The sequence below is a fragment of the Phalacrocorax aristotelis genome, chromosome Z, assembly GCF_949628215.1.
Source record: "Phalacrocorax aristotelis chromosome Z, bGulAri2.1, whole genome shotgun sequence".
In the NCBI taxonomy this organism is placed as follows: Eukaryota; Metazoa; Chordata; class Aves; order Suliformes; family Phalacrocoracidae; genus Phalacrocorax; species Phalacrocorax aristotelis.
The window spans coordinates 17,407,570-17,551,748 of NC_134311.1; the positions used below are offsets into that span (position 1 = coordinate 17,407,570).

At 38.3% G+C, this 144,179-nt stretch overlaps 1 protein-coding gene and 1 long non-coding RNA gene across 3 annotated transcripts; both read left to right on the forward strand.

Annotated features, from left to right (window-relative positions):
• The first annotated feature begins 27,286 nt into the window (after nt 1–27,286).
• On the forward strand, nt 27,287–104,339 carry CSNK1G3 (casein kinase 1 gamma 3). 2 transcript variants are annotated; one of them, XM_075078454.1, is made up of 14 exons: nt 27,316–27,546; nt 46,780–47,126; nt 50,896–50,936; nt 57,677–57,746; nt 67,708–67,856; nt 69,098–69,332; nt 80,347–80,432; nt 80,564–80,648; nt 85,587–85,735; nt 86,756–86,851; nt 87,520–87,615; nt 94,917–95,023; nt 95,397–95,420; nt 101,956–104,339. In XM_075078454.1, the coding sequence occupies exons 2-14, from the start codon at nt 46,952–46,954 to the stop codon at nt 102,008–102,010; spliced, it is 1,368 nt and encodes a 455-aa protein (XP_074934555.1). In that variant the 5' UTR covers nt 27,316–27,546; nt 46,780–46,951; the 3' UTR covers nt 102,011–104,339. The 2 variants fall into 2 exon arrangements, with proteins under 2 accessions (XP_074934556.1, XP_074934555.1); XM_075078455.1 differs by lacking the exon at nt 95,397–95,420 and having other exon boundaries at nt 27,287–27,546.
• A 15,581-nt stretch (nt 104,340–119,920) lies between these two features.
• On the forward strand, nt 119,921–128,321 carry LOC142050478 (uncharacterized). Its single transcript, XR_012658040.1, has 3 exons — nt 119,921–120,563; nt 123,935–124,032; nt 127,816–128,321. It is a non-coding gene; the product is annotated as an uncharacterized LOC142050478 (long non-coding RNA).
• Nucleotides 128,322–144,179: the final 15,858 nt, after the last annotated feature.

Below are 144,179 nucleotides of genomic sequence, written 5' to 3' on the forward strand. Positions count from 1 at the left end.
TTTGCAGTACACCAAGTTTTTCTCTAATCTTCCTATCACCACCAAAGACTGTTTTCTTATTACACTTTCAAAAACACATGTTTTCATCCATGCCTAGTTGTATCTCATCTTATGCATTTGCCTGCCCAGCTGTACAGCTGCAGGGTGTGCCCTGCTCTTCTGCCAGTACTGGACAACAGCAGTGAGCACACCTGTGTGAGGTGCGCCCAGATAGGGGAAGTCCTCCGCTTAGTGGCAGTTCTTCGGGAGGAGATGAGGAGGTTAAGCATCGGGGAGTCTGAGAGACAGAGAGAGACTACCGGAGACTATGAAGGATTCCCTATCCTCTCTTCACCCAGCAGAATGTGGTGAAGAGAAGGATAGGGGGCAATGGCAACAAGTTCCTGCCCGGTGCAGCAGGCATGTCTCCTCTGTGACTACCCTACCTTCCCAGCTGCCGTTGCCTAATAGGTATGAGGCTCTGCAAGTGCAACCGAACAATGAAGAGGACGATGGTTCAGCTGGGTTGGAGGTGTCGCTGAGGTTGTCAGCCTATGCCCTGCCTCAAAACTGCTTCCATAAAGAAAAAAGACAGGTCATTGTCATAGGAGACTCTCTTCAGAGGAGAGCAGAAGGTCCAGTATGACAGCTGGACCCACTTCTTAGGGAAGTCTTCTGCCTCATTGGGCCTGGGTTAAAGATGTGAAGAGAAAGATTCCTACCCTGGTACGGCCCTCGGATTATTATCCTTTTTTTTTCAGGTAGGCAGCAATGAAGTTGCAATAAGATATCCAAGGGCAGTCAGAGAGACTTCAGTGCCTTGGGAATGGTTAAGGGGTCAGGAGCACAAGTAGTGTTCTCCTCTATCCTTCCAGTTGCAGGAAATGGTGAGGGAAGACACAGGAAGATGGCGGATCACCACCTGGCTCTGAGCCTGGTGTCACCAGCAAAAGTTTGGGGTTTTTGATGATGGGTCAGTCTACATGACACCAGCCCTGCTGGAAACATATGGGGTACACCTGTGTCAAAGGGGGAAAAGGATCTTTGTGCACTAGTTATCAGGGCTCATTGAAAGAGTTTTAAACTAGATTTGAAGGGGGAAGGGGAGAAAACCAGGCTTACTAGAGATAAGCCTGGGGGCGGGACACCAGTGTTTGAGGGACAGTGTGCTAGCCATGTCCTTTGGTCTGCTTCATGATGTGCTGAGTACACTGGAGCAAATTTGAATGTCCCTGTGCTAATGGGTGCAGCACCCGAGTTATTTTGGTGGAGCTAGGGGATGGAGATCCACACAGCAGCAAAAACATAAGGGTTGTTGAAGTGTAAGAAACCATGGAAGCACCTGAAAACAGTCACATAGGAATTAGGGCTTCTCCCCAAAAAACGGTGGCAGGATCAATAGCAGCTGAAGTGCACCTATGTCAATGCACACAGCATGGGCAACAAACAAGAGGACCTGGAAACCGCTGTGCTGAAGGAAAACTGTGACATAGTTGTCATCACAGAAACATGGGATAACTCACACAACTGGAGCATTGCAATGGATAGCTATATACTCTTCAGGGGGATAGGCAAGGAAGGAGGGGGTGGTGGGGTATCCCTGTATGTTAGAGAGAGTTTTGGCTGTCGAGAGCTTGGACAATGATGATGAAAGGGTCATGCATTTATGGGTAAGAGTGAGGGGAAGGCCAACAAGCCAGATATCATGGTGGGAGTCTGTTATAGACCACCCAGCCAGGATGAAGAGGCAGATGAAATATTCTATAAGCAGCTAGGAGAAGTCTCACAATGCCTTGGCCTTATTCTCATGGGGGACTTCAACTTGCCAGATGTCTGCTAGAAATACAATACAGCAGAGAGGAGACGGTCTAGGAGGTTCCTGGAGTGTGTGGAAGATAAATTCCTGACACAGCTGGTGAGAGAGCCAACTAGGGAAGGCACCCTGCTGGACCTGTTGTTTGTGAACAGAGAGGGAGTTGTGGGTGATGTGATAATTGCCAGGCCAATTATAGGCCCAGCGATCATGAAATGATAGAGTTTTTGATTCTTGGATAAGTAAGGAAGCGGGGTCTTGGACTTCTGGATGGCAGACTTTGGCCTGTTTAGGAGCCTGGTTGACCCTTGGGAGGCAGTCCTGAAAGGCAAAGGAGTCCAGGAAGACTGGACATTCTTCAGGAAGGAAGTCTTAAAGGCACAGGAGCAGGCTGTCCCTATGTGCTGGATGACGAGCCAGCAGGGAATATGGCTGGCCTGGCTGAATAGAGAGCTTTGGCTGGAATTGAGGAAAAAAGGAGAGGTTTTGACCTTTGGAAGAAAGGGTAGGCCACTCAGGATAACTACAAGGAGGTTGTGAGGCTCTGCAGGGAGAAAATGTGAATAAAAATATGTGTAGACGTTGCACTTCAGGGAATGGTTTAGGAGACATGGTAGTGTTGGGTTGACAGTTGGACTTGATCCTAGAGGTCTAGTCCAACCTTAATGATTCTGTCCACATCCTTTTTGTATAGCGGGGACCAGAATTGCACACAGGACTCCAGGTGTGGCCTAACAAGCGCTGAGTAGAGTGGGATAATGACATCTTTATCTCTGCTAGTGATGCCCTTTTTGATGCAACCCAGCACCCTGTTGGCCTTCTTGGCCACAGCAGCACGCTGGTTGCTCATGTTGAGCTTCCTGTCTACCAGGAACCCCAGGTCCCTTTCCACAGAGCTGCTCTCCAGCCAGGTGGATCCCAGTCTGTGCTGCACTCCCAGATTACGTTTCCCCAGGTGCATGATCTTACACTTCTCCTTGTTGAACTTCATAAGGTTCTTGCTGGCCCACTCTTCCAGCCTATCCAGATCTCCCTGCGGAGCAGCTCTCCCTTCTGGAGAGTCTACTTCCCCACTCAACTTGGTGTCGTCAGCAAAATTCATCAGGCTACACTTGATCCTGTTATCCAGATCACTTATAAAGATATTGAATAACATTGGGCCCAATGTCGATCCCTTGGGGACCCCACTTGTGACAGGATGCCACCACCAGAATAATTCTTTAGTCTGTGGTCAGTGACCACAAGGATGCTAAAATGAGATACTTCTTAGAGCATTTTAAGAAAAAGTCATGTGGGTCTGGAATTCCATTTGGGTTGCTACCAGATCCGCCTTGGATAATGGGACGTATGCCTCTAATTAATTTAGACTTGGTAGGTTAAGAGTAGGCACAAGCACATCCAACAAATACCAGAAGAGATCATGGACTCAGGGATGACTTTGAGGTTGCGCAGGATTTTGGATCAGCTTGTCTGTGCTAAGGCTACACCCTAAGTATTCTTCAGGTGTTAGAGAAACTGGGAAAAAAAGCTGTTGCACTGAATGTACTTCTTTTTCTTTTCTTCACTATCACAAGCAGCAATGTAAATTTAATTATAAGGAGACAAGCAGAAGATTCAGAATGGGCATAATAGTTATATCAGTGGAAAAATGTAGATATGTAGTCTTAATAAACTACTTATGACAAGAAGCATTAGTGCTGTTCTGCCCTGAGGTAATGATGTTAATCAAAGATTGCTGGCACTCAGTCACCTTTCCAACTCAGGGATTATATTCCTACCCATAAATACTTGATTTCTAAGATTCTATCTGTGCAGTTGCACAACATAACATCCTTGACAAATTCACTAATATTCTGGGGCACTCAGGTACATAGAAAAAACCCAAGTGAACATCAAATACATGTTAGTGATTATGACACTAAAATCAAGTGATGCAAGTCACATTCTGGGATCTGCTTTCAATTATCTGCATATGTGTATAATAAGTCCTTACAGAGCATTAAATTAGAAACTAGTCTTTGTTATATGGTATGAAGAACAGAATATAGAGAATATATATATAACATCCATTTAAAAATTTAACAGGTATGAATATCCTAGCTCCAAAGACCAGAATACTGAAAGTATGCTAAAGCCAGTCCTTAAGGCAGGGATGATTTCATTGTGGTGATCTGTATAGATCACAGAAAGTGATACACGACAAAAGAGTCTAAGTCCCAGGGAGTTTACAGGCTAGCAAGAAGCAATCTATACTTGCGTTTGCACACATTTACTCACAGAAACTATCTCTGTAACTGGTAACTCTGTGCCAGGGTGAGTTAGCATCTGGTCTTAGACGGAGCAGATGAACAGAGAGTTAGAGACAGGATTTTTAATACCATCATGGAGATGGAAGACTGTGTAATAGAAGGATGGAATGATATGCTCAGGGGTGCATAGGAATGATAAAGCCATTAATATAGTCTTCTTTTCCACATTCCATTGTGGTGTCCTAGCCAGAACATAGTAATGTCTCTGAAAAGTTACTTTTGGAGCTAATTACAATGTATTGTGAAGTTCATTAGATCCTAGGCAGCATATGCTCTGTCCTGTATATTGTTTCCTTTTTTTTTTTTTTTACTAATTGTGCAGGTTGCAAGGTAACTACTTTTTTAGATTCCTAAATCACCAAAATGATGTAAAAAACTTGCAACTATCATATAAATGAATATACTCATTCCTCCTCTCTCAGAAAGCTTATATAAGTTACTGTTTGAGTGAAAAGTACTGATGAGACAGTTGAATAGAGGATATACTGTCACAGAATATTCTGAGTTGAAAGGGACACACGAGGATCTTGAAGTCCAAATCCAAAAGATAAACTGTCTGCTTCTTGAACACCAACAGCCTTGGGGCCATGACCACTTCCCTGAAGAGCTTATTCCAGTGCTTGACCACCCTCTTAGTGAAGAACTTTTTCCTAATATCCAGTCTGACCTTCCCCTGACATTAATCCATTCCCTTGCATCCTATCACTGGATGCCAGAGAAAAGACATAGCACTTGCCTCTATGCTTCCTTAGTACCTGTACCAAACCGTTGTATTCAATGTGCGTCAGGAATTTCCTGGGCCTTTTTGTGTCTGCTGTATGACAGTCCCAGTTAACAGCTGGGAAGTTGAAGCCACCCATAAAGACAAGGGCAACTGATCTGGAGATTTCCCTTAATTCCTTCCAGAATAATACAACGGTGCCATTGCCCTGGCTGGCTGATCTATAGTAGACTCCCACAACAATAGCTGCTTTATTAGCTTTTCCCTTAATCCTTACCAGAGGCTCTCAACCATGTCACCCCCAACCACAAGCACTGTACAGTCCAACCCCTCCTTTACATACAGCGCTACCCCCCTGCCTCGCCTGCCCCTCCTGTCCCTCCTGAAGAGCCTGTAACCATCCATCACAGCACTCCAGTCACAGGACTTTTCCCACCAAGTCTCACTTAGGCCAGCGTTGTCGTACCTCTGGGACGGAGCCAAAGCTCCCAGTTCCTCTTGTTTTTCCCTTGTACTGCAGCTATTAGTGTACAAACTTTTCCAATGTGCTCCACTGCATTTGGCCTATCGTGGAGCAGACTGAAAGCCCTCACTAGCACACCGTCACTCAAACCTCGTCGTGCTGTCCCAGAGCTTATCACTAGTAAACCTGTCCTGCCTGGCACCTCTGCCGAGTCACCTTCCCAAGCCATGGCCATGGCCTGGGCTTCTGCAGGAGAGGGCAGCCAGCGCCTCTGGCACGTGGAGGGCTGCTACGCTTCAGTGCAATGCTTGAAGCAACAGAGCGCAGCACATGTCACTGCACTGAAGCTTCGTGCTGTGGACCCAGCTGAGACCTTGGTCCTTGGGGGGAAAGGCTGTGCTGAGGAGGCGGGCCAGCCCTTTGCTGACTGCCACCTTGCACCAAGCCGCAAAGATGGGGCGAGGCTCATGTTTGTGGCAGCTCCCACTTGCCCCCATTGCGCAAACACTGTCTTGAGTGGCCAAGACTGGAGAAGCTGTGGGGATGCCGCCTCCTTGTTTCCCCCTCTACTCCCCCGCAAGCTGCGAGTGGCACAGGAGGGGCAGAGCTGGGAGAGTGGAGGAGAAAGGGGGGCGAGTATGTGATGTGTAGCGCGGCTCTGCCCAAAACCCCAGATGCACCATGCAAGTGCCTAAGCAGACCTGGATGGGAAGAAACACGGGCATGTGGAGCACCAGGTGCTGAAGGCAGCTCTTAGTGCACTCTTGAGGCTGAGCTTGAGTGGCCAGGAGGCAGCGGCTGAACATGCCTTGCACTCTGGCTGCTGAGACACCCTGACCCAGGGCAGCCAACCAACCCTCCCGGCTCTGCCAGGGCGCTGCCAGGCCTCTGGGCGTCAGCGCACATGCCATTGCTGACAGCTCAGCGGCAGGACAAGGCTCCCAGCCAAGACCAGCGCACACGAGACATGAATGCAGATCAAGGAGAAAACTGCACTTTTATTGCATTCAGGGGCCTCTGCAAAGTGTCAGCTCCTGAGAGATCCAGGGCGCTCGTGTGTCTTTGTCCTGCAAGAACAGCAGGCACTTACACAAAATGGCCCAGAGGAGCCCTGGCAAGGAGCCATGCACAATGCAGCCAAGCAGGGCAAGAAATCCCCAGGCACCAGTAACCCATCTGTCCCAGAGGGAAAAAATCAATCCCTCCTGACCCCAGACCCAGGGCACCAGTGGTGTCTTGGTGCTGCAAGAGCAGCAGGCAGTCACTTACCAAAAAGGGCCCGGGGAGCCCTGGCAAGGGGCCGTGCTCAGTGCTGCAGAAGGAAAAAAAAAAACCCGGGGACCAGTGCCAATCTGTCCTGGGGGGAAAAATTCCTTCCTGACCCCAGAGCTGGCGATTGTTTGTTCCCTGAGCATGTGAGCAAGACCTGCATCTCAGCCCCATGGTTGGTCACACCTAGCAGGGACGCCACCGCTGCCTGACTCCTTCCCTCCTGCAACCCAGAGCCATCTCAGGGGCTTCTGAGAATGGCAAAAGCCCCCAGACAGATCAACCCTGGGGACGAGAATCCCTCCTGTGCCCAGCAGGACACCAGTGGGAAAGCACTGGGGAAGGTGCTGGTTCTGATAGCCCTTGCAACATCTCTGCAGCCCATTCCTTAGTGCCGTTGCCACTGGCTCCGCAGGGGATGAGGACGGTGAGCTCTGCAGTGCTCCTCAAGCACCGAGAACACATTCCCATGGTCTTGGCAGGCCACCAAGCCAACCTGTGCCACTGCTATCCAGCTGAAAAGGCCTGACAGCTATAGGCACCTCCAGGTGTTTGTGGCGCTTCTTGTCTGCCCAGGAGCTTGTCTCCATTCCCCAGAGGAGGGATGAAGCAGGATTTCCATCCGGCAGATGCAGATTTGAACACGGCCCTGCCAGGAGCTGGGATTGTGGCAGAGAACCTCCGGCAGCCTCGAGCAGCCTTGAACCTTTCCCCCTCAGCCTCTCCAGTTAATCTCACTGACCCCCCGCCACCCAAAAGGTCCTCTCCCATGCCGTGGGGTGACCCCTGGCCAGCTCTGTCCCGATGGCACAGCCTGTCAGGCTGGCGGTGGGGCGCGGGAGGATGCCCTTTTATCCTGCCTGTCCATGGTGATGGCTGCGTTGCCTCATGGTGGCACTGTGTCATTGGGGTGGCAACCCCCCATATCACACCAGAGGGCTACACAGGAGGAAGGCATTTGGTGTGCTGGCCCCGAGGTGGTCCCTGTGCCCAGGGGCTGGGGACTGTCCCTGCCCTTGGTGGCCATGCACTGGGCACAGCTGGGGCAGCCTGCTGGGCTCCCTCCCTGTGACCCTGTGCCGCAGGCTCCGGTGTCACCGTGGCAGGGCCGAGAGAAGGTCACAGCCTGGCCCTGGCCAAGGGCTTCTCCTGCTGCACCACAAGCAGCCAGGTAGCTACTTAGCTGAGGGCAGCGTTGCCTGTGCCCTCAGCCTGGAGGAGTCTAGCAGAGCCCTTCCCCACTAGGACCTGGGGAGACCCCCTTCAGCACAGGACTTGGGCACTCCTTCTGCAAGCCAGGCTTCTTCTCCAGGGCTTCCGTGAGCAGTGGACATCATCCTAGGAGTTGCCACAACCATGAGTTCTTGCAGTAATCTCCTTCTTTGCTTGTCCTGTTCAAAACGCATAGTGACTGGACCAGAAAGCATGGGATACACCCTATCCTGCCTCACCAGTGCCTGTCTGCCCCGGGGGAAAGAATTCCTCCCTGACCCCAGTCCCAGGGCACCTGGGGGTCTTGGTGCTGCAAGGGGCCCAGATTTCTATTCCTGCTTCTATGTTATTATTATATAATCTAGGGATTTAGTAGCCAGGATAGTGTTCACTATGTTAATTGATTTCTACCATGTTGAACAGTCTCCAAAGTAGACCTGTAAAGAAGTATTCATGTGTACCTTATCTAACAAGAAGGAAATGTTTGCAGTTTTGTCCTCAGGTGTTTATGACATAAAATGTCTGATTCACTCAGGACAGGATACACTCAAGAAAGATTCTTTTCTCAATGCTGGTATTTTTAAATTAAACATAAATGTTATTGTATAAAAGGTAGACAGCTAAGAGAAAGTTGTCAATATAGATATCTTTAATTTGCTACTTTAGGTACTAAAGAAATCTATAAATTATGTGAAATCTGGAGTGGGTTTGGCATCATTAGCCAAAAGTTCTGTTATAATATTAAGATTATTAATTAATATATTTTACAGTATATAACAATATTCCTCAGTCTTTGATTCTGAAGAGCAGGATGGAGGTAATTAATGTGGAGTTTGCTAATGATTGAGCAAACCATAAAACATTACTGCAGCTCCATTGATTCTGGCAAGGTTGAGGTAAATTTGGGGTCAGAAATTTAAGGTGAGTTTATGATAAATACTTAAGCAATAACGATACTAAAGCTGAATTACTTTAAAGAAAATCTAAAAAAAAAAGTTCTCTTTGCCTTTACACATGCATATGTCTAATTTCCTAGTTTTGTGTGAAATTATAAAATGCATATTTTGCCCTGAAGTGACCCAACCAGTTCAATAGTAGTGTTTTTTTCATGCTGGAAATGTTTCTGTTTTTCTGCTGGGTTCTTACGCAGTGTGTTATGAAACTCTTCCAAGGTTTCCTGCATCACAAGAGTGGAGAATAGGGGGAGGATCCCCTCCCTCAAACTGCTGGCCACACTTCGTTTGATGTAGCCCAGTGTATGATTGGCTTTCTGGGCTGTAGGTGCACATTGCCATCTCATGTGCAGCTTTTCATCCACCAGCACCCCCAAGTCCTTCTCTGCAGGGCTGCTCTCAATCCCTTCATCCCCCAGCCTGTATTGGTACTGGGCGTTACCCTGACCCAGGCCTGCACCTGGCCTTGTTGAGCCTCATGGTGTTCACATGGTCCCACTCCTCAAGCTTGTCAAGGTCCTGCTGGATGGCATCCCTTGCCTCTAGCAAATCAGCTGCACCACTCACCTTGGTGTTATTCACAAATTTGCTGATGGTGCACTCAGTCTCACTGTCTGTGTCCTTAATAAAGGTACTGAAGAGTACTCATCCCCGTATGGAGCCCTGAAGGACACCACTTTTTACTGATCCCCATTTGGAGATACTGCCACTGACTGCAACTCTTTGGATGTGTCCATCCAGACAACTCCTTATGCATTGAATAGGCCATCCACCAAACACATATCCCTCCAAATTAGTGACATGGATATTTTGTGGGACCGTGTCAAAGGCCTTGCAGAAGTCAAGGCAGATGACATCAGCAGCTCTTCCCTTATCCACCAGTACAGTCACTCCATCATAGAAAGCCACTAGATTAGTCAGGCACAATTTGCTCTTGGTGAAGCCATGTTGGCTGTCTCGAATCACCTCCCTGTCATCCGTATGCTTTGACATAGCGTCCAGGAGGATCTGTTCCATCTTCCACAAGTCAAACCTGTTTTGCCCATGGCGGTAATTGGTAAGTGATCTCCCTGTCTTTATCTCGATCCATGAGGTTTTCTTACATTTTCTCCCTGTCCCAGTGAAGAGGGGAGTGAGAGAGTAGCTGGGTGGGCATCCGGCAGCCACCCAAGTTTAACCCACCACAGCACCATGCTACAGAAGAATAAGGATTTATTCATCACTTGAGAATTAAGTAATGGAGAAATGGCTGTTTATTTTTGCAATATTTGAGCATAATGAAAGTGTAGAAAATTAATGTACAAGAAATGTGTATTGTGCCATAGTTTCACTTTGGTAATTCAATGTCAGCGAGATAAAACCACAGGAACCTAGTAGTTATTTCTATTAATGCCATCATTACAGACTGTAGTGGTTTAAGCTGGAACTGTTTCCATTTTAGCTTCAGCTTAAAGGCTGAACCTTTTGGAGCACAGCTTGCATCATATATGGACACATTTTCAGAAATAATATATTTAATGCATCTTGCTTTCTGGTCATCTTATTTAAAATAAATTATTCATGATTTTTTCAGTAGTATTGTAAACTCACAACTATCACTGATTTCAGTTGGAATTGTTCAATGATCCACAAGCCAGAAAGTTTTGAAAATAAGTGCCTGAATTGCCTCACCTTTAAAAAGGAAACAAAATTGGGTAATTACCCACATTGTACAGGCTATTGTGCATAAATTGACTAGATGATATCACAAATATTATTTTTCACTGGTATGGTATTGCAGTTTTTTCTAATGCCCTCTTGGATTTTTAATTTTCGCATTTTGTATCAAGCTGTCTTACACTACATCTGTGATATTGCTGGAAGGATCTACTCCCAGTAATTTTAAAAGAAGGTTTCTAAAATTCTGGTCCAACTTTAGTTAAATTTGTAGGAATTGTTCTAGGCCAACTGTATTCTGCTCAGAACGAGACTGTTCCATAATTATTTTAAAAGACATATTTAAAAGCTATTCTGCTTTTTAAAAATATTCATGAGGTATGAATGCATTCAGTTTTTTTAATATCTGTTATTAAGTTTTCCTGGATGTTTAATGATAAAAGAAGTGTTCAGCTTTAACGGAATAATTTTGGAAAAACAACTATGATTTCAAGGGAAATCTGTTAAAACATTGTAAATCAGTTCTTAAGAGATAAATTTTCTAAAGCAGTGGAACCATGACTTCTGTTGTTAGCTTTTATTTGTGGCAGATGCCCTCTGTCTTCGGGTCTGTTTGAGACTGGAAATGGAGACAGGCCTATGCTTACAAGTATGCTCTATGGCTTGTGTGTATGATGTTCTTTTTCAACAGGCCTTACATAAATTATCACATCTGGCAGTACGCTACAATGTAACACAATTTGCATCCAGAAACCTTCACCAACTGCTGTCATACTACTGGATGCAGTGTGAAAATGAGAAGCAATTCAACAATATGCATGAACATTACAAAACAATTTGGATATGAAAGTAATACCTTCCTGATTAGCACTGCAGAAAGAATTTTAGTTAGCCATAAAGTTTGCAATGCAAATGACATAATAAGTAGTATATTATAACTGTATTTTTTATATTTATTTAAGAAATAATATTTTTATAGGTGTTTGGAAAGTAATTTTTGATTTTCAGCAAAGTAGCATTTTGCTAGAAATTCCCTATTAGCTCTACAGATTTTATGAAAGTTTCCCAAATACTATTAGTGACTATTAATGGGCTTAATCTGATTTTATGTTATTCTAAGAACATAATATCCAAAAACTTTTACACTATCACCCACATTAGGTGTTGTATTATAGCACTAGTTAAACTGATTCAGAGGGTAGACAATACCACATAATGAATAACCATTAATATATCATCTTGTATTTGCATTTTTCTGACATGTTTAAAAAAATCTGGCAACATGATCCTGCCTGAGGCTGAAAACAGCTCTATGGGGGCCACTGGAGACTGTGAGCTATGTGGGTTCTCAGCATTACGACTTGAACCCGTGGAGAAAAAAGTATTTTATCTGGCTTGCCTCATCCACTGAGCATTTTTATATTTCTACATGGTGCGCTCCAAATATATAAATCTCTTATAAGCATATTAATTTCACCACCATTCGCAGTTTTGCCCATCTTCCTTCAGCAGTAAGGCAGAATCAAGGGACATGGAGTGAAATCCCCTAAGATACCCAAAGAGGAAAACTAATCTTGTTCCTGACCTTGCCTTTGGAGCTCAAAACATTTGTGTTCAATGAAGCCAGTCTATAAGGACACAGAAACCAGAAGCTTGACTCAGTTGCCCACTTTGACATCTCTCAAAAACTCCTTACTATATTGGTGCAGATCTGAAGAAGAGTGGAAGTGCAACAGAATGTATAGCAATGAAAAAAATGTCTTCTTTTTAACAAGTTAATCACTTTTGAAGCAGTGTGCTTTTTGTGCAGTGTGTATAAATGAAATGCAGAAAAGGCCAATTATTTGCTGCATTGCATGATTAGCTTTTTAACCAGTTACAAGTACAGTGGCCCAAAGCTGGCAGCAATTTGCCTCTACACTGGATGCAAGCACATGTTCCTTTTATGCCACTGCAAAGTTCACCAGCTTGACAGTGCCAGAGGTGCTACCCATATTTAAAGGGGTTGTCAAAAAGAACTGCAGACAAGACATAATGGGGACACAGGCTTTTTTTCCCTAGTCTTGTTAAAAAAAGATCCCTTTGATTTTTCGTGAGGGTGGAGTATTTTGAAAAAATCATAGCTGTCCCTCATGAGCCGGCAGTTATAAATTCTGCTTAAGTAAATGTACCATGTATAACCTTCTGCCTTGGTTCTTCCTGGAGTTATGGTCAGTAGTGTTCTCTGTGAAGAGCTTCTCTGCTGTCCTTAGGATTTCTGACAATGGATTACAATACTTCTCAGAGGGAAACAAAGGAGCTTATCTTTACTTTTCTACATTGTTTTTAATATTATTTCAGTATTAGTTATAAGAATTTCAGCATCCACTCAGTCTTCAAGAAATCTTACAGGAAACTGAAACAAAAGAATATAAACACATAGCTCTTTATTTTCAGTGATCTTCATGCAATGACTACTACTACTACTACTACTGCTACTGCTACTACTACTACTACTTCTTACATTATACCATGCCCATTTTAAGACAATATTATTCATTAAAAAACTCCTAATAAATAAATTCATACTACATATGAGCATTGTGAGATTTTTTTTTAACATATTCTTTAATGCATAAAGTGATGCTGAACCATACTGCAAATGACTTCTGCTAAATAGAATTTTAATAAGAAAAGTAAAGTCCAGGTAAGCTGTTTAGATGAAATGCTAAGTCTACAACCACAGAATATTTCTGCACATATAATACAATTTATCAAAAGTTTCATTCTCTGCCTTTGTATTTCTACAAACTACAGAGTTGTTGGTTCAATTACTTTTTTTTTGGCTGAGGCCTCCTCCTTTCACCATTGTTAGAAAGCAAATACCACTATTATTGGACCTACATGAGATGAAGTGTAAAATGTGGCCGTTGTAATCATCATTTGTGACAAAATGGCCATGAGTATTAACTGTTTAAATACTTACAGTGTTGAACAGAATCTAATATAGCATGAGAATGCACAGACTCAGAGCTACTGTAGAACTTTTATAAAGGAACCATAGTTATTTTTCACTGGTACTAATTCCTTGATGCTCCAAAGAAGGATCAAGATTCCTTTCTACAAAATGTTGACATATATTAAAGGAAAAAATGTCTCTTGCTCTTTTCTTCACTACCAAGGTAAATCAGTTATCAACTGTCTGTCAGGCATAGAACTCTTATGAGAAGAATCCTCACTTAACTGTAAACATAGGATAAGTGTTAAAGACTACTTACTGCAAATGAGTGTTTAATTTTATGTTATTATAGGACATTATATTACTGAATATCCTGCATGTTGCATATTTTTCCCACTCCGAAGAATTTGCCCTTGAAAACTTAAGAACTTTATCTTGCTAGCATATTCTAATGCTTTTGAAGTGATCTAGCCTGGATTCTTCCCTTCCACTCTTGCTTTCATAGCAGTATCAGAGAAACATTATAAAGGCTTAAACCCTTTGCTTAAGCTGGGCAGTGTTCAGAGACTAAACAATATAAAATTTATTTTAGAATATTTTGCTTTTTTTTCTACCTCTTTAGTACACTACTGACACAAGGGATTTTAGTTTGCCACTGCCTTCAATCTAAACACTATTAGGTTTTAAAAGTGATGTGTAAAAATCAATAATATTCACTTACAGGTCCAGATAAGCAAAATTTGGCAGTGTCTTTATTTCTTCTTTTGCATCCTCTAAATAACCTTGAAAAAATTAGAATTACTTTGTTGGGATCATACTAATCCAAATAACTAGATTGCAAAGGACACTGCTCCCAAGATGTGCATTTTTAGTAATGTACAGAGTTGTAAGAAGATGACTTCCATATCATTCCATCTACAGGGTCAATAAATATACTGTATGAATTTGCAAGTTAATACCTTCTGCTGTATGTTAAGATTTCCAAGCCCCCAAAATACCTCTGCAGAAAATCAATATGTCCTCAGTGTCTGAAAAAAAAATATTTGTTTAAGTATTTAATATATTTATTTTGAATTCTAGAAGCTTCCATTAGTTGCTAATTCAGAAAGTATTTCTAGAATATTCTGGTACTTGTCCTTTTCTTGGATAAGATTTTAATGGGAAATTGTTAAGTGAAAGATCTAGCAGTGTAAATTCAAATAACATCTAAAAGCATGTTCTAAAGTGACTGAAAACTTTACTTGTATTGCTGAAATGAGAGTGTTAAATCACAGAAGCAGATCTATTTCCAGTGGTCCTTTTTTTTTTTTTATTAATCTGCAGTTTTAGATTTATAGCAATCCACTGAAAATACTGAAATGGTACTAGAAATATTTGTTTTAAAAGAAGGAATTTTGCAGGTTGATTTGGTTTTTTCCTAATTTATTCATCCAAAGAATCTGATAAAAACTCTTACTGGTGCTGTGCATTGTAAAGAAAACCATGGAATATTATAGAGTATCAGCACCATGTGTTTTTGCTTTATCTGTTTTAAAATGTGAATCACCCTCACATTAAGGATGGGTCTCTTGAATAGAATAGTTTGCCTTTTACTTGCATGTAACCAGGACTCCAGATGGGAATTTCTAGGACTGAAGTGAAGGGTGCAATTCCCATTGGCACTGAGGGGTGGCGGACTCCACCTGAGGCAGTATGCAAGACCACATTAATACCTCAGAATCAAAGGCTGAAGTGTATGTTAGGGTGAAGCATGCTCTGACAACAAAAGATACACTGGGGAATGTTGGCTTATGAGACGATACTAAAACTGAAAAAGTAGCAATTTTAAAATGTTTCATTTTACTGGATACCTGCATAGCTAAATCTGGTTTATTTGCAGTGGGTTTTCTCTGTTTTATATTCTGGATATAATTTGACAAGTTCTTGTGATTTCTTAATACTAACAAATTTCTGTCTTGGTTTAATCCTATTAAGTGATTTTTTAACATGATAAAAATTACAATCATCCTGCCGAGCCTGAAAAATGTAGGCAGTCCTACTGAAGTCAACAGTATAATTCATGTGGAATATACTGTGTGGAGTCAGCAACTAAGCTCCACACAGCTGTTCAGTCACTGCTGCCCAATGGGGGACGGGGGAGAGAATCAGAAGAGTAAAAGAGAAAACTTGTGGGTTGAGATAAAGACAGTTTAGTAGGTAAAGCAAAAGCTGCACAGCACAAGCAAAGCAAAACAAGGAATTAATTCGCTACTTCCCATGGGCGGGCAGGTGTCCAGCCATCTCCAGAAAAGCAGGGCTCCATCATGTGTTATGGTTACTGGGGAAGACAGCCACCATCACACCGAATGTCTCCCGATTCCTTCTTCTTCCCCCAGCTTTATATGCTGAGCATGATGTTGGATGATATAGAATATGCCTGTGGTCTGCTGTGGTCAGCTCTCCCAGCTGTGTCCCCTCCCAGCTTCTTGTGCACCTGGCAGAGCATGGGAAACTGCAAAAGTCCTTGGCTAGTGTAAGCACTTCTTAGCAACAACGAAAACATCCCTGCGTTATCACCACTGTTTCCAGCAAAAATCCAAAACATATTCTCATACTAGCTACTGAAAAGAAAATTAACTCTATCCCAGCTGAAACCAGGACAGTACTACATTATATATGTTCTATTATGTTATATAACAGATTGACATAGTACTAAATGCAAGAGTGATTTTTGGCCTATATTCCCAATTACCTGGCCACTGGAAATCTTTTAGGAAAAGATTAGACAAGCATCTGCTTGAATTAATGTAGGTACAGTCTTGAAACAGGGAGTTGGAAGTCATGTTTTCTGTCGGCCTCTTAGAGCATTATTTTTAAATTTAACTGTGTCTGTCAGATGCCTACAATACCTGTATTGACAATCTAAAATTGATGATTTAAAGTTTTAATTAGTTTATAATTTCAAGAAATTACATGGGTATAGGTCACAAAAATAAGGAACAAATTCATCAGAAGTGATAAAGCAGTGTTAGAGAAATTTGGTTAAAATGCTGGTATATTTTTCTGAAAGGCTAAAAAGCTGAGGGGAGGAAATTATTCCTTTGAATAGTAGTACTGTTCAGACGGGGAATAAAAGAATGTTCAGTTCTTTTATCTTTTGGCTCAATGTTAAAAATACACTGGGTAAGCAACACACTAATTTTGGAAACATTGTGTGTGGACGCAAAAATATTTCCCCTTGCTGTAACTGCCGAGATCTTTGGGTTGGTTTTTTTTGGTGTGGGTTTTTTTTTCTTCACAATGATCTAAATGACTAAGAAAGTAGTCTACTAAGAGTTGCTATAAAATTTTTTACAGTGGGCTGCCTGAAAATTGATAGCATATTAACTGAATAGCAAGAATAAGAGAAGATGTCATAATTTCTACAAATTCTTATGGTGCAATTACGTTAGCTTTGCTAGAGAAAAAATAAGAGGCACATAACTAGTGAAATAATTGAAAATTCACTCTATGTAAGTAGAGTTTGTGTAGATTATATAGAAGTTTATATAATTTGAATAATAATAGCAGAAATAAACATCTCAGGATAAATGTAAAATACACATTTATCAATGTACAATGTAGCATTCCTACAGCCTATGGCTTGATAGGAACATGTAATAAATTTTCTACAGATTCCAAATTATATCTCTACAAGGCTGTAGTCCATAAAATTACTGTATTAGAAATAGCAGTAGAGAAATTAGAATGGAAAGATAACTCAGCACATTTAAATTGATATTGCTGAAAAATACAGCATTATTGACAGATAATGATAAATGTTACTAAAACTACAACTGGAAGGAAAATTGTGAAATTATTTCTGCAGGATTTGTGTTAGGAAAAAAGAGCTATAAAGCGGATCAGATCATAAAAATTGGAGGATGTCACGCCCACGGACAGAGCCACACAAATGCATTCTGGAAAGACAAGAAAATATTAAAATAGAAGGATGTTATCTCTGACACCTTTTCAAGGCTCAGGGTGGTCTCTTAGAGTAATTTCATTCTTTTTCCTTTGACACCTATTTTCAGCTACCGGTATGTCATGATAGAATCCAAGGCTTTGTCTTCATTACCTTTCTTCTGGAGTCTGGAGAGATTATTCAGGTATAAGGATAGTTTATTATGTTTAATTCAGGGGTGTACGGTATTCAGTCTAGCTTGTGTGGTTAGTCATATAGTTCCTTGTTTAGATTTCATGAACTTGAGTGATACATTGGTAACTCAGATCCTTACGCTTTTTTTTTTTTTTGCTCATGGCATTTCTGATTCTGGAGGCAAGAAGTAGAATGCATACATTTCATACTGCCAGAGCTTTTATTAACTGCACTAAGAACAGATAAGCCATGCTTTTCTCCCAACAAAAGTATGTTGGTCCAGACCCCTTAAAACATTTCCTTCCTCTCCTCTCTCTTCTCCCAGCAGAAAATATTTCCTGTACTTTCTTTGTCCTAACACTTATTTTCATTATTCCTCAAGTTAACAACTTCAGAAACCTTAGAAAGCCACATCTTGCTAGATAGCTTCTATGTTCTACTGTCCATGAAGTGGACATTCATACTTTTGTTTGCCACTTAAGGTATGTAGTGGAACTGGGATTAAATGCCCTTATGTAGTGTGGATTCCACTGAAAACTGCACCACAGGGTATTCTTTTGCCACATAGAAAAACAAAGATATGGACTTATGGCCAATTTGAATGGAAAAAAATTAACTTCAATGCAGTGTTTTGAAAAGAGCAAATTGTTTACACTTTTAAAAGAGTAAACTGGGGTCGGACACACAGAGAGAAATCTTCAGTGGTACGTTGACTTCCTGTACCAAACTTAATCTGAAGGAATTTCCAATTTTCTTAAGATAAATGTCTTGCCATTTACTTTTTCATTTTATAATGCCACTTCACTTTTTAAAAACAAAAAATAACTACAAACCCAAGATTGATCTATGTTTTAAATGTATCTTAGAAATGTGTACTGATCTGATTTTTTAGATGATCTAATGATAAAACTTCCTGGACAACACTGCACCTTATAAGACCAAATCACATAGCAGCTGAAATAGCAGATGAACTTCAAGACAGAAAAAAGTAAAGTGATGGACATGGGGAAAAGCAATCCTAGGTTCACATATAAAATGGTGGGCTGACCATAATTATGTAGCAGCTGGACCTCATCTTATGAAACATCTGTGCAAAACTTCAGCTTAATGCTCTACAGAGTCCAAAAAAGAATATAGGATGTTAGGATGTTAGGAATTATTTGAAAAGTAACATGAAATAAAACAGGGGGATCATTCTGATCCCCTTATTTCAGAAAAGATGTATTGGAACTAGAAAAGATCCAGAGATGGGTAGCAAGGATGACCAAAGCATGGAACAGTTTCTTTACTCAGAACAACTGAGTAAGGTATGATTTTTGCAGTCTGGAAAAAAAAGGCCGTTTAGTAAGGATTATGGCAGAGGTTGCAAAATCACTGGTGGCATAAAGTCTGCAGAGCTTCTAACAAAAGAGCTAAAGCCAGGAGGAACCAAGTTCAAAACAAGCAAAATTCTTCAGAAAGCAGCTAAGTTTTCTGTGAATCTCCTCACTACAGGATGTTGTCAATGCAAAAACTTGACATTAATTCAAGTGGAGCCTGGACTATTCACATTGTGAAGGAAATTTATGAGGGATACTAAATGGAAAAAGCAAAGGAATTCCCTGACCTGAAAGCAATCAGTGACTGGGAAAGTACATGGGGGTGGTCTCATATATGATTGCTATGTTCTTATTAATCCCTGGGCATTGATGGTTCATTCAAGTCCCTTGAACAAATAATGAAATAGCTGTGGAACGCTGGTTGCGTTTGTTCTCATGTAAAAGCCAAGGGACTGTTTCCAAAGATTCTGCAGGCTTCCAGGCTTGCTGGTTCCAGTGAAAATGCGTCATTATGTCTTTAAGTTAGTCTGTGTTATCTTTTTGTTAGTGTTTCTTCAGATAGGATTGCTATGAATAGAAAGCAGTTGTGATGCAGCTTATCAAAGTAATTTTCCTAGCAGAATGGGGCAGTTTTGTAAAAGTGAACTCTTTTCATCAGATGAAAATGGGAAGCATGTTGTAATACCTCTGGGCAGTGATGCATCTTTGTCTTCTGAAAGAAAAGGAGGGAAAATTAAGAAATATATGAGCTAGTCAGTTCAGGCATCCACTAGCTGCTTCAAGCCATTTATATTCCAGTGCCTCATCTGCTCATATAGGAATATAAATCAGGATATATTTTACCTTTGCAACCTTTAGAGACAGAATATCACTAAGGATAAAATGTGATCTGTAGAACTAGAAATTTGCATATGCAATTTGGATTGACAAAAAATTCTCTCTTCAATCTGATTGATTAAAGTTATTCCTAAATTCCTGGGACAACCGCCCCCCCCCTAAAAATAATAGAATGTCTAATAATTTCTGTATAGCAACCTATTTGTACAAAAAAGCTTACATTGTATTTACCTCTCTACCCTTCCCACACAATCCAATTTTTTATAGAGCAGCTGACAGAATCTGTAGATTACAAATGCAAGGATTTTCACAGAAAAGCAGTTCATAGAAATGTCCTTGATCTTGTCATAGTAATCATCTGAGCTTAGCATTTTTTCTGACTATACTATTACTTTTCATGAATAAAGAAGGCAAGTTCTGTGGAAATAGCCAGGTTTTCAGCACATCATTAGTGACTTCCAGGAGCAAATTATATCATAGCAGTAACACAGGGCACATAAGGAGCACTTGAAAACAGACTTTTATTGAATTAATGAACAGGCAATGATGTTAAGGAAGCCAGGCAATTAGTACCTCATCCTTTATGCTCCACCTGATGGTATAAATGCTTTCTATTTCTGGATGGAGCACAAAAATCTTATTTTGCTCTCCAAATGCATGTGAATCCAATTTCCAGAAATTTAATAGTCATATCTTAAAAAGATCTATAGGGCTGCTTTAGGGTTAATGCTCAAATAAAATAAAAGTTCAAAGCTTTCTAATTCATAACTAGTAGAAGAAACTCTTAAGAAATCAATAGCAGAGGTAGAAACATAAATAAAGCCAAGAAAATCTCCTTTTGAATGCAAGTTAGCAGCAAAGTTGTTTTTTAGGGCCAGATTCTGCCTTGCTTTCCTATCTCAATTGATCTCAACTTTCAGAGAAAACATAAAATACAGTGATCAATCCAGTGCAATATTTAAATCTGGAAAACTAAAGAAAAGCAATGCAAATCTGGATATGAATTCTACTACTGTAAAACTAATTATTTCCAACAGGAAAGCAAGACTTAGGTGATGATGGATATGATTTCCTTCTCTTTAATATTTCAATGAGAAATATGCATTCCCAAACATTTTAATAAAAGCCAGTACAATGGGACACAAATCATCAGTGAATTCTCTAGTTTCTACTATACAAAACCCACTTGGTCTAGGTGGCACAGCCATAATTCTGCCGTGTGGCTCTCTATCTGATCAATTCCTCAATTTCAGGAAAAAAATTTAGCGTCAATGGGCAGAATGCTATTGATTGGGTGGGCAACTAGAAAGCCAAAAAGGGGAAAATGGAAAACCTATAGAATCTGTTCTGCTTGTTTAGTAGAGTGACAGACTCGAGCACCCTCATCATTTTCCATTAATCAAACAACCAGTTTTATAGAAAAGGCAAGATGGAAATGTACTCATAACAAGGCTGGAAAATGACTCCTAGAATGTACATATGGAACACAAATGGCATAGCTTTTGGTATGTAAGGGTAAAGGACAAAAGGAACCCTTGTGATATTGGAGAGTCAAAATTAGGGCATACACGGAATTAATGGCAGATACAGAGTCCAAAAGGTTCCTAAGGAAAGGTGGCACACAGGAGGCTTTTCTGTTGAAACAGAGGGAGCCCTTGACATGTGCAAGAAATCTCGCGTACAGAGATTGCGGAATATGTGATCCCCTAATAAGTAACAGGATATCCTTAACAATGTTATATGACATTGAAGGAAAATTAATTGGCTTTGGGAAAGAGCTGCAGTGATTCAGCAAGCTAATTAATGGGTCCCCTCATCTGAGCACAGTTCTGCTCCCCCACATACTTTCCATCTAAATGATCTCCTACTGTATTTGGTGACCTTTGACCATACTCAATACAATAGCACACAAATTAAAGTGGTGCTATTACAAAAAATTTTGTATCATCTCTCAGACTGAGAAAGTTTCACGGGAAGCAGACAGAATACAGACCGTGGTGGGATTTCCTTTGGAAAACACTGAAGGCCATCATCTGACATGTGGGAAAGAGCAACAGCTCCAAGAGATGAAGAGAGGGAGGCAGAAGTGTCTACAGAAAAAAAAGTTTCTTCTGCATTTTTACCAGCTGCTTCTAATAAACCTTCCCTTTTTCCTTTGTTCACATAACCTATTCTGGAAATGATTAGTGGGCAGAGTGGGTGAGTCAATTACTGAAGAACAGCAGTTAGAACAATGGTTGGAAAATGTAAATTTCACAGTGTAGAAGTGTTGCCTTGTTAGTACTGTTAGTGCACTAAGAGTTAGTGCTTTGTGACTAATTCACTATTTATTTTCTAAGATTGAATTAAAACAATTCATAAACTAGAGAGTGGGATTTGAAGGCAGGATATTGAGGGTAAGAAGGGTAAAAATCTAGAATCAGGCAAAGGACTATTCATTGCTCCTCTTCAAGGGAAAGGGTTAGGAAGAACTACAAATACTGATGAAGCCACATCATGAATCATTTAGCAGATGGCATGAAAACCAAATACAATTTATAGTGTAGTTTGTGATATATTAGCAAATGCAGCATTAAAAACCCTGGAACTTGACTAATTGCTGTTATGAAAGGAAGTGGAAATATTGCAGAATAGCTTGAAACACATAAATAGTTTATTTGTACTCCCTGACTGTAACATTGAGGAAAATAAACACAAAGATGCAGTGCCTGAAAAGGTACTGAAAACAGTTACATCATAGCAGTATTTCTTCCATTTTTTGGTTGGTTTTTTTTTTTTTTTGTTTAAATTCAGCTTGGAGAGTTATGGAGACATTTCTAAGATGTTGAAAATAGAAAATGGGTTAAAGAGAATATAAGGAAGTTTATACTACTGAAAAAAGTTACTTTAAAAAAACCCTCTTTATATTAATGAAAGAAAGCTCCATTTGTGAAAGTCTGTATCAGCTTTAAATTTAATTACACTTGGAATCATAGAATTAAAATAAAGAAATAGCTTTATAATGAAATAAATAAATTTATTTCTAAATATTCTAACAGTAGGATCCAGTGTTATTTTCAACAGTTACTGGGAAGTTTAACTTTGAAAGTGCTTATCTCCTTAAAATTTTGCAGAAATCCTTCAATCCATTTTTCTTTTCCCTAAATTTTGAGCTTTGACTATCACTTTTACCTAAATGAAAAAATACATAGCTTCTGTTCAACCTCTTGGATAAATGACAAAGTGATTACCATTGGTTGAAGCAGGTCTGTGATTAAATGCTTAAAAAAAATAAAATCCTCTCTGTCATGAAGCAGCCTTAGATTAACAATTAGATCACTTTTCACTACCTTAAAGTTGAGAATTCTAATATTTTGCCAAAGTGCCTGTGTTTCTGTACCTCATCACACAGTTCTCATGCATGTGGCCTTTTCAGTCCTTTCACTTGACATGACTCATAATTTTTTCATTGTGCAATTTAACAGGCTAATTCCCCAGTTGTACTAAAAAAGACTTTGATGCAGCTGAGGCATGGCACTGGTGAAGATCTACATGTCCTATTCCTGCTTTTTTTTTGTGCAACTCTGATTTCTACCAATTTTTAAAAGCTCATTGTTGTCCATTAATTTGGAAGGGATCAACCAGAGCACAGCAGTTTTTCACATCTCTCCCCCATGTAAGAGACACCCCCCCCCCCCCCCCCCCCCCCCAAGGTTATAGGGTGTTGCTGTACGCTTCTACGGGAGAACTTATCTTGGGCCGCATATCTCCGGGACACAGGGCTCTACCCACCCTGGGGACAGTGATGCACAGACATCAATATGATGGATACAAAATGTCCATTTATTTAGCTGCGTCACACGCTTATATAGCTCTTGCGCTTCCTGTTCCTGCCACTCCTATGGGGAGGAGTCTATCTTTCCGTCACATCCCGTGATCTTCCGGTCGCCAATCCCTGTCTATTCCCCTACAATAGGGAGTTCTTCTGAAGAGAAATTGAGAACAACAAACTGCTGAGAAGTCACCTCAACCAACAACTTCAGGATTATGAAGAGGAAGTAGTATAACATTTGTATGTGTCAGATGACATATATGTTCAGAGTCAGGCTTTGGTTTTTTATTTAAAGTAATGATTTTCTGTCAACTGCCTAATGTTTTGTGATGTATGAGGATGATGTATTACAGGGATTCTCAAACTGGGCATGCTTTTTGCCACCATCATTAGCAATGACAGCACTACACTAGCAGTTGCACGAGTTCCTACCCCAGTCATGCACTGCAGAAGGCAAGCCCCACCTTTCTCTCTTGCGGTATTAACAAGTCCAGGTTCCTTGCTGTGCTCTCTACATTCAGTAGAGGACTGTAAAAGGCTCCTTGTGGTCTTGAAATTTTGGAACCTACAAGTGCGCCTCAACCCCAATCTGCGATGCATACTGCTAAGTCCAGCTAGGTAAGGCTTTCTCCTTCACAAACAGTGAGTGCTGCCAAACTGCATGAACTTTAGAACAAATGAAGAGTACTCAGTGTTGTTTGTTTTCTCTGTTTGCAGGCACACATTTACAGCAGCCAGGAACAGATTCCCTCCACTGTCTCTCCACATAGGGCTAAAAGTTGGCTAAGTGCTAGCTCATGACTCTCTCGTTTACTGTGTTGCAGTAATTTTTGTACCACACACCGGGAGCTCTTAGTCTAGAACAAAAATCCTAAGCTAAAGTTTAGTCAAACAGAATTTAGATGATCCATAAGAAGGAATTAATTTACTGCAGCAGCTTATATTACTGCCTCTTTAGCTCTATTTTTAGGTGTTCAGATCTTCTTAGGTACATGGATTAAGTTACAGAATCCTGGATGGCAGAAATTTTAAAGGACTGTGGTCGAGATACTGCAGTGAGAGCAAGCATCTAAATGAGCTTGATTGGCTCAAGTCATATAACAGTGGAAAAATAGACCAATATTTAAAAGTGAATATGAGTTTAAAACATCAGATGGAAGGAGGAATCATACGATTATTTCTTCCACATGTGTGAAGAGAACAAAGATCTTAACAAACTGGATAGCTGTTAAGTTATTAAGGGAAAGCTGAACTGTAATGCTTAAAAGGCAAAAGTTACACCTGTAGGGATTTTTAGTGCAAGTTCTTGATTTAGTAGTATCTAGTAATTAAATATTTTAACATGTCATGGAGGAACAAGTTCATCAGAAAAAACACTGTATAAATGAAATTATGTAGGCTTCTAGAAACAGATGTTGAAATCTCAGTGCAAAACAATGACTATTTAAATGAAAGTTGAAATTTCACAGGGATTGAAATCTCTTTCCAACTTTATGTTAAAGTACTTCTAAAAAATAAAAAACTTTGAAAAGTTAGGAGGCATGGTATCTGGCAAGCTCTGTTATTTTGCTGTGTGCAAGAATTTTCAAATGATTCCGTGAAGGCAATAATGCTTAGTCTAGGTTTAAACACTGGAAGTACTTTTTCCTTCACTTGGAAAGCATTCATGCATGTACATTGCAAGGTGCATCACATTATAAAGTTGAAGTCACAGCATTCCTTTCCTGTTTTATGTACTTGATATGCAGCATGGTACATCTGTCTTGTTCATAATCACAAAATCACAGGTTGAAAGAGGGCTCAGGGATCACATGATAAGAGTAGAAGCACATATTACATGTGTACTTTCTTCACCACTGCAGCCTAGCTGACCATATTTCTAACCACCCCAAACAGATGCTCTTTTTGTTTAAAATTCTGAGGTGTGGGAGACATCTTTCCCTTTTGCCTTATGTTCTTCACCTAAATTCTACAATTACATGCATGTTATTATGTAATCTCTTGAGTTGAACTAAAGGCCAATTAATTGCCTTTTTTAAAAAAAAATCAGAAATCATAACTTAACTAGAAAAATACCCTACAGCTTTTACATAAAAGTTAAGTATGCACTTGTTAGGTTACAACAACCTGTTTAGAAAAGGTCAGGAAAGGCAATATTAGTATTAGTGAGAATGTGTCCATTTCTGATTAAGGTTTATGGAAAATTTGAGAGCAGAGCCTACAAAATATATCTGGAATCACAGTAACGCAAGACTTGTTTTTGCCTCTGCATAGTTGCTTCTAAGGAACTATGGAATGCTTACATGTCTGGTGGGATCCTGCAATACTAGTTGGAACTAAGTATATGCTCACTCCTCTGATAAAACCATCTTTTACAGAGGGGAAACTTTTAATGCAAAACAGCACAAACCTCTCTGCATTGTCCCAAGACTGTATCCTGTATGATGCTAGAAAAGATCAGGTAAATTACTGGAAGAAAGTTAGATGTTCTGAAGGTGAATCTGTGCTCCACGTGGTAAATGAAGTGTTACACATTTCTGTGAATGAGTGACAATGACGTTATGGAGGTCTGCCTTACACACCAGCACACTACAAAATACTTAGCATAAATACAGGACAATTATCAATGGGCTTAAGTTACAAGACCACAGTTAAACATCAGCAAAATCTTTTGTAATGGGAGTAACAGCACAGATTGCCTTTGAAGGTTTTTTGGCAAAGGTAATTAGATGTCTACTGAGACTAGGAAATGCACAGCTGGGGAAAAGAAGACTGAGCGAATGACTTCTTAAAAGTCTTTTGCAGCTGTATTGTTTTTAATTCTTTGTTCTGCAAGGATTTCTAGAAGGTCCTGGAAAGATGCAAACTTTCCCTGAAAAAACTATCTGGGAAAGCAATACTTAAGGTATGTCAGAAGCTCCAACATTTAACCTTTGCATCCTCTCCCCTCCGTAGTTATAATGACTGTAAAACAAGCTGTTCATAAACTTTTAAAGCTATTTTTAATTTTTAAAGTGGAAAAAAATTATTTTTACTTAAAACCTTAGACCCTCAGTGGCCTGATGAGAGAACAAGAAAAGGGCCTCAAGATTTTTTTTGCACAGATGTGGGCACGAAGCGTATTATATAGCATCCATAGGTCTGTTTTTTAACATTTACGTGGTAGTTCTCACAGCCATCAAGCGAGAGCGCGGGGTTCTGATTTCCCCCGTTCCCCGCACGGGTGCGCGGGGAACGCCCGAGGCCCAGCGAAGCCAGCGGCGTGCAACCTCGCCCACGCGAAGTACCGTGCGAAGCAAGCGCCGCCGGCCCCGTCAGTCGCGGGGACTACGAGACGGGCAGTGCCGTTCTGGAGAAACTACCGAACGTCAGCGGCCCGACGTCAAAGGATGCTGGCGATTTCGGTCTGGAGCCCAGCAGAGGGTTAAGGAGAGCTGGCTCCGCCGCGCCCGGGCACAGAGCAGACTCGGGCAGCCAGCCCTTCCCGCGTAAAACGGCCACCTTCGCCCCCGCGGTGCAAAGCGCACCGGCTCACCGAGGCTTCGGGAGGGGAGAGGAGCCGCTGAGGAGCGGACGGGGCTCACTGCGCGCCGCCCGCCGCCCCTCCCTTCAGCCGGACCTCCAAGGTTCTGCGGGGAAGCGGCAGGGCTGCCGCGGCCGTGGACCAGCGGTGAAGAACCTCCCGCTGCCCGCGACGGCGCCCCGCTGCACACCCTCCCGCCGCCGCTGACCGTTACCCGCTCCCTCAGCGCTGAGGCGGGACCCAGCGGCGACGGCTCCGCCGCGCCCATCCCCTCCCCATTGGCTACCTTCTCTGCCCACCAGCGAGCCTCCGCCCCCGGGGTGTGTGCCTGGCGTCGCTTCTCGCCTCCCGAGTGCCTGCTGGCCTGTCAATCTCTCGGCCCGAAGGGTGAGAGAAGCCGGTCGCCCTTGGCCGAGCGGGCGCCTCTATTGCTTTGCTTTGCGTTCGGCCGCGACGCGGCCTTACTCGGCACCTCCGCGGCCGGCCCCACCGAGCGGCTCCAAGGCTGGGCAGTGTGCGGGATCAGTGCCCGAGGTGAAGGGCTCGCCCCGGCCCTGCTGGCCATCTCACGGCGGAGCTGCTCCCCATAGCTCCTCCACAGCGGCTCCTGCCGCTCCGCCCAGCTGGTAGGTAGCTGTCCCCGGCCGCCCTTGGAGGGTCGCCGGCCGTCAGCACCTCTCCGGCCGGGGCCTCGACCGGGCTCCCTCCCGCGGTGGCCGCGGGACGGGGCTGCCTGCCCCGCGGCGGGGGAGGCGGGCGGTAGCGCCTGAGGCGCGGGCCGCCGCGGCGCGCGGCCGGGGGGCGGCCCGAGGGGATCCCGGCGGCGGGAAGAGGGACCCTCCCTCTCCCGGATGGGAAGAGCCGTCGCTGCGGCTGCCCTCTCTGCCTGAAGAAGCCTTGCTGCCGGCTTGTGTGGTTTCCTGCTAATGGCCGGTTCGGAGGTGCTGGCGTGGTTAGTCCGGCCCAGCATTCAGCCGGTTTTGTAGGAACAAGTGTGTAACTTCGTTTTCCTGTTCTGTAGAAGCAGGTTGCTGGAGCGCGTTTGTACTGCCTTGGCTAGCAGGCGAGAGGCAACCTGAGCTGCCAGTGGTGATTTTTTCCCTTGAAGTTGTTCGCAAACACTCTGAATATAGTGCTGTTGGGTTCGATTCATGAGAGTGTCTAAGGGTGATACTAAAGGTGATTCGGTGTGAAACTTTTACATACCTTATTTTCAGGCTTCACTGTTAACTTTGCTGGCAAACGTTTAACGGGTGTTAGTGATGTGCTATGTGTAAAAGGAGTTGGAATCTTTTTAATGCGTTTTGTATGTAAGATTATTTGTAAGTAGGTGTGTAGTTATATGCCGTGCAAAATTTATTTTGCATGTTCTTAAGCATGATCATAAGTGAAGCACACTGTTAAGCTTTTAAAGCGTTGTTACGTGGGCTATGACTGCTTGTAGTGATAACAACTTATCTGCACTGACACTCACACCTTTGTGAACACTGAGTCGATGACAGCCAGGTGCATTTTATCCTGAGTTGCGCTGGGATGTAAAAGTCGAAGACGGGAGTAATGCAATTTTCCTTTTAGAGGGAAGAGATGAGATCAAGGTTCTTGTTAACTGTATTTTAGGAGATGTTTTCTACTGACATCAACATCCTTTTGTCGTTTTGTTTTGAATGGAGGAGTTTCAACAAGTGAAACAGTACTTGCAGTGGAAGTGGTATTTTATTGTGCTGCCTGAAATAAAGAAATTACCTGGCAAAGAGCAAGACTAGTTCATCAGCTGAGAATGACCTTCAGCTAATGAAATGAATCTTCTTGTTTTGCTATTGTACTTTTGAATCAAATAGATGTATTTGCTTATAAAATGTAAATTAATTTCAGAATCTAGAATACCAGTTCTAATACAGTAATACATCACGTTTCTGTAGTTTCTTTCTCCTGTGTGATTAAGATTACCTGTTTGTTTGGAGTACTTGCAGGCCCAGTTTTAATACCTTTCTGAAGTTGTTTTTCCCTAAAGAAAAAAAAGTCACTGATTCTGCAAAAGACCTTTTCCTCACCCAATTTACCTTTGTACAATTAACAAGACCTAATCTATGTCCTGTGGTAATTTTTCACTTTTTAACAGTCTCAAAACTAGAGTAAATACATTTTTTAAAGCTGATGCAGTGTATCAAAATTTAGTGTACCAACTGCATCTGCAAAGTGTATCCTATGAAAATAGGATTGTTTATGCTTCAGTGGCGACTATACTAAGTTGTTCTGTGATTGGAGGTATCAAAGTTACATGTATTTGCAACATCTTTACTTTTGTCTTAAAACTGTGTTGTAATAAAATATTGGGAAGTCTCCTGGTGTTTAAGATGAATTTACTTTAGTTATGACTTTGAGACAACAATACATCAAATGTGAGGAATAGGGAAGTGGCAGTAGTTTTTTCCAGTAATTATAAAAAACAACTTTCTAAAGAACAGAGTACTGATCAGCTGTATTAACTATATCTAACTTTCTTAATGAGTCATATTAGCTAAACAGATTTTTTTCTAGTCTGTTGTAAACAAAACATATAGCTACCTCTTGTTCCTTAGGTTTTTCTTCTTACTTTTAACTGATTGTTTTGTAATAGCATACACAAAAGTAATAACACAAAGGCACGCGCAAACCACAGAAAGAACGAAATCGTGAAGGAGTTTGGGATGCTGGTTCTTCACACTTTAAGCTCACTGATTCAACTGGAAACTGACTAGAAGGGTTTTCAGTCAATCCTATGTACCCCACCCAGTGTTGTATGTGCAAAAGCGCTGACGCAGTGCTTAGGGGAAGAGTGGGACAATGCTTTTCATTAGCAGACTGTGGTTAGATGATCTTAAATTGATCAGGATACCTGTGTGTTATTTAGCAATGAAAATGGGATGGTATATTCCCAAGGAGCAACTAATGTACCCTGGAAGAGTAGGCAAAAGCGTAAGAATTATAATGTTTGCTTTGCTTCTGGGCCTTTAACGTTCTTTCAAAGGTGTTTGTGACTCCTATATAATTGTTTTCCATGATCTATTAAAAAGTAACTTTTATCTAATTGTTATGTATGTACTTCCTGGAAATCCTTAATTTTAATTTTTCTTTTTTTTGCTCTGCAGGCATTTCAATGGTTCCTCAGTGCTGCTGCAGAACCAATGCAATGAAATCAAGCCTGCTGCTACTGAGCTTGTTTTTCCGAGTGTATTTCTGACTAGCTTCCTAGACATTGTCACTGGGGTTCTAGGGGTTTGTGGGCCACAGCGGAAATAGTTCAGTGAAAAAAAGTTGTGTGTTTAAGCTAAAGAGTTGCATAAATTAAAGCAGAGTAGTAAGAAAGTCATTAAAAGCTAGGCTGATGATCACAGATAAAGACAGTGACTGGAACATCTGTCCCTCTCTGTGACCTTAGGTAAGCCACTTTATAATTTAATGTCCTCTTTCGGCATTGGGAGAATGTAGAAGAGGAGCCATTACACACCAGTCAGTGCAGTAGAATTGGATTTTGGTTGCTTAGAGAGCTTTCTTAAAACAGTTCTTTCAAAGGAAGTTCTGAAACTCTTAGTAAGTGGTATTCAGCTATGTTCCAAAAATATAGATGAATTTGCTTGCATCAGATTTGGCTTACCTGTTATATTTAGTTTTAGTGTTCAGTAGATATGTTCATTACCTTTAAATGAATGAGTAGGAGGATCCTTTCTAAGAAAAAGTGCAGAAATATTTGTAAATATTAAATAGGCAACACTTTCACAATACTACAAATATGTTTACCAGTGCATTCTCCGAGGATGTTTACTGAACTGCATTATCCTTCATCTGTTGCATAGAGCATTTTTGTTGGAACATGTTTCACGGTAGTTTCCCTTCATCCACTCTTCTTTCTCTTGTTTATTCCTTTATCTGATGTTTTTCAGTATAGCTACATGTAAAAGCTCAGCATACATTTTAGGAAAGCTTTTTAATACAATGTAGATAATACCTACTTTTGGCTGATCAGAGAGGGGTATTTTATATGCAGTAAGTGTACCATGTAGGTATGGAAAGAAGACAATTTTTTTTCGCTATTTGTATGTCTACTATCCTATTGCTGCCTTGTGCAGTGGATTTAGGAATGGGAAGAGACATAATAATAAATCAGAACTGTTGTTGTAAAAAAATTTACTCGGGTAACTCTAGGTGACAAAGTCCATGACATACCCGCAGGTAAGATTTGCATACTTCAGGTAGGTTTATTACTTAATCTGACTTTGTGTAGAACATCATTAATGTAATTACAACAGTGTTTTCCTATAATGTAAGCTTACTAGCCTGTTTAACTTCAAACATACCAAGACCTTTTAAATAACTGTTTTATATAACTAAATCTGTTAGTAATTTAATGTAACTTTCCTAGAAAGGATTTTTTTCAGGTTATGTGAATATAATTGCCTGTGTCGGAATTTATATTCTTCATTAATCACATGCTTAAATTATCCTATTTTCAGTTAAGATGGGATGTGGACTATAGCGATGGAGGATAATGTCCTCTGCAGTAGTACAAAAATACTGAGAGGTTTTATGATACAGGGCTTAGATTCCAGTTCAAAGTATGTGGCTTGTCACACTTTCTTGTAGTTTCTGTGTTTATTCATTGCATAATTTTTGAGGTGCCATGCTCTTTATTCAGGGAAGTGTGTACAATAACAGAAAGCAGATGGAACAGTTTCAAACAGAATCATAGTTAATGGTGATGTTTGTGTGGCGGTTAGCCTATGGAAGTCACTGGGAAGTGTGCTGTCTTCTGAAGTGCACTAATCTGAATGTGAAACAGCAGTCACTGAAATTGCATCACAGGCTATTGGGAAAGACATCCTCTCTTCTACCAGATATTTCTTCCCTTGCCCCATTCCTGGCTGTGCAGTTTTGTACCTCCACTCTTGCTCTGGATCTGTCTCGTGAATATTCTGCTGAGTTGATTCAGCTTCTGTTCAGTAGCAAGTTACTGCTGAGTGTGTGAACTTTCTACTAGGTTAGCGAGTGAATGGCTTTAGAGAGGTGCTGAGGCTGGTCTAAAGTGACCAGCAGGTATCTGTGACCAGATGCAGCAGCAAAAGAGCACCATCATGCTGACCTGTTATGTTGTCTGATTGCATTTTTCAAAACAAAATTTCAGACTTAGATTGTCTGTATTGTAGCCTTAAATCTGTTCTCTTTGGTTCAGTTTGTCCTTGGGCTTGAGATGCTGATTACCTAGTAAACCTTCATCTGTTATGTTTGGAAGGCTGCATGGGATGTATTTTTGAGGAAAATTACTGTTGTGTTTCAGAAGTATGGGCTCCTTGGCAGATTACCTTTGTGATGCTGGAACTTGTGATTTAGTCCGGGGTAGGACACACCTTTGTAGCCTAGAAGAAAGTACTGTTTAAAAATTGTATTGTTATGTATAGAAAAATCTTGAGTACCTTTCTGTATTTAAGGCACTAAACACTTTCATTTTAGGTCTTTATATCTGGACTTAAATGAAGCAGCTTGCATTTCATGTGAAGACATGGAAGACTTTTCAAGTTTCAACAGCTTTTTTTTATTGTAATGATATAAAACAATATTAGAAAAGTATTCAGTGTTGCTTTAGAGGAGTTCCAGTAGCTTAAAATGAAGCATGTAATTATTTTCAGATATTACTGATATTGTTGGTGTCAGCTTAAATGTAGATAATGTCCATATACATACAGATATCTTAGATTCTGCAGCACTCTTAGGAAGATGAAGTAATACTGTAGAGGTAGCAGTCAGGGACATAATTGTTGAAAGGGTCATGGGAGACATGTTTCACTCTAACTTCAACCACTAGTATTTTCTTACTTGTGTCTTGCAAACACTGGCTTCTGAAAACAGTTGTTCAGTATGAAACTTTTCCTTTCTCTTTGAAAGATTGCCTCTAAAAATTGCTACTCATTCATTTCTTACACTATTCCAGGAGCAGGTTGCTCAATGTGTCAGGTTATGAGAGTTTTTGCTTCTGTTAACATTTGTTGCCAGTAGGCTGAGGCATTTCTAAACATGGAGAGATAACACAAGATGAAACTTGAATTTACAAGTGACAATAAACAGGCAGAGAAGAATTTTACCCGCAGACAACACGAAGACAGAATGGCTAAATTTCCTCTTAAGCTTTTGCGAGGCAGCAATAAATGTCTTTGTCTTCCAGAAATGCTCTTTTAATGTTTGTTTTTTAATTTTCTCACTTAGAACTCTAAGTAAAATCTCTTGATTGTACTTGGAATTTTCTTCTGAAAGCAGCAGTTTTAACCAAGCTTAGATTTTTGGCTCTGAACATATGTTCCCATAAGTTTAATGCAAAAACAATTTAGGTGGAGTAGGTAGTCAGCTGTCCACAGTGAAGGAAGGATGTTATCTATTCTGTGTGTTAGTAGCTTGAGAGCTGTTCAGCTTGTAACTTGTATTACTGGGCAAGCGACAGTACATCTCTGAGTGAGAAGTGAAGGCAGTAGTTTTATTGTGGGAAGAAACTATGGGCTTTGCTAAAAAGAGAGCTCAAGATGTAACAGAGGGAGGCCTGGGAATACTGTGGAAACATGGAAGATATCCAACAAGCTGAAGCTACTGCAATGAGGTTGTGTGGGCATTGAACACTACTCTGTGGAGAGCAAAGCTTAGCTAACATTGCTTTTGAGGAACAATTCTCTTAGTCTGCATCTATTTTAGCCTCTGTAAGGAGTAAATTAAGAGTGTACTACACAGTGCCGGCATCAAGATAGTGACATTTTCTCATTTTAGTGCATGAGAACTTTGTTTTAAATTAAAATTGGTGTAGCTAGTTAATTGCCATCAGACCTTGGCAAAACTGATGTCAGCAGCATGCAGGTTATTTTGTTCTCAGATCTTTTTATTTACACCAGATGATTTAATGTTCAGTGTTGTTTGGTTTTGTATAAAACTTTGGTAGACCTGTTTTTTTTTCCACTGAGTTTCATAGGAAGTCAGTGGTTTAAGTGTAATTTATATTAGATGACTAATGAGGAATTTAAGATCTTAACTGTGGCTAACTCTTCTTTAAAGTCATGTCCCTATGCATCTTATGGGTTCAATATGAAGATGACAAGCGTGATTCTAATTTGTGGTGTCAGGCTTTTTTATCTTTAACATTTTATTCCAAATTAAACTTATAAAGCAAGAAGAAAACTTTTTGAAAATATTATGCTGTAGTTTAATTTAAGTAAAGACATTTTAGGTAGCTGTTGCAGTGAAAGCCATGCATGGGGAGGCAGGGCATTGCAAGTATATGTTAGTAAAGTACTTGGAATTTGCTGCTGTAGAAAGTACCTATCTAATTTATGGAGACTATTAAAACAGCAGAATCATTTGATTGCGATATAGTTTGTTGTTGTCAGAACTTTGACAGATTCATAGCTGCAGAACTTACTCTGGAGATATTTTCCTGTACCATGGGTTATGCCTTTCCTTATGTGCAGAGTTGACAGGAACATCTATGGTTAACATCTGTTGTAAGATTGTGTATTTGCAGTGGCAAAAACATCGTCTAATTAAGTCTGAGGTCCTTCATGCTAGTTTCTGCCTCAGACAGAATAGTTTGGATTAAACCACTTGGCTGATTTGGAAAATAAACATAGGGAAAGACGTACCATTATGAGGTGAGAAGAAAACCCAAAACAAAACCAAAGAAAAACTCTTACTCAACTTACCAACTTGCTGATAAGTTCTGGTACTGTTAAGTTAAAGCATGTACTAGTTTTGATGCGGTGGTTTATCAATATCTTCACAGTTACTTAGTCAAGTTCTGCTGAGGTCTGAGGCTTTTGGAAACACCAACAGAGCTGACAGTCTGGGAGAAATTCTACAAAAATAAAGTCCTGACTGTGTTCACGTCTAGGTTGCATGAACAGAGCAACACTTTTCCTGGAACCTGCTCTGTCATGTTGATGGGAGATCTCTGTGCTGCTGGGCACTGTAATGTAACAAAAAGTTACTTTCCAGCTTGTGATTTTAGCACTTTCTTTGCTTCTACCCAGGAAAAGGAGAAAACACAACTCCAGCAGTGCGTGGGTGACTCAGACTGTGACTTGGGCTTTGCCTGAGCTGGGGGTCAAAGGAGTATTTCCCACCTCTTGGATCCCAGTGCACATATCCATGCTGGCCTGGTGTGGAAGAACACGCTTTGAGCTGCAGTTCAGTATAGTTGTAGTTTGACTAAAGTAAAAGGAGAGCTATAGGGGGGGGAAAAAAACCCCAAGTGATTCAGGAACAGCTGAGAGGGCAAATGAATTTTGGTAAGGTCAGAATGAGGAAAGGTGGAGTTTCTTAAACATGCTCCCAGTAGTTCTGTGTTGTCAACCCTGTGAAACTTAAGTACATGCATCTGGAGGTCTGGCCTCCTAAAAAGAAATAATGTTCAATACTACTGGTAATAGATGACTGTCTTATGGGATCAAATAATGATCTGTCAGGCACGAGCATGTGATGTCTTACTTCCTAGCTTGTTTTTTCAGGAGCACAGTAGTTAATGTTTGATGTGACTGCAGTTGCAAGTCGAAAAATTCCAGAGCCGAAATCATTTAACTTGAATTTGGCTCCCCTTTTAAGTGCTTACAGTAGAGTACGACCATGTAATTAAAGATAGGGGTGAGGAGGAATTGGTCTCAATGAATTAAATAGACGTTTCATTTTGAAAACTGCTATTCACAATTGCTAGAGCACACAATGTACTTTATCCTAACCAAATGCTAACCTGAAAACAGAATTGGTTTCTTTTGGGCTCTTAGAAGATGTCTTTTTTCCCCTGCATAGCACTGCAGGGCTTCACCATCATGCTTAATTTTGTCTTCAGACATAGTTATGGTGTTAGATCAAAGGTAATGCTATTCTTGCTTTGTTTTCTAACTTTTAGATGTGTTCAGCTTACAGTTTCTTTAGCCTAGCTTTAAGCTAATCTGTACCTTTCAGCTGCTCTGCTATAACAGTTTAGTGCTGATGGTACAATGCTTGTTGTAGAAAATGGAAGCATCCATTATGTAGCATTAGCTAGCTCAGCATTAGCTTTCTGTCAGTTGTGGACAATATAGCCCATTTAAGTGTGTGTGGGAGGGTGGTGTTGGAAAAGTGAAAAAGCAAATTACTGGAATGCTGCTTAAGCATCAGTTACCTTCTTTCTCTGCTCCTTAGTAAACAAGCTTAATACTGTTTTATTAGATTTATGAATTATTCATTGTGTTATACCACTCCTTTCTGAAAACTCAGTTTCAACTGTTGCTCTAAAATGGTGGTTATAGGATTCTGCAAGAAGGGTGCATACACAAAAAAATTTTAACCAAGTAAATGCATTCACTTACATGGAATCCTAAAGTGAAGTTGGTGGGATTTTGCGGTGGAACCCTATAATGAAGTGTGATTTGTGGATTAGGGCCAAACTTTTCTTCTAGGTCAGTGAGAAAATAGAAGTGTTTATGCACTGAACAGAAAATAGCAGTCTTTCATTGATGTTCATTTTAAGTTTACAGAGATGGAGAGACTGCTTGGGGATCTTAATTTTTATGTGGCTAGTCCAATCTGTCACTTGGGGAAAAACTGTATTGAGTCAGGATGACCCTGAGTACTGTTCCTGTCTTCTGATATGACAGTATTTTGACCAGAACAGGCAATTGGGTGGTGGAGAAGGCTGCCTTATTCTTACTTAGCTAGCAGGCTTTCAAGTGACAAAATTAAATGTATGGATCAGATAAACTTTGGATATTGATAGCCCTCAGATTACTTCATGTGACTTTAAACCTTGGTATGAGAAAAATTACAGTAGCTTAGCCAGAATGGACTTTTAAAACAAGCTTCAATAAAGATAAAGATATATTTTTGGTTAGTTTTTGTACAGAGGAAGCCTTAATTAGATTTTGTGTATTAAAGATTATCCATGGCCATATGTGGTTTGCTGATGAACTTTCCCTGGTTTGTATATATATTATTAGTACAATATATTAGTATAATTACTAATAGTTTATTAAAAATTGAATGCATTACTTCTAGCTAATAAGTATTATAAATTACAGTCTATATACTAATAATTTATATTACATTTGCCTGTATATAGATAGTAAATATTATATAAAAGCTCATTCTAGGATCTTGAACAAATTATGTTCATTGAAAAGGTGTGGCAGTTGATACTGGAAGAGGGAAATTTAATTTTTGATTTTTATATCTATATACATGTGTGTATATTTCTTATATATACATATATACAACTTGACCGGAAAATGTGGCTTTTTAAAAGGTTTGGTTGTGTAAATTTTATTCATGAGAAAGCCACTCAGACTTACCTTGACGTTTTCAATTATGCGGCTTATTTGAGTGAGTCTCATTTGTATGTGTTTGTGGACTGAGACTGTGTGTATGTAGACTTCATTCAGATATATAAAACTTAGTGTTGTATGGGGAGTATCTTAGAAATCTGTAAAAGTAAAATAGATTTTTTAAAAAAAGTTACTTTCACAAATTCTGATAATCTCATTTGCATGCCAAAATTAATAAATTCTGTTCTTGTTTTGCTTTGCAAAACTGTTCTGTGGATTTTGAATGGGATTGATATTACAGAAGGTAGAAGCAGAACAAGACTGGGTGCTGCCTGAACAGTATGCTTGAGGTAGTCATAGAAAGCGAAGAATCTGGAAAATGTAGACTTTTAAGTAAAAAAGAAATGGTAATGTAGATAGACCTTGAGATACAAATGCCACGTTGTTGGAAATGCTGGTAATGCAAACAAAACTTAAGTGTCCTTGTGATGTGTGGGAGTGCTGAAGAGCACAAATAAAAATAAGTGTTTTGAGGCCATGTATACTGAGAAACAAATTGCACAGCTGAGCTCCTGTGTGATCTGTTATAAGGAGATTTCATTTGCCTTTGAAATTAGGGTATTAGTTTGATCTGCATGTGGTAAAGGAGTAGTAATTGCATTGCTTGTTTCCCCCCTTTGCTGATGAAAATTAGGAAGGATTTTGAGCATATTGATACATTGCCTACTTGGTGGAATTAATGTACCAAATGTGGGATCTGGACTTCAGTAATTTGAAAGGCAAGCTGGCTGGGAAAGAACGAACAGTAGGCTGAAAAAATTCACCCTTGTTTCTTGGATTAGTTCACATCAGCTGCAAAAAATTATTGGGTTTTTCAGGGAAGAATGGTATTGCTTCGGAGAATTTGCATGTTCCTTTTAGAGTGCTTCCAAGGTAGTTGCTGACTGACTGAAGACAGAACGATAAGTATGTATGAAACAGGAGAATAAAGCATTTTTAGATGAATCAACTAATATCTGAAAGTCTGATGAATCTTGAGGTGTGATAGAAGTGGTAGACAGGAAAAAGCAGATAGTGCCAAGCTGTATTTTGTCTTTTAACATAAAAAGACTTAAAAACCTCAAAAATTAGGCTGTGTTAGACTTGGAAAAGTTAAAGTTCCCTGTATATATCAAGTGGATTACATGGTTGTGAACAAAATGAGTTACTGATTAATGAGTCGTCATTATGTTCAGGTTACACTTAGAGAACACCTTCTAAGAAATGTAACGTGATACAGTAATGAGCAATTTCCATACATGTTCCTGACAGCTAGATAGATAAATTGTGTCAGGAAAAATTTGGAAATTTTTTTTGTTTGCTTTTCAAACTCACGTCATGAGTGTGTAACATCTGTGGAAGCTCTACATATTGAATATTTCAGCACTCATTTTGTCCTTAGCTTTGACTGAGGTGCTAATGATTTTGCCTTTTCCTGCTTCTGAAATCTGGAAGATGATGAAGTAATATTCTTAAGTCAAAGAAGAATGTTGGTTACGTTTGAGTTATGCAATGACTCTTTTAATATCTGTTTTTATTTTGGAGTTTGTACATGAAACTATTTTTCTTTTCAGGCTCAAATTAGTGATAAAAGGAAACCATCGAAGTGATATGATACCAATATTATAAGCATCTATTTGTATGAAATATAAAGCTACAGACAAATTTATTTGTAATATAAATTGTTGGAATAGCAACTCCATCTTTTTGGTTCATGTGACCATCATGTGAAGGTTGGAATTTCTTTCACTGGACTAAATTGAAAATAACAATATTTAATGATTAAAGGGTGGATCTATTTTTCACTTTAAGTAAACAATGAATCTTACTAAATTTTATATAAATTTAGAGATATTTTCCAACTTAAATTCTACCCAACAGTTTTTCGATGGTAAAAACTGCTGTCTTAAACTTCCAAGGGTCCTTCAATTGTGAAACTTTTTGCTGTGGATTTGGAGTTTCACAGGTGTCATCTGTTGCATGGAGACACATATATATAAAAATGAATGAAAATGGTGCAGTTGTCTTGGAGCTAGGCTAGAAAGAACAGCTTACTCTTTCCATGAGGCGTACAAACAATACCAGAAATAGTTGATTAGATATTTTTAGATAGTAAGTAGAAAACTGTGTGGGTAATATTAGATAATATTTAGATAATTGTGTATTGATTACCTCAGAATGAACCTCTCATCCTGAGCTTGATTTCAGATTTGTAGTATGAATTAATTTTTCTAATGTTAAATACTTCTAAAGGAGTTTTGCTGAATAAAATTCCATGTTACTTTATCTGTGGTCCAAATATATTTGCAACATTCGAATTAATATTGGCAATTGAATGTGACTGTTTTCTGTCTGAAATAAGGGATCCTTAGTAGGTAAATTATTCCATAAAAACTATGTGTAACATTAGAGGAAGGCTCTTGGAAATCTTCGGCAGAGGCACTAGAAACTTTCTCTGCCCTCTTCTAGAAGGTGTGAGGAGAAGCTTTGCTGCTAGATGAGTGTCAGTGCCAAAAACCTTGAGACCTTGGGAATAGAATTATGTGAACAAGAGAAGCTTGAGAGGTGAGAATAACTGAAGATGTGTTGAAATGGTTTGTTTCATGAAATCTCTTCCTCCCTATCTCTAATGCTACTGTATGCTTTTTCTAAACCGAGGGGAAAACCTTAATATATATACTTAAAACCTTAATATACTAGCAGTGATATAGGATCTTGTAATTATACTCTGGAAGGTAATGCATATGATACCAGAGGGAGCAGTTATGGTTGCATGTTTCATTTAACTTTGGCATTTCTGGACAGCAGAATATTTTATTTGGCAGCTTTAATATTCTCTTAATAGGTTTGTTTAAGAGTAAATCTGGAACATGAAAAAGGGATGAAGTAGCTAGTAAGTTTGTATTTTAAAGGTGACTTGCACATTTGAATGTGAACATGGTTATGACACACCTCGGAATATGTAAACTAGCATGTAGTTACGGTGGTGCTGCTGCAGCAGGCTCAGCCATTTGAGATGTATGAATAAAGGTGCTTAAATGAGTTAGTCTTTTTACCCTGCCTTACAAAGGGTCCTCAACAGTATTGTTGCAGAGTAGGGTTCTCGTTAAGTGGTATATAGTCTTTGGTAGTGTTAACTGGGACATTTTCAGTTGAGACTGAGCGATGTATAGATATATATCCCTGTAATCTACGGATGTCTAAAATGTTTTCTAGGTGTCACTTCTTCCTCTGTGCCAATACCTGTATTAGAATTTGAACTCTAGCAGCCTGCCACTTTCTGACAATAATTTGACTTTGACCCTAAGGCAAACTTTAAATGGGATGTTCTTATGTGAGTGTGGCTGTGCAAGAAATTACAAATACTTGTGTAATAACAAAACTCGATGCTTTAAAATTGCCAGCTCAACTGAGGCTTTGGGTTCTTTTTTCCACTGGTAGATGTGAAAGAAACTGTGTTTGAGTGTGTGTGCATCATCTTTGGTAGTGGTACAACATAAAGAACGGGCAGGTGTTTCCAGGGTACTTGAAAAAGGAGAACTTTAATACAAATGTGATTAGATGACTTGATGAAATTTTTGTGGCCTTGTGTAATTATCCTTTTTTTGTTATAGCTGGTGTTGCTATAACCGCTCCATTAGGTTTTGAATGCTGAATCAAGGAGGAAAAGGTTAGGAGGATTTAAAGGAAAAATTCTCCAATGTAGGTTTTGGGAAAGATTGTTTTGCTTCATGGATTTTCTGTAGCAGTGTTAAGTTTGATCAATGTCTAATGTGTTCTTTTGGGTGAAATGTGAGCTTGGAACAATAGCAGCAAAGCTGTTGAGTATACTGGGTGTATAATAGAATAGAAGACAGAATAGAGCCTAAATATGTTTTTCAAACTTGCCCCATGTATATAGTATTACAGTATTTTTCTTTAAACAGTTTTCTTTAGGTGTTTAGGCAAATATTCTTTGAAGTATAAATCATTCAGGGATGATAATCTATTTGTTAGGGGAAAAAGTACTGAAGCTTTCGCACAGTGAATTCATTCAGAAATGAGATATTTACTTAACTTTAATTTCTACATGCTTAGTTCTGTATGTGTTCTTAAGATTTCCAGTGTTCTGAGTTCTTCAGGATTATACAACTGCACAACATGAATTTAAATAAAAAAAAATAGTTTGAGTGTAGTGGTGAATCGAAAGATCTTTTTTTAAAACATAAAACTCATTCAGTTGCTCTCTGTAGAATTCTATCCAGCAGAGAGTGCTAAACAAGCTGGCTTGTCTGGGTTAGAATCGCCGTGTCTATTAATTAAGCAAGGTTTGTGTGCAAATCACCCATGTGTAAAACATATTCTGTAGAGTAAAAATGTCCCTTCAAGGAAAGAGTTGCCCCTTTGTCCCCATCAAACACAACAAAATCACTCATCTAACCTTTAGACAGTAGAGATTTTTAGGGAATGGTCTGTTTAGTCCTTGCCTTGGCTTTGTTGAAGTATTTAATCACCTATTGTAATTCAGAAAGAACGTTCCTTAATTTGTGAGGTCAAGTGCACGAAAGCTTGAAAGTCAATGCATGTAGGTGAATTATATATAGCTTGTTCACTTAATAGAGCAGAGACCTGAGTAAACCTTCCTGAGCTGAGAGTAACTACTGTAGTTGCAGAGTTAGCAGTTTAGCCACACCAGTGTGTTGGTGAATCCAAGCTAGTAAGTTTTGTCTTTGACTTCTTATGTAAAATGTGATAAAACCAGTACTGGCAGAAATAGTTAATTCTCTGTGGACCCAACAAATGCAGTTGTCCTCACGTGCTGCTTCATTGCTAATTTCAGCTTATATAAAAAAGCATATCTGCTGGCTCAACAGTAGAAGATGGAAGGGCATAAGTTGCCACATAGTAGGTGTCATCCATATGAGAGAGGCATTTTTAGAAACTGAAATACAATAATGTTTGGTTTCATGCATTGTTGCCTTAAATTTCAGTAAAATGCTCAAAGCATTATTTAAACATTATGAGAAAAAAACTATTGAGAAGGAATTCAGTTTATTTACTGTTTAAAGTATTTGATTGGGTTTTATTATTTTTTTCTCCTTTGTGATTTGCTGTCAAACTGCTAGAACCATTTACAAAACTAATGTACTTGCTAAATGTTGAAGCTTATACTCAAGCTTATCTTTATGCCTTGAATCCATTGTAACTTATCTTTTCTATTCCTACATTCTCAGTTTTTAAAATGATATCTGGGAAGCAGCTTGTGGTGGGTCTGTGTGTGGACACAAAAGTTTTGGAAGCAGTGGTTTCCTAAAAAGCCTAGTGGTAGGCTATTTCTCCTGGAAGCACTTGCTGCTTTAAAAAAGCAGTTACTGACCTACAGTGTTCCCAAGTTTCACAAGTTTGAAAGACATGAGTGTTTCTTTTATAAATGCACTGGGTGTCTGTGCCCAGGTGCTGCTGGGGTGCTGCAGAGGCCTCTTCAAGGAGAGGCTGGGGCTGCCCTGTGCCAGACACACTGCAGGGCAAAGCTGAGCCCAGCAGTGAAGATGGTGGTGCCTCCAGGAAATCATATTTAAAAAGAGCTGCTGTGCAGCTTTTTTTACCCTGAGAGGAGTGAGAATATGTGAGAGAAACAGTCCTGCAGTTACCAAGGCCTGTGAAGAAGGAGGAAGAGGAGGTGCTCCAGATGCCAAAGCAGATTCCCCTGCAGTCTGTAGTGAGGACCAGGGTGAGGAAGGCTGTGCCCCTGCAGCCCATGAAGAAGACCATGGCGGAGCACACATCCACCCTGCAGCCCATGAAGGACCCCACATGGCAGCAAGTGGATATGCCCTGCAGGCAGCTGCAGCCTGTGGAGAGCCCACACCAGAGCAGGCTCCTGGCAGCAGCTGTGCCCTGTGGAGAAAAGCCCATGCATTAGCATACTTTCTGGCAGAACCTGTGCCCCATGGGGGACCCATGCTGGAGCAGTCTGTTCCTGGAGGACTGTGTCCTGTGGTGAGGACCCATGATGGAGCAGTTCATGAAGGGCTGACTCCTCTGGGAGGGCCCCCAAGCTGGAGCAGGGAAGCAGCATGAGGGGGAAGGAGCAGCAGACAGGAGCTGTTATGGACTGGCCACAACCCCCTTTCCCTCTTCCCCTGTGCCCCTCAGGGGAGGGAAAGAGGTAGAGGGGTGAGAAGTGAAGGAGTGAAGTTGTGTGTGGGAATAAGGGGTGGTGAGAGAGAGGTGTTTTTAGCTTTGTCTTTGTTTCTCACCATCTTGCCCTATAATAACTGGCAATAAATTAATCTTGCCATTTAGGTTTCTTTTGCCTATGACCGTAATTGATAAGTGATGTCTCTGTCTTGGCCTTGACCCATGAGCTTTTTCATCTTATCTTATTCCCACTGTTTTTCTGAGGTGGTGGAGTGAGAGAGCATCTGGGTGAGCATCTTGCAAAAGATCAAAAAGAAAAAAGGGGCAAAAAGAGATTTATCATAAATTAGCTCATTTTTTGAAAGCAATTAAAACTTAAACTGCTGTAACTTCAGTTTCAGAGTGAGGACTGGAATTAAAAAATACTGGCAATAGTTTATTTGACAGGATTCTGTTCCAGATTGGCTCTTTCAATTAATAAATTAACTTATAAACAGCTTAAAAGAGCATCTAATTTGATAGTTAAATGTGAAGTGTTCTATAATAAGCCATTTTCAGTGTCTGAGGCTGTGTGAGTTATCAGGGAACATCTTCTCTTGATGAAGACTGTAATATTAGTATAAACTGACTTTTTCAAGTCTGTTGCCATTAGTGCCTAATAAACTGGTATCTAAAATACTATATTGTTAAATTGCAGGAAAAGGTATTTGGGTGTGCAGATAGGATGTATTTAAAATGAAGATCCTAAAGGTATTGCAAGTCTTAATCTCTGGTAACTTAATACTGTTGGAGTGGGCTTATTATTTTGACTTTCCTAAAGAGATTCCTATGATTATAGATGGGTTAAAAATGTATTGTGCAGATTGATTTCTCACTGGCAAAACTTCAATGTCTTGTTAACTTCTAGGCTTCATCTGGCCATGCCTGCACACGGAGCAGCTAATATGCTTTGCATAAATACTAAATCTGTCCTTGAGCTCCCAGCTTGAATTCTCTGGTACAGTTTTATTGCGACATGAGCTGTAACAGTGTGAGATTGGAAGCTTTTCTAGTGATGATGGACTTACTTTGGCTATCAACTGCTTTTTTAGAGTTCACTGTTGCCTTAGTGCTGCTACTGAATTTCTAGTGCCCTTTGTCCTCATGTTGCCTGCTTGTTATTCCATGCTCCTTGTGCATCATGACTGACTTATTGGCAGCCTCAGAACCCAGCCTGTTATGGCTAAGTTTTCTGCTTAGTTAGCAGGGCTATGTGCTATGCTCAGGTGACAGTTAAATACAAAAAGAAAATGAGGAAATCTGAAATAAATAACAAAACTAGAACTGTCTTGTCCTTCCAAAATGAGGTTGTGATGCACTAGAAGAATACAATCTTAAACTCATTTTCCATGTGATTAGATACTGTATATGTGTCAACAGGTGAGCTATGGAAAACTTGTAAGCTAAGAATCCTGTTAACTCTGAAATCGGATTTGGCTTTGCCTGCATATCCAGTCCCTTCTGTAGTCATAGTACTCTGTTGTGGAGCATGTTGGTATGAACTATTAGCACCTTTCTAGCCTTTCACTCTGAGACATGTCTTTCAGGACTTGGTAGTATGAAGATTTTGGTATGTGGAAAATAGATCCAGGAAGTTTGGCCTTACACTGCTGCTGAGATGACCAAAGCACTGTGTTAGTATCTGTCTATGCTTTTTTACTCTTCGATGATGGGAGTAATATGCAGTGCTTAGGTGCATTGCTTCTGGTTGCCATGAAGCCTGTGTATTAGCACTAAAAATTCTAGGATTTTTTACACTATTATTTCTCACTGGAGAACCAGTAAGATATGGAACATAAGTCTTTTTTTCTTTGGTACTTAAAATATTTATGCATTCTGTTGCATCAAATATACTTTCTAAGTACTAAATGGTGCCCTTGAAGTCTTACCTCAGCACACTCCATTTCTAGTTTTCTTATTCTTCTCCAGCTTTTGTAGCAGAGTGGGTGAGGAAAAATTACTTATTTCTTCCCATTGAGTCTATTCCTCTGAGGTCTGTGGTTTGGAAAGTAACTTTAGGGTATCTAGGTAGTGGTGCTTGACCCTGCAAGATTATGCTTGATTTTTTTTTTTTTTCTTTTAAATGCCTCTGTCTATACCATTCCACACGACTGAGTTCATTACTTACTGCTGAAGTCCTTTTCCCTTGAATTAAGCAAGTCTGCTTGGACTGGAACCTGCATCTATGGGTTTTTTGGTTGTCATCAGAACAAGTCTTTCATTCCCCCTTTCCTAATACGGTGATCATGTTTCTTTGCCAAACAAATTTCCATGTGCTTTGTTTTTCAGGTGATAGAGAAATGGCTTTAAGAAATGAAAGTGTCTTCAGTTCAAAGTGTTTAAAATAAGCTTGTGATGACTATCTTTAAAATAGGCTGTAGCACATGAAATTAGTTATTTTTCCAGACTTTGTTTTCTTCTGCTGCAATGTATTCCTAACATTGCAGCAAATGTAGCAAAACAATTTTGAACAGATAGCTAAAATTTCAGGGTGAGTTACATAAGTAGTGGCCAACTATCCTATGAATTTTGGATTTTGAAGCCACTGTTGTCAAACAGAAAACAATATTTGCTCTTATGGGTAAGATAAAAATGGAAGCTTTCTTGGGATCTTTACTGAAGTAGTAAGCTAACATGTTTTTGCTGAAATTCATGTTGCAACTAGTGTCTGGGCAATGATGCTAAATGGTAGATGAAGGGAGTGGGGAAGGAAATTTGACATAATTAAATGGGGCGGGGGGCAATAAGTAAATACATTTTATTTTCAGACTGTAGGAGTTACTGAAAGAACTGAAATGTCCTTGCCATGAGTTTATAAATTGTGTGTATCAAAAATTATAGTTCAGAAAAGATAATGGAATAATTTTAAGTTTGAATATCTTTCTATAACTTCAATAACTGTGTAGCTTGAGCATTTCCTTAGGTTAACAGATAACACTGAGGGGGGGGGAACCCAGAAATAAAATGCTTTCTTTTGCAGAGCTGGCATAAGATGTAACAAGTGTCTAAATGTCAACTTGAAGTGTGTCTATCTAGCCAGATAGTAATTTTACAGGGTTTTAGTTTTTTCTGAAAAGATCTGTTGCACTAAGCCTTGATTCATTTTTTTAGCTCGCTTCAGTCATGCCAATATCTCTTGCCATTATGCACTAGAATCAGAGGCTTTAATCTTACAGTAGTACTTTTCATAGAGGAAAGCAAATGTAATTAGTTATAGCCTAATTGTATGACTAGTTGAAGGGAGAAGTAGTTTTATACAGGAATCTTACTGTATTGATTAACTTTTTTCTTTAACAGAATTCCTGTAAATATTGCTGATATTGTGCCTTCTGCTGATTTTTTTGTTTTTCACTACAGATACTACCAAGGCTTTGAGCGGCATGAACTCGCTGCTGTTGACTGCTTACGGACAGTAACCAGCTGGAGACTTCCCCAGTGATGATTTTATTCTCACATTCTCCAGTTGGAATTTGCTTATATTGATTTTTAAGAAGAGGAAGAAATCAAGGTGGAACACTGTAAAATTGACATGGATAATAAAAAGAAAGACAAGGACAAGCCATATGAAAGAATGCCACGGCCTGGGAGGTCAGGCCATAATCCACGTGGAACTGGTTCTTCAAATTCTGGAGTGTTAATGGTTGGGCCTAACTTCAGAGTTGGCAAAAAAATTGGATGTGGTAATTTTGGAGAACTACGGTTAGGTAAGATTCTTGCTTCTTTGTTTCAGCTTACATTATTCACGGACATTGTATGTGGTCTAGGCATGAAAATGTCTACATAAATGCACCATACAGCTCTTCAAACTACTTTCAGACTTCAGATAGGTTAAATTTGCCTTACACATCTTTTGTGGCTTGACCCCAGCCAGTGTAACCTCTATCACGTATTAGGAATCTCTGTAGCAGGAGACTTTCTGGGACTAATAATGTTTCATAACTGTGCGCAGTGCTATTCTAAATTCCATTAGTAGTATCTTCCAAGATGCTGGAAATTACTTCATGGTTATTATGTTTCACTACCTTTCCAGGCTTCCTGAAGCAGTTTATTCAGATGGATTTGGTCCTAAGTGTACGTGAAACACATCCTCCTCCTGTAGGTCTAGTTTATAGTACTGTGGAGATCTTTTGGAGATGGCGTACCGGGCACTACAGTGTTTTCATCATCAGCAAACTCTTAGATTCCTTGGTTTCCTTTCCATTAGCAGCAGTGCAGTGAGGCTAAATAGTGAGCTGCTGTTTGACAGGGGCAGTGAGAATCCTGCTGTAGGGAGAATCTGGCAGATGGGTAATTCAGTCACTTAGTTCCCTGCTGAACAGATGGATGAAAATCAAACGGTGCAGAAGGAACAGATAAAGAAGGACCTGTGGAATTTTGAAGAGATTGGGCAGCCGAGGTGGAAACTTTACCATTTATTAAAATAGACACTGAATGATGTGCTTTTGGAAGAGTACGTATTTAGCTTTGGGCACTTAAATTTCCGTGATGACAGCATCATTAGCCAGGGTTTTCAAGATCCGGGAATTCTGTAAGTGTTAACAAATAAAACTTGACACTTAATGGAAAGAATTCACTCCAGTGTTCCTGGAAGGCTAGAGTTAATGTACTGCTTCGAGGTTTAAAGAGAGATGGGTTTGAAAGTAGGGTATTTAACAGTAGGGTGGGCTATGTAGGTGCTGCGTTCTTGTTGGTCTTCTGCCTCTAGTAGAACTACTACTCATTATCCTTCAGACAATGTTTTTGTATAGTGCTTGCATAAAAGATAACATGTTTATATATGTGTGTTAAAAACATGCATAAAATAGAACATGTTTTTAATATTGTGCTTTTGGGGGCCTTGTATCTAATTGGAATGTAAACAAGCTTTTAGCATGTTAATACTGCAGAGTGATGAAAGGCAACATTGCTGGAGCTCTGACTGAGGATACTGAATTTAACATAGTCTCAATAACAGGTACTTTTTAAATTCCTAATAGTAGTTAAATAAGTTTTATATAATTTAACAGTATTGGGAACTGCAGAGGCACACATATAAATCAAGCTGAAACTCTGGTTCAGTTTGTCCTAAAGTTTTCTGAACTGGCTTAGAATGATTGTTTTTCTTTTAAATGTCTCCATGAACTCAAGTGAAAACAGTATAATTAATGTCACGTGTACTATTGAAGGCAACTGTAAACTAATAAAGCTAAACTTTTTCTTGTCGTCTTGGAGTGGTCACAACAGAGAGTTGAATATCTATTTTGGATGAGTGTCAGATTAATGTATTTACTTGCGGCAAACACAGAGTGAAATAACCTATTTCATTCTAAATACAATATTGAAGTAGTTAAGACTTAAAGTCTGATAGCACTCAAATAAAATAGGACATACAAGTAAAATAGAAGGAAGTTAACAGTGTAGCATACTGTCCTGCAACAGCCACCAGGACAAGTACAGGCTTTCTTTTTTTAACATTTGCTTTTTCTGCATATGTAGAGGTATTTCAAATCCTATTTATTTATGGGGTAGGATGTTTTAAATATAAGTTACTGAAAGCAGGAGTTCAGTGTTACAGATTCTGATTTAAATTTGTTGGTTTTGATTTACACTACTACAGTAGCAAGTAATGTAAAGTGGACATCCCACCTATAAAGATGTACACTAGCACTTAATTTGTTTTGTGTGCTTAAGCAAACTGGAATATATTTTGAGCATTTGTTTTAGGGTTGTATCTTAAAAGACTTAAAGGAGGAATAAAGTTGTTAGAGTGGTGAAGTTATGGCTCAGGAGATAGAAATTCAGTTATGAATCAGTAGCCATTGTAGTTCTTCCACCTGAGAAGAAAGGAATGGCCAGACTTCTGTACTAGCTTGTGGATCAAATGGTAAATTGGCCATATGTAGCAAATGAGTGTCTGATAGCCAGCCATTAACTTGCAAAGGACTAAACTGTTAATCTTAAGGCTATTCTGAGTTACAGTTAAGACAAACTACTGGGGTAGTAAAACAAAGCTTGTTGCTGCTGCATGTGATGCACTACACAATACCTGTTCTGTGCTCACAGATAGATCAACAGTTGTGGCAAATCTGCTGTCTTCCATATTTGAAAGAGACTATTGTCCTGCATCACCACATGGAAGGTTACAATGTCCCTTCTGATGTTTCTTCAGAATAAGCCTGTCATTACTGCATTTGGCTACTGAAACCCAATATGCAGTACCTTAACTGTTACTGGATTTATTAGCTATTCCAGTAGCTGATTTATACATCTAATAGACTGAATGAGCAGGGCCACTGCAAGAGTTTCTTTTAATGTCTTTTGTGTTGTAGTAGCATGCAAACACAGAAGCAACTTCAAACTAAGTACATGTTTTATCAAGAACAACTCAAATGATCATAAGATAAGTAGTAACTGTTTAAGATGCCTGGATTTCCACTGTAGTCCTGGGATAGGTCTTGGAATTATCCGTTCTTTTGGTGGTCAGATTAGGGCAAGCTGCCCATGCTGATTCTGTGCTTATTATTGTATGACCTTCAAGTAACTTGATTTTTATAAAGCTGATCCCTTATAACAGATGTGATTTTTTAATATATCTTTTTTCAAGCTTTCCAGGAATACTCTATTTTTAAAAATAAGGATTACAGCTCAGGTTATAGTCTTTGACTATAAATGTAACTGTCTTCTCAGGGAGTCTTTTTGTCTTGATCCGTATCTTTTTCCTGTTTGATTTCTTTAGCAAAACTGAGCTAAATCTGGGAAATTCAGACCTGAGTAATACTACAGAGAAAAACTAGGATTGTCATTAAAAATAGACACTAAACTCATTTGAAGACTGTAAAGAAACAAAGTGTTGGAAGTGACAATTTTTTTACCTACTATTTTTTAATTTTACAGTTATAAGCTTGTTGAATATTTTAGTCATTGCATACAATTTGAAGTAATGCTTGTTGAAATATGCTTATTCAGTTACAGAATCACTTTTAAAGCAGCAGATAAATTTTCCAAATAGTGTAAGCATTTAATGTGTAATGCTCTTGCCCTGCTTGTCCTAAATTTAAGCTTACTAAATTACAGAAATGAGGAAGAAAAATAGTCCTAGTTAATTCTAACTTTATTTAGTGTCTGGTGTTTCAAAACCATATGATATTTCAAAAATAAGTTTTAAATAGTTTTCAGCAATAAACATGAAAATGTAGAATATCACATTCCACTTGTAGTAATTTACCAATTTTCAAGCTTTTCTACTCTATAAAAAATTTTGCAACCTTGGTGAAATAGCTGAAACTCTCTCTATAAAACTGACACTTCTTACACTATTCAAGAACAAAGTTAGTTGTCTTTATGGTACCAAACTAATAAAGCCATTTTTAAGTCACTACCAGAACACCTAGTACCTTAGATCAAAAATGTTTCAGAGACTTTATTGATGTGTAAATGGCATTTTACTTGAACAGGAAAGCCAATGTCTCACATTCTTTTTTTTCTTTTTTCCAGGAAAAAATTTATACACAAATGAATATATGGCAATTAAGCTGGTAAGTTAATTTTTTTTTTAAGGATTTGTGATGAGAAACTGATCAGAATTTTCCTTTCTTATATAATTGTTTGATTTCCTTAATTGAAATCTTTAATCATGTGTATTTCCAACTGACTAGTTTAAAGCAATTGGGGATAGATGTAATTGTATGCTTTGGCCATATTGAATAAAACCAGTGTTAATTCTTGTCACTGTTCTCAGGGCTAAATCTATGTTTGTAAAGTCGGTGATGATTGCTGCTTTTTTTTGTGCAACAAGTATAGGAACACCAGATTTAATGTGAATCTGATATTGGTGACTACAGAGAAGCTCCAGAAATTCTGCGGACTTGCTTGTACCTAACACCCTTATTCCTGCTCCAGACGGTTTTTCATTTGTAGTCATTGGTATTGGCACATCTGTTTTGGTATACACGTTTTACTTGCAATGCTGTGTAAAATGTTCCCTTCGCTTACAAACATGGCAAATGTAGATATTTTGTTAATATATCATTGTTCTGCTTTTTCTGAATATTTCATCAGACCTACTCAGTTTACTTCATGTTTTGCTTCTGGATACTTTTAACTTCTTGGTAAATGACTGTTATTGTAACCAAAGTATTTCAAGATGAAATTCAGTTTTTTACTTGTTGTCATTGAAGCAATTTTAGGACTCCTGTTAATTTCTTATTGCTGCAGTACGACAGAACATTTTTCATAGTGTATTATGGTGAATTTCTAGTTCCATGAAATGAAAGGTAAAATGCGGAAACAGAAATACATGTCTTTAGATGGGGAGTCTAAAGTATTACAAATGTATATAATAAACTGAAAAACAGTTGTACTGCAATTCTTACTTAGAAAAATATTTACTTCAGGAGTAGTTACAGATTTAAAAACATACAAGTTATGGTTTGAAAGAGCAACACTGAATGCAGTTTTGAGGGTTATCGTGTGTGTGTGTGTGTTATACCAGATTTGAAGTAATTTAGTTTTAACATCTTGGACTTATTCTCTGGTAAAACTTGAAAATGGACTGTGAGTTCCTTCTGTTAAAGGCTGTTTACTATAAAGCACATTCAGAAAAAAGTTGCAAGATAGCAATTTTTTTTAAGTTCCTATTACTTGATGTAGAGCCAGAGAACTTTTTAATCTGGTCAATGGGTTTTGGTAAAACAGTTTTAATTATATATGTAACTATTGATAAACTCAGCTACTGTTTCAACCCATTTTAACTCTCAAAGATACTGTTCAGTGGTAACTGTTACTTTGTTTGCAAATTACTCAATCTTCCAGCAGTTCATTTACAGCTTGTGCAGAACGCTTGAAGTATCATTACTGAATAACTTTGAACTACACTAAAGAATCAGTATAGTAAAGTATGTCTGTAATTTACTACTAGTGCTTGAAGAACTTTGAATAGGTAGTTAACTTTCAGTTGTCCTCTTATGTTGGTGATATCAAAAACTACAGCGTCTTTGCAATAAACGACAAATGGAAGGAATTACAGTGAAAATCACACTGGACCTTGCATAATCATTGTAAGGTAAAAATATGTCTATTAGGTAGAACTAGTGGGTTCTTTTAATATGATTCTCATTTTTTTAAAATATCTTTCAGCTCTTTTGAATATGTTTCCAAAGTGGATGGGATTTGGGTCACAAAGTTTAGTCTGTTAAAAGCACCTGCATCGAATTGTAGGATTTAGTTGAATTTTGCTTTTTTTGCTGTTTTTCTTCTCCTATTAGAGGCAGTGCTAGGACTTTATTCCAGCAGTTAGGTAAATGGTACTTGCTTGTACACCATCCTTTCCCTTTTAAAATGTAAGCCTAACAGTTTTTCCCTATCTCTGGTACTTATTCCTTTTGTATTTTGAGAGCAGTCATTGTGCGCATACTCAGCCTTTGGTTTATTATCCTAAATGAAGCACTCCTAATTTCCTCTGTGTTTTGCACATGTTGTAGTTCAAGTTCAGCCCTCCTGAATGAGATCACTTGAATTATGTATGTATTCTAGTTTGAGTAGTAACCCTTGGCAGGTACAGCTGTGGTAATCTCTCTCCTGCAGTATCCTAAAACTATATTTTATTCCTCATGGTAGCATTCAATTGCTGACATGCTGTTTTCTTGTGAGCAGCATGTGCCGGATAGTTTGCGTGTAAACAGTAACTGTATACTGTAGTGCAGGAGGATTGTATGGGTTTTTCTCAAGACCATGTGTTATAATGGCTGCATTTATACAGCAGCTTGCAGGAGTGCTTCTGATGTTAAAAGTAAATAGATTTTATAACCACTGTTTTGACTTAAACTCTTTATTATGTTGAATTAATATTTCCCTTATGGACAAAATTATACAAGTGTTTCTGTTGATGCTTATGGCAACTTTGGGATTTACTTATGTAAGGAAATAGTTAAACACAATTTTACTGTGAAGGGCCTGAGGGTCATACAGTGTATGAATTTTAATGTATAAATCTTGTATATGAATGCATATTTATTCTGGTAAAATGGCTACAGTTCCAGGATCTTACTCTTAATCTGGCCTCCTGCATTATGGCCTATTCTGGTTAGGCAGATACTCAGGTTTGAAAGGTGGAATGGACCTTTTTGAGAACTGGAATGAGACTTTTAAGCAGTGGGCTTTCAGTTGTGCACTAGGCAGTTGTGCACTGTGTTTTGCACATGTTGTAGTTCAAGTTCAGCCCTCCTGAATGAGATCACTAGGCAGTTGTGCACTGCCTAGTGGTGTGTTTGTATGTTTCTGCTGGTCTGTTAGTATACAAATTGGTATCCTGTGATCAGGTAGTTCTTCAGCAATAACCGTTTGGTATACATGAACTGTACCTTTCCTGCTTACCTCTTCATTTTTTTTTGTTAGATTTACTTCTTTTATTACATGACCCCCTATTTAACTTAAATCTTCTGTTCCCTATTCAGCTCTTCCCTCTCTTTCATTCTTCTTCCCTTTCCCTTTGACAAATTTCTTCATTGCACAAACTTATCTCCTCTGCAGGATGCTTAACCACTAACCAAATACCAACTAAAACAATTTCTGCTTGAGCTGCTTCTGGAAATAAGTCAATTTTTCTTTCTGTCTTTGTGTGAAGGATAGCAACTTATGAGGTAGTCACTGCTGCTTTTAATCTGTAATCTTTAATTCACTGATTCATTAATAATTCAACTGTTTAGATTTTAATCCTTAAAATTGTAAGTGGTGTGTGTGTGGAAAGAAGATTGCCATTGGTTCCAAGGCTGGAATGTCTTTTTTCCTGCTCTTTTGTTTTTAAAGAATTCCTGCAGTCTAGAATGATACCATTTCAGAACGTTTCTAGAAGGTTGTAGTAAATCCAAATCAAGTGCAACTCTGTTTAATAGACTGATCTTTTCCTGTAACAAGAGCCTTACCTATTAGAGAATTTTTTCTGAAAAGAGCTTTTATTTGCTCTTCCTTACGAAAATATGAAGCAGAGACAGAAGATATACTAAACAGGAGATCTCAGGGGATTAGTAAAACCATGAAAAGTAGGTAATAACTGAGTGTTTATATTGTGCTTTGGGTAAACATCAGAGTTCTTAAATTTTTCTCCTTATGCTTAGGGTAAGTAAAATGTTTTCTTAAAGCCCTTTAGAAGGGAAGTGGCATATCTTAAACTGTATAGTAGTTTACTCCATATATTTGGCACAAAAATAATTGGAAAAAACCCCATGTTATGAACTTGAAACGGATTTCACATTTCTGATCTCTTTATCCTTTTGTTTGAATTTATAAGCATCCCACCAAAGAAAAAAAGGAAGGAAAAAAACTTGGTTCAAAAGAACCTCTCTGAACTAAGGAGCTGTTATTTCTGCTGCTCAGGTAACTGGTACTTAGTAAGCTGCACATTAATTCTTTGGCATCAAGACCCCAGTCCCTCATTGAGAGAGAGAAAAGCTCTTCTGTAGGGGAAAGAAGCTGTCCATGTTTTGATATAGAAGCTTTGAAATAATTAGACTTGAATGTGAAAGTCATTTACAGATCACTGAAGAAATCCTGGAGCAGTTCTTTCAGGATGCTCTAGTGAATACCTGAGCTTTTTTTAAATAAACAAAGTAATCTTTTTTGTTAAGAGGAGAAGTTGGCTTCAAAGTTCTCTGGGATTAATATGATGATCGAGCAGTTGTGTTCCCAAGCTTATTCTTAAATGATGAAATGTACTGAAACATTTATGAAAATAAAGAACCCTGATTTCCATTTCTTTTTTATTCATTAATATGCTTTTTAGACTTATTCATGAAAGTAGTTACAATGGTGTATTTTTCACTTATGGTAGAAGATTACACTTACCATACCTTTTTCTTGATTTATCCACATCTATCTATCTATCTATCTATCTATCTATCTATCTATCTATTTTGAATTATTTACCAGCAGTTCACTGCACACTGCAAAGTAGGATGTGTAGGAAGAAAACAAATTTTATGTGAAGAGCTTATTGTGCTTGCCCTCTCACAAGTTCTGTTGAACAAAAGGTTGTATTTGCTTTGTATGCTTGGAGTTACTGAACAGTCAGGAAAGGTACCTAAGCCTCCTTACAAAAATAAGGCAATTACAGAAGATTCAGCCAATAAATGGACTACAACTACGTATTACTGCATCTTTTTCACCATTACTGGTGTCTCTCTGCTAGACAAGATTTAACTTAAGTCTTTGGCATGTGTGCAGTTGTTAGACTTGTATGAGAACATTTGTACTCTGGAGGTTTGTCAGAACCGTTGACTGATGATGACTAGAAAAAGCAGCATTCATTTGAAAAAGTGTAGATATGTATGCCAAAAATTGGAATTTGTTTCTTTTCCCCAAGATACTTTTTTCTGTTCATGTAAATTTAATACATACAAACTATTTTTTCATCCTTATTATGGGAGCATCTTATAACACCGGTGATCAAGTTGTTAATATACTATCAATTAAGGCAAAACTGCATAATTGAACAAAATGAAATTGTTAATAAGCCAGTGTCATTTCTTAGTATATTCCACATACGTGCACAGTTTTAAGGACTAAAATATTTCCTTCTTCGCAGGCACTATTATAAGCCTTAATTAGAGACTATGTGGAGGGTGGTATATTTTGTAACTGATAGACTTGTATAATGCTACTGCAGGCAAAGTAGTAGCTAAACCTGGGTGACTTTGTAAGAGGGTTAAAACATTTCAGTAGCATGCTTCATAGTGTATTTAGTTACACTAAACTGAAACTGAAAGCTGAGTACTAAAGGCTCATAGTTGCATTGATTTAGGCTCACGTTTACAGTAAAGTGTTCTGTTAAGGGATATCTGGGTTTAATACCTGACAATAAATTTTGTGTGTTCTCCTCATAAGATGTAATTAGGATCTTTTGCAGGCCCTGTTACTCTTGCTTGGTAATTAAGTCTGTGACGGATCAACACCCTTTTCATTTTAGAAAGTTCTTGCTCATTTCTATGCAAAGAATTCCAATGTTCAGCTACTATGAGTGCTCTGGAGCACACAAAAAGCATATATTAAATCCTACTTGGTTTTTGTAGAAACTGTTACATTGGCCCCTTTTTACTTTTGGTCCTCAGCCTTTGGCATTCTGGCAAGATCAAGTGCATAACTGTACCATGGCAAGGACTTTGGCTGTAGCAGTAGCAGGAATTTGGAGCATCTGAGTGTTGGAGGGAGATGGGTTGAAGAAAAGGACCAAATTTCTCATCACTACATGTTGGCTTATGTTTTCTATGGCTAGATGTGCCACTGAGAAACAACATGGGTTAATGAACCAGAAGCTAACAAGCTTCTGGAGAAGGCAGTCGTGAGGAAAGAGATGAACATCTTGCCCAAACTTCTTCTGAAAACTGACATCCAGCAGTATCGGTTATTGCCGATAAGTTTATTAATCTAATTATGTGCTGCAATTCTAGTAGTCTGTGTAGCAATAATGCACAATTAATGTCAAAATTATCACTGATATATTTGAAGATGTTTTGTATTGCAAGAAACTGGGCATATCTTCTAAAAGATGCTCTAGGAAAATACTATAAGAATCTTATGAAGTACCTTTACTTTGCAAAGGGACATACTCAACTTAGGGCTTTAATTTAGGCTGGTTGTGTGTTCCTATGCTTGATCTCATGTCACATTATTCTAATAGATCTTGCCAACATTAGTATGTAGACCACAGAACTAAGTTTTCATTAACTTATGTAAATGATGTTGGAAAAAAAGATTTCAAGTACAAACTTATTCTGGTGGTCTTTAATTTTAATTTATAGTTTAGAATGTTGCTACTTAGTTTCTGCTAAGCTGTTACTATTTGGTGGAAGTATTTGATATATTTTGTCAAGAACCTAGTATAAAATTCTTTTTAGTAAAGATACATCTATTATGTATAGCAGGTATGTGGACTGTATTTTCGATCTGCTAAGCTGCATATCAATGCCACCTTTTGAGAGCTGCAAGACATATCACCCCCATGCCTTGGAGAGACAAATGTTTTTAGCTATTCCGTTTTGGGTCTGTGATTGGGATTGCATAATATACCCCAGTCCCATGGAGCAATACAAGATGTAAATGTCCCTATATGCCCCAGTCTCACCTGACTAAGGTTTACAAATCTATTAATTTCTTAATTATCAGTCAGAAGAAACATTCAAACTTTCCATGTGGCTTGGAAGCAGTAGGATTAGTTTGGCTGGTAGTAGGTTAGTGTATTAGTTTTTAGGCTTTGTTTTAAATGTTGTTTTTGTTTTTAAATCAGGAGTCAATGAAGGCAAGAGCACCACAGCTACATTTGGAATACAGATTCTACAAGCAGCTAGGATCTGGAGGTAAAAAGCAGTGTCATGCATTTTACTGTCATGTAATCCAGGATAAATTTTTCACAGAAGTTTTTTGAGGGGTATAAATCTATTTATTAAATTGTCCCTAGTTGAAGCAGAAAAAAAGCTCCATGAGTCAGTGGACTAATGTATAAATTTTTCTAATATTGTAAGACTTTCTTGTTCTACTCTTTAAAGTGTGTCTATGAAATTCTAAGACTATTAAATAAGTCTTAAATATCGCAGAATTTGTGTGCATATAGGTATACCTTAAACTAAGCAGTCTTAGAGTATTCCCAGTGCGTTCTCTTTGAATAAACATTATAAATTACCAAACTGCTAATCTTATTAGTCACATATTTTTATTTATAGTTGCTATAACAGTTAAATACTTTCGGTCTCAGTTTTATTTTACTTCCATTGTTACATAATATATTGCAGCTCACTAGTTTTAAGCTTCTTAAATGAAACTTTTTGAACAGTCTTTGCAACCAACAGAAAGGGTTACAACAACTTTATTGCTTTCCCTGTTGCCTTATTGAAGTACTTTAAGGGAGAGTCTCTGATTCCTTGCATGAAGATGAGGAGACCTTTGGGATTAAAACAAGATGATAAAGCTGATCAGTTACTAGCCATCTTCAATATTTACGAAGAACCTTGTTATAGACCTCATCTGTGTTTGAAGTTACCTACTTTTATTCCAAAGTGAAAGCTTCACCCCAGCAGGCGTAGAACCCTGAAGCTCCTTTTTGAGTCTTGTCTGACTTTTCAGGCACCCTACTTGAGACTCATTCTGATGGGTTTTGTGGGAATGACTTGTCATGAAAAAGTAATATTCATGCTCCTGTCTTTTTAGAGAGAAATTAAAATTGCTGATTCCTTGTTTTTCTGCAGTAGTCTCCCTTTTTTCCATCTTTGCAGGAGTTGTGCCTTCAAGCCCAGGAAGTTACCCAGCCTAAGATTCATTTAGAAAAAAAGTTGTGGAATTATATAATTTCTGTTCTCACGTAATCTGAGGCAATTGGTTTTACTTCACTCCTTTTTTTTTTTTTTGTGACATGTGTTTACTGTCAAGTGTATGTTTAAGAAATTTTATCACATAAACAGTTGGAAAACAGTGGTGGAAAGTTGATGGACCAAGCGATTAATTCAGGAAGCAGCTAATCCTTCCCACACAGAACAGGAGACAGTAAAAATGTTATGCCAGGTTTATCCATAGAGATAGAGTTGCTTTATGGGCAGTGGTTGGACTTTTGTCAGAGAGTAAGTTGAAGGAGGCGTATCTTCATTGTGCAAGTGGCAGAAGAGTCCATCAGAGGAGATAGAAAAATAGCTGTTATTGCTGGAAGAAATTGGAAGTATAGGCATTGTGAGCAGATAAGAGGTTTCTCTGGTAAGTACTCACTGTACTAGCAGTTCCAGTTGTCTGGAGATTTCTGGCTTCTAAGCTTCTAAAAATCCAAGTTTGCAGGGTTCCTTAATTATGGTGAAGTAGTCTTTTCCTTAGCTGTTTTTGTTTGTTTACATAAAACTTCTTGCAATTTGGCTGACAGCTTTATACCTGAGTATATGGAGTATACTTCATTATATGGAGTATATGGAGGCCTGTCACTAGTGGTGTTCCCCAGGGGTCTGTGCTGGGTCCAGTCCTGTTCAACATATTCATCAATGACCTGGATGATGGGGTAGAGTACAACCTCAGCAAGTTCACTGATGACTCCAAGCTGGGAGGAGGGGCTGATACACCAGAAGGCTGTGCTGCCATCCAACGAGACCTGGACAGGCTGGAGAGCTGGGCCCAGGGGAACCTCATGAAATTCAACAAGAGCAAGTGCAAGGTCCTGCACCTGGGGAGGAACAAGCCCATGCACCAGTACAGGCTGGGGGCTGAACTACTGGAAAGAGGCTCTGCTGAGAAGAACCTGGGAGTGCTGGTGGGCAACAATCTGACCATGAACCAGCAGTGTGCCCTTGTGGCAAAGAAGACCAACAATATTCTGGGCTGCATTAAAAGGAGTGTGGCGAGCAGGTCAAGAGAGGTCATCCTCCCCGTCTACTCTGCCCTAGTGAGACCACATTTGGAGTACTGTGTCCAGTTTTGGGCCCCTCAGCTTAAGAAGGATGTGGAACTGCTTGAACAAGTCCAGCAGAGAGCTACCAAGATGATCAGGGGGCTGGAGCATCTCCCATATGAGAAAAGGCTGAGACCTGGGTTTTTTCAGCCTGGAGAAGACTGAGGGGGGATTTCATAAATACCCATAAATACCTAAAGGGTGGGTGTCAGGATGATGGGACTAGGCTCTTTTCAACAGTGCCCAATGACAGGGCAAGAGGCAATGGGCATAAACTGGAACACAGGAATTTCTATCTGAATATAAGAAAAAACTTCTTTCCTGTGGGGGTGGCACAGGCTGCCCAGGGAGGGTGTGGAGTCTCCTTCCCTGGAGACATTCGAAACCCACCTGGACGCATTCCTGTGCCCCCTGCTCTGGGTGTGCCTGCTCAAGCAGGGGGGTTGGACAGGATGATCTCCAGAGGTCCCTTCCAACCCCTGCCATCCTGTGATTCTGTGATATCCTGAGGAAGTATCTCAACAAGTCTGATAGTAGTGGTTAGATTAATGTGACAAGTGATCATTTTTGTTCATGGATCTTATAGAAACAATCTAAAATAACTTATTCCATTCTATATTATTAAAAATATTTTGGGACTGGCATTCTGCACTTGCTCTTATAGGATAAAAATTATGGAAGATACCAGGGTTTGAAGTGAGTTTGAAAAGACAACTTTCACAAGAAGACTCTAATGTGATATATATGCAAACATATTTATTAATTGAATGTTCCCAGTAGTTAATTACAGCAGTAATAATTTTTTTGAGGCTTTAAATTTTAGAATATAATTTCACTTCTAAAACAAGCGCATTATGTTTCTAAGAGTCAGTAACAATGAAAGTTGAAGACAAATACCTAGCTGTCGACTACAGAGTTAACAAGTTACTTAGTTCAGGGTAGACTTAGCTTTACATATGTAAATGTTTCAGAAGTTCTTATGATTGTGTCTCTTAGTTGTCTCACTTCATAACCTGTCCATATATCTTGCTAACAGTCATTCAGTATAAACGCAAACATTGCTTTGAGCTGTTCTCTTACGTAGGGAGCTGAGAATTTGCTATTAAACTGAAAACTGTTTTTATTTTTTAATAATGCTGTCCTGCTTTATTACTTGTGTTCTACTCTGGGTTTATTAAGTAGGAGGATAAACAATAAGTTGAAGTATTTTTTAACATCTATTAAATAATAAATATACAGGGCAGGTGAACTTAGAAAACCACGCTCTATACTCTAATTTAAAAATTACTGTAAAAAGCATTTAAACTGAATCAAATAACTCAAGTGAAGACATGTATACAATAAACTGTTAATCTGCAATGATGACAGCTATGGTTTTGTGAGTTGTATGGGGGGAAAGCTGACTCAGTTTTGAGTTATGTTGCTGCTGATTACAGTTTAACAGGAAGGTTGAGCTGCTCAACTGTTAACGTGAATATACTATAAACTTATGTTTAAATGAATGGAGGATGGTGATAATTACAAACTAATTAAGTATAGTCCGACAAAAGCTTTAAGAAAAACTATCAGCAACATTCCTTGTTTTATGCCAGTCCTTTCTAGCCTGTGGCTTAATGAAATGTACAGAATTTTCTCAATTTATATTTGAAGTATTTTTTCCCTAGAATAAGTGCAAGAAATCTGGTAAGAACGGCAGCTACATAAACTTAAATGTAAATTGTAGGTGTTTCTGAGAAGCAATAATTACTGACCATAAGAAGCCTGGCTGTATATAAAAATTTATATTAATCTTGGAATATGATATCTCACACAGATTTTTGAGATTAAGCAGTGTTTTTGTGTAAAACATGATAGCTGTAAATGTGATGGAGGCTTCATGGTACAGTTCATAGAACATTGAATGTTAGATAAATGGATTTTTGATTTCATAAGGCTCATGATAAAAATGCATGACAAATTCTCTTTTAGTAATGTAAATAACTAGTTACATTAGATCTATTTTAATGGAAAAAATTGTTACATTAGTATTTCTTATATTTGCAAACATATTCTTATATTTGTAAATAAGAAATGTAGTCCAGGTGTTGTGGTGTGGGCCTCCAGCATGGCATTTTAGCAGTGCTGAAGGCTTGTTCCATGTTTAGAGTTATACAGTGCAGGTTCATAGTTTCAGTAGTAATAAAGCGCTACATTTCCTGAGATTGTATGGCCTTCGGTATATGCTGCTTTGATTCAAGTCACATTTGTCACTATCCTGGATTTTGTAATTGTTTACTTTCAGAGTATAAAGGCCAGATTCTGTAGACTTAGTAGGGAATATTTGTGTTTGTGGCAGGTCGTTGAACTACAGCCTTGACAGAGTAACAATATGAATGTGCCATGGAATATGGCTGTAACTGCAAATGTTTGATCTACTCAGGGTATTTCACCTGTGTTCAGTGAATTGCCACATATATGAAAATTAAAACTACAAATAAAAGGCAATGGGGTATGGGAAGCTGAATACAGAACAGCTTGTTCTGCAAGCGCAATCTTTTGTATTTTACTGGCATTTAAGGATCTGATTTAACAATCTAAGCAATAACGCAGATTGTATCAGGTGTGTTTCTTGAGTGGCTTAGAGGAAGCTCTAAAAGGAAGCTAATATTACAAGAAACTGAACAGCACCGAAAAGCTGCCACCTTGCTTAAAAGCTTTACAAATTTAGGCTGTATTTATAGAGATGTTTTGCCAAGATATGGCACAAAATTAAGTCAGTGGTAGACTGGGAACACAAGGATAAGTACAAGTGGGATTGCCGTTGATGTACATGTTACATATTTCTTTGACAGTCAGTCTCTGCTGCTTGTTTATCAAGTTAATTTTTCCTGAATGAGGGTGCACCTATGCAATAATTGAGGCCACTATGTAGTATCTGTGTTAAAGCAAGTAGCTGGAATTTTTGCTTTAAGATATGGATCAGTGTTCATGGTGGACCTTATGTGTATTGCATTAGATAATTGCAGTGAACAGTGTGTAGCCTCAGGCTTAAATCAGGTTTGATGCTGAAGCTCTTGAAAGAAGAGGGCAGCCAGTGTGGGTAATGGTCATGACCTAGTGTGGTGGGTTGACCTGGCTGGATGCCAGGTGCCCACCAAAGCTGGTCTATCACTCCCCTTCCTCAGCTGGACAGAGGAAAGAAAATATAACAAAAGGTTTATGGGTCAAGATAAGGACAGGGAGAGGTCACTCACCAATTACTGTTATGGGCAAAACAGATGAGACTTGGGGAAATGAATTTAATTTATTACCAATCAAATCAGAGCAGGGTAGCGAGATGTAAAACCAAATCTTAAAACACCTTCCCCCCACCCCTCCCTTCTTCCCAGGCTTAACTTTAGTCCTGATTTTCTCTATCTCCTCCCCCACAGCGGTGCAGCAGGACAGGGAATGGGGGTTGTGGTCAGTTCATCACACATTGTTTCTGCTGCCCCTTCCTCCTCAGGGGCAGGACTCCCCACACTCTTCCCTTGCTCCAGCGTGGGGTGCCTCCCGCAGGAGACAGTCCTCCATGAACTTTTCCAAAGTGAGCCCTTCCCATGGGCTGCAGTTCTTCATGAACTGCTCCAGCGTGGGTCCCTCCCAGGGGGTGCAGCCCTTCAGGAACAGACTGCTCCAGCGTGGGTCCCCTGCGAGGTCACAGGTCCTGCCAGCAACCCTGCTCCAGCGTGGGCTCCTCTCTCCATGGGGCCACAGGGCCTGCCAGGAGACTGTTCCAGCGCAGGCTTCCCATGGGATCACAGCCTGCCTTGGGCATCCACCTGCTCTGGTGTGGTGCCCTCCCCGGGCTGCAGGTGGATATCTGCTCCACCATTATCCTCCATGGGCTGCAGGGGCACAGCCTGACTCACCATGGTCTGCACCACAGACTGCAGAGGAATCTCTGCTCCAGTGCCTGGAGCACCTCCTCCCCCTCTTTATTCACTGACCTTGGTGTTTGCAGAGTTGTTCCTTTCATATATTCTCACTACTGTCTCCAGCTGCTATTGTACAGAGTGGTGGGGCTTTTTTTGTTCCCCCTTCTTAAATATCTTATCACAGAATTACTCCCACCATTGCTGATGGGCTTAGTCATGGCCAGCAGCGGGTTTGTCTTGGAGCCAGCTGGCACTGGTTCTATCAGGCATGGGGGGGACCTCTGACAGCTTCTCACAGAAGCCACCCCTGTAGCTACCAAAACCTGGCCACACAAACCCAATACAAGTAGAAATAACTTCCACTTCATTTTCTGTATTTTAAAGATGTTTGACAGGTACAGTTGTAATCTACCAATATTTTCTTTATTTAATGTTTTATCCTGTCATTGTTATAGAGGAAGTCAGACCTGTCATCTTTAAAAACTTTCTGGACAACATGTGCCTCAACATGGTGGACTCAAGCATTTGAGTGATAAACCAGTCTTGACAGATGACAGATGTGGCTCTATTAAGTAACTCATTACTCAGTGCTAAGAAACTGGGAACAGCAGGAAAGAAAACCACACTTTTTTTCCTTTTCTAATCTCCGAGTATAAAACAAAGTATAAGTCTGACTTAGTAAAATACTGGAGGGATTGCAATACAGTTATGGAAAAAAATACTAACTGGAGGGTATGTGTCCCTTACTTGATATTTTGATAGTATTTTTTATTTCAATATTTTGATGCCTAATTTTTATCACAGATGACAATTTCTATGGAATAACTAATGTAGCTTTCTTGATCTGATAAACACAAGGTGGTACTCTTCTGTAGCTGGCTTTCCAAGACGTTCTTGAAAATAAGCTTGTACAAGGAGTAGAAGTGTCAGCTCTGCTGTTTTCCTGTTTGCTTATGCTGGCATTAGTAACACTATCTTTAGTGTGTGCTTTCCATGTAGGAATCGTTTTAAGACATTTGTCCATTTTGTGAGAGGTAGTTTAGTGAAAACTAGACAATGTAATCCATAAATCCATTTAGCTGGGCACATGTAAACTGGAATAAGCCAAAAGTGAGCAAACAAACAAGTACACTGTCATCTGCGCATTCCCATTCTTCTGCCAGGATCTCTCCTGTGTGTACTGTATGTGATACAGCCATCTGACTGAGTGAAGGGTCCAGTGTCAAGCCATACCTATAATGTTACTAAAGCGAATATACAAACAGAGATTCTCAGAATATGTCTCAGGCCTTTACAAGTGGTGTTCTTTCTTCCAAATTTCCAGTGCTTTTCTTTCTCTTTATATGCTCAGGTGTTTTGTGTGGTTTGTTTTTTTTTTTAGGACTTATGTTTCTGTACATCTGTTGAATTACCTAATTTGCTGCAGCAATACATCCACATTTCCATGTGTAATTCCACCATACCAGAAAGTGGAGGCAGAAAGCTTAAAATTCTAGAGTTATGATATCCCCTTAGTGTACCAATAACTTTCCTGATCCATTATTTGATAAACAAGGATGATATTTAAAAGAAACAAAATGCTGTCTTGTACTGTGTTCTGATGTAGTCTGCAATGTGGTCTATGCTGCTTCATTAGTAGCAATAAGCGACTCTTCTGAAGCCTTTCTGAAATTCATGTGATTATGCATGTTAAGTATATTAGTAGAGATATGGGTATGATTATAGATATTTAAAAAAGAAATGGAAGCTCTAGTTTTCAGAAAATTGAACAGTTAAAGTGGATTTTTAGAGGTTATGTTTTCATTCTCACTTAGACTTGTAGGTAAAGAGATTAGTGAAAATGCTCTTAAATGCTGTATTCATTTGTTTTTAGTTTTGTTAAAACAGTAATGATGTTTGTTTTTTGTTTTGTTTTGTTTTTTTACTGAAAACTGTAGCAGACACAATTACAAATCTGTGACCTGAGTGTAAGTAGCACTGTAGTAAGGTATGGAAAACTTGAGGCTTGATGTACCTCAAAAAAACCCACCTGGAGCTAGGGATGTTTTCATTTTTAAACTTATCATTTGATCTACCAAGAAGGAAGGTGAAATCCAGTATTTCGTTAGGATATTCTGGAAATAGATTTTGTAGTTCTGGTATAGTACAATACTGTAACAATAAATACCATAGAAAAAGCTCACATGAAAAGGAAAAATAAGTTTTCAGAGTATTGAATATTTAGAGTAACACACAGAGGGTATATACTGAAGAGCAAAAAAAATCTGGAGTAACTATCTTAAGTGAACAAAATTTATTCTGCTGAATGAGGAAGAGGTCCTGCGCATATGAGGAAGTACAAGATAAATTAAGGCAATGATATCGAGTTATTTTTAATTATGTAGTCAACCAGCGGATATGTACAAAAAGGAGAAAGTAAAATTTGATAATAAGGCTTTAAGTATTTTATATTTTTCAAATTTCTTGATTTCCTGGCTTCTTAAGGGAGGTGTTTATATAAAGCTATAAAGTCCAGAAGTACAGAATACTTTTGTATTATTTTTTTAATTTGTGCTGTTCATAATGTTGATAAAGTATATGTGTTTATATGAACACGAAGATAGAATGTGGCATTGTTGCTATTGTAATTGTAAATGTAGTGCTTGAGAATATTAAAGAACATATCCACTTCACATGACAGTTCACATTTTAGGCTATTCATGATTTGAAAACAAATGTAGCTTTAACGCTAAATTTGCTGTTTGCCCTCCTAAGTAGATGTATTTTATACTAGTTTACAGAGGATTTAATCAATTCTTACCTGAACATACAGTGAGATGGTTTTTGGCTGCTTTTATTCCCATATATTGTGTTGGGAAATGATATGTTTTGTTCTGAACTTAATTTTTACTTTAATTTTCTAAGTAAAAAAAAAAACCTGACAACTAAAACTTATAAATTTGTGTTTGTTAGTATAAAATTTCAAATGTGAAATTATATTTTATTCAAATATCTGTTTCTTCTTCTAAATCACTTTAATGATTTGACAGTAATAATATAACTTAACGGATTCTTTCTGCATCAATTTTTGAAAGAATTTAGGAAGTTAAGAGTAGTGTCTGGTGTGGTACTTCAGAGACTTCTAAAAATTCCCTTTGTTATCTGTTCTTATGATTGCATTAAACCAAATCCCTCTTCTTCATGTGGTTCGAATTAATAAATCTAATCTACCATGCGTTTTACTAGAACTCTGGATTAACACACCCCACCCCGCCCCCCAAATTCCAATCTGTGGTGCTTACATTTTTAATGGACTAACTCTATTTAAGAAAAATGTTTTCTTTTATATGCTATCTAAACAGAAACCAAAAATAATGGAGGAAGAGAAGACAAGAGAAGCCTTCCAGTGCAAATTTAAGTAGAAAATGCTTGTATTTGGAAAAAAAACCAACCCAGTACTAACAAGTGATTGCTGTAACAATATTTCATGTATGGTATTTTCGTTTTGGTGATGCATCTAAAACTTGACTTAATATCTCATTAAACTTGAGGGTTCATTAATCTCTTCTGGATTTTTAAATGATTTCTATAGATAATAAGGTGTTATTATTCCTGAATGTATGTTTGTCATAGCCTTAAGTTAAAAACTTTAATTTAAATGCCTATTTTAAAAAAAAAAAAGAAGCTTATTTAAAGCTCTCTTCGTACGTTTTTAAAATCCTGTTTCAATTTACTGGTACAAAACCTAACAGATAGGTTCTGTTTTTTATTTTTTCACAAAAAGCTTTAAATCTTTCACAAGTCAAACACATAATATTCATAAAATATTTAATGAAACTGATGCTACATTCATTACTTCTGTTGTATTTTTCTACCTGTAGTTTTTACAAGGTTTTATTGTTGCTTTTATGTGAAAAATGGATTTTTAACTTCAGATCAACTTGAATTTGGGTAGGAATTTTATTGGTGTGTTCATTAATCTTGTTTAACCTCTTATAATTTCTTTGTATCTTCATTTTACAGATGGAATACCTCAGGTTTACTATTTTGGCCCATGTGGCAAATATAATGCTATGGTGCTAGAACTGCTTGGACCTAGTCTGGAAGATTTATTTGACTTGTGTGGTAGGACATTTTCTCTTAAAACCGTTCTTATGATAGCCATACAGTTGGTAAGTAGAATTAGATGTTAATTTGAGTTTTCATTGGAATAACTGAGTCGGTTCAATGGATTAAACGCTTATGTCACTTAGGAGATTTGCACTTCTAGTGTTTAAACAAGTGTTGGTGGCTTCTAAAGAGCCTGTGATACAGTTTTATCAGGAAGACTGTGTTATGTCACTTCCATTTACTTTGTTCTAGTTTTTCAAGAATCATTGCATTAATGTAGTTTCATTGTGTCTTCTGAGTTCTCATAATCACAACCTGATAGGAATTTTTAGTTTGATGTACTCTTAAGAGAAAACCTTCATGAAATAAAAATGAATAGCATAAAACTTTTCCTGGATATTATCAGAAAGCAAGCAAGCAAACAAATCCTCAAACTCTTCTAGAAATACTAAAATAGTACAAAATTGTTAGATGAAGGATTTCTGCTGAAGACTTCCTGATTTGATTCCTACCTGAGGATAGGTGAAAGCAGAGAGAAAGAGAAATAAAGCTTTGCATGTTTACCTTGATTCAATGTGTTTTTAATAAGTCCTTATGAAATATTAATGATACTGAACCTCCACTTCCCTAAATAGCTAGTGATATTTTTACCCACGAAGGGTAAAAATAGCTGTTTAAAACACAACTGTAATTGGATAACAGGCCTACAACTATAGACGTATAGACATATTCAGCTTGCTTATAGTCAAAATGACAAAGTTAATTTTTTAAAATGCTCAAATTATCAGATCAGAGATTATCTTTATTTAATACTTGCTGTCCCTTTCTGAATATATAATTTTTGATAGAAATATCCAGCTAGAGTGGAGGTTATATGTGTATTGGTCAACTTCCAGTGCTTTTCTCATTTTTACTTTTAATATGTAATAGATTGACATTGAACATCAGTGCTCACTGCTTGATGATGTAATTTCTGGTTATAATATTAACATGCACAAAACATACTTGGTGCCAGCTGTTCTTAAAAAGATAACTTCTGTTATATACTAATTCATGTCTAATGTCCGTGTATAAGTTTCCAACACGCTATGTGGTGTATCTGCTTAGGGGATGTGTACAATTTTAATTGATTGTAACTGGGAGATACCTTGTTAAGAGCAATAGCCCTTTGCTTTTAAGGTGATATACGGGGTGATTTTCTCTAAATATAAACTCAATGTAAGATATTTAGCTTCTGCCACAATTTAATATGGCAACCTGAAGCTTCAACTAAACTTTCTGTTGTTTTTTCCTTTTATTAAAGATTTCTCGTATGGAATATGTCCATTCAAAGAACTTGATATACAGAGATGTAAAACCTGAGAACTTCTTAATAGGACGACCTGGAAACAAAACCCAGAAAATTATTCATATTATAGATTTTGGTTTGGCAAAGGAGTATATAGATCCAGAAACAGAGCAGCACATACCGTATCGAGAACACAAGAGCCTTACAGGAACAGCTAGATACATGAGTATAAATACACATTTAGGAAGAGGTACGTGTGCTTTTTAAGTGCAGGAACAAGAATTCAACAGCTGTCATTTGTCTGAAATCACCTTGTTTTCAAGTGATAATTTTTCTGTCTGTAGTCATTAAGAGCTGCAAGTCTTTTGTACTGTTCAAAATCATAGTTTGTCCTTATGTAAATACTGTTTATGGGAAAATGGTTCGCTGGTTCTCTAATCATTGTGGTCATGTCTCAGCAAACAATTATTTTTTGTTAGATATTCATAAAAGAAAGATGAGGTGCATCTTTTTGTATCATCACATCTTCATGTTAGAAGTATGCCGTGGTGGGGTGGGATGGGTGGAAAGTAGATATGTTTTATTAAAGATATAAAAGTGAATAGATTGTAACAGCATAGACTTTCAATACTACCTTGACAGTTTTTGATCCTTTTGAAATGCACCATTTAGTGGAATAATAGTAGTTTATATTTGATGCCGATTTATTTTTTTTTATGCTTATACTATTAAGGTAAAAGTTTATATTGAGGCTTTGTCAGAATAGTTAAAGATTATGATCCTGTTGTGAATATGATGAGCTAAAGAAATGACAGGATATATTGAGAGGTAAGTTGTTATTATTGAATGAATAAATTCAGCTGGGAAAAGGTGTGTGAGCACTCAAAGTAGCTTATATTTATTCCAATTATTATAGACGTTTTCTATTGAAAACAGGTTTGACACCTTTGGTTTTGTGTAAACCAGTTGCATGTCATTGCATGGTAATTGGTAATTAGGTTCTCTTTGAATTGGTCATTAAAAATGTTGCACAATACTTAAAGTTCAAAGGTACTTCATGTTAATACGGCAAATGAGGAACCATTCACGTTTTCCAGATAGTAGTAAGGTGTTTTATCAATAAAATCAGACCATAGTGGCTTGTGATTAGTAGCTGTAGCTGATGAAATTATGTTAACGTGTAGAATCATAGAAACGTTTATGTTAGCAAAGATCCTTTTAGGATCATAAAGAGGCTGTTTCCTGTTGTCCAGTTGCTTGGTGCTTGGGAGTGACGCCCACCTCGCTGCAACCTTCTTTCATGTACTTGTAGAGAGTCATAAGGTCTCCCCTCAGCCTCCTCTTCTCCAGGCTAAACAATTCCAGCTTCATTGCTCTTTGGACATGCATCAGCACTTCAAAAGTAATTAAATTTAATATATTTTTAAAAAATAAAATCATAATAGATTTCCTGTAAAGGATAATAATTAGGCATGTGTGTTCAGCTGTTAACGTCGTCTATAGGCAAATTTTTTTTTTACTTAGTCAGTATGAGGGGGGTCTTCCTATTTCTGCTTTTCTCTTGGTGCCTTAGTCTCGAAATAAGTCGGGATGAAGGATCTGTCTAACTTTCTTCAGGACTAACTAACTTCAGGACAGCAGACTTGGGAAATTTGCAGCATCTCCAGGCAAGGTAAAGAATGTGGAGCTTTTTCAAATTAAACAAAACCTGTAAATCTTAAACAGAAAGGAGGCAGACTTAAGCAGGTGCATTTAACTGATGATGAAACCAGATGTTTTTCTATGTTGACATTTCAGAAGGGTATTGATTTCACATGGCCAAACATTACTTGATAAGTTAAAATTCATTTGGAATTGTATTTCACCTGACTTGCATCTCTGCATTTTCTGGCTTCTTTGTTTCTTCACAAGCAAAGCTAAAGGATTTAATTTCATGCTGTGCAAACCAATTCTACCATTTGTTTCAGATTTTGCATGAGTTGATCGTGCTTTTTCCATGCAGGTTCCTAAAACTACCTCTGATCTCTCCATTAAGTAGGGAGAAAAAAGCAGGTGTAACTATAGCTATGTTATGTATCCGTATGTAAGATTATCAGTGCATATTAAGGTCCTCAGATTATTAGAAGTTTATGGTCAGAAAGGACTAAATCGGGTAACTGCTGAAAGGTGATCCCAGTCACTTGATAAGATTTATATTTAGGTACAGTACACATACATTTTAATAACTTCTTACATATTTACACACTGCATATTTTCTTAGGGAGATGGAAAAAGTGCTGTTTAACATGTAACTGTCTTGCCTTTGTATCTGATGCCTGATTTTGGAGGCACCCTTTTGAGTTGCTTTTAAAATGTCATTGGCAGTCTCACATCTTGGAAACGTTCACAGGGTGGCTACCTTCTATATGTGCATGCTTTTAGGGGGAAGTTCTGAAAATAAGACAAAATAATAGTTGCTTCCCTCTTTAAAGGTGGGAGATTGGCCTCTTGTGCCTGTCTTTTCAGTTTTTTGGAATTGCTTCTGTAGAAAGTATGGAATTAAGGTAAGTAAAAGATACTTGAGATAAGTTTCTGCTAAGTATATGAAGCACCAGTGTAATTCTTTGTAGCTATGCATCAGGAATGCACAATTCCCAACAATATTAAGTCACACTTAATACCTAGATATAACCAAATCATGTGAACAGCAATTGAGACTCTTGGCTCTGTGAGCATCCTAGAATACTGCTTGCTTGGCTAAGCTTAGTAAGTGGGTTTATATGTAACAGAGCAGCTGTGAAAGAGCTCATTCTGTTCTGTACATCTTCAACTGCTGGCTTTAGTCTCGGGAAATGTCTTAGAATTAGAAGGTACCAGTTACGTGTTTCAGTAGTGGACAGGTTAAGTATTAGCATTCATATTTGCCATAGCAAAGTGGCCACTGTGGTTCCTTTCCTTATTACAGAAGTGTCTGGTGACCCTTGACAAGTAAAGAAATATTCCAGTAGTGGACTAATCACAGAATGATTGAGTTTGGTAGGGACCTGTGGCGGTCACCTTGTTCAACCTTCCTGATCAAGCAGGCCACCTAGAAATGGTTGCCCAGGACCATGTCCAGATGGCTTTTGAATACCTCAAAGGAGGGTGACTCCACCACCTCTTTGTGCCAGTAATATCTGTTCCTGTAATGCATACAGAGCAGAAAAAGTTCCCTACTTTCTCACTACGTTGTTACTGTTTTAGTACATTTTGGCCTTTCCCCTGTGTTAGAAATGAAATATACCAGCTTTCTTTTAACAGTTCTTTAGTGTTTGAAAATGGAAGAAGAATCTTATCTTTATAGCAACACTTACTAGAGTGCTACAATATTTTCTAGTTATGACCACACTGACAAATTTGTCATGACTCTAAGCTTTGTCATTGTTGATGTCAGTGGGTTTTGAAATTCTTGATAAGAAGCAGGCTGTAATAGCATATTAAATATATGCTATTATTAACTTTATATTTAAGTTATTATTATATTATGAAAGCCTCCCCATACCACTTAACTATCCAAAAATGCATTGTATATGAAGCTGACCATAATTCTGTATTCATTCACATAGTAAAAGGATGTGTAAAAAGTAACCAAATTATTGTAAGTATGTCATGTTTGCTGGATTTATTATTCTTCACCAAGTAAAGGCTGAAACTGCATTTTTAAGGCATATTAGGGCCAAAGAGCTGTAAGGTTAGATTAAATTATTTTTTTTTATTTAAAGAACAATAGTAGAAATACTAGTATTTTCTAATCGTATCATGAATATTTAACACTGGGAACATTTTTAAAGACCAGATAGCAGGGTTGGAGCTTCCTAAACATAATTCTTAGAATGCAAGTTCCTCAAGTAAAGGAATGATTCTCTTTATTTTTCAGGCATGGTATATCAAGCTGGTGTTAGCTTAAAGTGATACAACCAAATAAGCTCTTTCAGTCATTCTTAAATGAGACACACACCACCAATAAAACTTAAGAAGATAAAAGAAAATGTAGAACTGGTAGTTACTTGAAGAACGTAACTGGATTTTGAGGGGATTACATGTCCAATATTAACACAAGAATGACACTTCCGCTTCAAGGGAGACTTTTCCAGTCCTTAAGTAGAACCTTGATCTCTGGTTGGACAGGTTTATTTTTGTGTAATGGTAACTTGTTTAATACATGTGAAAGTTCTGCCAAATTTAAATTGTGTATTCTATAGTTCTGTAGCCTTCAGCATGATGCAAAGCCACAAGAAAGAATGGATAGTTATATACTGGCTCCTCTGAAAAGGTAGCTGTGACAAAGCTAATACTCAGTAGCTTGTCTCACTTTACTGTAGGAAGTCTCCTTGTCACAGGAGGTTCTCAAATATATACATTATTGTTAGACACAGATGGAAAAGTTTTAGAATGCCTTTCTGAAATCTTTGCAGTAATGTTGCTAAGCCATGCAAAGAAGCACAACCTCATGTAATAACTCTGCTTCAGTTCAGACTCAGAGCAGTGGTTCTTCTTGACCTGATTATTTTGCATGCATTTCTTTGGGTGACAGAGAATTATTCATCATGATCTTTTAGGTCTAACAAACACTGGTGCTCTTAATTTCATAGCCTATCCTTTAAGCAGAGTTTGTTTTTTCTGTATATTCTGTGTTGCACCTCTAAAAACGTAATGTTCCTTTAATGGGTGCATTGGGATTTACAGAACACTGGAGCTTTTCAAGCTGTGTTGTCCGTTTGGTTGCAGAGACAGTGGCATATAGAATACATTCAGCACTGAGGATATTGATGCTAATATACTTTTTTAGGGCAATATTTTTAGCCTGTAGGCAATTTTCCTAGCAACTTGAATGGTCTGATAGCAAAACTAGTGAATGAATTACTGCTTCTTGACTATCCAAGGTGTCAGCTGACCCTTGTGAAAAACAAGTGTGTTTTCAGTAAAGTGGGAGCCTGTCAGGTTCACATTCTGTTATAGGCTGATTTCAAGTATGCATTTATTGAACTGTAACTTGAAGAAAGTATGTTGTTCTTTGATCAAAAGTACATTTTAGGATCCACAGTGTTTTAAAGTGTCATAACAAGTACATAGTAACTAGAAAGACTTTAAATGCTTGCATATGTTTACTTGAAACTTGCACAAAACTACCAAGGCCCACTCTTCTGAGGTGCATATAGAAGGTGATATATAGGCTACATGATGTTCAGTAACAATTAATTCAATAATACTTTGTTCCAGAAACATACATTTGATCAGGGCTTTCTGGTAGTTTTGCGCAAAGCTGGAATAGAACATATTTTTTGCCTATGTGAGAAATAATGTGGCTTTATTCAGATAGCTCTTTGAAGGGAATACAAATGTTCTTCAGGCCTTATCAGCATGTGACTGGTGCGCTTGCTTCTTAAGCGTAACTTCTCTGGGGGATAAAATTACTCCACGCTTATTTTCTAGTCTCCTTTATTTTCAGGAAGGGAGAGAGGGATCCCAGAGAATGTAGATTCTGACTGGGAGCTTAGGGAAGACAAACCTGCATCTGTAAAAAGTTCTACAGTTTCCTGTATTTGCTGGAAATCTAAATTGGAAATTGATTTTGGATTTCCCTAAATTCAGGAAAGCAGCACACTGAATTGTTGTCTAAGTTATTTGCTACAGGAAATGTAGTCACAGGAAGTTGTAATTGCTATAATAAGGCTATCTGTAATGTTCTCTGGGAAAACAACTAATATCCTTGGTTCTATTGGTCTTTTCTTGGTAGTGCTTAACTGTTGAAGAGGCAGAAGTTAGGGTCTCAGGTATTCATTGAAGAAAACTTTTGGGAATGAAACAGCTCTGCTCTTTAATATTAATTGAAAGGCCAAATTTTGTAAATTTTTTTTAAACAGTACTTATCTTCAAACAAAACCAAAACCACCCACCCTACCCTTACCTTTTAAAGTAGATCTCCTCTGTTATGAGAGCTGTCATATGTTCTAGATTTCAAATTGGTTTTCTTGGGAGAAGACCTTTTTGTAATCTAAACCAGCAAAAAATAATTCTACATTTGATTGGTTGTAATGCATTTCCTACTGTAATAACAATAAATGTTTGGACTTAAGATTGTATTAGCTTAAATACTGGAGTTTTTCCAGAAACACAAAGAAAAAAAAAGTTTTCTGCAGTTACAGGCTGTGCTTTGTGGTGAATGCCCTCCAGGAGTCCTAGCAACTTTCAGTCGCCACTTTAAAATTTATTTTTGCTAAACTTTATAGACTGATGGTTCAGGATATGTAGATTGTCACTTTCCATCTACTTTGATTGCAGTAATGAATCTGTGTATCAAACCTTGTAATCATCTAGGGAGCTAATACTGTGTGTTCTGATCCAAATAGTATGTTTCTACTGTTTTAGCATTATTCCTATAGCAAGCAGTGGAGCTTTCTTGGGAGGGGAATGCAGTTGTTTATAATACACACTTACTGAAGACTGAATGTCTGTTTGACCTGTGTTATGGTTACTTTTCCTTGTGGGCTAAAAAAAAGATAGTCTTCTGAATGATGCTCTAGTTTTTGTTTAAAATCAAACTATTTGAATCATGATGATTAATTTATCTATAGCTTCTGAACTAAACAGCTATTAGTTTCTTAGTAATTTAGCTAGCTTCAGGTGACCTCCTTGAGAGAGAGGAGGCCATGTGCCCTAAAGCTTTGTGTTTGTCATCTTATGATCATACTGCCTTTTAAGCAACAGATTCTCTCAATCTCATTAAATTGTGATGCATTAGGATCAGTGTACATTAAGAGCCCTTCCTCCAGCTGATGCTTGAAATCCATTTGTGTTCCAGCTAGCGCGCTGCTAGATTTCTTCCAGTTTTCAGAGGCCCTTCTTCTAAAAATAGCAATACAATCTTTGACTTTCCTGTTTCTCAGGCTTATCTTGAATTCCATAGAAAAGGATATTTGATTACTATTTTTTAATTACTCAAAAGTGATCAGTGAGGAGCTCAAGTGGGTTTTAGATAACAATCCACTTCCCCCAAAATTAAAAAAACCCAAACAAAAAAAACCCCCACCCCTTTAGCAGATTTTCGAGGGCATTCTACATTCAGCTGGTATATCCTAGAAGTAGTTCCCACAGAACTATCCTACAGAAGTATCTCCAGTGGTCCAAAGCTCATTTAAAAAAAAATTCCTCTTAATCTGAAATCATTTCAGGGTAAAGAAATTGGAAGTTCCTCCCTTCATAGAAAGGACTATCAGTGAAGGAGCAATTGCCTCAACAAGGTCTGTGTTGTTCTTTTTTTTTTTTTTTTTTTTTTTCTTTAAAGGAATCCTAAAATCATAGAATACCCTGAGTTGGAAGGGACCCACAACGATCATCAAGTCCACCTCCTGGACCAGCACAGGACAACTCCAAATTCACACCATGCGTCTGAAGGTGTTGTCCAAGTGCTTCTTGAATAGTGTCAGGTTTGGTGCTTTGACTGCCTCCCTGGGGAGCCTGTTCCAGGGCTCCACCACCCTCTGGAGGAAGAACCTTTTTTTAATATCCGGTCTGAACCTCCCCTGGCACATCTCCCTGCCATTCCCTCAGGTCCTGTCATCAGTCACCGGAGAGAAGAGATCAGCGCCTGCCCCTCCTCATCCCCTTGTGAGGAAGCTGCAGACTGCCATGAGGTCTCCCCTCAGCATCCTCTTCTCCAGGCCGAACAAACCAAGTGACTTCAGCTGCTCCTCATGTAACTTTTCCTCTAAGCCTTTCACCAACTTTGTGTCCCTCCTCTGGACACTCTCCAGTAGCTTTATATCCCTAATGTACTGTGGCGCCCAAACGCACCAGCACAGAGCAGAGCGGGACAATCCCCTCCCTCGCCCGGCTGCAATGCAGGGCTTGATGCACCCCAGGGCACGGTTGGCCCTCTTGGCTGCCAGGGCATGCTGTTGGCTCATGTTCAGCTTGCTGTTGACCAGAACCATGATTCTGGAGAAGACTGTTGTCTTTCAGGTGTTTTTCAAAAACTCCCAGAATAATCTTCTCCATAATTTTACCAGGCACAGAAGTGAGACTGACGGGCCTGTAGTTACTGGGCTCATCCCTTTTGCCTTTCTTGAAGGCTGGGTTAACATTTGCCAGCTTCCAGTCAACTGGGACCTCTCCAGATCCCCAAGAGCGTTGAAAAATCATTGAGAGAGGTCTTGCTATGACATCAGCTAGATCTTTAAGTACCCTCAGGTGAATCATCAGGCCCCATTGACTTATAAGGATTCAGTTGGAGCAGCAAGTCCTGCAGTAGTTTGGGGTTGATTGGGAGTTTCATTCTCACAGTCATGGTTCTCTAGCCCAGGGTTCTGGGGTTCCCAGAGCCCACCATTGGTATTGAAGGCTGAGGTGAAGAAAGCTCGAAATGTCTTTGCTTCTTCTATGTCCCTGTTTATGATCATGCTCATCAAGTAATGGGCCAGTGTTATTTCTAGCCTGCCTTCTGCCATTAACATATTTTTAAAATCCCTTTTTATTGTCTAGCACAGTACTGGCCAGCTTCAACTCTAATTGAGCTTTGGCTGCACAAATTTCCTCCCTTCAGTGGCAAACAACATCACTGTACTCGTCCCATGTTGCCTGACCTTACTTACACTGCCTATATACTTGTTTTTAGAAGATCACTGTTCAGCCAATCTGGCCTTCTTCCTAACCTGCTTGATACCCTACATTTTAGAATTGCCTGCTCCTGTGCTCTTAGGAGGTGATACTTAAAAAGTGACCATCATGGATGGACCCCAGCACCTTCAAAAACTTTTTCGCAGGGGACCTCACTAAGTTCCCTGAGCAACCTCAAGTCTACTCTTCTCATATCTGGAGTTGAAGTTGTCTTGGCAGTTTTCCTGCTGTTACCATAGATTTTAAACTTAATGGCTTTATGGTCGCTGTGGTCAAGGCAGCCACCAATTGCCACTTCACCCACAAGATCCTCTGTTAATGAGTAACAAATTGAGGAAGGCACCTTTCCTAGTGGGTTTCCTTAGTATCTGTACCGAGAAGTTATCGTCCAGATAGTGTAGGAACAATCTGGACCTGTTTGTCCCAGTGCGTGGTGTTCCCACTTGATATCTGGCAAGTTCAAGTCCCCTATAAGGACAAGGGCAGATGACTTAGAGGTATCCCTTAGTTCCTTAAAGAATAAATCATTGGTGTCATCCTCCTGGCTGGGTGGCCTATTGTAGACTCCCATAACACGATCAGCTTTATTTATCTGTCCCTTAATCCGTACCCAGAGGCTCTCGGCTGTGCCACCTTCAGCTGGAAGATCCATTCTTTCCATTTCCTCCATTACATACAATGCCACCCCTGTACCTTGTTTGCCTTGCCTATCCCTCCTGAAGAGTCTGTAACCATCCATCACGGCACACTAGTCACAGGACTCAGAAGAGGTTAATTTTTTTTATCAGAGTGACATGTAAAAGTTAATGCAAAAGAGAGGAATTACTGTTCCTTAGCGAGACCAAATTGAACTTTCCAATACCTTTTTGTGGGCCATACCTTAGTGTTGCCCATAGATGGGCCATCTGTTGTGCACTTCTAACATTTTTTTGTATTCTTACCACTGATCTGTCTTGCATAAAACACACGCTGCATTGCAGAAAACATTTGTCATGGGCAGTGCTCATGAAGTATTCATTATCTTCGTATCTACCCTGTCTCATAAAGAGCACAGGACTTCTTCAGGCAACTGGAATCAGTGTTTCCTGCATGTACTGAAACCTGACATGCACAGAACTCTACTGCTTATTCCTGCTTTCTTCTTAACCTGCATGGTTGCATCAGGATAGCGCATGGTCAGCAAATGGGATGTTGCAGGGTTGGCAGAGAAATTCAAAGACCAGATTGGCTGGAGGGTACTCATTGAGAAAAGTGGCAGCAATGGACAAAAAGAGTGGTGGAGTGGACACAAACAAGAAGAGTGCTGGCAAGGGAATTGGAAATGTGGAAACAAGTGAAAGAGAAATGACTGAGAGAGTCTCATATGGCTGGCAGATGTGCCGTGAAGGGTCTAGATGTAGCCTGTGCTCTGAATTACCAAACTGTTTTTTTGTATTTTCATAGGGATTTGCTAGTATATGTCTAATCAGTGTTCAAATTAGAAAATAGCTGAAGAAAACAGAGTAATAAGTAAATTTTTTTTTTAATGAAGGTCAAGAGTTTTTCAGATGCAGTGTATTTGTGGCAATATTTTGTGTTGATCAGATCAAAGCCAGGTTGGATTTAACTTTCCTGTGTTCAAAATCTAAAACACTTTTTCACTTACTTTTCTCCGTTTCTTTTGCTGTCAAAGCATAGTGATTTTTGCCTTTGTGAAAATACTGAGTAGAAACAATGCTAATATTCTGGTTTTCTGCCTTATGTCAGGGAGGAAATAAAAGTTAAGGTAAACTATACCTGTTACTACAACACGTAATACACTGTGTAACAGAAGTTTCAACAGCAGTACAGAATGAAGTCAGGTGGAAATGTAAAAATCTGTTTTCTACTAGTCATTTGAAGCCTTTTACTATTCTGTTACGTTCAGTTTTCCTAAGAATAATGGATTTTATTTAAAAATTATATGAAATGTACTTTGAGAACTTTGAACTTTGCATTGCATTTTGCGTGTTACTTTCCTTTTTAACCTTCTGTGAACTTTTTCAAAGACTGCTGCTGCGCTACTACTGATGAAAAATTGTAGGCATGCCATACATAGACTTCTGTAACTTAGCTTTTAAGTCAGCTGGACTTGAGAGCAGACTGTATGTACATGCCTCTTCATGCTGCTTTCTGATCAGATAATAAGACTTCTGAGCCTTCTTCAATCCACCTCTAACTTACTCGCAATTCCTCAAGGGGTCCCAAGAAACAGACCATCTTTTCCATGATTTTACAGTGGAAAAATGTGTTCAATTAAAGCTTTCTTAAATTGTTTCAAGTTCCCCACTAATGGATAAAAAAATACCATAATGAAAATGCAATTATATATGTAAAAGGTCAAAATGTATTTTAAAATAAGAACAATTTCTTATAGCGAGATAAGTGAAGTACTGTTGAAATTAATATACCTGCACTCTGAATCTGCTTTTTTTGCTTTAGCTGTCTTATTAATGGAGTCCATAATACACAAGTCCCCACCCACATGCTCAGTTTGATTTCAAGTACTTTATACTTCCCATTTTTTTAATGCGATTTTGAAGCTAACCTTTTAAATATAATATAAAATTGTGCAGATCGAATGTTGTCATAATATTTTAATTTTGTTTCAGAGCAAAGTAGACGAGATGATATGGAAGCTTTAGGCCATATGTTTATGTATTTTCTCAGAGGAAGCCTTCCATGGCAAGGTTTAAAGGTAATGGCTTTTTATATCTTCCTCTATCCTGTTTTCAGATAATCGGCTTTTCTTGCCATTATCTTTTACTTTCTGAGAGTTTATCTGCAAACTGTATAACTTCAGAAGCTTGCTTTATTTTTGTGTCATAGGCTGAAACATTAAAAGAACGTTATCAGAAAATTGGAGACACAAAACGAGTAACGTCTGTAGAATTATTGTGTGAAAACCTCCCAGGTAACGTCTACTGTTAATAAAAATGTTGTGTATTGGTTTAGAAAATGAAAATGGCATAGATAATTGTTTAATATCTGTTTTTAAAAATAAAATAATGCTTCCAAATACATGTATTATGTACTATGGTAATAGATAAAAGAACTATCCTTTGAAGCAGCACTAAGCTAATGCTGGTGTTCTTCAAAGATAGATTCTTGTAAAGGAAACATTAAAAAAGTTATGAATCATATTCTTATGGCGATCAACTAGTCTATGCTTGTATTTTCACACATAAAATTTTGTAAGCCTTTTCAGCTCAAATAAGATATCAAATTCCTTTTTAAAACAAGCTGCACTAGGAGCAACTTGAAATAATATTTTAAATAATTTGCAAGTAGTTTCAGGTGTCACTTTAGTTCTCCTTAAGTGCACAGACAGTCAATAAGGTATTGAAAAATTGGGGAGAAGCAAATATGACATTTTTTTAAAAGTTGGACTAGTCAGTGCAGGACAGGGGACATGCACATGACATGGACAGGATTTTGGAAGAAAAAACAAACCTTAAAAAAATAGTCACAATATCATTGATAGGCATAATGGATTTGCTGAGAATAGCTCATGATAAACTGATTTGATTTCCTCTCCTGAAAGGAAATCCTGTCCAAGGCAGGCCATGTAGACTGGAAGTACATGTTTTATGTCATGAAAACTTAGTGCTTTTGCTTTTGATGCTCTTTTTAAATATTCTTGCAAGTAATCTTAAAAACATAATCAAAGAAGAATCTGCTATGGGAAGAAGAGTGTAAAAAAAGATTTGAAGTAGTTAAGTACGTTGTTGCCAGATTTGAAATACAAAATGGTATTCCACAGAGATCTGTGCTTGGTCTGTTCAGTATTTTTGAGTGCCTTGTATAATTGAATGTTTGTTAAACTTGCAAATGATAAGTTTGAGATTTGTAGGCTTGACAGTGGGGTGGGAATGAAGGGATCTTGACAGATTACAAATACAGTCTTAAAAATATAAGTTACACTTCAATAAGTCATATTCAAGGTAGTATACGAAGTTAGGATCAAATCCAAATTAAGAATTGTTGGGTAAAGAAAGGCTCATTAGGTAATGACTTAAAAGTCGGTCGGTCACAAAGTAAATGCAAGTGAACAGTGTAATGCTGCTATTTTTTGTTTGCTTGTTTTTAAAAACATACCTTTACCAAACAGGATATAGCCTGAAAGACACATGAATTGCCATTTCCACTCTACTTATTTTGTAAAGCCTCTTTGTACAACTGAAGCAGTACATTCAACTTTGGGGACCGTACTTCAAGAAAATGTATCCTATTTAAGGGTATCTCATAAAGAAGTGGGAGTGCTTATACGCTATAAATGCTAGGCAGACCACTAAAGATTGATTTAGTCAAGACTGAGAGGAAAGAAGTTCTCCTGTGCCTTTTGACTACTACAGTCATGAAAGGAATCTATTTGCTACAGCCACAGCAGCTAGGACAAAGTAATGGATGTAATACCTAACAGTTAAGTTTAGATTTGAACTCCTGTGTTTCAAATATAGTAAAGAGCATGAAGGGATTGCTGTTGCTTGAGAGACTATGGAGTTTCGTTCACTGCAGTCATGTGAAATAAAACTAGGCAGACAAGGCTATAACCGACTTGCTATGGGATAAGATGGTGTACTGGATGGCCTTTTGAAATTTTTCCCAATCCTGTGGTAAAAATAAGAAATTGATAATGGACTAATGTTTTTCATTTTTATTCTGTGCATTAAAAAAAAAGTAAAACCAAATGAAACTGACTTTTCAGATATTTGCTCTAAGGTCTGTATGAACATAATACGTTTAGTGACTTGACAAAAAATTAAATGGGGTGGGGGGGAACCTTTTCTGGAGTAAATCTTCTCCATCCAGTAATGCATGCATGTCTTGCATGTTTATTTTTATGTAGTTGTTAGAATCCTTTAAAAAAATTAATATCTAATTTAAGATGTACATGGTGCAATTCCTGGAAATAATTATGCATGAAGTAGCTCCATATATCTAGTGGACTGTTTCCACCAAATTTAATCAAGTACATGCTTGTTGACAAGATTGGATCTGAAAGTGGAACAGGGAAAAGATATATGACTTTGGAGAACACAAAAGATAAACTTCTTTGGTGGTACATATGTACCTTTTCATAACAAATATATTCCTGTATGTGGAAGGCTTTGCATGTCAAATATCTGAGCATTTTCTACCTTTTATTGTCCTTGTTGTTGCTTAAGACATAGAATAGAATGAGAAGTACATCACCATCATTTCAATTCTTTTCAGTCCAACTGCAGACTGAGCTAGTTGATGTTCCATAAAGCAAGAGAACTCTGTAGTATAAGTGAAAGGTACTTTGGTCTTTGTCACATATGAAACACATTTTTCATCCCACATTCTGTGGAACTGTACTGTCTTTGAGTGTGCAACACTATTGCTGTTTCAAGCCTCATATAAAATACAAGGAAGGATTTGAACCCTAGAATTTCTCTTCAAATGCATGATAAGGGTGGTATTTGATTTTTTTTTTTGTTAGTCAATTGTAAGAGACTGAGCTGCATTAAATGGCTCAGATCCAGCCTTCATACCTCTAAAGATACGCCTTATGTGCTTTGGGCTCTGGTTTACATTGGGAGGGTACGGTTAAAGAGGTCCCTAGCGAAGTGCCAACATTTCTTTTTACCTTCTTCAAACACTGATCTCCTTGGCTAGTACTGTTGAAGAGTTTTGCTTGTCTGCTGAGCTGGACCTTAGGTGCCAAGCAATTCCTCCTATCCACTGCTCCATCTTCTCATGCCTAAAACATAGCATTTAATACTGCCAGAACTGAGTAATTTGGGATGTCTCAGCACCATTGTCCTGTGGTGCATTCTTGACAGGACCAATATGAGGCTGCCTTACAGCTTTTCGTTATCAAGCTGTTTGCAAACTTTCTCTTCTCCCTCTCTCTACCCCACTATCTCTGAAAGAGTTTAATTTAGTGTAGCTCAGTCTTCGCACTGCCTCTGCACTTCTCAGCCATCTTATGTCAGAAGATAGGCTTCTTACAGCACCTTGTTTGTACCCCAGTACGTCAGCTTTTCCAGACTTACTGGGATGTGATGTGTGGGTCAGGGTGAGCATGCAGTGATACTGTTGTGCTGCTTCTGACATACATATCTCTTTATAGGATCATTGAGTGCTGATGGTGTCTACTTTTAACCTTCATCCTGTGACTTTCTGGTCATATAGAGGTGACCTGTCATGTACTTTGGGACCATGTGAACAGTCTTTTTGGCTTGAAAGTGAGGAGTCATTGCTTTTCTCAGAATGGCTTGCGAGTGGGTTGTTTCTCATTCTTCATGAGCTACAAAGGTTCCTAAACAAGTTAGATTCTAAGAGCTCTATCCACCTGGAACTCATGTCCCAGGACTCAAGTCAAGTGCTTCACCTGATCCATATCAGATTGTGAGAAGTTTTGCATTACTCTATTCCAAACCACTGCAGTGGATTTCTTCCCTGCCCCACCCCCCCTTTTTTTTTTCTTTCTATAACAGGAAGGTATGGATGGATGCAGCCTGAATTAACAAGAATTTCAGTATGGTTAGGTTGTTGCTGTCTTCACTCTTCTGGTACATTAGTTCTTTCTTTTACAACACCTGCTGGAGTGGAAGGACCTGTAGGACTCAGTCTCTTGTGAAAGCTTGTTAACATTTATCTCTTCTTACCATCTGCTGTTTTCTCATACTGTTGTATTTCCACATACCACTCACTTCACTGACTCCTGAAGGAGTTATTGCAAATGTAGTCACATGCTGAGCAGTTTCTCAATGGAATTTGAAGCTTGGGCTTCAGATGTTACTGGGTCCTCCCTTTCAGCCCTTGGATTCTTGTTGTCTTCTGTCCATAAGGATGTTTGTTCCTTACGGCTGTTGCCTCAGAAGCCTCTCATGGCTTATACCCATTATCAAGAATGGGACTTCTGTATGCTCTACTCAGCTGCCAGGAGGTTTGTGCTAGAACTGTTGTCTTAAGTAGAAGGTTCTGGCTGCTAGAGTGCAGTCTGTACTTTGTACCCTTTAACGACTAGGAAAGCTCTTTAGTTTTATCTTTACAGGTTCAGGTTCTTTCAGAAATCTCCCTGGTTGTCTGCACTACTACTGGGAGAATCTTATAATTTCCATGTAACACCTACTCAAATGAATCTCCATTTGTATGCTGACATGGTATTTAAAGAGTGATATTAAACTGACACTGGTCAGAAGTCATTCTACAAGAGCTCAGGTAATCTCAATACTTCTCTGCAGTATTTCTTCTGTTCAGGATATTTGCCACTTCTGTTCAAGACCTTCACGTAACATGATGCATGAAGTGTTCAGTGCTGCTGCAGCCTTTCATAGTCACACTACAGTTACAGCTCCACATAACCTATACTGAGTGTTTTTTGTCAAGTGGGCAACTCCAATTGTCCTTAGACCATACATGTGGATCCTCTCTTAAAGAAAGGAAGGTTACATTCCAGTAACAGGTGTTCTTTGGGATGTAGTCCACCCTCTACTTTATATATGTCCTTGTTTACCTTTCCTTAGGCTTGTCTTTGAACAATTAATTGGAAAAAAAAATATAAATTGAAAAGTACAGGCATTTCTCTCCCCACTTTCTTGGCGCACTGTGGATCAGGATTGGAAGGTTGAATGGAAGATCTCGACAGGGATTGTCAAAAGGGAAAGCAGTGTGTTTTGGGGGTCACTTGGTAGGATATGTTTAGAATATGGCAGTGTACCTTGGCTATTATTACTATTAGGTAACCTTCCTTTCTGGTAATTCACAAATTCATGGTGAACAACTGTTCAGATTTTGTGGAAGTTGCTTTAAAATGTAATAGTTCTGTTTGAGTGCCATTTAAAAAGGTATGGCAATTATGTACTTTCTTATTATATAGAGGAAATGGCTACATATCTACATTATGTAAGAAGGCTAGATTTTTTTGACAAGCCGGACTATGACTACTTAAGAAAGCTCTTCACAGACTTACTTGATCGGAAAGGCTATACATTTGATTATGAATATGACTGGATTGGCAAACACTTGGTGAGTAGAATTAAGCTGGGTTTTCTGCGTGATCAGTTTTGAGCTGGTGTTAGTCTTGAGTTTCAGAATACATGCGTTATTTCATAGCTACTCTGAGTTGTGAACAGCAGCTATTACAAACCTGTTTTCAGATGGATTTTCAAACATTATCTTTTGGCTTGAGATTTTTCATATGAAGTCTCTTTCCAAACATGTACTCTTAATATCAAAGCAAATCTCTGTTCAAATCAAAATGAGGTTGTAAGAATTCAGACTGGCTCTTGAGTTGAAGGAATTTAAAACTTTGCAGGTGATTGTCATTGTCACATGTATATTCTTTCTTTGGAGACTTTCTTCCTCCCAGTATTTTTAAAATGTACTCCTCAGCATCTGAGGTATAGTCCAGGTATTTATCAGTTCATTATGAAGGAACAGTCTATACTTTATTTTCAGTTTTAAAGAAGCATGATGTAGAATATCAGTTTCCATCACAGTGCATCTAAAACTACAAAAAAAATTGTATATGTGTTCTTTAAAGAAAGGGTGAAAGATGAATTTTGCAGAACCTCAAATTGTTTCTTGCTTCTTTTTAATAAGTAGGGAAGGGGTTGTGTGTGTAAGTTGGAGAACTTCGGATTATACATTTTACCCTGACGTTCCTTGTGTGGCTTTCTCTGGAATAATCATAGTATTTTATTGCTAAATCTTTTTTCAGTGTTTAACATTAAAAATTACTTTCAGACTTTCTTCAGCCTTTCATCAGAATGTCCTAACTGCTAACTGCAGAAAATATCAACCTAAAGTCTTACAGAAAATTCATGTCTGATAATACTCAGAATTGCTACTTTATGAAATTGTCTAAGTTTTGGTTTGACTTTTTTTGTTGTTAGTAAATATCTAGTGAAGCTTTTGCTTTAATTTAATTTTGGGTTATGGCAAACTGTCAGATTTAAAGATTAATTTCTATTACAGTCTAGTAGCTTTTGGTAAGACTTAGCTAAACTTTTTTTACTAGTTGCTACCTATTATTTATATTTGTAGCCTACTCTGGTGGGTTCAGTACATTCAGACCCTGCACTGTCATCAAACAGAGACGCATATCAGCCCAGAGACAAAATACATCAATCCAAAAATCAGGTAAAGTGCTCATCTAAGATTATCAGCATTACTTTGTGTTTTGTCTAATGACTTGTGTTATGTTGCTTTTACTAGAATTCCAAAACAAAATTGACTACAGGTTTTCTTTGATTTAAAAAAATGTTTGTTAATGTATTTCTACATTTGTAGACCTTAATATGTCCTAAAAGGTTGCTGCTTTGATGCTATAGATACAATGTAACTTACATCGGTAGTGAATTTTCTCTCTGCTGATGCTTCTTTACATGTTGTTTCTAGTTCTCTTTTTTTAATCACGTCTCTTCCCCATATACTGTGTCATCTATTTGGGTTCTAAAGGGTATGCATAACATTTTACCTTTTTTTTTTTTAAGCCAGGATAATGACCAAGGTGGTAAAAATGTTAGGAATTTAAATCTGTGTCCATTTACCTAAGCTAAGTTATAGGGTTGTGTTGGTGGACTGTTTCTTACTAGGAATTCTGAGTGTTAGTTACTTTACGTCTCTGAAAACGTATGTGTAGGCATATGTAAGTATGCAGATAATGCTGATGTACAATCTATATAGGAGTTAACTATGTAGTGCTTCTGTGCTTTGTAAAAATAATATCTAATAATTAATGTACTGTTTATTTTTTGAATTTTTATTTCTTCTTTTGCATATATTCCTAATGCATTAAAAAATTATAGTCAACAGACCATAGGGCAGCTTGGGACTCACAGCAAGCCAATCCACATCATTTGAGGGCTCACCTCACAGCTGACAGACATGGTGGCTCGGTACAGGTATTTTTTGCTTCTTTGCATGACTTATTCATTTTGCATTATATAATACTACTTTCCTGTAGTGATGATATGATTCCTGTTCTTCATATTAAGCTCACTTTCCAGTAGTGTTCAGAATGTTCCTATTATTCCCTACTTCGCAATTGCCAAACTGATATTAAAACAGGTGCAGAAAACTATGGATTTTCTTGAAGGTGGAATTTCTGCTACATTTTTCTTAGTGAAAGCCTGAAACAACAGACCTCTCTCTTTTTGAGGGAGTATACAAGTGTGTACAAGTCAGTGCAAACAACTGAAGTCTAGTGTCGTGGTTTAGCGGCAGCTCAGCCCCACACAGCCGCTCGCTCACTCCCCCACCGGTAGATGGGGGAGAGAATCAGAAGGGTAACGCTCGTGGGTTGGGATAAGAACAGTTTAATAATTAAAATTAAAAGAAACAACAGTAGAAATGCGGTGTAAAGGAGAACAACGAGAGGCGCAAAGCCCCGGGGGAGGGGGAACGAACCGCCGGAACAAACCGCACGCGCCGCAGCCGGTCGCCGCCCGCCGACCCGACGCCGCACCGCCTCCGCGCTGCCACTGCCCCCCCTCACTATACTGGTCATGGTGTCACATGGTATGGAATGAACCTGCCATTGGCCAGTCGGGGCCAGCGGCCCCCACCATGGCCCCGCCCCTCCCAGCCCGCCCTGCCACGCGGCGGAGCGCGGGAAGCTGGAAAAGTAGCCGCCCCCCACAGTGAGGAGAATTAACCCCTTCTCAGCCAAAACCAGCACATCTAGACACTTGATATGTTATTTAGTTGTATTAGCAACTAAAACACTATTGGCTGAATCCAGTGTTGTTCAAGTCATGTTTTTTGTTCCTAAAGCAAACCTCAAATAGAAGTGTTGAGTGGTGTTTCTGGCTTAAACTTTACTACTTTCGTTCAAACAATAGTTCACTAGAAGGATGTTTCCTAGGGCAGTACTTCACACTTATCATTGGAAAACTGAGGAGAAACCAACAATTTTTTCTTCGTTATTAGTTTATTTCATCTTCAAAGAGCTTTTTTCCCTAGTTTGCTCTTAATTTTACTTTTCGGTGGCTTGCATTTTTTAATATGTTTAGGGGTGATGTTGGAATAATACATAAGGAAGCCTAAATTTAATATAGAAGGATTCAAAATGCAGTTAAAAAAATATTTGCATCTGCTACGTTTTTGATTCTGACTAAGTTACAGATATTTTTTCTGAAGTTCTGTTCTGGAAAAAATTTGTAAATGACAGAAGAAAGAATGAGAAGTCCAGGGTAAAGAAAATAGTGCTGTAGTCTCACCATATCTTCTTTAATAACAATAATAATTCCATATCCTCAAGTGCCTTGAAACTCAATTCAAGCTTAACATTTTCCACGCTTCGCTGCTTTACAAACTACTGTCATACATCATGTAGGAAAAGCTTTTAGATGATGATTATCACAAAAAGTTTAGAAGTTGTTCTATGCTTACCATTAACAAATATTTTGAAAACTCTACCTGTATATTTAACTTGATTGCAACAGTTCTCTCAATAACATCAGTTTTAAAGGTAGTAATTTATCTTTTGAGAATGGTTTAGCAATGTGGAATGAAAATCGGATTTGAAATTGTCTTCCAAAATAATATCTATTTTTTTAGGTTAGAAAAATACTTGTTTAGCTTGTTAAATTCCAGTTAGTAGAACTTTCAAATTGTATATCATATCTCTCTTTTGGCAACTCTAGCACATAAGAAACCTTTTTTTCTTTCTCAGGTAAAATGTAACAATTACAAGAGACTTTACTCCATTGTAATATATGTTAAATACCCTTTGCGGGCAGGGAGAATGTTTTGTAGGCAATAACAGTAGTATTCCTTTCTGTTAATGTAGTGTTGTTGCATTTTTCTCAAAGGGTATGGGCATTCTGAGTTCAGATCACCTGGATCAGTTGAGACTAAGAGTTGCTATGTAAAAAGAACAGTGTGCCAAACTGCAGACAGTGTCTTTGAAGATGAAGTGTTGTACAGAAGGGTATTTGCAAGGCAGCTTAATCAGGTTGCTTTTTAATGTGGAGTGACCATGATTCCTCATTAAAGTAACTTATAAAACTACATAGTATCTTCACTTTTGTTTTGAAGTTGGAGCCCCTGACAATTGTCAAATACCCCTTTGTTGCAGTCATACTAGCTGAATCATGGTATTAAATTGGATGATTATCTAGCTAGTTTAGCTGGATTCCTAACTGCCCCCAAGAAAACAAGTTCTAAAAGTGCCACAGATAATTGCTCAAAGGAAAGTTGTCTAAAGTATGAAATTAAGTGTTTTTTCTGTGACATTGGTGAGTCATTGCTCATCTTTGAGATCAGTTTTATGCTGAATGATCAATTTTTCTGCAAGATATGAAAATCTGGCAGATAATTTTAATGTGGCAACAGAATTTTTTTAGGTCACTACTATTAGTCATCTGTAATACTGATTTTTGTACATAGCAAGTAAAAGATTAGTTTACATACTAATGCAAAACAAGACATGGGGCTAGTCTGAAGATTTACTGTTACTGTTTGAGGAATTGGTATTCAGCCTTAACTTTGTCTTATTATAACTGGCTTTTACCAAGCTTCTAAAGGGCCATATATTTAAGAAACTAATCTGTTCCACAATTAATATGTCTCATTATTAGGTAGTGGGTCTAGTATTTTGTTTGCCTTATGGCATCCAGGGTAGCAAGGAACAGCCAATGTGATGTGTATGCTTGTTTATATATGTGCTTTTCAAACTTCTAAAGAACTGCTTGAATTTGAAGGAACTAAATTTAAACCAGTATAAGATTATAAAAATGTTATAAAAATGCCTAAAGTTGTTTTAACTTTTCAGTTTAGTGGTTAATCTCCCACCTGTATATAGGTGGGTAGCTTAAGTTAATCTTCAACGTTGCAAGACTTCTAATTTGAAACTTAGATTAAAATATTAGTCTTCAGAACCCTAATTCTGTACTATTTCATGGAAAAATGTTCATGTACTTTTTGTTAACAGAATTTTTAGACTCAAAACCATACTTCAATATCCACATTTTTTTCACTACAGTCATACAAATCTGTCAAAAGATGGGAGGCACAATTCGCCTTTTATCAGTCCAACTCCAGTCATAAGTAGAGAAATGAAATTAAAAGTTTCTCTTTAAGCACTGTTAGTTTTGTATATTGGTTCTTCTCTCTCCTCTCCTAAAATTTTAGCTTTTATGTGGCTCCACTATGACAAATGTTCTTTGTGCCTTATTGTACATCCTGGCTACAGAATTTGGTGTACTACACCTTCAGTGCATAAGCTGTCTTCCAGGTGACTTATTCTAATTCAATTTTGTTATATTCCCATACCTTTCTACCTGTGTTTTGTTGACTTTTGAGACAATTAGCATGCAGTCATCTAGAGAGTCAGAAAAGTCCTATGGTTGGTCTAACTTAAGCCCAAGTCCTCCAGGATCAGGAGTCTATAAATGTTAACACTGCTTCATTTATTCTGCATTATTGGTCTTTTACCAAATGCACTTTTTGGTCAGATTGAAAAATATTTTACTGATGGAATTAACTTCTGGCATTAAAGGTTATTTCAGCAAAGTACAGAATTTATGGTTATAAGATCATACAGTTGCAGCCTTACCGATAGTGGAACTGAAGCACTCCTGCCTACCTCTTGCACTCCTTTAAATGAGCCTTTGTTAGGTTTTTTTTGAAGGTAAATATCTTGATCTATTGCAGGTGTATTGATTCTTGGTTTCTAGAGCTGTTCTCAGCAGTAGTAGACTAGAGTGGAACTCAGGGCATTTGTGATTCTGGAGAAACATGACTGATGCTGTTTTACAGACTACCAATACCCTTTGGTTAATTTGTGGTTTCAGAGGTCACAATTCTTTCCAGAAAGATGATCTTCGTTTTCCTCCTATCTAAACTAAGCAATACAACAGGCTGTTCTACTTGATTGTATTTGGCTGTGTATTTTGGTGGATGTGTCTGGTGTACGTCTATGGGAGGGACTGAGGTCACTTTGATCTCGATCTCTGATAGAAAGCAACCAGAATGAGGCAGGACAGTCTTCTGTTATCTGGTGTGAAGGTTTCTACAAAGTTTGTGTCAAAGTTTCTTAGAAAAAACAGTCATCTTAAATTAATAATATACCTTAGGACAATGCTGTCTTGAAACGAAAGACTTCTCCCACTAAAGGAAACCACTGTCAAGAAATATTTTTGAGTTTTGAAGTAATTTTGAAGAATTTTAAGGAAAGAATTGTTAGGTTGTTATAGCTTCTCTGCTTCCTCTTTTTACAGCATATAAACATGTTGGGAAACCGTGAAACAAGCTTTGTTCTTTGTTACCATATGTCAGTGCAATGACCCAATGCAGAAAATTGTTATTGCTCCTTAAAAGCTGAAGTCATCTTAGATTAGTATGACTTTAAATAACTGTGCTTTAAAGCAACAAGAACAACAAAACCCTCAAACAAACCTTGTCATAAACCAGGAGGTAGTGTTTTGGTTTTTAGTTGCTCAAGTATTAAAATTTTTTTCTTAACGATTGCCAGAAGAGGTTCCAAAGAGACCAGAAGAGACTTAGTTCCTATCAGCCTCTGTAAACATCCATGAATCTTGAACCTGAGTAGCAAACCTTTTTTGCTAATCTGCCTGCCACTCCAAAATAGACTTCCACTAGCAGTGATACAAGAGCAAGCTACGAAAATGTGCTTAGATGCAGTTTTGTTCCTGTCAAAAAGTCTTCGTTTTCTCCTAACTTTTTTACCCATCAAAAGGGAAAGATGGATTTTTTCAACCTATTGTTTAAAAATATTATAACTAGATTATCAACGTAGGAAGGACTTTTAGATATCTACTTTCATGTTTTCAAGTTCAAGTGAAGCGTGTGTATATGCTTGAGTTTGATCACTTTTTTTGAATCTGCTGTCCAAGATGATAGAGGTGAATGAACAGGCACTCCTGGGAAAGAAGTGTGAAGAGAATGCCATGTGAAAGCTCCATAGATGCTAGAGTTAGGCATTGTGTTTGATATTTGAGTATAGGTCATAAATGCTTTCATTTCCTTTTTGTAGGAAAGAGAAGAAAATAGGAGTTCTTACAAATACCTGTGCAAACTGTCACCTGTTCTTTACAACAGTTGGGAATACTAAGGTGTATTGCTTCACTTCCCATCCAGAAAGGGGCATATACCTTGTCTTGTTTCTTGAGGTACCCTACCTTTACTTGGGTAAACTGAAGATAAAGGCTTCTGTTTCTGATTACCATTGTTACTAAACCTTGAGCACAAGTCTGAGGATCTCTTTAGAGAAGTTCATTTTGAGTCTAGATTGTGGAGCCAAAATCCTAAATGATTAGGACTGCAAGCAAGGTTGGCTACAAACTTAACTGGGTGTCATTGCTTTATATGGATTAGTGCAGGCTGTAGTCGTGGTTAGTTACGTACTTATGATTTGGGTCTGGATCCTTTGGATCCAAAACTCATTTGGTGGAAAAGCTGAGCAGATTTTTTTACCTTTATGTTTTTATGAATGATCCTGTCTTATTTAGCATGTATTTCCCATGCAAACACCATATGTTTCCACTCTGCATATCGCTGTTACGACTGGGTATTTCACAAGAAGCAATGGAATTATCTGCACAGTAAGATACCTGGTGAGATGATTGGGATCATGCTATTTCTGCTTACCAGTAAACATGGACAATGATGGCAACAAATATTAAGATACTTGTGAAAAAAAAAATGTACTGACCCAGAGTGTTTAGTTTAAGATGCCTAACCCACCATCTTATGATTTGTCAGAGCACAATTCCTACCTATTTCTGTCACTGAATGTTTAGTGCTTCTGTCATCCCCAATGCTATGTAACTAAGCTTAAGCCACGTGGTTAAAACTCCACTGACTTACATGTCATCACAGAAATCAAGTCTAATCTCCCAGAATTCCTTCAGTTATATTGACCAAAATTCAAGTAATTAGGTTCTTGCAATCTCTGATATCCTTCCTTTTGTTTTGTTATTGGCCTGCAGGGCTTTTTTCACAGTGGTTCCTACTTTAGTGAAACTTGGCAAAGAAGAAAACTCAGCCAGATGTAGGCATATGGCAAGGAAAAAGGCTTAAGTTCAGCAAATTTCTGAAGGTCTGGACTTCATGCTAGTAGGAACCACAAAGCAAACCTCAATAGGCAGGGCTATTAGCTCTGGTTATAAATAGATGAGACATAATTGCTACATTAAGAGGAGAGCTTGGACGGGTGAGGGGAATAGTAACGTTATGATGATGACGACTTTCCTTCCCTCTGCTTTCTTCTACTTCAATATCTGACCTTCAGGCAACATCTGGTAAGAATCTTGGACTATGAACTACTATTGATCCAATTTCCTGTAGCTGATAGTCTGTAGAAAACATCTGTAAAACACTTATACTATTTGGCCAGAATGATATTTCTGTGCAGTGTTGTGTGGCCAGACATTTGCTGCTGTTTTGTAGCTAGTAGACCTCTTGATAGTTTAATGGGTCAGTTAGCACTGTCAGCTGCCCTGACCAGATAAGCACTTGTCTGTATCTAGTTAACAATCTTTGTGGCAGATTCTATGAGGTGAGTAAGGGAGAAGACTCTGGAATATCTCCATTTGTCATGTGGGAAAGCTGATAGGACTTGAGAGAGAGAATACTGGGTTCCATTTGGTTTAAAGACAAAACAAACATTCCCAGAGAACCAGAGCTGTCCCGGTGGCTCAAGAATTTACAAAGGAATTTTAGAGTAAAATAGTGGGAATGAAGATGAACCTAATTTTTTTTTTTACTGCAGTAAGTGTTCTCATGCTTTAAGAGATAAACCCAAACACTACCTAGACTCTTAGGACTAGAGAATCTCTTCCTTTTCCACTCTTCTGTTGAGGACTCTTTGATATACAAAAGAAGGAAACTAAGGAAGTTAAATACACTGAAGAAGCAGAGAATAGGGTAAGACTGACTGAATGGATACCAGGAAAGGGGATTAGTGCCTTCCCTTAAGGTTCTGATCAACAAAATTGCTTTGCTTAGTCCACTCATTTTGAGTCTGTCGTGTACATATCAGTTCCACTAGCAGATATGAAAGAAAAATGGCAGGAGTACGGGGATGTAGGAATAAAATCTGGAAAAGGTACTGTTACTGGAATAAAAAAATGTTGGAACTAACAAAAATGTCTGATTTTTGAAGATGTATTGTAACTTTAGGAATTGACAAATATATGTCTGGCACTAGCATAATTTCAGGTATTTCTGGTGATTTCAGGTAGTAAGCTCAACAAATGGAGAACTGAACACAGATGACCCAACTGCAGGCCATTCAAATGCACCCATCACAGCTCCTGCAGGAGTAGAAGTAATGGATGAAACTAAGTATGTCCATTTTTTTTATGTTCTTCGGATCTTGTGTGCTCAAATACTTCAAAGGTTTTTTCTTTTATACTTACTTAAACAATATTGTCTAAACTGAATAGCCACTGGTGGGGGGCAAAACTATAGTGCTATACTTAATTTTGGCTTTAAATATTTAAATCATAGACTTTCTATAGCTTGTTCTTCATAAGCTAAGCCCTCAATAACATATCTCTCTGTACTAGAGAAGTGCATGCATTTTTGATATTTCAGCTAATTTTGAAAATATTTAAGATCGTCTTCTGACTACCAGAAGCTATTTATGAAATACATAAAATTCTTCCTCTGTATGGTATTCTGATTCTCTTTTTATCCTTTATGTCTTTCTGTGTAGCTGCCAGAAAGTATTGAACATGTGGTGAGTTCTACAGTACAGGCAGGCAGAAATAGCTCCCAAGGCTTTGTCCTTTTTTGTTTGGTTTAAAACTAGTTTCGGAGAACTTTAAAGTAACTCAATTTGGAAATCACAAAACAATTTTTAATACTGTGAAGCAATTAACTGTTTTTACAAACAGCCACAGTCAGGAACTATTTTGCCTGCCTCTGCTTCAAATCTTGCTTGCTTTTAAGTTGTATAGTCTGTAGTGTGCTTTATTTAATCCTTTTTAGTGGGTAGTAGAATATTTTTTTCTTACTTGCTCTCCTGTTTTAGAAGGGGAGGCATTCTTTTCACATGTCGTAGCACTCAGCTAGTATTTTAACATCTAGAAAATAACACACTTATATAAGCAAGCAATAAATGCTAGCAAATGTTTGAACATTGCCTGTTACCTCTGTAAACATAGTATTTACCGGAGTACTAGTTCTTGACAACCTGCTAACGAATTGCTAAAACATGACGTCAGGGTTCCTTAAAGTTACAGGGTAATGAAAGGGGAAAATATTAAAATCTGTTAACATGGGGTGGACAACTAATGTATATATATTTGAGTAGTAAAGTCAGAATTGCAAAATAGTACAGAAAAATTTTCTTGATAGCTAAAGGCAGTGTAACTTTCAACATGTTCTCTTTTATAATTGTGCTTGGAATAGGATTTTACAAGGGTATGGATCTATTATGATAAAATAGAGGCACTCAAGTGTGAAGGATACAATTAGTAGCAGAAAAATCCAGTAAGCATTTCTTAATAGGAATCTGGGCCCTACAAAACTTCTTGCTAACTGTTAGATAAGGGTAAATGTCTCAAAGTAGAGTTTTTTCTTGAAGTGATTGTGCTGCAAGTTCTGGTCTTGGTAGGTAAGATTTATGTGCATGTGTAGTTAAAAATTATGAATGGAATTAATTTCTGTTGTGCCACACTTGTGCACTAGCTTTCTGTGAGCACCGAGAAGATCAGTTCTTTATCTGCCATCTTTGCAGAGTACGGTAGTATTATTTTTCTGGCAAGGATTCGGTTTTCTTATATATATATAAAAAGAAAGACCCAGAATAAGGATGTTGATGGGCCACATATAAATTCCCTATCCCCTCCCTTTGGATAAGTGCAGTGATAACCTTCCTTATGCCCAGTTTAGGCACACACAGGTAAAAATTAAATTTCTAAAGTTTTGAGTAGTGCTTAGTACAATTAAACCTATGCTTAGTTATCTAGAGAAAGTAAGAGAATTCTCAGAAGCTAAGATGCTGCAGCTGCCTTAAAAGTGTTGAAGTTCACATCCACTGGTATTAATAATTGATGCTATCCTTGACCTTTTTGGCCCAGTCTTTACTGGTTTTGTTACAGATGAAATATCTAGTCTCAACATCCTACTCTTTTTCAGTATGAAACACCCAAATTCGTTTTCCAGCAGTGTCTATTTAAAGTACAGTTTCCTCATTCACTTTTTTTTTTGGTGGGGTAGAAGTTGTTTTACATTTTGGAAGTAATTAAATCAACTAAATTATAGCAATTAAATCCACACACACACCCTCTCCCCAGCATTGCTATCAGACATCAATGTCTAAGTCTAAATTTTTGTTACTGACAAAAGATATATAAGGTTTAGGTAGTCTTACATTTTAATATGATAGTTACAACCTGAATATCAAAGGCACTGTGAGACATTTAATCATCCGTTTATAGGGTTTAGACTACTGAAGAGTAAGGAAATGCAAGTATCAATATCTTTCATGTCTGATATAGACATTTTTATTTTTAAGGAGACATTGTTTTATCAAAAGATTCTCACTTTGTGCCTCTTTCATGATGTTTTCTCTATCTGAAAATTTAAACAAAGTTAACCTCTCTTGCTGATATCTTCTGTCTGTAACGTTTCCTCATGCTCTGAGGAGACAAATCTGAATATTTTTTAGAAACGCTTCATTCTTTGTTCTAGGTGGGTGCATATGTGAGTACATATGAAAACTTTTTTAGAAAAGTATCTTTCAGCCCTATTGCAGTTGTTACTTACTGAAGTTGTAAAGCAGGGGGAAAACTAAACTGATCACTGTGTCCTCTGGCACTTGTAGATCTTATCTTTTACGGATGGTGTTCTAGTTATCACTGAGCAATTAGCCTTTCTTTCCTTAACTCTGCTAGCTATGTGAGCAATTGCTTCTGTGAAGCGTGTGTAATTTGCATAACCAAAAGGCTCTGCCATGGGAGGACAGATAAGGGCAAACAGGAAAAGATGTTATCTGTACTTTTTGCATCTTGCATTTGTTTTGCCACTTTAAACAGCTCTTAATAATTCTGCAGTAAAGTGCTGCCACATGCTGGATGACAAATATAAAACCACAGCTATCTAAACACAAATAAGAACTGAATTTGCTTTAGTGTGTTTTGCTCAAGTGGTAGAGGAAAGGGTATTTAACAGGAAAAAGTAAGATAAATGTTTTAAGTAGGACAAGAAATGTCTGTAACCATAATACTGAGATTGTTACCTTAGATAATATCTCAAAGGTCACTTCAAATTGTACAGGGAAAGTAAGTTTTCTCAGGTTTCATAAATCAGTATTAGACTGTCTGCTAGGATATGTTTTATACCCTACAGAGAAAGAGGTTAACAGTCATTAAACACTTTCTTAAAAAAGAAAGTTCCTTTCCTAGAATTAAAAATTTTCAAAGCATATCTATTCTATGCATTTTGCATGCATATGGAATAATAGGATAAATTTGTGGTGTAATACATATTAATAATGCCCTATCTGTTCCTTTAAAAATAGCTTCCAGCAATGTAATATATTTTATATATATATATATATATATAAAAGTGATAATGATACTCTCTTGTTATAATACTCTTAAGAACATGTCTGCATTTCTATTATAAATTATACTCTTCAAAAGATTATGTACTATGGAACGCTGATTTCAGGGTTGCATTTCGGTCTTAGAATTTATTATCAGGCAATGTAGTCTGACCTGTCTTATTCCTATGTAAATGTGCATATATTTTAAAATGACATTTATTTGGCCTTCGAAAGTTTGACAGGTCTACCAATTCTAGGCTTAAAAATGCACATTTCAGTAAGTTTCCAAGCCAGTTATGTGGTTTATAATGCTCTATAGAATTTGCATTCCTTTAATACTTTTTAGATATATAATATATTAATAAAGGATTTATTTTCCCACACCAAACAAGTCTTCAGTATTTAGTGAAGTTCCCTGAACTAGACTACAGTTGAATAGTTCTTAGAACAAATAGAAATTTTGCTTTTTGTAATAATATTATGCAAACTCCAGAAGACCAGGAGATTAAAAAAAGCAGTGCTTTATGTTGGTTAAAGATAGAACTCGATAATTCCCCATTGCATGATGCTTTTCTTCAATAATTAATTAATTAAATGCAAACTAATTAACGGTGCTGGTGACACAAAACTGGGAGGAGCTGTTGACACTCGAGGGCAGAGAGGCCCCGCAGAGGGATACGAACAGACTGCAGAGCTGGGCAATCACCAACCATACGAAGTTTAACAAGGGCAAGTGCCGGATTTTGCACCTGGGGCATGACAACCCCTGGCTGTACACACAGACTGGGGAATGAGAGGCTGGAGAGCAGCCCCACAGGGAGAGACCTGGGGGTTCTGGTCAACAGCAAGTTGGACATGAGCCAACAGCGTGCCCTGGCAGCCAAGAGGGCCAACCGTGCCCTGGGGTGCATCAAGCCCTGCATTGCAGCCGGGCGAGGGAGGGGATTGTCCCGCTCTGCTCTGCGATGGGGCGGCCTCACCTCCAGTGCTGTGGGCAGGTTTGGGCGCCACAGTACATTAGGGATATAAAGCTGCTGGAGAGTGTCCACAGGAGGGACACAAAGTTGGTGAAAGGCTTAGAGGAAAAGTTACATGAGGAGCAGCTGAAGTCACTTGGTTTGTTCGGCCTGGAGAAGAGGATGCTGAGGGGAGACCTCATGGTGGTCTGCAGCTTCCTCACAAGGGGAAGAGGAGGGGCAGGCGCTGATCTCTTCTCTCCGGTGACTGATGACAGGACCTGAGGGAATGGCAGGGAGATGTGCCAGGGGAGGTTCAGATTGGATGTTAGGAAAAGATTCTTCCCCCAGAGGGTGGTGGAGCCCTGGAACAGGCTCCCCAGGGAGGCAGTCACAGCGCCAAGCCTGACACTCTTCAAGAAGCACTTGGACAACACCTTCAGACGCATGGTGTGAATTTTGTAGTTGTCCTGTGCAGGTCCAGGAGTTGGACTTGATGATCGTTGTGGGTCCCTTCCAACTCAGGACATTCTATGATTGTATGATTCACCTCTGGTTGACAGAGAAGTAGCAAACTTAAATAGGCTATGGAGAAAGGAATAAAGGACAGAATACGATTTGAAGCAAGGATGGGTTAAAATATTCTGGGAATGAAAGCATGAAAACCTAAAGTGTCTTTGAATTTCTCAGAGAATCCAAGCAGTCCTAAACACTTAAGTGTGACCTGCTGTTCCTTGCGACATACTCTGTATAATCAAAACATAGTTAAACAGTTAAGAGTTAAAATTCTGGTTTGTGTTTCTAGAACATAAATTAGCTATCTGACACACTTTCATTTTCCTGCACTTGTTTAATGTAACCCACGTTGTATATGTACCAAAATTACAAATTGAGACAAAATTTTTCTGTAAACCTTCTTTGAGGCCTCCTAATCTGAAACAGATACAAAAGTGATTTACCATCACAGTCCAGGGTATGGTTTCCTCATTTACAGAATCATAGGATAATTCACAGTGAAAGGGAGGGACCACTGAAAAACGCTTTTATTTTGGCATGATGTTTGTTGTATATACACATTTCAAATACCTGGGAAAAGATTGGGGTGAAAGAAGGATTAAACTAAATCGGACTCCATATGTCTGCATATAAATTCAAAGCTTAAGTGATAATGGATGTTAGTGGTTGTAGACAGATGCTAAGAAAAATGGTTAGTGTTTATGGGGGAATTTCAGCTGGCTACTAGCCTTCAAAAACAATTATGTGTCTTTTTAGAAGTAATTTAAAGCTAATAAATGCCGTATGATACTTCTGCTAGCTGTAAAAATATTTTCATAGTTTCCCCTATTGAATTTTAATTTTGGGCTTCCTCTCCAGTGATAACTGATGTTTTTTTTTTTTTCTACTGAAAGTTATGTAACTCTCAGAGCAGCTCTGGTCTGTCTCTGCCCACTGCTACTTTTTCAGTGACTGAGCGACAGGGTGCCCTTGGATATTTTGAGAAGGTAACTTCTGTCTCCCCCCTTACTTTGGATGTTGTTCTCACCCCTTGTAGAACCTTATTTTTAGACCCTGATTCTCCCTGTTTTTTAAATGCTTTCCCCATTTCCCATATTCCAAACTAAATCAGCAGGATTCCTTTTGAATTTTAGTGATATAAAATGCTTGGTGAACTGTCAGTAAGTCCTTAAGGCTATTGATGCCATACAATTTTATTTTCACTTATGTTGTATTTCAAAACGTAAGAAAGACTCTTGAGCATATAGCACTGCAAGTGCGAATTCAATAACCAAACTGCAGAACTCCATGGGGCAAGCTCTGTTAAGGAAGACAGCTTGCATATTCACTTTTGATTGCAAATCATGAATACCTACTAGGGGGAAGATTTAATTTTAAAGGTGAGGAGCTGGGAGTTGCTTAAAATAAGGCTAACATTACATGCAAATGAAGGAGTTTTCTTTGTATATTGGTTGCTTTCCTCTCTAGTCTATTTCTAAAAATACTTACTGGACTTTTGCAGTCCTATGTATAACGTATCTCTGTCTCCAATTCTTTTTTTTGTGTGTAGTGTTTTTTCAGTTGCTTTCAGATTGTCTCTATTTGCTAAGTGAAATTTGCATGATTTGTCAGTTTTAGTTTCTTTCATCTAGTAAGGAGTAAAGCAGAAGAATGTCAATATAGTTCAACATACTTAAGGCTGTGATTTTTTCACTGTAGTAATATCACAGCACTGAATCAAAACAATCTTGTTCATGAACACTTTCTTCTAAAATATTTTGGAGAGTAGCCTGGGGGAAGTTTCTTTCCAAATTCGGGTTGACAAAGGAAGCTCAAATTGTTTTCTTGTATTAGCAACAGTAGTGTCTTAAGTACACAGTTCAGGTGATAAAATCTTAAGCTCATGCTTGTATTTAACATGTTTCCAGTTCATGTGAAAGAGTACTCAGATAATGGGACACTCCTTATTATTGCAAATACATTTTTAAGTCAGCCTATAATGCCCGTGCCTTTGATAGCCTCACACAATGCTCTACACTTAATAGCTATTTTCATTATAGCTTTTTTCATTTAATACTTTTTTCCAAAAAAGGTGAAATGTGTCAAATATCTCTCCTTCAGTTTCTTTCACTAATAAATCAACCACCTGCAGTAGAACTTACTGTGTTGCTTGTGGTGCTGGCCATACTTCAAGTGAAACAAATACAGTAAATGGAGTTTTGTTTTGTGATTTCTTTTTATATCATATGTAATTCATGTCACACCTGCAGGTGCTGCTGTTTTTCCAAGCGGAGGAAAAGGAAAGGTATTCAGCGCCCCACATGACTAAAACCAAGCAGAACATGGGAAATTGCTTGTTTGTTCAACTGCTGTCTTGTGACCTTAAAAACAAAACAAAACACCAAAACCCAACAGAAAAAATTTTTAAAAACCCAACAAAACTAAGACCCAGCCAAACCCTCTGTAATGACCACATTTTCGAAGGAGTCCCTTAAAAACCATGTCATGCCTGTGTGCTTTGATTTGGTTCTCCTGCATCCATCTTATTTCTTTAATTCATCTATTCTGAAAGCTTTAAGGTTTTGTCAGATATGAGTGCTTCCATGACCATCAACAAATGGACCAATGAAATGGTACAAATGAACAGTATCTTCAGCAAAACTAAACTTGAAAAGTACTTTTTCTGTCCTAGGAAGTACTAGCAGTGTCTTAGCTGAAGACTGAAGTAATAAATCTGTCATTTGAGTTTGTAACAGCAGATCAAAAGCTGTTTTTCTCAAAAATACAGAAGAAAAATATAGATCCAAAACCGTATAGAAAAAACAATAATCTTAAGACTTTCTAACACCTGCATTGATTTTTGTTTTTGTTTTTTTTTCTTCCAATATTGCTGATGATACTGTAGTCAAACTATCATCATTAAACCCTGTCTGTGGTATTGTGGTACAGTCACCGTCTAGAGATACTGAGGAGGCTGATTGACTGTTGACAGTTGTTTAAATGGTGGCGATACTAATGAACAGAAAATATTTCCAGTAGCCTCTTGGTTTGAAAACCTGCTTTTGTTATGCCTACAATGGAATTGCAGTACAGTGGAAATGACAAGAGTGTGCAAAGAATGTAGGAGTTTGTATAATCTAACTTGTGCTTCCAGTAATGTTAGTAAGATTGAAATGCCTTCAAAGAGGACCTACAGGGAATTATAAAAGAATAAATAAATGTGAATCTGGTTAAAGGGGAATAAGTATTAAAGCTTGTATGTTCGCTAAGGTAACTGGTGATTGACAAATCTCTAACTTGAAAATATGGATGTACCATCTAGTGTTCGAGATCTCTTTGTAAGCTATTTCACTCTTCAATTTACCAAAAAAAAAGAAAAAAAGCAGTGGAAGTGAGTTAGACTTCTGCCTTCTGTCTTCTAGCCCATAGCACCCAAAATTTCCTGGATATTTCTTGTCTTTCAGTGTAATCTCACTACTATAGTAAGATGGCAAGGATGTGTCAGGTGCTTCCCACAATCCAACGAAGTGCCTGCAATATGAACAAACCAGCAATTCTGTAGACAAGGCAGCCCACCTTATATTTTCTTCAGAAAATATATGCTTTGTTTAAAGCCATAATGGCAGAGGTGTGCTTTTGTTATGTTCAGCTACCAGTTGTTGAAGAAGGGGTGTGAAAGATGGAAGTGACTAGACAGATTTGTTGACCAAAACTCAGATTATAATTTTTTTAAATAATCCTTCTAGGCCTAATTAGTAGGTTTTTATCTATCCACACATGCCTTTTGGCATACTTATTTATTTTTCATCTGTTTGTGGTAGCATTTAAAATGTGTATTAAAATAAATGCACACCTTTGAATTCATTATTGCATTTACAAGGATTTTAGTTGTCATTTGTAATTTATCTTTCCTTGACAGCCAAAAGTATATTTTATTGTTTGGATTATTTAGTTATATGTATACTTTGACCTGTGTCATTGTTACTATTCATGGTCTTAAGTTTTTGGGTTTTTTTAAAAAAAAAAAACAACAACCTGAACTTGGGCTACAAAAACATACTGTATAACAGGTTGTAAGTTTCCACTCCACCAGTCTGTTATTGATTATCTCAAACTCATGAAGCTACTTCTTTGTTTTTGTTTGAGCTGAAAAGGTAGGAAGTTACCTTAGCATTCTTATAAGAAAACACATCCTTCTTTGTAGTACTTGACCAAATTTGTTGCTTTGTAAGATTTGTAAGTATGTGTGGTATGTATATTTCTCACACACCTGATTAGTTTTATTCTCAGAGGTTTTGATCTGTACAGTGTTTGTAAAATTTGAACTCCATAAACAAAGTATGTATATCATGGACTTAAAATATTTGAATATAAAAAAGCTGATAATTTGTTGAAATTACCACTATCTAGGCATTTGCTTTTCAGCAGTATTTTTTCTGTAGTGCTTGATTTTGATGTTGAAGGTTTTCTTCTGACAAAGCAGTCAGTACTAAAGCAAGTATTTTCAGTTTATGCTAATATGATTTGCGTTTATATCCTTTTTTTTCTTGTCTAAATTAATGAAGTCAACACTGGCTGGACGTCTAAAAATGAAATACATCACTGTTTAAATGTAAGGCAAAAAAAAAAATAAAGATAGTTTTTCAAAACATGACTTTTTTCTCCCATTCCTACAGTCTTGGATGAAGTAGTGGAAGCTATTTTAACAATTGCTGAAAAGTTTTAATCTTCTTGGACAGCAAGGAATTTGAAAGCATGTTACTCAAAATCCTGCCTCAACATTGCAGTTTGTTATATTTGCCTAGTTGACAGATGTTACTCTTATATGTTTTAATACACTTAATGATAACAGTAGAGTGAAGAGACTTCAGTGCACATGTTTGTAACTAGGAAATCTATTCAGTGTCTCTGTGGGTTAAAGTCTGCTGTCTGTGAAAAGTCATTACAGATACTGTGACATATGCAATAAATGTCTTTCATTTTGCCAGGTAGCTATCTAGAAAAGGAAGAACTATAGTTAGTTCTTCAGTCACAACCTTTGTTCAGTAGAGATGATTGTTCCTAGCTGTAGAGCATTTGATATGATAGAAAAAAGGGCATATTTACTTGAAAACAATGTTATGAGGCAAAATTGATTGCTAGACTTCTAATTAAGTTTCCTAGCACATTACCTCATAAGCAGATGTTTTAATTTGCTTGTGCTCTTACATATCTACAGAATTTTTGCAAGTAAAAAATTTTTTTCAAGTTGAGTTTTCCTCAGAACTTCTTTCTGAGACTTGGAACTTTAACATCTGAGTGCTTTAAAAATACACCCCCATGTATTCATAGCTTCAGTAAGCTTCAGGAGCATTTTAGAGGCTTTTAGTATCTTTTTTGAAGGATATTTCAAACATGAAGATTGCAGAATTAGTTATGTCAGAATTAAGCTACCGTACAGCTTCATTGTTTGTTTTATCAAACTAAATAGTATATTTTCCAAGAATATCTTCTTATCTAAGTATTCAGGATGAGTGATAGTAACTGAGGTGTTATAGTTTTAAGGATGTATTCAGTTCTCAGATGCTTAATTCTTATTTTTCTTGTAATATAGGCTGTTACATATCTTGTTACTGCACCTGTTTCAATCAAAATACAGCTTTACTAAATATTTGTGGGTCTTCCTGTAGTGACACATACGGTAACATCAGCTGTTTAAGGTACTTACGTCTTCACACAACTTGACTTGGAAATATTATCCTCATGTCATTAAAGACTACTGAATTGAAAAGTGCTGTTAAAAAAAAACAAACACCAAAAACCCGAAACCCAAACAAAACAAAAACCACAAACCCAAAACAAAATAACTCCAAGTTCTTTGACTAGTTCAAGTTGGAAGTATTTTTTCAGTGTACATGCATATTTTCTTGTTTACTGAAGTGCATTTGAGTATTTAGCCAGCCTGACAGGCTGTGCCATCGGGACAGAGCTGGCCAGGGGTCACCCCACGGCATGGGAGAGGACCTCTTGGTGGGGGGGGTCAGTGGGATTAACTGGAGAGGCTGAGGGGGAAAGGTTCAAGGCTGCTCGAGGCTGCTGGAGGTTCTCTGCCACAATCCCAGCTCCTGGCAGGGCCGTGTTCAAATCTGCATCTGCCGGATGGAAATCCTGCTTCATCCTTCCTTTGGGGAATGGAGACAAGCTCCTGGGGAGACGAGAAGCGCCACAAACACCTGGAGGTGCCTATAGCTGTCAGGCCTTTTCAGCTGGATAGCAGTGGCACAGGTTGGCTTGGTGGCCTGCCAAGACCATGGGAATGTGTTCTTGGTGCTTGAGGAGCACTGCAGAGCTCACCGTCCTCATCCCCTGCGGAGCCAGTGGCAGCGGCACTAAGGAATGGGCTGCAGAGATGTTGCAAGGGCTATCAGAGCCAGCACCTTCCCCAGTGCTTCCCCACTGGTGTCCTGCTGGGCACAGGAGGGATTCTCGTCCCCAGGGTTGATCTGTCTGGGGGCTTTTGCCACTCTCAGAAGCCCCTGAGATGGCTCTGGGTTGCAGGAGGGAAGGAGTCAGGCAGCGGTGGCGTCCCTGCTAGGTGTGACCAACCATGGGGCTGGGATGCAGGTCTTGCTCATATGCTCAGGGAACAAACGATCGCCAGCTCTGGGGTCAGGAAGGAATTTTTCCCCCCAGGACAGATTGGCACTGGTCCCCGGGTTTTTTTTTTCCTTCTGCAGCACTGAGCACGGCCCCTTGCCAGGGCTCCCCGGGCCCTTTTTGGTAAGTGACTGCCTGCTGCTCTTGCAGCACCAAGACACCACTGGTGCCCTGGGTCTGGGGTCAGGAGGGATTGATTTTTTCCCTCTGGGACAGATGGGTTACTGGTGCCTGGGGATTTCTTGCCCTGCTTGGCTGCATTGTGCATGGCTCCTTGCCAGGGCTCCTCTGGGCCATTTTGTGTAAGTGCCTGCTGTTCTTGCAGGACAAAGACACACGAGCGCCCTGGATCTCTCAGGAGCTGACACTTTGCAGAGGCCCCTGAATGCAATAAAAGTGCAGTTTTCTCCTTGATCTGCATTCATGTCTCGTGTGCGCTGGTCTTGGCTGGGAGCCTTGTCCTGCCGCTGAGCTGTCAGCAATGGCATGTGCGCTGACGCCCAGAGGCCTGGCAGCGCCCTGGCAGAGCCGGGAGGGTTGGTTGGCTGCCCTGGGTCAGGGTGTCTCAGCAGCCAGAGTGCAAGGCATGTTCAGCCGCTGCCTCCTGGCCACTCAAGCTCAGCCTCAAGAGTGCACTAAGAGCTGCCTTCAGCACCTGGTGCTCCACATGCCCGTGTTTCTTCCCATCCAGGTCTGCTTAGGCACTTGCATGGTGCATCTGGGGTTTTGGGCAGAGCCGCGCTACACATCACATACTCGCCCCCCTTTCTCCTCCACTCTCCCAGCTCTGCCCCTCCTGTGCCACTCGCAGCTTGCGGGGGAGTAGAGGGGGAAACAAGGAGGCGGCATCCCCACAGCTTCTCCAGTCTTGGCCACTCAAGACAGTGTTTGCGCAATGGGGGCAAGTGGGAGCTGCCACAAACATGAGCCTCGCCCCATCTTTGCGGCTTGGTGCAAGATGGCAGTCAGCAAAGGGCTGGCCCGCCTCCTCAGCACAGCCTTTCCCCCCAAGGACCAAGGTCTCAGCTGGGTCCACAGCACAAAGCTTCAGTGCAGTGACATGTGCTGCGCTCTGTTGCTTCAAGCATTGCACTGAAGCGTAGCAGCCCTCCACGTGCCAGAGGCGCTGGCTGCCCTCTCCTGCAGAAGCCCAGGCCATGGCCATGGCTTGGGAAGGTGACTCGGCGGAGGTGCCAGGCAGGACAGGTTTACTAGTGATAAGCTCTGGGACAGCACGACGAGGTTTGAGTGACGGTGTGCTAGTGAGGGCTTTCAGTCTGCTCCACGATAGGCCAAATGCAGTGGAGCACATTGGAAAAGTTTGTACACTAATAGCTGCAGTACAAGGGAAAAACAAGAGGAACTGGGAGCTTTGGCTCCGTCCCAGAGGTACGACAACGCTGGCCTAAGTGAGACTTGGTGGGAAAAGTCCTGTGACTGGAGTGCTGTGATGGATGGTTACAGGCTCTTCAGGAGGGACAGGAGGGGCAGGCGAGGCAGGGGGGTAGCGCTGTATGTAAAGGAGGGGTTGGACTGTACAGTGCTTGTGGTTGGGGGTGACATGGTTGAGAGCCTCTGGTAAGGATTAAGGGAAAAGCTAATAAAGCAGCTATTGTTGTGGGAGTCTACTATAGATCAGCCAGCCAGGGCAATGGCACCGTTGTATTATTCTGGAAGGAATTAAGGGAAATCTCCAGATCAGTTGCCCTTGTCTTTATGGGTGGCTTCAACTTCCCAGCTGTTAACTGGGACTGTCATACAGGAGATCTGAAGAAGTCTAGGAAATTCATAGCGTCACAGACTGTTTTGGCTTGTAAGTGACCTTTAAAGAACATGTAGTCCAATGCCCCTGACATTGGCAGGGACATCTTTCAACTTGGCCTCAAACAGCTCCAGGGATGGGGCATCCACAGCTTCTCTGGGCAACCTGTTGCGGTGCCTCACCACCCCCATGTAAAAAAAAGCCTTCTTACAGCTAATGTAAATCTCCCCTCTTTCAGTTTAAAACCGTTGTCCCATGCTTTGTCACTACAGGCCTGGGTAAAACATCTCTCTCCATCCTTCCTATAGTCTCCCTTTAAGTACAGAAAGGCCACAATAAGGTCTCCCCACAGCCTTCTCTTTTCCGGGCTGAACAACCCCAACTCTCTCATCCCTTCTTCACAGCAGAGGTGTTCCAGCCCTCTGATAATTTTCATGGCCCTGGTCTGGAACCCCTCTAATAGGTCCAATTGTTTCTTGTGCTGAGAACCCCAGAGCTGGACACAGCAGTAGAGGGGCAGAGTCCCCTCCCTTGACCTGCTGGCTGCCCTTCTTTTGATGCAGCCCAGGATACAATTGGCTTTCTGGGCTGCGAGCACATGTTGCCCGCTCATGTCCAACTTTTTATTGGTGTACTCTTCGCTAGGTAATAAGCTGTCTGGATGGGCAAGCTCAAAAGCGTTTTGGTGAATGGAGTTAAATCCAGTTAGTGGCTGGTCAAAAGCGGGGTTCCCCTGGCCTCAGTGTTGGGGCCAGTTCTGTTTAATATCTTAATCAGTGATCTGGACAAGAGGATAGAGTGCACCCTCAGTAAGTTTGCAGATGTCACCGGGTTGGGCAGGAATATTGATCTGCTTGAGGGTGGGAAGGCTTTGCAGAGGGATCTGGACAGGCTGGGGCAACTGGCTGATCAGACAAACTATCTGCATTCAGCCATGTAGGCTGGGAGTGGTGAGACAGGAACAGGTTGCCCAGAGGTGACTATCTCCATTCAGCCAGGTAGGGTTGGCCTGAGGATCCCTGTGATAGATTTGTTTTCAGCAACAGTGCCCTCTGTCATTGATCAAGAGGAATTGGAGGCAAAGTTCTTTCTAAGTGAAGTGTTAGTTAGATGATAGTGAAGTATACATAAATGACTCCAATTTGATTGATAAACCTCCCTGCATGCAGGACAAAATGATACTGTTCCTATAGTAAAGATTTATTTTCTTAAATTTAAAAATCTTATTCTATTGCCTGATTATGCTATAATGCTTTATAAAATAATTACAAAAATACCATTTCTGGAAAAAACAAGGTAAACTTTTATAGTCTTCTCAGAAATAGCCAAATGTTCCAGGTGAAATGAGCCCTGTGTCAATGACCAGTATAGGGAATTTCAGTGTCTTAATTCTAGTTCCTAGTTGAGCATCAGCTTTGTGTAGTACCTCCTTAAGGGACCTACAACACCTAAATGTCAAATGGTACACTGTGATTAAATAGTAACATTTTCTTTAGCATATTCCTTTGATTCAGCAAAAGTAATTAATTTGTCTCCTGGCTTTGGCTAGGCTTTGGCTAAAGCTTCTCCTATTCTTGAACTTGTGTTCTTGTTCACTTTTATTATCAGGGTTATCTTCAATCTGTGATTCCTTTACAGGAAGCTCTCTAAGGTCCGTGTCCATTTTGTGAAGGGTGGTTAAGTTAAAACGAGACCGTAGAGTCCCTAAGTCCACTTAAGCGGGTACACGTGAACCGCACTATGTGGCGATACACTGGAAGTGAGAAAATGAGGGAGGGCACACCTGCGAACCTCTCTGTTCTGTGGGCACCCTCTCTTCTCCCAGGAGATCTTGGTACCACACGTGACACGGGATGATCTGATGTATGAAGTGAGTGGGAACACCAGTGTCAATTTTTAAGTTAAATGTTAGTAAAGCTTAATTTCTTTCTTAGTCTTTTTGGTTATGAACTAAACATAGATATAAGTTCTACTAGTTCCTTCCCATACCTCAGGGGATATTTTTGCTCACTACTTGGATTCATGCACCCTGCACTGTAGCCCGTGGGTTGAGAAAACGGGAGTAAGACACAATCTCCATGTCCTCTGCAGGGGACCACATTACAAAGCCTGAAGTGTTCAACACCTGGCTCGGTACAAATGATGTCTGCAGTTCTGGATTAGCTTTTTCAAGATTAACTATGTTGTTGGGTACGTTTGATGTGTTTCCACCTCTGAACCTTACTTGAACTCATGTTCCCACCTTGCTTTGCTTCTATATGACTTTATGCAATCTTGGAAAGCTCTCAGATTAGATGAAAGGTCTGGGATTTCTCAGGATCTGAACTTGATTGTTACAAGAAATCATGTGATTGATTGTGGATCAGTTGCTCCTGCTTTGACTGGTGAAATATAAACACAATCTGGGGTTCAGCTGTAATAACAGGACAGCTAGAAAGGGCTTCTTATTTGAGACAGTTTGTTCTGTCCACAGAAAAACTCTGTCTGCAGAGAGATCTGGACAGTTTGGAGAGCTGGGCAATCACCAACCATATGAAATTTAACAAGGACAAATGCAGGATTTTACAGCTGGGGCACGGCAACCCTGGATGTACATACAGGCTGGGGAATGAGAGGCTGGAGAGCCACCCCGTGGAGAGGACCTGGGGGTTCTGGTCGACAGCCAGCTGCATCAGGGGACATTTAGACTGGATACTAGGAAAAATTTATTTACTGAAAGAGTGGTCAGGGATTGGAACAGGCTGCCCAGGGAAGTGGTGGAGTCACGATCCCTGCAGATGTTTAAAACACATGTAGACGCAGCACTTCAGGGCATGGTTTAGGAGGCTTGGGGTGTTGGATTGATGGTTGGACTTGGGTTGTGCTTTAGCCGGCAACTCAGCCCCACACAGCCGCCCGCTCACTCCCCCACCGGTGGATGGGGGAGAGAATCAGAAGGGTAACGCTCGTGGGTTGGGATAAGAACAGTTTAATAATTAAAATAAAACAATAACAACAACAGCAACAATAATGCAATGGAAAGGAAAACAATGAGAGAGGTGCGAAACCCAGGGTGGGGGGGGGAAGTGGGGCTGAAATACCAAAACAAGCTGCACGTGGTGCAGCCGCCCACTGACCCACTGCCACCAGACCCCGAGCTGCACCCACCCCCCCATGATGCACCCGGTGCCCCGTTAATGTGCTGGTCATGGCATCACATGGTACGGAAGGAACATCCCATTGGCCAGTCGGGGTCAGCTGCCTCGGCTGTGGCCCCGCCCCTCCCGGCCTCCGGCCCACGTGGCAGAGCGTGGGAAGCTGGAAAGGTCCCTGACTGCCACAGGCGCTACAGTGAAGAGAATTAACTCTATCCCAGCCAAAACCAGCATACTTTGATGATCTTAGAGGTCTTTTCCAACATTAACAATTCTGTGACTCTGTTGTATGATTCTATGTCTAGTTTGCTCAGAGGACCATTCTGTATACAATGGCTTTAAAAAATATACTTTAAATCAAATACCTCTGAGTAGTATTAATACATTTTACTTGATAGCTGTGGATAATTAAATCAAATTCAGTAGAGACCAATAGTAGGCTTATCTGACTTAAAACATTTCCAAGAAAAGACAATACAAAAAAATGCAAATTCAGCATTGATATTTGGACTTTTTAACTATTTTTTGACATAACATAAGAAACCTGCTATTAAGATTTGTGGTTATTTTACTTCAGTGTCACTTTGAGTTGTTTATGCCTGTATTAAAGAAAAACAGATTTTTTTAGAGGAAATGTGTGCAGTGTTTCAGTTTTCTTTTGCTGTTACTCTGATTTGCCTTATTGATCAGCTTGGTTAGTTCCAAAGTTAGCAATTGCTTAGATTCGATTAATTCGATCAGCATGGAAGTGATCCATTTAATCTTAGAGCTGTTAGAAAGCACTAGTGAATAATTGATTGAATAAAAAGTATGATGGATGTTTTTAGACTTGTGTGTCCTGTTATTAGAGATACTTGGATTAATGATTTTATTTCAAAGATTGCTAGAGCGCTAGATTCTTTCTCCTAACAGAGACATGTGTTCCTCACTTTTTATGAAGAATAATACTTACAAAATCCAATAAACAAATTCAGACTACATGGATTAGTCTGAAGACTGTGGCACAGTCGAGATGGCATTCTGGAGAAGAGTTGAGTCTCTGCAAAGAAGCCATATTCTTGAGTTAGTCCTTACCACATGTGCTCTGTATTGCCTTACATAACCTGCATGCCCTGCACAAAATTACACTTGACAATACAGTCTTAACTGTAGCCTGCTGAGAATGTTTAATGATGCATTAAGGTAATTTTAGTCAATCTAATAGTTTAACATTTTTATTCATCATAAACATACAAAATTTATATCGGCAAGTTTTACCTAATTAAAAAGTGTATCTTGTCTGCGTAGTTGATTAATTGGTAGCCATAGCATGTGTCAGTTCTGAGATCTGAATTATATTTCATAATTCCAGTACCTTAGAAAGTCATGACGTTATAACACGGAGTGTAATACAAGAAGGTGATCCATTCCTCTCCTACATTGCTGTCATACTTTAGAGAGGAACGTGTCAAACCTTTTTGTTTTGTGATCAAAGCCAGGTTTTAGAATTCATATATGTCTGTACACATAACACAAACAGTTATTGGTGCTTTAAGGGCAAAAAACCGGCACAAACCTTGAGTGTGATTGTTGTATAAAACTTGTTGAGTTAAGCATAGTGTGTGTAAAGGAATATGAGGGGAAAAATTAAGAAGCAGTAGGTTAAAAGCCTACTAGACTTTGAGATATTTAAAAGAAGAAAAAATCCAATCCTTATATATGTAGTTTTCAAAAGCAATACGATATTTTCCAGTGTTCATTTGAATGATCCAGAAAGTTAAGCCAATTCAATACCATATTTTTAGGACTAGTATTAAAGGCCAACCATTTTAGAGTGATTTCTCTTGATAGGTAATTTTGTGTTCTGGTGAAGATAATTTTATTCAGGCTTTTGGCTGCAAAGGTTTTCTTTATGGTATGCCTATCATAAATGAACTCGGATGAGTTATTGGCACACTAAACAAGTACAATCCATGTGACTGTAACAGCTGATGTGGAAGGTGTTCTAAGAGTCATATGCAACTGCTGTATTTTTAATACAGAAAGCATATTAGAGGTACTTCACAATGATATATTTTTTTTCATGTTGGAATTGCTATCTTGCAGATCATCAATGCAAATGATAGCATATAGAACACAGTGGACTGCATTCTTCCAGAATCAAATCATTTTTGAGGGACATATTCTCGAGAAAAGTTATTACATTAATGTTTGTGTTGAATTTCATCCATGAAGCAGAATTTAACCCTGCCAATAAACACGTCAGTGGCAGCCAGATTGTTTTGTCATGTGGCTGTTTCTCTATTCCTGCCTAGTAGCACACTGTAATCATTCTGTAATACTGCTTCTCAATATTGAAGTCTACAAATAACATGTAAAACAGTGAATATCCACATCCTGGATGTGTGGCACTCATTATTAGCATTGGGTTCCACAGTTAGCATGCTAGCAGGTTTTTAGATGCAAGTTTTGAGGGACCTAGTAATAGAATCAATGTCTCAAAACTTGATTATGGGCTGCAAACACTATGCATTCGGTAGCCTGGACTATATACCCTACATTTTGACCTATCGTAATTATAGATTGCATGTGACTGCAATAATGGTCAACGGTGTTCTGCAGCTAGTTGCAATTTGTGTATCTATCTCTTGTCAAAATAATGGTCATGACCCAACCCCTGTCTCCATATGTCTTTTTTTCAGTTAGCGTACTACAGTGTATTAAATCGACATTGCTGGATTTCGTTGGATACATCTGACATGTTTTAGTGCTGACGTGCTGTTAGTGTTGAGTTGTTTTCTATCAAGTTCTGTATTTTTGCAGATACAATATTTACCTCAGCTAATCTCTATCCTTGTATGAATGTAACACCTGGACAGTAAGCATTTGTATAACCACCCTCACCAGACACTCATGTTGCCCTCTCTTTCCCAAGCTAACTGCATAGCAGGTAGATTTCCAGTCTCCTAACAGAGTTAATTCCCTGTGGGAAGGGAAGAGTACAGGATTGTTGTGAGATAGGATATGGGCTGTCTTGGATCACTGACATGGAGTTATGGAGGGAGAGAAGGAGCCCTGGACCAAAACATTTTGTACTACTTGTGCAGACACGAAACTAACATTGCACTGAATTAGTTTTTCCATGGCATTGTGTTTCTCTTCCCCCTCCCCTGACTTCCTGCTATGGGTGCTAAAACACTTTATTTCAGCTGTGCTGCAATGCTGCCACATAGAGCGAACATTTGAAAATTATTATATGCACTTTGTAACGGAAATAATCAGTTATTTCCAAATAAAATACACTTTGTCAGTACAGTTTATACACTTTAACCAGGAATGGAATAAGTGCTTCAGAAAATGCTCCATTTTGTAGCTAAAATGCACAAAAAAACCCCAACCCAGCTACTGATCTTGTGTCCAATATGTTAAACTGCTGTAAATGGGGAATGTTCAATAGGTGTCTCATGTAATTAGTCTACAAAAAAGACTGTTGTTTTTTAAGGACTATCTTATAAATATTTATATATTTTACAACTTGTTGAAATTATATTGTTTTAAATTGTACAATACAGCATTTTCTGTGAGCATGGAAGCATACTTACAGAGCACAAATAGTGATATCTGCATATTTCTATCTAGTGTCCAGATAAAACGGAATTAGAAATCAATCAAATCTTTCATCATGGACCTAGACTAGTGCAGTTATTCTTATTGATCTGATTTAATAAGAACATGAAGCTGAACAGCTTATAGACTTCTTTGGGATTCTGTCTTTGAATGCATACTCCAGAAAGGTAAAATTTTATTGCCAATGGGAAAAAAAATCCATGAATAAAATTCAGGCACAGACAGGCCTGAACCTGGTTGTTTTGGTTTGGGTTTTTTTCAGCTGTATTGATCAGTAAGTTTGAATCTGTGTGTTTGGTATTTTTTATCCTGTAGGTGGGGCAGTGCTGATGGTAAACTATATGCTTGACTTAAGGGAAAGAAAAGGGAGTTGGGGAAAAAAGCAATTTTGGCAACCACTCTATTATAGGTGATTATAACAAGGAATTTAAAATGTATGCCACAATTGGAAAACATGAAAAATTACATTTCCTTTTATGTGAAGCTAGTATGACCTTCACTGTCTGAAATAGCAGGAAATATTATTTCTACAGTAACTGTACTACACTTTTAGCCTGATGGTTGTTAAGCAGAAAGCTTAGCATGAATAAATATAGATAGAAATTGTCAGGTCACATTTCAGTGAGAGTTCATGTTAAGCAGTAATATAAATGTAAGAGCTTACAATGAAACGAAATTCATAATGTAAAGGTCAAACCTGCCAATAAGAGTCTTTTAAGGAAAGCTGTTGGACTGAAAAGATTCCAATTTTGCTTTAATAGATGGTAACATAGTACAACAAAACTAGGGCATTTCTGCTGGATAAAATGTGATCTACATTAGGGCCTGATTCAGCAGAAAAACTGTATCTGCTTCCATGTAGATGATCGTACTGTGCAACAAAACCTGTCTTTCTTTTTATAAAGGAATGCTGCTCCTAAATAAAAACAAAATAAAGAAAACAGATAAATAGCCAGCTATTATAATTTTTACCTTTAAAATACTCACACACTGAACTTCATGGTTGCTGGAGTGTTTTAGTGATTTAAATTCAAACATTCCCTATTAGCATAAGTAAAATGTTAGTTTATCATCATTGCGGATGCTGTGCTTGTTTGTACCTTGCCTTCAGCAAGCACACTAATGTAAGAGCAGTGTAGCAGTGAGCCATCATAACCTATGAAAGATGGTTCAGAGCTAAAGGTACAGAATCAGTTTGCATGGAAGCTCAGCAGATGATTTGCAGTCAGTGTTTCATGTGAGGATACAAGATTGTCTGACTCAACAGCTCTGAAGCTTTTAATGAACTATATTTAAACTAACATGGCTTATCAGAAACCACATGCATCTCAGCGTAGACAGGTGATTACAAGGACATTTATAATGAATTTCTGTGACTTTTTTCAAATGTAGTTTTTCAAAATATGCTTAATTCAAATTAAGAGTGAAAACAGATAAGGTTTTGAAAGTCACATTACAAGAACAGCTTTGTTGCAGCAGACTGAATTTATATTTAATAGAATAGTTTGTCACCATAGTGATCACTGTCTAATATCCAAGAAAAAATATGAGAAAATGAAAGCTTATTGTAATACTTCCCTCAGCAGTCACCTCTTTCAGTGTTCCACAGTTTAGGAACTTTCTCAGTCACAAGAAATATTTATCAGTTTAATAACCTCAGTGAATTTTACTTTATCTTCCAGTAAGTTGCCAGATTGCTTTCTGAACTTGAACTTCTACATGTATCCAGAGCATCTTTGATACCAACTTTCATTTTCTATACCATGCTAACTGCTGTGTACCTCTGTTAGACACTGGAGGCTTGGAAAATCTTGCTGTTAACCTTTCTAGATTACTTCATCAGAGTTTATCCAAAACCTAGTCTTTTTTTTTTTTTAACTTCTGAAAGTGTACATTAGGCCTGCTGTATGAAAGAACTGGCAACTCTCCAATAATTGTAGAGCTTCAGAGGCTGATGCTTGGAAGCAAGATCATAAAATGCTACCACTTGACTGGGATAGTTCTGTTCCCTGTAAAACATCCAACTTTGCTTATCACAGGTTCAGTTCCTGCATAGTAGCTGTGAAAGCTCTAAGGTGCGCCAGTGTGGTGATGCTCCTAGGATTTTAGAAACTTGCCTTATACTGGCACTGAACAACTTTAGCAATGACTGGTCACAGTGATAGAGCCTAATTTCACAGGTCTCCCCTCTGTTGCTGTGTCATGGCAGTGGTAAGGAAATTCAGAAACAGCTGCAACATTGATTGAATTGGCAGGTTCTGATTATAATCTTGGTTTCACTGGCACATTAACTAGCCCTAATATACAGTGCTGCATCCTTTATCATGTTTATTTTTGTTCTAGTTTTGTTGTTGTTGTTGATAATACATTGCAGTATTTCACAATGTCAAGGAAAATAATCTGGAATGGACAATTGCTGTATTTTTTCTATTTGGAATGCCTGTTTTGACATCTTGCATATCTTATATGTATTTAGTTTCTCCTTTTTCACATCTGCTTACTCTATGCAAACCTCTTAGATTTGTCCTCAACTGATCATGTTTTGGAACTTTCAATAAACAGTGAAGGTCTTGATTTCTGAGCAACTAATAAATAGAAGATGTAGTCTCTTCAGTTGTCTTCTAATTATATACATCTCTGTTTACAAGTACTTGAGGCTGAAATTAAAAATGTCATTGTGACACCAGTTGTGATCTTGGAACACATGAAAGGAGCAATACTAGTGCTGCTGCATATGCATCACATTTGAGGGGAGTTTGGTTTTGTTTGTAATGCTCATTCCCTGTTTAGCCACAGGCCTCCTAAATGGAACTTTTGTTCTGGACTCTTTCTTTTTTTTTTTTTTTTTTTTTTCAGTGTGAATTCTTGGCTTAAGTCTTGAGAAGGCTTTTTAAACATATTTTTTCCAACCATCTGACAAGTATATCCCCTAATTCCTTTTAAGCAAGAGTGTAAATTTACACTGTATTTAGAGAAGGTGCTATTAGCTACCATTATGCATATGTGTCTGTAACTGATCTAACTTTATTTTGTTAATTTTTGTTTTCTTCATGATGCTATTTTCCCTTAGGCTTCTACTTCTATTTCAGTACTCAGCCTGTATATTCATTGGCACAAAGACTTGTCTTGCAATATGAAGTACCATGCTACAGCATTAATATTTACAGAGGAAATACTGTCTTCTGACACTATACATACAAATGCTCAGTAATAATGGACAGAATACACATCTCTTGCCTGCTGCCCTAACAACGTAACTTACTGTTTCACTTACGACCTGTTTACTGCAATACTAGGAACACAAAAGCATAATCCTGGAATCATTATAGTTGGCGTCAGTAAACCAGGTCTTCTGTCATATCAGCTACTTTAATTTTCTGAATGTAAACTCTAGAGAGCACCTAGTAATGCTGTAACTTCATAAAGGTTGTATTGTCTGCTTGCTTATTATATATTTGACATTCACTGTGTATGATCCTTCCATGGATAATGCTTGAAAAAGTCTGGCTGGCGATGGCTAAAAGTTGCAGGTCTATGCAAAGTAATTGTTTTAGATCACCCTTTCTTCAAGAGGAAGATACACGTCATTTCAAACTGTCCATGCAGAAATGATGCACAGAGGAAAGAGTCACTGAGCTCACTTAGATAATCTGACTGCTTCACAGGCAAACCAAGTAAACAAAACAGCTCTTTCCGCAAATAACTTTTCTGGTAGAAAAACAGCTGCTTTTTTCCCCATATCTCTATACTTCTTATTAGGTAAAGCTGTAAAAAATGATTTTAAACATGATTCAGTCCAAAAATATTTATTTAAGTTTATTTTCTAAGGGCAGCCTTATCACCTGTTTCAAACAAATTCATTTTTTGGGGGGGGCAAGTAAACTGGACTTCTATAGTTTGGATATCCTTTTCTACATAGCTTAAAGAAATATTGTGAACAGCCTTGACTGTAAATTTTTTAGAAGATGAGTATTGTGGGTCCTTGTCTCTCTCTGACACTTGGAACTTGTGGAGTATATGTAACACCTTAAATTATGTGCCCAATACAACTGCAAAGCATTTACCTTTTTTGTCCTGGGTTGTGTGCGTGAGCAAGCTTTTTTTCAGAAAGTGACAAGAGATTTTTCATTGGACAGTAGGATGAAATGTACTTATAGAGGTTTTGAGTGACTTAGAATGTATGGACATAGACTATGGTCCAAGATACACTGAAGGAATCAACAACTTTTTCTGATCCGTCTAGACCCTGAGGCAGGCTTGTCTGGTTTAAACTGTCATGGGGTGTTCGCTGCTTTTTGTTACACCCTGACTGTGGTAGATATTAATGGGTTGAGTTTCAGGTGCCCAGCAGAGCTGACGGAATGTCTGCATGCTGGAAGAGCTGCATGGAAGAGCTGCATGGATGTTGGAAACCACAGGACAAATATGGAGTTGAGCAAAAGAACCTTGCGTCCCTGCCTTCTCTTTCTCGTGCTCCTCCTCTTGGGTGTGTGCTCACTGTGAAGTATGTGTGAGAAAGCCTGAGCTGGAAACTGGTAAGTATTGCAACCTCTAGTTTTGCCACTTGATGGGAGCATTGACTACGTGTTGGAATAGAGTTTTACTGTTCTAAGGCTAGAGTGAGCTCTTGTTCAGCCTCGTTAAACATCAGTCGTGTAAAAGATTGATAGCAATGCAAATGTATTTATAACCACTAGAGATAGTCACCTTCCACCCCAATTAGCCTTTGAATTGATTTAGTGAGAAAAACATCTATTATGGAATAAAAGTCTTAGAGATTAGTGTTGCATTATTTCACTACATTTGAAATAGCTGTAGGTAAAAGGGCCTTACAGGCATCAATGAGCTTTAATATAATAAAGTGCTTTTAGGCTATATCAGAAGCAAATTACAAGTTGAAGGTTTGTTTGCTTAGTAAAATACAACTACAGGTATGTTGGGTTATGCTGGGCCTCTGTGGCATTTACAAAATCTAGCTTATATAATTTTTCTTGTCATGCCTTTATTTTTAAAAGGAATTAGTTAATGAAAAGTTACTTGCAATAAAATAATTGATTACAAAAATGTGCTTGTTTTTGCAAGTTAACAGAAATTAATTATGTTTTGAAGCTGTCTGATTTTTTTCTGTTTTCTCTTCTTCCCAAATGCAGTTTGCTCAAAAAAGCCTGGAGTGGGAGGAGTGGTAATGGTTCTTAGTGTGGAATGGAAGTCCTAGGTATATCCTGATGACTGACTAGTACTGCTAGGAAAGGATCGAGGAAAGAAGGGAGTCTTTACCTGACATGGAGCAAATGGAAATTATTATAAAGGGCTGGTATAGCTTAATGCTTCTAATTTAAAGACCTAATTTAGGTCACATTGCGTTTCTATTACTGATGAGAAATGCTATTTCTTTGAAAGGAAAAAATTCCCTAATATTTTGTGATATTGCACTAGTTTTGCTGCTTTGCAGCTAGGGTGTAAATTAGCTTTCTTGCTAAGGAGTACAATGTGAACAAACAGCTTTTGAAAACAGAACTGGAGCTGGAGCTGGGTGCTTCCTGATTGAGATTCCACACACACACACCCACACACCCTTTTCTAGTGTAAAATCTGTGCAACTCTTTGCTTTCTATTTATGTATTCATTTGTGTTTATATAAAGGATGAAGCTTAATGAAGTCTATGCAGTCACAGCAGGATAAACCACTCTGAGATCAGATGTGGCCCTGTGCTGTGTGTGAGAGCAAGACCTTTGAGCTGTGAGTGTTCTTATTCTCTTCATTGTTCCTCAATCCATCTTTATTTAGTATGTAGCTTATATGTTTAACTCCATTTAACCATAAAAAGTAACTCCAACATATACTTCTGGCATTTTTAGTTTTACAGAAAAATTGTAAGTTATTGTGATTTTTATGACAATGGATAAATATTTTATACAATTCAGCATGCTGGTTTTGAGGGCTGAAACTACAAAGACCACCTTCTACTCCGCACAGCAGCTATTGTGACTTTTTCAAAGCTTAGTCTGAAATTTACCTAATTCATAAAAACATCTGTCCCAGATGGCAAAATATTTTTATTGATGCCAAATAAAAACACCATCCTTGGTATGAAGTTGTAACTTTGCTTTAGATATCTGTATTTGTAGTTTGCTTGCCAACATTTAATCAGTGAGTATGGGGACAAAGAAAAAAATGGTAAAATAAGAAAGAAACAAATTAGCAATGTTTGCCAAGAATTTATCTGAAATCACATCAGGGCTGAGAGGTTTGCTAAATCTAGATTGCCCTATAAAAATTGGGAAAAAAAAGTAAAGTGAATAACTCTACTTTTAGTTTCTTTTGTAACCCTGTTTTGGATATCTACAGTGCACTGCAGCACTGATACCAGATAATACAATATCCCACTTAGTCTTGGTGAAGCATGCTTGACAATCAATCAAAAATCAGCTGGAAGCAAAATCTCCTGAAGGCAGCCTAGACCTGATGGGATTTGTCTTTATGAGTGTGTACATAAGTGTGAGATATGCAAGCTTTAAACATAAATGGCATGCATGCAAACTACACTGGGATTTAAAACATATATTGTACATTCTGGAAAATGTTTGCTTCTGCATATCTCCAATTCCAAAGAAATACCAGTTCGATAAAAATAGTATCCAGGGAGCTAAAATTGGCATTGATTTTTAATTTACACAGAAGTTATTACAAATATATATTAATGTCAATTAAAGCAGTTTCATTGCTTACAACATATAGGAAATCAAATTCCATAATTATATTTGCCATGTGGATGGTAGCACTACTTTGAAAGTTCAAAGGCCACTGACAATTAGCATAGTATTTAATATTAAATTACACTAAATATTGTTCACTTTCATTGCTTGAAAATTTGACAGGGGAGTATGAATGTTAAATATAAATAATATATTCTAGCAGAAAACCTTTTTCCCTAAGGACTGCATTTTTAGATGCTTAATTTTTTGTTCAGTTCATAGAAAATGGTTTGTGTCATGCATAGGTAACCAGACAGAGCTTATTTACCATACAGACAAGGCTTTATGCAATGTTTGTTGTAGCCTGGGAACACAGCAGTGCAGATAAGATTAATAAAAAGGCAAAGGTAATAATCTGGCACTAGTTAAACGTTTCACAGGATAGCAACAAAAAGAGTTAGTTCAATCTATAACTGTAGGGTTGTATTTATATTTGTTAGATTTTGCCTACCCGATTTTTCCCTATAGAATTTTTTTGTTCAATTTCTTCTCAAATTGTATTACATTTTTAGTGATTAAAATATGTGTGTGTGTTGTAAGTCTAACAGATGCTTTTCAAAGGAAGGAAATACTAAACTGTGGAAGGCCTTTCTGCAGGGACATAATTTTAAAGCAGGTATTCTGATAGTAGACAGTAGATTCAAAGAAGAGACACTCTTTCAATTTTCTCTGTAGATACAGTTTGAATGGTTATAAAATGGTTTCCACAGCAATTTAATGATATGAGGACAGGAACATGTCAGTGTGGAACCTACCCTGATTGAGTTTTGTCTTGTGTCTTGATTGGCAATCTCAGATGTACTAAGAAGATCTGCACAGCCAGCTGAATATGGGATCTATGCCCTTTATATAGCTGTGGAAAAGAGGCAGAATAGACTTGGGCCTATTGTTGGAAGGCATTGCTAATGCTTCTTTAAATGAGAGCAAACTGTCAGCTGTTCTCAGAGATGTGATGGCTCAGTCTCTCATCGTCTGTAAAACTGTTGCTTGATGCTAATGTCCTCTTTATTTGTTGTCTGATTTCTGAGCGTTTGGAAGATGTTATAGCCTATGGTGTGTCCCACATGTTGGTGAAAGTTATTTATGTCTAGTGAAAACAGGGATATGGCTGGAAGTTATCTGGCTTAAGATCATCCTGACTAAAAAGGCAGTTTTCAGAAGATGGAAATCTACAGCAGTTCACTTAAGTGAACATGTTTACAGGCTGTACACGAGACCACAAAAAGTATCTCCCATGTACAAACCTTTCAAAGAGGGAGATGAGTCACAAAACATGAAAACTGTAAACTCCTCAGAAAGTTTTCCCATTCTTAACAGACTAGAATGGTATGACAGATGTGCAATATTTTTACATATGCAAGATGTTAGAACATCTTGTTTTAAACTTAAAAATGCATAGGAATTTTCCATGTTACAGAACATAATCAGACAAGCCTTGAACTAAGGAAACAAGGCAACATACCATTGTCTGTGTTAGTGTACTACGGACATAAGGAGAGTGTTAGTGACTTCTGTAAGGACAAATCTACACTTTGCAAGCAGGGTTACTGTGTAAGGATCTGTGTGAAGAACACTCGTGGCAGCAAGAGAACACAGATCAAAAAATACACTTCCAGTCAAGTTAATATATTAGAAAGAAAACAAACAGTTTTGTAGCTTTTGTTTAAAGATAAATAAGAATTACTTACGGAGTAAGACATTTTTCTATTTCCTGTATAATAAAGAAGAATTATTTCTAGAAAGTGTTCAAGGGTCAGCAGTAAAATAATGCTTATAGTACCCTAAATGGAAACTTTGTTAACTCCTTGTGCATCAAAGCATGTCTTGACTATTTGAAGTCACTGTGAAATGTTTCTTGATAAAATTTGTGATAAAATTAGCATGCGTTAATCTTAGTGGAGACATGATTTCTACTGGGTAAGTAAATGAGTTTGAAGCAAAGGTGAAGCAAACTCTCAAGAAAAACCATGAAGTTGCAGACTGATGATGATATTATATATGAAGATCAGTGTGAGGTAACTTCAAGACTGTAGTCCAAAAATGGCAGAGATTTGTGTGTTAGAAAATCAAAAGCTATGTTGACTCTAGATGATTTTTCTAAAGCAACAGAAATAGCATTGTAAACTAGTACGTATACTGATTGCTAGACAGTACATCAATTGTCATGGCAGATAAGGGGACACAAAACAAATGACTTAAATTGCTAAAGCATATGACTTTTAATGTTCTGTCAAGTGTGTGCGCACCCTATTGCTGTTTGAAAAAACAGTAATAATGCTTTCTAAGTAGTACAGTAGTCACTTTATAAATCATTGAAGATTTTCCTATTTCTTTTCTCTTTGACAAAATGTGTAGTCAAAAATAGATGTTGAGTCTTCAGCCTCAGAGGGAGAACAGGGTTACAGGTGATCAAACCATAACAGGAGAATGGACTTGAGAAGAGCAATACAGAGGTAATTTAAAATTTTATAAAACAAAGAAGATTGTATCAGAGAGTGGGTTTTTTTCTTTTGTTAGGGTTTTTGTTTTTTGTTTTTGCTTAGTTTTGGTTTTTTTCATGATTGTCATATACCTTTTTAGTAGAGAAAGAAGTGAAGTTATTTTGTTCCTTAAAGCTTTGGTTGACTTGTAACACCCTTAGAATATTCTGATTTTGATGGTATTGGTTAACCAGTGTCCTCTGTGCCATATCTATTGAGAAACATGCAATTCTCTGTTGCTGTCTCTCCCCTCTTCCTTTATTATCTATTCTGGTTTTTCTTTTATTATGCTAAAAGGCTTTTACTTATAAGCCCTGTCCCTGATCTTTCTTCAATGACCAGAGAGAGTAGCTAGTCTGAAACTGGGAGAATCTCTTAAAGCCACATGAACACCTAGTTTTTCTCATCTGAAACTGTTAAAGTGTATCTCTAAGTGAGAGAAGCAAATGTTTATCCAGTGCTTACAGTGCTAGGAAATTTGATGAACTTTATTAATATAGTTGGTCTTTACAAAGCCAAAAATAACATATAGCATTTTTAGAGCAATATTAGAATAATCCTTGTTGGTTTTCATTAGGGGAAATTTTTTTAGGACAAAAGAAGAATGAAACAGTATTTAACAATAGGCTTGATTTTACTCACTGCCACTATAGCAGTGGTTTGAATTTCTAGAAATAGTTTCACTGTTTGCACTGGAAGAGCATGGAGGAATAATACTGAGGATTTAAGACCTCCCATTGTAGCCATATTTTTGAGGAGAACTGGAAAAAATTAGTCTGCCTCTAGTGCACAATTTAAAGTAAACAAATTTAACCCCCTTAATATTTATTATTTTTTATTTTAAATAAATGTACAGAGTCTTTAGATATTTGCTGTCTTTAGATATTTGCTGTGTAGCTTTATTGTTTTATGACTGAGGCTGAAGAAACACTTGTTTCGTAAGAAACATTCTAAACTATGAGAATTTAAGAATAGTAAAAAAAATGAAGCTGAAATGAGATGGGCGATTTTTTCCCATATATTTTTTCTGATGCAGTCAGGATAGGTCTGTAATGCATTCCAAATATCTGTTGACACCTAGTCAACTCCTGATTTTAATCTTTTTCAGTTTATGTGACTTTCTACTGTACAAGTTCAAAACCCCTGATGAATGGCTTGCCACCTTTCAAAGATCTCTTAGAAATACCTACCAAAAAAAAGGTGAAAAACTGTTCTACGTTGTGTTTTCAAATCTGGTTTAGGTTAGGAACAGTCACTATCTGATGTACTTCAGTGTCATTAGTGCTTTGAAACTGGTTTATAATTGACAGGGGCTCACATGACATAAGCCATTATCAGGACTGCCACACTCGTCGGCATTCCCAGAAGACGCAGTGTTTAAGATCAATATAGTGATTAAACAAGGTTGAAATGAATGATGAGGATTTAGAGGATAAATTAGATGTCAAACTGAATGGAAGGATGATGCCCCCCGACCTTAGATATTTTGAGAATAATATCACCCAGAAGCAGGAGACTTTACAAGCAAATTCCCATATCAGAACTATTTCTGAATATTTTTATGTTCTATGGTAAGAAAAGTACTTCTGGAGTAAGAAGAATTCCAGTCCTATTTCATCTAATTGTAGAAATTCCATGGACTACGGTCAAACAGGGGTAACTAATCCCTAGTTGTGCATGTTTGGCTTCTAGCCCTTGTGTTTTGATTTTTCATATGCTTTTAGGTCATGTGTAATCTGAAACGTATCAAACCTTGATATAAAATAGGTATCAGGAGTTGTATCTGTTCAACTCTATAGACAGATGACCTTGGGAGTTACAGCTTCTTTGTATTGTTCAAGGTCACAGATAACCATCACGGAATATAAATAGAGCACAATATGGCAATGTTAGGATGTTGCATGATTAGGCAGCCATGCAGATAAACATAAGCAGTACCCTTCCCAAGTATTATCTGCTGTTACAAGCATTGCCATCCCCATTTTATAGATAGGAAACCAAAGCTGTGAGAGATTAGATCTCTCTGTAATTCTCTGATGTAGGCAACACTTGGAGAATACACTACTTCAATCTAAAGCTTCAGCCAGCAGTTCTGCCTCCACTTAGGTTAAAGGATAATTTGTGGTTTAGTCGTACTCTTATCACACATTAACTGTTACAGTGGCATATTGTAAATACACTGTAAAAATCCTTCTTTGGAAGAAGCAGTGTAATTTTTAAGTTTTTTTTTTTAAGGTCTTATGATAGCCATGCTACTTTGGATCACTGATTATTTTATTATTTTTATATAAATATATATAAACATATATTATTTTTATATTAAATTTCTGACAGCTTACAAGCTGCTTAGCCATTGCCATCTTTATACCTTGAATAAGGCATAGTTAGCAATGAGTTAATCCTTTTTTAGTTTAGTTTTGTTTTGTTTTTAACTGGCTCTTCCAATTTGTGGAAATGTAGAATTTGTTTCCATGGTAACTTTTAGGCTTCAAGGCTTGTGGGAAAAAGACTGGTAAGTGTATGATTTAGACTGTAGTTGGTGAGTTTTGTTTTTTTTTTTAAATGTGGTTAAGTTGGAGCAATTTAGAGTACTGAGATTTGGAAGGTATGACTGAAATATTTTGCTAATGTCTTTGTTATTCTGAGGTACAAATAATTCCAGTGAAAATTTGACTCAGATCAGGTTTGTTTTTTGTGGTTTTGGTTTTTTTTGAATGAATGAAGTAAGCTTATTATGCAATAGTTGTATTTGTGGACTGAAATGGTATCTGCATGCTGCCATTTCAGCAGAAAGACTTTATTTTGGGAAAACTGAACTTTTTAGAGGTAAATATTGAACTTGAAAGCCTAATTAAATTAATATTTTTTGTTAGAGGTACTTTCATATATAAGCTGTTTATTTCTTTATTACTAATTCAATTGCCAAAATTACCAGAAAACCCAAATATCCTTCTGCCATTTCACCTCAAGGTGAAAGTAGTCAAAAGAAGCTCTTGAAATCTGAAAATAGTTTTGCGGCTTTGACTGACAGTCTTGTGATTACAGTGTTATCAAATCCAAACGTGATCATATTTTTGATTCAGCTTCAAACTATGGTCTTTATCTAATGTGAGCATGGTTACTATCTTCCTAAACTTGGTTTTCTTTCCTTGTAGGCATTGTTAATACAAAAAAACACTAGTGGTCTTCAGGGACATGTATGTACAGCTGGTCTTCAAGGCAGGCTTCAGTTCATCCCAGGAAACATCTTGCATCAATATTGTTTCAATGTTTTTTAAAAAAAAAAAAAAAGAAGCAATTTTGAGAGCTGACATGGGTCTAGGGTCCAAAAAGTTAAGGAACCCATGGAGTATGTTACGTAATGTTTACTGCCCTTCAATATAAGACAATATCTCTGACCATGCAACTTGATCAAACCCAAACACAGCATCTGATCTGTCATAGTAAAATAAATGTTTGTTTTTCTTTAGCTTACTTTTCTTTAGTTGGGCTAATTTTTAACAGTTTTCTTTATCTTTCATAATAAAACACTTGCATTTAAATTCACCTGTTCATGGTATGGAAAATATTTATTGTTCATAAAACTAAAGGCCTTTCTTACGATGTATAAGAAACCATAACAAAGTAAGATATTGGAAGATAAATCATTCTGCTGAGAAGGATTTGGCATTGCCTGAAGTTGATGAATCACTATTATTCAATTTTTTCTTGTCAGTTTATTTGGATCCTCTCCATAGAATCTCTTTGCTTTCCCAGGTTTTTTGTGCATGTGAATATGCATTTGAATCTACAGAATGGACAACAAATCAGTCCACTTGCTACTGGTATGTACAGGATTAGAACAACTGCTTCAATGGAATTAAGTATGCCTAACTGTATGTGTTTGAGAATGTGATGCTTCTTTTCTCAGCCTTGCCTGTTTAGAGAAAGACTAAATTGAGATACATTTTTCATATCTTTCTTTTGATCATTTATTGTGGTGTTGTCGTACTTCCTTTCCAGATTAAATATATGAACTATGTCTGTTAATAGTTCTTTCAGAGAGTACTACCCTTGAGATTTTATTCTCCAAATTATGGTCTTTGAATATATCAAATATGTCAAGAACACCTGAACACATAGTACTATGCAAATATTTTTAAACATGAACTGAACACTATTATGCAAACTAGTGGATTTTTTTGTTGTTTTTAGTGCACATAATGCAGTTGGACCATGGCCTTTGTGTATCTTTATGGAGCTATGGAGATGATGTTTAAAAATATATTTTTAAAATAGAATGTCTGATTTTGAATTAAAAGTCAGGACAAACTAAATTAATAACTTAATCCCTCCAAGTAATAGCAGTAAAAGTTGTATCTTAAAGTAGGTACCAGCCTAGGTATTTTGAACACTCTAACAAACCGGGAAGCCAAGAACAGATAAGCAAAAAAGCTAATACCCATACTTCTCTATCATTTCATTATGTGCATGAGTGACTGTTAAAAGGCCTAGAAGGTAGAATAATGCCATCTATTTGTCAGTTCCCTTTGTCCCCTCCAAAAATTGGTCAAACAAATTTGAAAGAAAGTTGAATTCTTAAAGATAATGACATTCTTTCAAGATTCATGAAAATCAATGGAAAGAGAGCAGTGGCAGGAACAGCAGGCAGAGGTCAACCATTAGCCATTCATTTGGCACCAGCCTCAGCAAGCACGCACTCCTCACTACTAGAGTTAAAACATAGGGACTGGAATGAAGGTCAGGACTGTTGGTAAAGAAAGATCAGAGAAAACTGTAGGAAACAAAGCCTCAAAAGTTTCGGTCTTTACAAGGCTACTTGATGTTTTTCAGTTTAACTTTAACCAATGTCCATTTAAAAATACTCTGCACCAAAAAAATAAGGTCACGTGCAAACAGTATACCCATCTTTCCCCTCTTTACACATCCCCTCCATTCAGTCCAAGTTCTTGAGTTTTAAAGTTGCAGCATTATGAAGAAGAACTTTCTTTGTAGTTTTTCATTTGCATCTTTATATAAGATATTTGCATCTACATCTACAGGAAGGAGCCATCTCTTGTTCTGTCTGCATTTCAATCTGCTTGAAGAATAATGTGGTGTAGTCTGAAGGCTCTATGCTCTAATATGTTTTAAGGTCTTCTGACATCCTACCTGATATACCCAGATGTATATCTACAAAAAAGTCTCTGCAGATAATTCTCACATTGTTAAAGAGAGAAGCTTGAATAAAGGCTGCGTCTTGGTTGGACATAATAAACAGTAGAGTCAGTATTTAGGAATTCACAGCCAGATAAAGCCACTGTCCAGAAAAGAAACCAAACTGTATCCATGTACCTTACTGGCTTGGTGAACAGTCATGGTTTTAACCTGTTTTTGGAAGCTTAGATAAAGGGAAGTTCTCGAATATTTTATATTATGGTCACAGGTGGTGAAGAGAAATTAAGGAAGAGATTAGTTAGGGAAATGAAATTTTATGTGCCGTAATATGAAGAGAAATGTAGTAACTCTTTCATGGGTTGTTTTTTTTCTGTACAAATCAGAAACATCAATGAAGTTCTTTCAAGTTCTGTCTGAATTCTTTAGATTTGAGAAACAATTATTATTGTAAATATTGCTTTGCTGTCCTCTTTGCTGTTTGAGTAGCTTTTCATGGTTTGTTGCTCTTATGTATCATAAACATTGATGTTAATCACAAAGGAAGGGCAATAAAGGTAATGCACTGTAATAGTGTAGATAGGAGTGTGTCAACTTTTGCAGGTCTCTGAACCAGGTTTCTGAATTTTCAGGTCTCTCCTGAGCCAGTGCTATTTCTTTTCTACCCTGCTCATCTTTTTTCTCTCACCTCAGTGTAAAATTAACTTTTAAGGTGCGACTTTTCGTTTTACAGTTCAAGGAAAGAGAAAAAGCAGCTAGAAGCAGTGAATGGTTAGCTATGGTTATGTAACAATAACATAACCATGAAACTCGGTTCCTTTGTGTCGTTTGCTTAATCCAGAAGCAAAAATGCACATGCAATTAGGAAAAGGAGGCCATGACAGTGATGGCTATCACCACTATGGCTAGTTATAGAGGCTTCCAACTTAGATTCACATCAGTGAATAGTATTATTTTATGGTTATGGACAATACTGTTGGATAATGATTTTTGAGGTGGATAGTCATATTAATTTATTGAACAGTTAAGGAAAAATCAGAGGGAAACATCAGTTGTGCAGGGTTTTTTTTGTGCTGATGTTACATTTCTATTGATGGATCACATTCCTGGGAAAAGGAGGTTTCAAGATAAGTAGTGCATTCTTTCAAATTGAAAAATATGAAATGTGGTAAGAGTTTCTGGGGACCTGACTGTGAATAATCAGTACTAGGAGTTTTGCCTGCCTGTAAGACCCAGATTTGCTTCCTTGTAAGAGTCTATTGGTCTTTAGGGCCTAAAAGAAGCAAATGTTGACAGCAGTGCTTAAATCAGTGTGGTGGTTTTTACTGCAGGCATTTTTTTGCTTTGCAGAGGCATAATGGTCATGCTGCTGTATGGGTTTTTTTCCTATCAGACATTAGATTTTCCAGGTGAATAGGACTTTAAGCACTCAACTGACATGGCATTCCTCCAAGAAATTATGTAAGCAAGTTGGAATCTTCTTTGAACTATTGCAAAATACATCCACTTCCTCAACAAAAAACTTGCTACCAGTAAACACCTTCATGCTATTGTTGCACAAACAGTAATGGATTATGCTGTCAAGTTTATGTCATGTTGGTGGCAGATGGCACAAAATAAACAACCTGCTGTTTTGATTTCTGTGTGCTTTGACTTTTTGTCCAAATGAGCACTAGGTGTAGCTTATGTTTAGTCCCCAAAGTATCTTGGACTGTGAGTGGAGAAAGCTGCACTCGTTCTGCTGAAGTGAGTATTCTGAATGCTTGTTTTCCTATCAGAATCCAGAAAACAGCTATGCTCCCAGCTTAGCAGTGATACTTGCTTCTCTGGCCACTAGACAGTACGTTTTGGTATGTGCTGTTAAAGCATTCAGTGTCACCTGTTACAAGGGGACTTATTTTGCTTAGTCTGCTCTTTCATTCTGTTCTCCTCCTTGCTTCTTCCACCAATCAGGAAAAAAAAAATTGCCTTTTATTCTTGTTCTTTCTAAAATACTACTAATAATAATCTACATTTTAAAATTTCTTTGGGTCATCCTGTTCTATTCTTTTTCTCCTTCTTCTGCTTTATTCCAAAATCAACTCACAGGGAAATTTAATTGTACTTTTATTTAACTACAGGATAAAAAATTACTTTGCAAAAGCCAATTCCAATTGGGGCTGATGTGTTTTCTTTTTGAAATATTGAAAGCTGAATGTTTTGTTGCTCAGGATCAGGTTGGAAGTAATTTCTGTGATTTTCTTCTTACCTTTTTGAATGATACTTGACTGAAGGTTTTAAAAAAATATGAAATAAGTTTGCCTGAATATCAGGGCAAATTTTATTCTGAATGACCTACACTGGTATTACAATGCTAAACACAACTTGTTCTGTTCTCAATGAACAGAAATATTTTATTCAAATATGTGTATGAAAACTACCATTTGTAGGATTTAAGTCATGACCATTTAACTGTTATAATCAGAATTGATTGTCCAAGTCTTTGCAACTCGGTTCCATGGTAACAGTTTGGATATTAGTGGGTTACAGAAAAATGGCCATTGCTATGGCTACACTGACTGATGCCTTGATCTTAAAATGAACTTCACGTGAGAACAGGGGCTTACACATGCTGAATCACTGGCATTTTCACACCCTGTTGAAATCAGCTGGTGAAACACCCAGGCATATGCAGGAAAGACTGCTGCTCACAAACACTTTAACGTTAATCTCTCTGCACTAAGGTCAGCAGAAGACTTTTTAGGAATAATTTTCTAACAAGTTTAGAAATTTAGTAAATGAGTGATGGGGTGGTGTGTGTGTGTGTACATAATAAGAAGTGACTGCATGCTAAACTTAGGAGGGTTTGTAGAGGAGACAGTTACTGTCTGAGATGTTGACCTATCACTTGTTCTTAACTGTCATAGGAGGTGTAGTATTTCCTGTGTTAGGATTTGACAGAGGAAATTGTATAAAATAACCATTGAAGATGGAATAGGATAAGAAATTAAGCAATCATTTAATATATATAATTAACATTTACAGGCTGATTAGGTCAATTTCTCTTTACTTAGATTAAGTGAAATCAAAATGACCACACGGCATGAGGTGTGAGAGAAAAGCTGGAGCTTACCAGAGGCAAGGATTAGAAAAAACAGCTTCAGTGTGAAGTTGGCAGTAAGATTAATTTTTTGGGGTCTTATTTGGCTTAGATGACAAGCTTGCATCTGATTCCTTATATGGATATTGGCCATCTTTTAAGACAGGAGAGAGGGATCCCGCTTTTGAGAAAGTGATACTTCAAAAAGCCTGCTTAGGCAGCCTAAGAATAAAGGGATGTAATTCCTTCAAATAAAAGCTCTGGGTAGCTGCTGCTTGTAAGAGCTTTAGCTGAAGGAGAAGGACTGGTAGAAAGTCTCTGGTAAGTGTGTGTATATATTGCATGTTTGTGACTCTGAGGTTATGATGTGCAGTTCAGTGTGGTGTTATGAAAAGGTAAATGAGCTAATCGAAGTCCTGAAAGCTGTATAGCTGCATCTATTAATACTATTTAATCAGTAGTATTGAACCAGTTAATCTGCTTCTCAGGGTGAATGCAATTATACTACTGCAAACTGAGATACTGTCTGTGCCTAGCAGTATTCTCTGCATTGTAGACACAGTAGGCTTGTGTGTGAGTATATTTTTGCATGGTACACACTGGCCTGAAAAATTGAATGCCCTTGATAAGAAGAAGACCTTGTCATGAGACTGAAGGTTGAGAACTTAAATTGTATTTTTCTAATTGAAACTACTGTAGGACTAGCAAAGCAATGGGGGAACTCCTTAAGGTGCTGAGTGTAGAGTGAAGACAGAGACACTTGTAGACCCCCTTTTTGTAGACCCCTAGCTCTGAACAGATGAGGAAGGAGAGGCCAAGCACTTTTTTTTTTTACTGCCGAACTGAAGAAGGGCTCTCCCATTCCGTCATGCAAAGAGCTTGTATTCTGTTAACAGATACTCCTAAGAGGTTATACATGTTTCTGAAAACTGAGTTTTACCTGTTTTATTGACCATTTAATTCTAATGCAAGCACCTTCCAATTTTTATTTGACTGAAATAATCTATTTTTAATTTAAGCTCTGCAATTTATGAGCTTGTTAACCAGATGTACTTTTCTTAAAATTTCAAATTTGGCTCAAATCAGAGTCACCATTTGAACTATATAATATTGCATATGAAATGACATTTTTAGATGTCCCCAATGCATTGGAAGCTTTTTTGTTAAATGACTTGTTAGCAGAATGTCTTGTTAACTGGTCTATAGTTGCTTGTAATACATTTAGGCTTCCTCTTGATTTATAGTTCATACCATTAATAACATGCAGAAGAAAAGAATGCAAAAAATTGTAAGTTATTTCAGAAGTAGTTGGTGAAGTGATGACAAGCTGATAACAAATTGGCACTGTTTCCCAATTGAAAAAAATGTTTCGTTAAAAGGCTGTCATTTCACCATTACCTAAAAATAGCACTATTGTCTTCTAGGCTTCAATATTAATCTCTCTGTGTATGAACACAGCAAATTGCTTATCAGAAGTCGCAGCAGGTTGAGGCATTGACTGTAAATAAAAGGAAATATCTAAAACTTTTCAAGTAAAAAAATCCCACACTTTTTACAACACAGAGTGAGACCATGCATGGTGTTAGAATGTCTTTGGCATGTTATTTTGAAGCCAACCTGAAGTGATCTTCTCTGTTCAAGTACTAAGGTCCTGTTTATTCAGAAAGACCGAAATTTTTCTTGGTTACAGGCTTAGCTGTCCTACTTTGTCTAAGTACATCAATTCAGAGATGAAAATTCATGCCTTTCCCTTTGCTGGGATGACATCATGCAAATCTCCTGTGCTTAGATCACAGGAATGGAGAGGAAGTCTTCCGTGCCTGAAAACTTCTTATGTGGTTTGGTACTCGTCAAAGTTCTTTGCATACAGAGAACAGAGCAACCACACCACCTTTAATGACTAAAGTCTTTTGCCCAGCTGAACAGAGATTAATGCAAGGGAAGGCAGGTTTTTTTTGGAAGACAATGAGTGTAGGTGTCGCCTAACAGGAGTTCTGCAACTTTCATAGTGAGAACTGAGATGAGTGCCTACTCTTCTGGTTAGTCTTAGCTTTGAAAGTCTGCATTTGGGCCTAATTATTTTACTTATCCCTTCCAAAAACTAATTAATTTTTTACACAGTCAGATATACTTTATTAACTCAAGGCTATTTCACCTTTTTGGTCTGACTGATCAAAACTGATAGAAAGTATTCAATGGAAAGCTGACTCAGACCTTTTAAAGTTGGGGAGGACTCCTTATCCTTCTCTCACAAGTTACAAACATTTAGCAGAGAGGAGGGGAGATTCTTTTTGAAGCAAGCAGAAACAATTAGTCAAGATGATTTCCAGAAGTCCTCTTGGTTTAGCGCAATGGTTTGACAACACCAAGGTCAGATACAGTAACAGTAAGTTGCCAAGTGGGTCTGCATCTACTGTGGTTGAAAATAAATGACAAATTACAGAGATTAGTAATGCAAAACCTGGTGTGCATAGTGAGTAAATATATTTCTTTTCAAGATAATTCAGGGTGTGAATATATAACATAAAACTAGCACAAGCTGAATAGAATCATCCAAAAGTTTGGTTTAGAAAAAGGAGCAGCAGGAAAGTTCAGTAAGGAATGGAAAATCAAGCATTGTTTGGTGTTGTACTGTACAGCAAAAATTATATATATGCCATTCACATTTGTGAATGTAAACACTATTCAGTGCTGGAGCTTATGATAAGGATTTTTTCCCTTAAATTGTTGTCCTTTATTTTTTCAATATTTTGAACCCAGGAAAGTTTGAGTTAAATCTTGTCAGTAATTTTTTTCAAGTAACATTTTTTTTCCTATGATACTGGTTTACTGTAGGAACTTCTTTCAAATCACCAAACCTTATTTGTTATTTCTGTATTTCTTTTTACACATATTTTAATTGTGAAAATACAGACAGATTCACAGTCTTAGTTACATTTCAATACAAAAATTGCTAAATCATTTAGGAAGAAGACAAAAAAGTCGCATAAGCAGTTGTTATTATGCATGTGTATTTTTAATATCTGATTTTCAGCATAGCCTCGAGATTACAATGCAGGTTAAATTTCCCTTGCTGATTTATAAATATAATGTAAACTCTAGGCTCAGCTAATGATATTGCAATATAAAACTGTTCTTTTGCAAAGTAAAGACCTTGCTTAGCACTGCAAAGCTCTGGGTTCATTTCAATGTGATCATTCAGGCACTATGGAGAGATTATGCTTTTACTGTATTTTTTTTCATGAATACATGAATAAAGAATAAGTTCAACAAACAAGAGTTCCCTACTGGCTATGTCAAACAAATCATTTTGTAAGATGTTCTGAATTTCAATCAATCATCCTCAGCACTCCTTGTCCTGCTGAGTTCTGTGCATTAACAAAGTCAGCATTTTGGAACTACTGTAAATGGTCTTGAGTCTTGAGCAGAATGTCCAAGATCAGGAAGTTGAAAAGGAGTGCAAAACAGGAAGCATCCTTTTTGTATTCATATATATTTTGGTTGTACCTACCTTTCCACAGTTGACAAGCATTACCTGTGTTGTATTTGCATGTCCAGAACACGTTTGTTTTGCGTGCCTTCAATTTTAATGTAATTTCCCTTAAAAAGAACTAAAAGAGTAATGCTAAAGCCACAAATATATATAAATACATACATGCACACACACAAACACTTGAGGTTCAGAAACCGCAGAACGGAAGTGCACAAAGAATGAGGACTGTATGTAGAACAGTAGTTTTATTTTTTATCTCTGCAATTCTATGGGTCTGTAAAATAATGGTAAAATACTAGTTCATTAAAAGTGTGACAGGAAGAATAAACACATTGGTAAGAAGGCCAGAATTTTACAATATTTGCATGTAGGGTGGCATCACTATCAAAGTAGCATATCTAATTTGTTTATAACTTTCATAATAAGTAGTAGAAATAGGTACACAGTATGGGATATCACGGTACATTGTATGCTCTATTCATGGGGCTAGGTGTCTCGTGGATGCATTGATTAAGAGTTAAAAAAGGAAGTGGCTGGAATATTTCCCAAAGGAGAGTTGGGGGGAGGGGGAAACAAAGATATATCCTGATAGAATCCATAGTCTAGTACAAGGCATTTAATTCTGGGCCTTGCCCCAACTTCATCCTTACCCTTCTTCTGAGAAGGGCAAGGTTTGTGACCTTTTACTCCCTATAACACCACTGCCCTTCCTATCTCAGGCTATCTTTTTCTTAGTGTTAGTTATTGTGTAAGAAAAAAACCAATTTATGCACCATAGTTTTGCTTAAAGTATATATCTACAAATTTTTGTAGTTATTCTTCAACAAAACATACTATATAACTACCAGGCTGTAACTGTGGAAGTTGAAAATGATGATTAGCGTATTCTGCAAAAGCTAAGCCCTTGTTATATTTTAACGTATTTTTGTTAGTAAATAACTGGTCAGCCTTAATCTCTCCAAGGATGTAGATTCCATCCCATCTTGTCTCACCTCCACCCCCACCCCTCTGACATCCCTCCAAGACATACTGATGGCAGCTTGCCCTTTAAATTTGCTAGAGACCACTAGTTGTGCCTACAAGTATACTTTTTGCTGCTGTTTACACAGTCTGTCTTCTCTCCCCATCCACTCCACCCCACCCTGGTATGTATTGCTCTTATGCCTTCTTTTTTATCACTGAGAAAGATGGAATACCCTCACAGTGCAGTTCTCGGACTGTTTTACGGGGCATAACAAAGTGATAGTTTTGCAAGACATCTCTTTCAGAAACCATAGAATCATAGAATTGTTTGGGTTGAAAAATACCTTTAAGATCATCAAGTCCTACTGTTAACCTTGCACTGCCAAGTTCACCACAAAACCATGTCCCTAAGAGCCACATGTACACATCTTTTAAACACCTCCAGGGATGGTGACTCAACCACTTCCCTGGGCAGCCTGTTGAGAACCCTTGCAGCGAGGAAATTTTTCCTAACACCCAGCCTAAACCTCCCGTGGCACAACTCGAGGCTGTTTCCACTTGTCCTATCACTTGGGAAAAGAGACCGACACCCACCTCGCTACAACCTCCTTTCAGGTAGTTGTAGAGAACAATAAGGTCTCTCCTGCACCTCCTTTTCTCCAGGCTAAACAATCCCAGATCATTCAGCTGCTCCTCATAAGACTCGTGCTCCAGACCCTTCACCAGCTTTGCTGCCCTTCTTTGGGCACACTCCAGCACCTCAGTCTTTCTTGTTGTGAGGGGCCCAAAACTGAACACAGTATTCGAGGTGCGGCCTCACCAGTGCTGAGTACAAAGGAGCACGATCACCTCCCTGCTCCTGCTGGCCACAGTGTTTCTTATAGAAGCCAGGATGCTGTTGGCCTTCTTGGCCACCTGAGCACACTGCTGGCTCATGTTCACGCGGCTGTCGACAAGCACCCCCAGGTCCTTTTCTGCCAGGCAGCTCTCCAGCCACTCTTCCCCAAGCCTGTAGCATTGCTTGGGGTTGGTGTGACCCAAGGGCAGGACCCAGCACTTAGCCTTGTTGAAGCTCATGCAATTGGCTTCACCCCATCAATCCAGCCTGCCCAGATCCCTCTGCAGAGCCTTCCTACCCTCAAGCAGATCAACACTCCTGCCCAATTTGGTGTTGTTGTTTTCTATCTATCTGGTCACTTGTATGCTCTCTTTTCAGTTCAGCACATCTCACAGGCCAGCAGGGTCTTCTATGGGTCTATGCAGGACAGAGGGAATCCTCTGAGTGCATGCTGCATGCAGGTGTGCATAGTCTTCCTACCCTCAAGCAGATCAACACTCCTGCCCAATTTGGTGTCATCTGCAAACTTACTGAGGGTGCACTTGACCCCCTCATCCTGATCATTGATAAAGATATTAAACAGAACTGGCCCCAATACTGAGCCGTGGGACTCAGTCACCACTTGTGACTGGCCACCAACTGCATTTAACCCCATTCACCACAACTCTCTGGGTTTGGCCATCCAGCCAGTTTTTTACCCAGTGAAGAGTACACCCATCCAAGCCATGAGCAGCCAGTTTCTCCAGGAGAATGTTGTGGGAAAAAATACAAAAGGCTTTACTAAAATCCGGTTAGACAACAGGCACAGACTTTTCCTCTTCCACTAAGCAGGTCACCTTCTCATAGAAGGAGATCAGATTAGTCAAGCAGGACCTGCAGTTCATGAAGCCATGCTGGCTGGGCCTGATCACCTGCTTGTCCTGTACATGCTGCGTGATGGCCCTCAGGGTGATCTGTTCTATAACCTTCCCTGGCACTGAGGTCAGACTGACAGGCCTGTAATTCCCCCGATCCTCCTCTGGCCATTCTTGTAGATGGGCATCACATTTGCTAACCCCCAGTCAACTGGGGCCTCCCCACTTAGGCAGGACTGCTGATAAAGGAGGGAGAGTGGCTTGGTGAGCACTTCCACCTTCTCCCTCAATACCCTTTTAGTGGGAGAGGTCAGCTAAACTGGATGGTGAAATTGTTGACTTGATTTATAGGCTATTAAACTGTTGTGCACAAATGCCAAGTGTGGAAGGTCACTTGAAAACTGTTTTGCCTTTATAAATACCAACTTAAAGTTTACTGCCTCCACTCGTCTTTATATTTAAGTACTAAACTGTTCAGTGAGTGGGAGGGTGGCCTTAAGATCCAGGCCTAAAGTTTTGGTTGTTATGTGTAAATGCTGCCAGTTTTTAAAGTTGCTTTGTTTCGTCTTAGGCTCTTTGAAAAACGTAGTTTTTTGCATGAAGGTGACCTGGCAGCTAAAGCATGTAAATCCAATGCTTTAGATCTAAATTTCTGAACCCAGATTGAAGTATTTGGGAAAAGGTATCTACAGATGATACAGTCACGTTGTCTGAATAATGAGTAGTGTACCTGTCCTTCTGACAGGTGTTCTTATTTTGTCTTGCTTATGTTGCAGGGTTAAGGTTTTGGTAGCTAGTTGGCTGAGAGCAATACAGAATTGGCAATGTAAAACAAACAGACCATTTATTGTTAAGTTGACTAATTTCATCTTGTCAAAATTGTCAAATCCCCTTCAAAGTGACTGCCACCACCTCATTGCTCTGGCACTCTGTTCCATGTACAGCCACTGTTCATGTAAATGAGGTAGATGGGGCTCTTTTCCCCTCCCCAATTTAAGTCCAAAAGGACTACTTTTGCTTAATTAGTGATCTGACCAATTCTATAGGTTTGCCTCATTTCATGTTCTCATGAAGTTTGTCCCTTCTTTTCCCCTTAATTTTAGAAGCCAACTTGTATCTTCAAATTCTTTAATAATTTTGGGAGCTGTTTGCAATCCTGTTTTCATTCTTTTTGTAATATATTGAGCAAAGTAGGTAAAGTATATCTAGAGCAGTCTCGTTGATGCCAGAACACAGCAACCATATTTGCATTTTTTTCAAAGGCTATCCTTCCTTTGGTAATTTCTTAGTCTTGTTCACTGATAAACTTTTCTGTGTTCAAGTATAATTCCGAGAAAACACTCTTTCCTCTTAGGGTCTAAGATGATTTGTACTAGTAGGTAGTAAACTTGGATTTTACAGGAGTCTGCATGCATGCTTGTTGGATGCACTGTGATTAACCTCACTAGAAACAGTTTCTTCTCATTTTAACATGTCTTGTAGTACTCCATAGTTCTGGAGGAAGAGATAGTAGACTTACAGCTTACCTTTTTTGATTTAATTTGTTTTTCATCTTCCCTGCAAACTGCCTACAAACAACGACATTTTAACACTAGTCATTCCTTTTTACATCATTAGCTAGTCACATAAATCCTTGAAGAGGTGGGCCCTTTTCTTTCTAAAAACTTTATCTGCCCCAGAACTTTTGTTCAGAGAGTTTCCTCACATGCTTTGAGACTAGAACATCTTCTTAGTGCATAGAAAGCTGATTAGTACTGCTTGTGGTTTTTCTGTCTAATGATGTCTCAGTACCTTAGATAAGAAGCAACTGCATTGTGCTGTGCAGAGAGCTGCTGTATTAAAAAGCTTACAGTCTTGTGGGTATGACATTGAACAGAGTGAGAGAATTATTATATGGAGGAGGAAGGAACTAAGAAAAAGGTGATTAAGTGACTTAGAGAAAGAAATCTGTAATAAAATTGTTTTAACTGGAGAAAATCCTTCCTGAATATGGTAAACTTAAAGGCTAGAATGTGCTTCAAACTGTTTTCCCTTCAAAAATGTAGCCAAACATTTGTTGGCTATGGGCTGCCCTTTTAACCATTTGGTAGAACAGTTGCTTCTGGATAATGCCCTTGTGATGCAGGTGAATTGGTTTTTGCAAGGTGCCCAGGGTATACTGCATTAATCTGCCAGCGTGGGGAGTTAGATAGACATGCCTTTGTGCACTGATCATTTTCCAACTCATCTTCAGGTTCAATGAATTACATATTTGTTTGTTTTGGTGGTTTGAGAAATCCTTCTATTTCTTTTTCATGTCTGAAATGGTTCATATTAAGGCTTTCATAATACCCTTCAGTTTCTGTGTTAAATTGATGTTTAAATTGGAATGAAAGTAGGAACCTTGGCAGTTTAGATAATTCACTTCATCTGGTGGCCAGCTATGTTAACAATCACATCATATGCCAGCACTTACACTAGATGAAAGGAGTCCCTGGGGCACTAGAACTGCATTTTAGAAGCAGAGTAAAAATACAGTTATGGTCTTTGTTTCATCGTTCTATTCTGTAAAATGGTAAATTATTTTAACTGGAATTTTAAAGTGTTAAAAGAATAATTTAAAGGTTATGTTGAGGGCTGTTTTGGGTGGATTAGCCTTGGAAGCTCAATGACAATTGATCAGTATTCTGGACAGGAAGTGTTCAGCACAATGTCAGCAAATTATGTCTTTTTATTCCAATGTATTGAGCACTTGGAGGAAATGGTATATTGTTAGCATATGAATAACATCAAAGCCCCACATTTCAAGATGTATTTTAGTCTTCTGAAATAAAATGCATGGCCTCCCCTTCATGTATTTAAGTACCTCCCCTTGTAATATAGTGCATGCTTGAACCCAAAAGCTTTTTCTGGTGTAGCATGGGCAAACTGAATTTCAGAATTAAATTGCTGGTGCATGACTGCACATTCCATCACTTAGCAAAAACATTTGCAATAGCAAATTGGCTTCCTGCTTGAAGAATAAAGTGTATTTGATTAAAAATGAGATTCTTGTAGGAAAAGTTGGGGTTTTTTTAGGAGCTATTCTCACAGAATTCATTTATGTCATCTGTATTTCCGTGATAATAGTAGCGACTATAACCACCCTGCATGAAAAACATGAGTTCAAACAGTCCTTTACATCTGAGGTTATTCTTATTTGGCCTTCATTGTCATCTCTAGTGATTACATTTCTAAAATTAAGCCAAATTAGAAAACCAAAAGTAAATAAATCCCAGTGATTTACTGAACTACTGTCCTTCTTAAGGAATATGCTTTTCCTTCTTCTCCCCTAACAAAGACAAGCAAGCAGTCTTTTACTTATTTTTTAAAGAGCTGGGATAGTGCTGTTGGTTTCTCTGCTTTTTAATATCAGTTATTATAAATTTCCTTTAACTTAAATTAGCCTTTTTAAAAGTGATGTATTTCACAAGTACCTTTGCATTCAAATATATTGTTAAAAATTAAAAAGCCATTGTTCCTGAAAAGCTATACTATTACTGTTGTAGCGTTTCCAGCACTAGAGGCTCTGTACTAGGTTCTGCTTTGCTGCCCTTGCTAAGCAACACTCTGATCCACCAAAGCACTTAAGCACATGTTTCACTATGGGTCCATGAATAATACTATTGAAGTCAAGGAGACTAGGAATGCTTAAGTGCTTTGCTGGACAGGGGACAACAGGTGTCCTTCACTTCAAATGACAATGCAGATGGAGGAAGAGGGACTGATTTGTCTCACGGTTACTAAAAATGGTGTTGCTTACTCTGTTGCCATATTACCAATGTGAAACAATATTCAGATACTTAGGAAATACTTCGAAAAAGAAAATTTTGGAAGAAAGTACAGTTTTTTCTAAAATAGTTGCTACATGATACCCATCTTCATCTCACAACTACACACTCATAAAACTAAACAAACAACTGATGCTGTCTCACACTAAATATACAGTTCTTATTTCATGCAAGGCAAAGAAGAGGGTGAAAGAAAAAAAAATTAAATTAATTCCAGAAAATCCATCAATTTACTGTGCACACATGGCCTTGCTTTAAAAAATTACTGTTGTCTTTCCAAATATTTCTCCATTGTTTAATTGATAAAAAGATTTACATCAAACTGTTTTTATTTTTTAAAAGGACGTTTAGGAAAAATAGTTCACTGAAATGAATCTATAACTTCAAAGAGTAAACCAGCCAATAGTGTGATGACTGCATATATGGGATTATTGCTGGTCTTGCTGCACTTAAACATGTGCTGAAGATTTAAAGACATCTCAGGTGGTCTAAAACTCTTACCACCCAGCCTGATTTTGGTTTGAGTATACCATAAATAAATGTCAGAAACCACACATTGTTATTAAGCAGTGCTGTGGTAACTCTTAGAACTGGCAATAAGTCAGAAGAAATGGTGTGTTAAAATGAGCTAAAATAAGACCAGTAGACTTATGCTTTTAAAGAAATAATTCCCCATCACAGTAGCACATCTCTACCGCTATAATAATTCATTTGATTATGAAATAATCATTTGATTATGAAAGGTGTGATTAATGATTATGCTGTCAAATGTATATGAATGCAATAAATGAGAACCCACAAGATAAAGTACTCTTTAGAGATAGAAACATTGCATAATATTATTTGCATTGATTTTCAGATCATCAGATCTGTGGCAAAGAGCCTCCAGAAGAAATGCACAGGTATTTTCAACAGGATCTTGAAAAATGTTAGAGATATTTTTGGCTTTAAAAGGGACATTAACTGCTAAACAGTAACTTTTTCTGACAAATCCCAGTCCTGGAAAAACCTGTGCTAAAGTGCCTTGTGCTTATCTGCTGTGAAAATTGGCAGAACACTCAGACAATTGCTGAATAAAACTGGGATGAAAATCGTTCCAGTGAATTCTTAAAACAACCTCTTTGAGGTACTATGCAACTCTTCTGCTCTCATAATATTTGCTAAACATAACTGAAATAAACAAAATAGTGAAGCTGAGACACCGGTAAAGTGAATTAAGTAGCCTGAAAAGGGAGCTAAGGACTTTGCTTGTCTGCAGAGAAAATACAAATAACTATGTAGACTGATTATGCATGTTTAGTATATGTCAGAGATAACTGAAGGAAGAGTTAAGGATTAGAAAAGGTACTGAAGTTTGCCATGAAGACCTATGCTTTGTTGATGGAACAATGCTTATTTGTACTAAAAACACACTGAAAGAAGTAGATTAAAATATTTTTGAGTTTGGAGACTACTTTCTGTTTATGATTTGTCTAAACCCTAAAGTGTCAAGTTGACAGAGGGGATAGGAGGAGCAGATGACAAAGATAAAGATGAGCTCATACTCCCTAGGTGTGGGTAACCACACACTAGTCTCCTCCTTGCTCAGTCTTCACATGATCACTTGGAGGGAAAACAAAGAATATTTAATCTTGAATGATGTTGAGAATGTGAAAAACCTGAAGGAGACTGCAACTGTGTTAAAGTTGTTGGTGCAGGGTACCCAACAACCACCTCAAGGGTTCTGGATTTGTTGCAGTCATTTGTAAGATCTTTGAACTACCCTTTCTATTGGTTCCAGTTATTTGAACCAGCAGGAGACTGAAAAGGACAAGGCTATACCTTACTGATGTGTTCAGAGGGATACAATCTTGTGAATTCTGTTTCCCGCTGACATGAAGAATAGGATGGAAGAGAAGAGCAGAGTAGCAGTACAATATATCATGATGGT

Coding starts and splice junctions, on each gene's coding strand:
- CSNK1G3 (XM_075078454.1), top strand. CDS start 46,952: ATGGATAATAAAAAGAAAGACAAGGACAAGCCATATGAAAGAATGCCA. Junction 50,937..57,676: donor AATATATGGCAATTAAGCTG/GTAAGTTAATTT, acceptor TTTTTAAATCAG/GAGTCAATGAAGGCAAGAGC. Junction 95,421..101,955: donor CAGAAAGTATTGAACATGTG/GTGAGTTCTACA, acceptor TCACACCTGCAG/GTGCTGCTGTTTTTCCAAGC.